General features: G+C 54.0%; 7 protein-coding genes across 9 annotated transcripts; 5 read left to right on the top strand and 2 right to left on the bottom strand.

Annotated features, from left to right (window-relative positions):
- The first annotated feature begins 33,946 nt into the window (after positions 1 to 33,946).
- On the top strand, positions 33,947 to 43,470 carry DDRGK1 (DDRGK domain containing 1). Of its 2 annotated transcripts, none has more exons than XM_029063265.1 (9): positions 33,947 to 34,082; positions 37,186 to 37,362; positions 38,341 to 38,450; positions 39,353 to 39,454; positions 41,164 to 41,286; positions 41,676 to 41,714; positions 42,118 to 42,174; positions 42,277 to 42,325; positions 43,215 to 43,470. In XM_029063265.1, the coding sequence occupies exons 1-9, from the start codon at positions 33,995 to 33,997 to the stop codon at positions 43,391 to 43,393; spliced, it is 924 nt and encodes a 307-aa protein (XP_028919098.1). In that variant the 5' UTR covers positions 33,947 to 33,994; the 3' UTR covers positions 43,394 to 43,470. The 2 variants fall into 2 exon arrangements, with proteins under 2 accessions (XP_028919098.1, XP_028919097.1); XM_029063264.1 differs by having other exon boundaries at positions 38,338 to 38,450.
- A 4,090-nt stretch (positions 43,471 to 47,560) lies between these two features.
- LZTS3 (leucine zipper tumor suppressor family member 3) lies at positions 47,561 to 63,229 on the top strand. Its single transcript, XM_029063260.1, has 5 exons — positions 47,561 to 47,601; positions 54,862 to 55,362; positions 56,559 to 57,158; positions 58,505 to 58,774; positions 60,344 to 63,229. The coding sequence occupies exons 2-5, from the start codon at positions 54,901 to 54,903 to the stop codon at positions 61,079 to 61,081; spliced, it is 2,070 nt and encodes a 689-aa protein (XP_028919093.1). The 5' UTR covers positions 47,561 to 47,601; positions 54,862 to 54,900; the 3' UTR covers positions 61,082 to 63,229.
- Positions 63,230 to 66,301: 3,072 nt separating this feature from the next.
- FASTKD5 (FAST kinase domains 5) lies at positions 66,302 to 75,587 on the top strand. 2 transcript variants are annotated; one of them, XM_029062574.2, is made up of 2 exons: positions 66,302 to 66,382; positions 73,178 to 75,587. In XM_029062574.2, exon 2 carries the CDS (start codon positions 73,215 to 73,217, stop codon positions 75,456 to 75,458), a length of 2,244 nt encoding a protein of 747 aa, XP_028918407.1. In that variant the 5' UTR covers positions 66,302 to 66,382; positions 73,178 to 73,214; the 3' UTR covers positions 75,459 to 75,587. The 2 variants fall into 2 exon arrangements, with proteins under 2 accessions (XP_028918407.1, XP_028918408.1); XM_029062575.2 differs by lacking the exon at positions 66,302 to 66,382 and adding an exon at positions 66,516 to 66,638.
- UBOX5 (U-box domain containing 5) lies at positions 66,322 to 95,125 on the top strand. Its single transcript, XM_039911727.1, has 5 exons — positions 66,322 to 66,382; positions 83,152 to 83,246; positions 86,500 to 87,637; positions 92,451 to 92,609; positions 93,915 to 95,125. Exons 2-5 carry the CDS (start codon positions 83,193 to 83,195, stop codon positions 94,121 to 94,123), a joined length of 1,560 nt encoding a protein of 519 aa, XP_039767661.1. The 5' UTR covers positions 66,322 to 66,382; positions 83,152 to 83,192; the 3' UTR covers positions 94,124 to 95,125.
- A 12,404-nt stretch (positions 95,126 to 107,529) lies between these two features.
- On the top strand, positions 107,530 to 112,382 carry LOC100089405 (arginine vasopressin). The gene is made up of 3 exons (XM_001518764.3): positions 107,530 to 108,064; positions 111,206 to 111,410; positions 112,125 to 112,382. Exons 1-3 carry the CDS (start codon positions 107,945 to 107,947, stop codon positions 112,292 to 112,294), a joined length of 495 nt encoding a protein of 164 aa, XP_001518814.1. The 5' UTR covers positions 107,530 to 107,944; the 3' UTR covers positions 112,295 to 112,382.
- A 6,432-nt stretch (positions 112,383 to 118,814) lies between these two features.
- On the bottom strand, positions 118,815 to 120,340 carry OXT (oxytocin/neurophysin I prepropeptide). Its single transcript, XM_001518772.4, has 3 exons — positions 120,007 to 120,340; positions 119,676 to 119,880; positions 118,815 to 118,934 (listed from the first exon to the last, which is right to left on the bottom strand). Exons 1-3 carry the CDS (start codon positions 120,145 to 120,147, stop codon positions 118,885 to 118,887), a joined length of 396 nt encoding a protein of 131 aa, XP_001518822.2. The 5' UTR covers positions 120,148 to 120,340; the 3' UTR covers positions 118,815 to 118,884.
- A 3,875-nt stretch (positions 120,341 to 124,215) lies between these two features.
- Positions 124,216 to 128,400, bottom strand: MRPS26 (mitochondrial ribosomal protein S26). The gene is made up of 4 exons (XM_029062088.2): positions 128,151 to 128,400; positions 125,967 to 126,113; positions 125,350 to 125,473; positions 124,216 to 124,566 (listed from the first exon to the last, which is right to left on the bottom strand). Exons 1-4 carry the CDS (start codon positions 128,360 to 128,362, stop codon positions 124,435 to 124,437), a joined length of 615 nt encoding a protein of 204 aa, XP_028917921.1. The 5' UTR covers positions 128,363 to 128,400; the 3' UTR covers positions 124,216 to 124,434.
- Between the last annotated feature and the right edge of the window lie 10,606 nt (positions 128,401 to 139,006).

Raw genomic sequence — 139,006 nt, 5'->3', positions numbered from 1 at the left:
CGAAGACACGGTCTCCGCCGCCGCTCTCTCCGGCGGAGGCCTCTCCTTCTCCCATTCCCCCAGACTCACCGGTAAGGGAGGAGGCGTCGGCTTCCTCCTCTCGCCCCGTTGCCGCTTCCGCACTATCCCTCCTCCCCCCTCCCTCTCCTTCCCCTCCTTCGAAGCCCATATCATTCGCCTCTACCACCCACTCCAGTTACTTGTCGCCGTCATCTACCGCCCTCCCGGTCCCACCTCCGACTTCTTCAACCACCTTGACCCCTTTCTCACCTTCCTTCTCTCCTTCTCTCTGCCCACTCTGATCCTTGGAGACTTCAACATCCATACGGATGTACCCGACGACTCCTCTGCCGCCCGCCCGCTATCCCTCCTCGACTCTGCCGACCTCCTCCTCCACCATACCGCGCCCATTCACCAACTCGATCACACCCTCGATCTCGTCATCTCCTACCGCTGCACTATCTCCTCCCTCACCAACTCTGAAATCCCTCTCTCTGACCATAACCTTCTCACCTGCCTCATCTCTCACACTCCCTCCCCCTGCAAATCTTCGCTACGGCCCCACAGAGACCTCCGCTCTCTCGATCCCATCCGTCTTTCCAATAGCATCTCTCCTCACCTTGCCGCCCTGTCCTCTCTTCCCACTCTCGACGATCAGGTCTCCGCTCTCAACTCCACCCTCTCTACTCATCTCGACTCTCTCGCCCCCCTTTCCCTCCGCCGCTCTCGCTCCACTAACCCACAGCCCTGGATCACCTCCTCCGTCCGCCTCCTACGCTCCTATGCTCAAGCTGCTGAGCGCTGCTGGCGAAAGTCCAAGCACCAAGCCGACCTCACACACTTCAAATTTATCCTTTCCTGCCTTAACTCTGCCCTCTCCTCCGCCAGGCAAAGCTTCTTCTCCTCCCTCATCGACACCCATGCCCGTCACCCCCGCCGATTGTTCCGGACCTTTAACTCTCTCCTTAGGCCCCCTGTTCCTCCCCCTCCCCCATCTCTCACCCCCAATGATCTGGCCACCTATTTCCTCACGAAAATCAACACGATCAGGTCTGAGCTCCCCAAAGTCACCCCTCCGCCTCTCCCCTCCCCGCCACCAACCCCCTCCCCTACTTTCCCATCCTTCCCTGCAGTATCCTCAGAGGAGATCTCCTCCCTCCTCGCAAGTGCCACCCCCTCCACCTGCGCCTCGGACCCCATTCCCTCTCACCTTCTTAAAACCATCGCCCCTGCCCTCCTCCCTTCCTTAACTTCTATTTTTAACCACTCAATCTCCAAGGGCTCCTTCCCCTCTGCCTTCAAACATGCCCACATCTCCCCCATCCTAAAAAAAACCCGCTCTTGACCCCACTTCCCCCTCCAGTTATCGTCCTATCTCCCTACTATCCTTCCTTTCCAAAATCCTAGAACGAGTCGTCTACAATCGATGCCTAGAATTCCTTAACTCCCATTCTCTCCTAGACCCCCTCCAATCTGGCTTCCGTCCCCTCCACTCTACCGAGACTGCTCTCTCTAAGGTCACCCATGACCTCCTTCTTGCCAAATCCAATGGCTCCTACTCCATTCTGATCCTCTTTGACCTCTCTGCTGCCTTTGACACTGTCGACCATCCCCTCCTCCTCCATACCTTATCTCACCTTGGCTTCACGGACTCTGTCCTCTCCTGGTTCTCCTCTTACCTCTCTGGCCGATCATTCTCAGTCTCCTTCGCTGGAGCCTCCTCCCCCTCCCATCCTTTAACTGTTGGAGTTCCTCAAGGGTCAGTTCTTGGCCCTCTTCTGTTCTCCATTTACACTCACTCCCTCGGTGAACTCATCCGCTCTCACGGCTTTGACTACCATCTCTACGCAGATGACACGCAGATCTACATCTCCGCCCCTGTCCTCTCCCCCCCCCCCCTTCGGGCTCGCATCTCCTCCTGCCTCCGGGACGTCTCCACCTGGATGTCGGCCCGCCACCTAAAACTCAACATGAGCAAGACTGAGCTCCTCATCTTCCCTCCCAAACCCGGTCCTCTCCCAGACTTCTCTATCACCGTGGATGGCACGACCATCTTTCCCGTCTCTCAGGCCCGCAATCTCAGTGTCATCCTTGACTCGTCCCTCTCGTTCACCCCACACATCCTATCCGTTACCGAGACCTGCCGGTTTCACCTCTACAATATCACCAAGATCCGCCCTTTCCTCTCCACCCAAACGGCTACCTTACTATTACGGGCTCTTGTTATATCCCGGCTAGACTACTGTGTCAGCCTTCTCTCTGACCTCCCTTCCTCCTCTCTCGCCCCGCTCCGGTCTATTCTTCACTCCGCTGCCTGGCTCATCTTCCTGCAGAAACGATCTGGGCATGTCACTCCCCTTCTTAAACAACTCCAGTGGTTGCCTATCGACCTCCGCTCCAAACAAAAACTCCTCACTCTAGGCTTCAAGGCTCTCCATCACCTTGCCCCTTCCTACCTCTCCTCCCTTCTCTCTTTCTACCGCCCACCCCGCACGCTCCGCTCCTCTGCCGCCCACCTCCTCGCCGTCCCTCGGTCTCGCCTATCCCGCCGTCGACCCCTGGGTCACGTCCTCCCGCGGTCCTGGAACGCCCTCCCTCCTCACCTCCGCCAAACTGATTCTCTTTCCCTCTTCAAAACCCTACTTAAAAATCACCTCCTCCAAGAGGCGTTCCCAGACTGAGCTCCTCTTCCCCCTCTACTCCCTCTGCCATCCCCCCTTTACCTCTCCGCAGCTAAAGCCTCATTTTCCCCTTTTCCCTCTGCTCCTCCACCTCTCCCTTCCCATCCCCACAGCACTGTACTCGTCCGCTCAACTGTATATATTTTCGTTACCCTATTTATTTTGTTAATGAATTGTACATCGCCTCGATTCTATTTAGTTGTCATTGTTTTTACGAGATGTTCTTCCCCTTGACGCTGTTTAGTGCCATTGTTCTCGTCTGTCCGTCTCCCCCGATTAGACTGTAAGCCCGTCAAACGGCAGGGACTGTCTCTATCTGTTGCCGACTTGTTCATCCCAAGCGCTTAGTACAGTGCTCTGCACATAGTAAGCGCTCAATAAATACTATTGAATGAATGAATTGGAGAAACTGAATGTAGGTAGTGTACACAAGTGTACAGGGTGGTCCATGGTGTCAAAAGCAGCTTGCGAGGTAGAGAAAGACAGGAGAGAATAGCATCCTGGCAGATTTAGGGAGGAGGAGAAGATGGTAATCTGTGGTCTCCAAGGAGTGGAGTTCAACTCTAGGGGGATTGAGCAGGTGGTTGAAAGGAAAGTAGAGGCAGTTGGTCTAAATGACATTCTAGGGTTTTGGACAGGAATGGTAGGAAGGGGATGGAGTGAGTTGTAGTCTGGATTTTGGGGTACAGAATAGGTTTTTTTTGTTTAAGATTAATAGAGTGGGCATGTTTGAAAGTAGTGGGGAAAGAATTGCTTGAGTAAAGAGGACTGGTTGAAGATGGTAATCAGGAAGGGAAGAAAAGGAGATGCAAGTGATCAGGCATTGTGAAGGAAGGAAAATTTGAGGGGACTGATTTTAAGATAACTGGGAAGGAGGAGGGTGGACGTGGAGTGGGTGAGGAAGATTCACCTTATAAAAACTATCGCCCCTTCCCTCCTCCCCTCTGTAACTTCTATCTTTAACCACTCACTCTCCAATGGCTTCTTCCCCTCTGCCTTCAAACATGCCCATGTCTCTCCCATCCTAAAAAACCCTCTCTCGACCCCACTTTCCCTTCCCGTTATCATCCTATCTCCCTCCTACCCTTCCTCTCCAAACTCCTAGAATGATTCATCTGCACTCACTGCCTTGAATTCCTCAACTCCAACTCTCTCCTGGACTCCCTCAAATCTGGCTTCCGTCCCCTCTACTCCACCGAAACTGCCCTCTCAAAGGTCACCCATGACCTTCTTCTTGCCAAATCCAATGGCTCCTATTCTATGCTAATCCTCCTCGATCTCTCAGCTGTCTTTGACACTGTCGACCATCCCCTTCTCCTCCACACTTTATCTCAACTTGGCTTCATGGACTCCGTCCTCTCCTGCTTCTCCTCTTATAGTTCTGGCCGTTCTTTCTCGGTCTCCTTTGTGGGCTCCTCCTCCCCCTCCCATCCACTAACTGTAGGGGTTCCTCAAGGGTCAGTTCTTGGCCCTCTTCTGTTCTCCATCTATACTCATTCCCTCGGTGAACTCATTTGCTCCCGCGGCTTCAACTATCATCTCTACACAGATGACACCCAAATCTACATCTTCTCCCCTGTTCTCTCCCCCTCCTTCCAGGCTCATATCTCCTCCTGCCTGCAGGATGTCTCCACCTGGATGTCTGCCGGCCACCTATAACTCAACATGTCTAAAACTGAGCTCATCTTTCCTCCCAAACCCTGTCCTCTCCCTGACTTCCCTGTCACTGTGGACGGCACGACCATCCTTCCCGTCTCACAAGCCTGCAACTTTGGTGTTGTTCTCAACTCAGCTCTCTCATTCACCCCACACATCCACTCCATCACCAACACCTGCTGGTCTCACTTTCACAATATTGCCAAGATCCGCCCTTTCCTCTCTATCCAAATTACTATTGTGCTGGTACAAGCTCTCATAATATCCCGACTGGATTATTGTGTCAGCCTCCTCTCCGATCTCCCTTCCTCCTGTCTCTCCCCACTCCAGTCTGTTCTTCATTCCGCTACCCGGATCATCTTCCTACAAAAACACCCTGGGCATATCACTCCCCTCCTCAAAACCCTCCAGTGGTTGCCTATCAACCTTCGCATGAAACAAAAACTCCTCACCCTTGGCTTCAAAGATCTCCATCACTTTGCCCACCTCACCACCTTTCTCTCTTTCTACTGCCCACCTCGTAGACTCCACTCCTCTGCCTCTCACCTCCTCACGGTCCCCCGTTCATGCCTATCCCCCCATCGACCCCAGGCCCACGTCCTACTACTGTCCTGGAATGCCCCCCCTCACATCCGCCAAACTCTCCTCCCCTCCTCCAGGAGGCCCTCCCAGACCGAGCCCCCCTTTCCCTCTGCTCCCCCTCCTCATCTCCTCTCCTCCCCCACCCTCTGCTCTTCCCCCTTTCCCCTTCCCTCCGCACTGTGCTCATTTGTAGATATTTATTGCCCTATTTATTTTGTTAATGAGGTATATATCTCCTTGATTCTATTTATCTTGATGGTGTTGTCTTGTTTTTGTTTTGTTGTCTTGCTTTGCTGTCTCTCTCCCCCATTTAGACTGTAAGCCCATCATTGGGCAGGGGTTGCCTCTATCTGATGCCGAATTGTTCATTCCAAGAGCTTAGTACAGTGCTCTGCACATAGTAAACACTCAAGTACTATTGAATGAATGTTCACACACACACACACACACACATATGCACCCACACCACGACACATTCCCTTTGAAGTAGCAGTACAGACCATAGCTTCATCTCAATAGCTCAACAAGTCTGAGAATCGATTTGACTGTCCAGACTGTGGAGGGATGGTCCTCGAGGCCGGGAAAATGTATTGGGCAGCCTCTGTAGAAAGAGTAATAGCTAGTCAGAGTCTCTCCTCAGTCACCCCACCCCCAACCTGTGCAATGTCAGGTGTTGAGGCTGCGGGACTTCCTGCCGGGTCTTGGAGCAATTTGGACACGCAAATGGGGAGACTCACTGCTGAAGGCTCCTCTGTCAACATGGTACAGGACCCTGGAGCATCGCTTTGATGGAGGTGGGGAATAACTGGAGCTGCTCCACTAGTCCTAGTTGATGTACAACTGATACCCTGGCAGGGACATCTGGATTAGTGATCCTGAAGGTTTGGGTTTCTCACCGTGCCCTTTGTCCACAGCTGAGGACCACATCTAAATCACCAGATGGCAATTCACCAGGAAAATCTGTAGTCTTGAAGTTGGAGAGAGAAAGGTAGGGGTTTCAGATGACTTTTTTTTTGGCAAGCATTCAATGCTCCCTACTCCCAAAGACCCCAACACCATGAGAGGTGGGGCTTCCAGAAAGAGATGATCAATCCACTTAAATTGAATGCAAAACTCGGCAGAAATAATACTTAACCGCCCCTCCAAATCTATTAATAATAATGATGGTACTTGTTAAGCACTTACTATGTGCCAAACACTCTTCTAAGCACTGGTGTAGAGACAAGGTAATCAGGTTGTCCCACGCGGGGCTCACAGTCTTAATCCTATTTTACAGATGAGGTAACTGAGGCACAGAGAAGTTAAGTGACTTGCCCAAAGTCACACAGCTGAAAAGTGGCCAAGCCGGGATTAGAACCCACAACCTCTGACTCCCAAGCCCGTGCTCTATTAGTCTAGGAGGGGCTTTTACTCCAGGGACTGGAGTTGTATCCCAAACTGGACTAATCTCAATTTTGAGTACAATGCCTGCCTCTGTGCTCCCTATATGCCTCTGTGACAACTCCATCTCAGAGCTCTGTTTTTCAGGGAGAAATACAGTAGACATGCTGATAGTCTTCCTGCCTGACCCCAGACACTAGAGGTTAAGCCACCAATGGCTGACCCAGACAGGTCCCTTCTCGAGGGCCCTAGGGTGTGTATATTGACTCAGTTGACAGGATTCTTGGCTGCAGGGAGGTTTGACCCACCTATAGAATTAAGGACCCCGGGTCTTCTCAGTCACACAGTCAAGTCAGACAGAACCAGTTTCCCAGCACAAGGCCGCTGGCCCAGTTTTCGGAACCAGTCTCCATACCTAGAATGGCAGCCTCCTTCTAACTATCCTTCTCCAAAAACTAACCCCATTATTTTCTCTCTCACTGGCTCACTCTCACTCTCTCTCTCCTTCTTGCTCTCTCTCCACATACTCACACCCTAAATTAAAAAATTTCTTCCCATTGTGGTGGCAATATGGTCCCCATTTCTATCCCTCTCTGGCAGGGAAAATCTGAAGATTGACTTGAATGTGGCCACACTGCATGCAGGGGAATGGTCCCCAAGGCTGGAGTGAGGCAATGAACAGCATCTGTTTAGGGAGAAATAGCTGATCAGATTCCATCTTGGTCATCCTATGCCGAGCAGTGCACTGCAGGGCTTCTATGTGTGCTGGCAAGACATATAGTTGGCAGGGGTGTGGGCAAAAACTTTGGACTCACCACCAAGACCTCCTTCAGGTGCCTGGCAGAGGAGCTTCTGATGGAAGTCAACTATTACTGGAGCTTCTCCACTGATCCTGGCTTAAACCCATTTGGGGTTGAGGAAACTGGTCTTGGAAGACACAAATGGATTGGTGAGTCTAAGGGGTCGGGTTCCCCCATCCTTCCTTCTGAGGTCCTCATCTGTTACCCAACACCTCAGTCTCCAGAAGCAACAGTTCTCAGAGCTGAAAACGGAGGGATAAGAGATTAGCGAGATCGAGACAGAGTGAGAAGGTCAGCATTAGAGGAGCCAAGTGTGTGGGCTGGGTTGTAGAAGTAGAGTTTTGAGGTGAGGTACAAGGGGGAAAGGTGGTGGAGTGCTTTAAATCCAATGGTGAGGTGTTTTAGTTTGATACAGAGGTGGATGGGCAACCACTGAAGTTTTTGAGGAGTGGGGTGACATGTCCTGAATGTTTTTGTAGAAAAACTCCCCTTTTCCTTAGCTTCCCTTCCTCTCCCCATTGCCCCGACTCACTGACTTTGCTCCACCACTCCTCCCTGTCCCACAGCACTTGTGTATATATGTACATATCTAAAATTCTACTTATTTACATTAATGCCTGCTAACTTGTTTTGATGTGTATATATCTATAATTCCATTTATTTATATTGCTGCTACTGATGCCTCTTTATTTGTTTAGATGTCTGTCTCCCCACTTCTAGACTGAAAGCCCATCCTGTCTCTCTCTGTTGCTGAAGTGTACTTTCCAAACGCTTAGTACAGAGTTCTGCACACAGTAAGTGCTCAATAAATACGATTGAATGAATGAATGAATGAATGAATAATAAAAAATGATCCAGGCAGCAGAGTAAAGTATGGCCTGGAGTGGGGAGAGACAGGAGGAGATGTCAGCAAGAAGGCTGATGCAGTAATCCAGATGGCATAGGATGAGTGAATATATTAACATGGCAGCTGTTTGGATGAAGAGAAAAGGGTGGATTTTAGGGATGTTGTGAAGGTAGGACCGACAGGATTTTGTGATGGACTGAATATTTGGGTTGAATGAGAGAGAGAAGTCAAGGACAACGCCAAGGTTACGGGCTTGTGAAACCGGAAGGATGGTGGTGCCACCTACAGTGATGGGAAAGTCAGGAGGAGGACAGGGTTTGGGAGGGTAGATAAGGAGCTCTGTTTTGGACATGTTAAGCTTGAGATGACAGGAGGACATCCAAGAAGAAATATCTTCAAGGCAAGAGAAAATGCGAGACTACAGAGAGGGAAAGAGATCAGCGCTGCCTCTGGCCTGGAACGCTCTCCCACCTCAAATCTGCCAATTACTCTCCTCCTCACCATTCAAAGCCTTTTTTCAGAAGCCTTTCCAGACTAAGCCCACCACCCTTTCCTCTTCTCCCACTCCCTGCCTCATCACCACTTGTTCCCTGTATTCTTCCCCAGTCCCAGCCCCACAGCACATATATCCACATCTGTAATTTATTTGTATTGATGTCTGTCTCCCCCTCTCTAGACTGTAAGCTTGTTGTGGGCAGGGCATATGTCAATTTATTGTTATATTGTACTCTCCCAAGCACTTAGTACAGTGCTCTGTACATAGTAAGCACTCAGTAAGTACAGCTGAATCAACAAGATTGCAAACACCCTGGTTTTTGTGTTTGTTGCTTTTTTTGCAGGGGGGGTGGTAAACACTGTTTCCCCCTTCCCTGCTAAAAACAGTCATCACCCCAGCTAAGCTGACTACAACACTGTGTTCTACTTAGTGGTCCCCTGAGAACTCCAGCTCTGTTACTCCAGGAGGAGCTCCTTCTCCAGTGACTGGAAGTCCAGCACAACTGTACAAGTCAACTTCTAGTACCAAACCTCACTGTTCTTCTACTCCCAGGCCACACCCCTGATGACTGGGACTCGGACAGGAGTCCTCAAGGCTCTGCTTCTCAGAGACAAATGGAGTGGACAGATTGATGCCACCCTGTCCTGCTCCTGAAACTAGACCCCCGGAAGCTATCACTGTCAAACACAGAAAGGTCTCTTGACCAGGGTCTGAGGATGTGCAGGGTGACCCTGCATTCAGGACTGTTGACACAGGGAGATTTGACTCGTCTACAGAATTAAGGGCTCCGGGTCTTCTCGGTCCCACAGTCGAGTCCAACAGAACCAGTTCCCTGCACAGAGCTTGAGCTTCCAGAACCACTCACTGTACCAAGAGGGGCAGCCTCCACTTCACTATCCTATCTAAAAAGCTAACCCCATCTCCCTCTCTCTTTCTCTCTCACACATACATACACACACACACATACAACCTTCCCTCTGTGGTGGCAATGTGACCCACAGCTCCATCTCTCCAGGGTGGGGTAAGTCTAAGAAATGATTTGACTGGACCCACACTGCAATAGGGTAATCCGCAAGGCCGGTCAAGACATTGAGCAACCCGTTGGGAGTGTCGGCGTCTCCCTTGAGTCATCGTACCCCAAGCGGTGCACTGCAGGGGGTTGGTGCTGCGGGACTCCTGTCTGCGTCCAAGCTGATGGGTCACAGACCTGATGGAGCAGGGTGAGCTGGAGACAAGGGAAACGTCATAGCCGAGGGAGATGATGAGGAAGGAGCTGGAGACGTCGGAGCCGACCAAGGCGAAGGTGGTGCTGATGACAAAGGTGTCAGACATCTGACACGTCTGCCCCAAGAGGTGTAATAACCCACATCACCTCTCGGTGAAATAACTCACTTTTTCCCCGAATAACCCCCAGTCCCACCAACCCCTAAGTAACACAAACCAGACTCAAGCCCACTATCGTTTCATTTCAGCACGTGCTGAAGTAAAACTTTTCACATAGAAAACACACTGATGGCTCTGGGTGGTGGGAGGAGAGTAGATAACATGACAAAAAGCAGGATGGCCTAGTAGATAGAGCACAGGCCTGGGAGCCAGAAGGACCTGGGTTTCAAGCATGGCCTTGCTACTTTTTGGCTGTGTTACCTTAGGCGTGTCACTTCACTTTTCCATGCCCCAGTTACCTCAACTGTAAAATGGGGATTAAGACTGTGAGCCCCAGGTTGGATAAGGACTAGATAGAACCTGACTTGCTTGTATCCCCTTCCCCACCACACCCCACCACACCCCGGCGATTACAGTGCCTGATACATAGTAAGCGCTTAACAAATGCCATTATTACTGTCATCATCATTATTATGCATTTCACAAAATCCTGAAATACAAAATCCTGAGCCCTAGGTTGAGTGGAGTATATAGAAGCTCCTTTCAGTCCTCAGTTTACAAACTCTTGACAGCAAAAGGACCCTGAATCCCACATGAGACTCCCTCAAGCCATCGCTAACTTCTCTGTGCCTCAGTTACCTCATCTGTAAAATGGGAATTAAGACTGCAAGCCCCATGTGGGAAAACCTAATTACCTTGTGTTTACCCCAGCACTTAGAACAGTGCTTGGCACATAGTAAGTGCTTAACAAATACCATAAAAATAGCACAGGATCATACTCCTCCAGCATGTCCTACAGTGCTCAGCACACAGTAAGTGCTCAATAATGACCACTGTGTTTTCACCTCATTGTCTCTGTAGTGCATGGGTCTAGGAGTCAGAAGGAAATGGATCCTAATTCTGGCTCTGCCACCTCTCTGCTACTTGGCCTGGGGCAAGTCACTTCACTTCTCTGTACCTCAGTTACTTCATCTATATAATGGGGATTGAGACTGTGAACTCCACATAGGAGAAGGACTGTATCCAACCCAATTTTCTTGTCTTTACCCCAGTGATTAGTACAGAACCTGCCAAATCTTAAGTGTTTAACAAACACCACAGTTATTATTATTATATAACTCCTCTGTGCTCATACCCACCTTCCACATTTCTGTACACAAAGTGCGTAGTTTAGAGATATGTACATAAATGCTGCAGGGAAAATAGCAGATGTCTAAATGTCACCAATCCAGAGGTATAGACAATGCAGAAGGGGGAAGAAGCGCTGAGGGAAAGAGGGCTTAATGGGACAAGACCTCTTGCCTGAGTTGCTTATAATGCTTTGAAGAGGGGGAGAGTGGTGGTCTGGCTTACGTGGAGAGGGAGGGAGTTCCAGGCCAGGGGGAGGCCGAAGAAAATGAGTCAGAGGCGACCTAGAGGAGCTGGGGGCCCAGGGAATAAAGCCGGCGCAGTAGGAGCAAAGTGCCACCAGGTGGCGATAGAGAGGCCAGGCCGCCCAGACTCACCGTCTGGGAGAGAAGCAGCGCCGCCTGGTGGCTACAGCCCGGGCCTGCGCGTCAGAAGGACCTGGCTTCTAACCCAGCCCCTGCACTTGTTTGCTGGGTGACCTTGGGCAAGTCACTTCTTCACTCGGGGCCTCAGTGATCTCTTCTCTAAAATGGGGATTAAGGCCTATTCCAGCCCTTAGAGAAGCGGCGCTTCTGGAGTTTACGGAACAAGTTGACTGCAGTACCACAGTATTCTGCCACCAGGCGGCGATAGAGAGGTTCAGCCGCCCAGTATAACGATTGGTGCCACCAGGGGGCTAGAGTGAGTTGCAGCTCCACTATTCATTCAGTTGTATTTATTGAGCGCTTACTGTGTGCAGAACCCTGTACTAAGCGCTGGGAAAGTACAATACAGCAATGAAGAGAGACAATCCTTGCCCAGAATAGGCTTACAGTCGGGGATATGGGGGGGACAGGACATATCTAAACAAGTAAACAGGCATCAATATAAATAAATAGAATTATAGATATATACATATATACCTAAGTGCTGTGGGGCGGGGAGATGGGAGGAACAGCAAGGGAAGCAAGTCAGGGTGGAGGGCATAGGAGAAGAGGAAAAGTGGGGCTCAGGCTGAGAAGGCCTCTTGGAGGAGCTGTGCCTTCAATAAGGCTTTGGAGTGGGAGAGTCATTGTCTGGAGGATTTGAGGAGCCGGGGGTGATCCAGGCCAGAGGCAGGACGGGGGCCAGAGATCGGTGGCGAGACAGGTGAGATGGAAGCACAGTGAGAAGGTGGGTAGATGAGAAGTGAAGTGTGTGAGCTGGGTTGTAGGAGATAATTGAGGTGAGGTAGGAGTGGGTAAGGTGATCGACTGTTTTAAAGTCAATGTCCCTTCACAACATCGCCAAAATCTGCCGTTTCCTCTCCATCCAAAGTGCTACCATGTTAAATACAATCACTCATCCTATCCCATCTGGATTACTTCATCAGCTTCCTTGCTGACCTCCCAGCTTCCTGTCTCTCCCTACTCCAGTCATACTTCACTCTGCTGCCTGGATCACTTTTCTACACAATTGTTCAGGACATGTCACCCCTCCCCTCCAAAATATTAGTTATGATTACTATTATATAATTCCTCTATGCTCATACCCACCCTCCGCATTTCTGTACACAGAGTGCACAGTTTAAAAATATGCACATAAATGCTGCAGGGAAAATAGCGGATATCCAAAGGTCCAGACCCAGAGGGTTAGCGAAGGAGGCCCAAGGAAAAGAGGGCTTACTAGGACAAGACCTCTTGGCTGAGCTGCCACCTTAATAATGCTCTGAAGAGGGGGAGAGTGGCGGTCTGGTCTATGTGGAGAGGGAGGGAGTAACAGGCCAGGGGGAGGCGGTGGGAAAGGAGTCAGAGGCGATCTAGAGGAGCTGGAGGCCCAGGGAGGAAGCCGGCGCAGTAGGAGCAAAGGGCCATCAGATGGCGATAGAGAAGCGCGGCCGCCCAGAATCACCATATGGGAGAGAAGCAGCGCCGCCTGGTGGCGACAGGCCGGGCCTGCGCGTCCGAAGGACCTGGCTTCTAAACCAGCCCCTGCCACGACTCTGCTGGGTGACCTTGGGCAAGTCACTTGAGTTCTCTGAGCCTCAGTTACCTCATCTCTGAAATGGGAATTAAGACTTGTAAGTCCCATGTGGGACGTGGACTGTGTTCAACTTGATGAGCTTCTCTCTATCCCAGCCCTTAGAGAGGCGCAGCTTCTGTTGTTTACAGAACAAGCTTACTGCAGTACTATACTTTTCTGCCACTAGGCGGCGATAGAGAGGCACAGCCGCCCAGTATAACGACTGGTGCCACTAGGGGGCGAGAGAGAGGTGCAGCTCCACTATTCATTCATTCATTCCACTGTATTTATTGAGCACTTCCTGTGTGCACAGCACTGTACTAAGCGCTTGGAAAGTACAAAACAATAATAAAGAGAGACAATCCCTGCATATGGCGGGTTTACAGTCTGTGGTGGTGGGGGAGACAGACATCAAAAATAGGAAACTGGCATCAATATAAATAAGTAGAATTATAGATACATAAATATATACATAAGTGCTCTGTGGTGGGGAGAGAGGGGAAGAGCAAAGTAGTGAGTCGAGGTGATGTGGAAGGGAGGAGGAGCTGAGGAAAAGGGGGGCTTAGCCAGGGAAGGCCTCTTGGAGGGGGTCAGCCTTCAATAGGGCATTGAAAGGGGGAAGAGTGTTTGGCAGATCTGAGGAGGGAGGGCATCGAGTGTTTGGCGGATCTGAGGAGGGAGGGCATCCCAGGCCAGAAGTAGGATGTGGGCCAGGGCTGGTGGTAAGACAGACAAGACTGAGGCACAGTGAGAAGTTTAGCAGCAGAGGAGTGAAGGGTGCCAGCTGGGATGTGGAAGGAGAGAAGGGAGGTAAGGTTAGAAGGGGCAAGGTGATGGCGACCTTTGAAGCCAATAGTGAGGAGTTTTTGTTTGATTCGGCGGTAGATAGGCAACCACTGGAGATTTTTGAAGGTGACGTGACCTGTACATTTCTTTAGAAAGATAAACTGGGCAGCAGAGTGAAGTATGGACTGAAGTGGAGAGAGGCAGAAGGTTGTGAGGTCAGAAAGGAGTCTGATGCAGTAATCCAGTCGGGATAGGAGGAGTGGCTGTACTAATGTGGTAGCAGTTTGGATGGAGAGAAAAGGGCCGATCTTGGCAATGTTGTGAACATGCGACTGGCAGGATTTGGTGAGGGACTGAATATGTGGGATGAATGAGAGAGAACGGAGTCAAGGATGACACCAAGGCTGCGGGCTTGTGAGACGGGAAGGATGGTTGTGTCGTCCACAGTGATGGGAAAGTTCGGGAGAGGACAAGGTTTGGGAGGGAAGATAAGGAGCTCTGTCTTGGACTTGTTGAGCTTTAGGTGGCAGGAGAACATCCAAGTAGAGATATCCTGAAGGCAAGAGGAGGTGTGAGCCTGGAGGGAGGAAGAGAGAACATAGGAGGAGATATAGATTGGGGTGTCATCCGCTTAGAGATGATAGTTGAAGCCGTGGGGGCAACTGAGCTCACCAATGGAGAATAGAAGGGGACCAAGAACTGACCTTGGAAGAACCCCTACAGTTAGGGGATGGGATGGAGAGGAGGAGCCTGTGAACGAGACTGAGGACGAATGGCCAGAGTGATAAAAGCAGAGCCAGGAGAGGATGGAGTCAGTTAAGCCAAGGTTGGAAAATGTATTGTTGAGAAATGGATGTTCCACAGTGTCAAAAGCAGCTGAGAGGTTGAGAAGGATTAGGACAGGGTAGGAGCCGCTGGATTTAGCAAGAAGGAGATCATCAGTGACCTATGAGAGGGCAGTGTCAGTGGAGTGAAGGAGGTGGAAGCCAGTTTGGTGGGGGTCCAGGAGAGAGTTGGAGGAGAGGAATTAGAGGTAGCGAGTGTAGACAACTCGCTCAAGGAGTTTGGAGAAGAAGGGTAGGAGGAGATGGGGCGATAACTGGAGAGGAATGTGGGGTCAGTGGAGGGGTTTTTTAGGATGGGGAGACATGGGCATGTTTGCAGGGAGTGGGGCGGAAGCCACTGGAGAGTGATAGGTTGAAGATGGCAGTAAAGGAGGGATGGGGCAAGAGTTTTTATAAGGTGCAAAGGAATGTTGTCTGATGCTTATGTGGAGGGGTTGGCACTTGAGAGGCGGCAGGGGATCTCCCCTAGAGATACAGCCAGGAAGGTTGGGAAAGTTGAAAAGGGGGCTGAGAGGAGAGGATATTGAGGAGAGGGAGGAGTGATTTGGGGGAGCTCACACCTGATGGTGTTAATTTTCTTCATGAAGTAGACAGCCAGATCTCTGAGGCGAGGGATGGGGGAGGAAAGGGGACAGAGGGCCTGAGGACGGAGTTAAATGTCTGGAACAACTGGAGAGGGTGATGGGAATGGGTGTCGATAAGGGATGAGAAATAGTTTTGCCAGGCAGAGAAAAGAGTTAATAATAATAATAATAATGTTGGTATTTGTTAAGTGCTTACTATGTACAGAGCACTGTTCTAAGCACTGGGGTAGATACAGAGTAATCAGGTTGTCCCACGTGAGGCTCACAGTTAATCCCCATTTTACAGATGAGGAAACTGAGGCACAGAGAAGTGAAGTGACTTGCCCACAGTCACACAGCTGACAAGTTGCAGAGCCGGAATTCAAACCCATGACCTCTGACTCCCAAGCCCGGGCTCTTTCCACTGAGCCACGCTGAAAGGACAAACTTGAAGTGGACTGATGTTTAGATTTCCGCCAACGGCATTCAGCAGTTCGAGTATAAGAGAGAAAGAGGCGGATGGTGCAGGTGATCCAGGGCTTTGGGCTTAGCGAATGAAGGAATAAGGGAGCAAGAAGGAATGAAGCAATGAAGGAATAAGGGAGCAAGTGAGTTGAGTTGAGTAGAGAGGGTGGTGTTGAAAGCATCTTTTTGGTCATCAAGAATGGGTAGAGTGGGTAGGGAGACTGGATGGGGTGTGATGTGCTGAGAGAGATGGATGGGGTCAAGAGAGCAGAGGTCTCTGTGGTGGAATAGTACAGATCTACAGGAAAGAGGAGTATGGGAGAGGAGGCAAGTGAGAAGGTTGTGGTCAGAGAGAGGGATTTCAGAGTTGGTGAGGGTGAATGAAGATTGTGCAGCAGTTAGAGATGATGAGATCGAGTGTGATCCCAAGTTAGTGGGTGGGGAGGTAGGGTGGAGCAGGAGGTCGGCAGAGCTGAGGACCGATAGAAGGCAAGCGGCAGAGGGGTCACTGGATGCATCTAGGTTTATGCTGAAGTCTCCAAGGATCAAAGTAAGCATGGAAAAAGAGAGAAGGAATGTGGGAAAGGGGTCAAAATGGTTAAAGAAGTTGGAGGTGGGACTGGGGGCGGGGGGGGGGGCGGGGGTAGATAACGGCTACAAGACCTCCAGTGGCCTGAGGCATCTCTCCAGAGGAGCTGCCCAGTGTTTCTCCTCTGCCTCAGGATCATCTCTTTCACTATGAGCAGACTCAATTCCCAGATTTGGCCCATTACTGAGTGGACTGCATTGTTACCCCAAAGAGAAGGCTCTGTATGTGTGTGAATAACAGGGGGGAAGAAGATTGATGAGGCGGCTGCCACTCTTGGAAGGACAGGGACCTGGGCTCTGTGCAGGAAGCCAGTTCTGTCTGACTTGCCTGGGACTGAGAAGACTCAGGCCCCTTATTTTTATAAATGGGTCAAGCCTCCCTGGGACTATAGTCCTGTCTGCAGGGTCACTGCTCAGCCTCAGTCCCCAGAAAAGGGACCCTTCTGAGCTCAACGCAGAAGCCTGTGTGATCTAAGCTAGACACCCGTCAGGAGGAGGACTGAGTGTCTATCAGTGTCTCTACCCTATTTCTCTCTGAGCAGCAAAGTCGTGCAGACTCCTACCTGACATCAAGTCAATAGGTGTTTGGGTTGGGAGGACAGAAAGCAGGTTTGTACTAGAAAGTGAATTCTATCCAGTGTGCATGCAGTTCTGCACCTTCAATCAAACAATCGGATTGATGGAGTGCCTCCTATGTGCAGAGCACTGTGCTAAGCACTTGGGAGAGTACCCATAGGACAGACACATGCCCACAATAAGCTTACAGTTTAGAGGGGGATACAGACATTAATAAATGTATTACAAATATATACATACATGCCGTGGGACTGGGAGGTAAGATGAATAAAAGGAGAAATACAGGGTGAGGCAGAAGGGAGCAGGAAGAGAGGAAAGGGGGACTTAGTCAAGGAAGGCTTCTCGGAGATGTGCCTTCACTAAGGCACATGCTGCTCCCCTGCCTCAGCCTCCCCGCTCATCCTGCGGGTGTCCCCCACCGTCAATCAGCCCCATGCTCCACAAACTGAGGTTCTCAAACTCTCAGCCACAGTTGAAAACCTGGTCTTTACTAACGATCCAGTTGGCTGAGTGAAACCTGTTGGCTTAAATTGTCAGTTTCTTAAATTGCTGGAGATTTTGACTGTCAGCTCCTTGTGGGCATGGAACATGCCCAGCAACTCAGTATCATACTCCCCCAGCATGTCCTACAGTGCTCTGCACACAGTATTGCTCAATAACTACCAGTAAGTTTTCACATCAATCTTTTCTTTAGTGGATAGAGAAGGGGCCTGAGAGTCAAAAGTAAACTCGTTTAGCTTACGTAGTTTACAGATGTGCTATAATCCTAGCTCTGCCACTTGTCTGCTGTATGGCCTAGGGCAATACACTTCACTTCTCGGTGCCTCAGTTACCTCATCTGTAAAATGGGGATTAAGACTTTGAGCCTCATGTGGGACAACCTGATTACGCTGTATCTACCCCAGCACTTAGAAGAGTGCTCTGCTCACAGTAAGCACTTAACAAATACCAACATTATTATTATTCTCTGTGCCTCAGTTACCTCATTTGTAAAATGGGGATTGAGACAGCGAGCGCCACATGAGACAGGGACAGTGTCCAACCCAATTTGCTTGTATCCATCCCAGCGCTTGGCACACAGTAAGCACTTAACAAATACCACAGTTGTTACTATTTCATATGAGGAAACTACTTGCAATGACATGCAAATTCCATGAGCTATTGTCACGCTTCCAGGCCCCCTACACGCTGATTTGATCTCAGCACGGATTCCCTACAATATTCCTCCTCGATAAGGGATGGGCCACACAGACACCCACAACTTGATATTGCAAATTTAACCATGCCTAATGCTGGGTTCCCATTCTCTCCAGGCCCTCCCCAGCATCAGCACCAAAGTGTTCCTTTCTCTAGAGGACAGAGTTCTGTCGGGACAATGCTAAAGACCAGACTGTGGATTCAGGGAGGTTTGACCCGTCTATAGATTAAAGGTCCCCAGGTCTTCTCTGGCCCACAGTCCAGTCGGCAGAATCTATTCCCGATATAGAGCTCTCTCGGTGCTGAGAGAGCAGAATCCTTCTTCTAACACCTTCGCCCCGCTAAGGTCAACCCCATGATGCACATACATACTCCACACAAGTCCATCGCTTTCTGGAGGATGCAGCAGATAGCCCCTGGCAATGAAATATTCAGCCTCATGAAAATGGCTTTGTGGGGTTGGGAGCGAGGAATGGTTCTTAGTCTCTGGAGATACCTGGGGAGCCATCCAGTCAGTATCCACGCTGTTCAGTGAAGATCTGAGCAGTCTGTGTCCAGTGGAATGCCCAGCAGGTGGTCGATTGAGACCTAGTCTGCTCTTTGGGCACCATCTTTGGTCATGAAAAGGTTGGGGAGTAGTTTGAGGGTCAAAGGAAAAAGGGTAAATGGGAGTGCGGGGGGAGAGTGATGATAGGAGAGATGCAGGATGAGTAGCTCACCTCAAGAGTGAAATGTGCAGGCTAAGTTGTAGGGGGAGAAGAGTGAGGCTAAGTAGTGGGTACCTATGGGACCATGTGAAATCTAAGGGATTGGGGGGTAGCATGAGAACAGAAGAGGACCCTACCGTGGGGAGAGGAGGGAAGCAGAGAAAGTGTCAGAGGAAGAGCAAGAGAGGCCAGAGGAGGAAAACCAGGAGGGGGTTGTACTGGGGACATTGAGATTAGGTAGCCTTTACAGGTTAACAAGGTTGTCCATATCAGAAGCAGTTTAGAGGTCGAAAAAGACACGACACATAGCTTCCTGACAGATTTTGGGAGGAGGTGGAGAAAGAGGTGGTAATCTGATCTCAAATAATAGGAGCTCAATTATAGAGGGATTGAGGATGTTGAAAAGGAAAAAAAAGCAACGGGTACGAGTGACCCATTCTAGGTTTTGGGGCAGGAATGGTAGGAAGGGGAAGGAGTGAGTAGTGGGTGGGGGATCGTGGAGTAAAGGGCAGTAGTTTTTTTAATCTAAAACTAGGGGAAGCAAGGGAACGTTTGAAAGCAGTGGGGAAGGAATTAATTCGGCACCTAGGGTCTGGTTGAAGATGGTAATCAGGAAAGGAAGAAAAGGGAATGCGAGTGTTCAGGCAGTGTGAAGGAAGGGAAATCAGGGGCAGAGTTTGACAGGACTGATTTGAAATCAGGCAGATATGAAGTAACTGGGAAGAATAAGGACGGATGGGGACTGGGTGAGGAAGATTTGGAGAAAGGACAAATCCAGTGGCTCCAGGGTCACTAGATTCTTTGGTAGGAGTGATAGCATTGATTGAACATATCTTGAGTGCAGAGCACTGTATTAGGCACTGGTAGGTACCTCAGGACAAGGAGGGAGTTGGGGGCACTGCGGGTTTAAGGAAGGAGTTAAAAGTCTAGAACAGATAGTGAAGGCAATAGGCATGGGAGTCACTGAGGGAGGGGAAACATTGCTGCTGAGCACAAGAGAGCACAAAGTTAAATTAATTCTCACCAACTATGAGATAGTTGAGGGGGATCATAGTGCTTGGATTCCCACCAACACCCCTCGGTGGCATGAGTGGTTGATGGTGCTCCTGCGAGTTGAGAAGCAAATGGGAGGAGTTGCAAACAATGCATTTACTCCAAAATAACGACATTCCTCCACCTCCCCACCTCACCACCCCACCAAAAAAAAAAATAATCAACCTATTCTTTAACAAGCATGAGAAGACAGCCACAGACACCCTGAATTCTCCACTCCTCCCTATCCCTGCCACTGGATCCCCACACAGGGACAGGGACTGTGTCCAACCTGATTAATTGGTATCAACCTCAGTGTACGTTTATTGTTATACTGTACTCTCCCCCAATTGCCTAGTACAGTGATCTGCACACAGTAAGCACTTAATAAATATGAATGAATGAATGAATGAATGAATGAACATGTTCCACAGTTATTACTTAACTTCTCCGAGTCTCAGGTACCTCATCTGTAAAATGGGGATTAAGTGCCCCAGGCGAGACATGAACTGTGTCCAACCTGATTATCTTGTATCTACCCCAGCATTCAGTACAGTGCCTGGCACAATCTGTCTCCCTCTCTTGACTGTAAGTTCACTGTGGACCGGGAAAGTGTCAGCCAAATGTGTTGTACTATACTCTCCTTAGCGCTTAGTACAGTCCTCTCTGCACACAGTAAACGCTCAATAAATACGATTGATTGATAGATTCTATCTCACTGCCGGCCCCTGGCCCAGGCCTCTGGCCTGGAACACCCTCCCTCCTTACATCCAACAAACAGTGACTCTCTGCCACTTTAAAGCCTTAAATTGAGGGCCCATCTCCTCCAAGAGGCTTCCCTGACTAAGCCCCAATTTCCTCTTCTCCCACTCCCTTCTGCTTTGCCCTGACTTGCTCCTTTTGTTCATCTCCCCCTCTCAGCCCCACACCACTTATGTACATACCTGGCATTTATTTTTTTATATTAATTTGTCTCCCCGCCCAGACTGTAAGCTTGTTTTGGGCAGGGAATATGTCTATTTATTGTTGTATGGTCCTCTTCCAAGCACTTAGTACAGTATTCTGCACACAGTAAGAGCTCAATAAATACAGTTGAATGAATGAATCAACAAATACCATAAAAATTCATGAAATCATAAAAAATACCATTAAAAAATCATTTAAAAATCACAAATCTCTGGAGAAGCAGCATGGTATAGTGGATAGATCACAGAGCTGAGAGTCAGGAGGTCATGGGTTCTAATCCCAGCTCCGCCACTTGTCTGATGTGTGACCTTGGACAAGTCACTTCACTTCTCTGGACCTCAGTTACCTCATCTGGAAAATGGGAATTGAGCCTGTGAGCCCCACGTGGTACAGGGACTGTGTCCAACCTGATTTGCTTGTATCCACCCCAGCGCTTAGCACAGTGCCTGGCACACGGTAACCGCTTAAAAATATCATTATTATTACAGTCTACAGTCTCTACTCGTTGTGGGCAGAGTATGTATTCGTTTATTGTTATAATAGTCCTCTCCCAAGCACTTAGTCCAGTGCTCTGCACACAGTTAGCGCTTAATAAAAAGGAATGAGTGAATGAATTATAATAATAATAATTATAGTATTAGTTAAGCGCTTCCTATGTGCCAAGCACTGGTCTAAGCACTGGGGTAGATAGAAGCTAATCAGGTTGTCCCACGTGGGGCTCACACTTTTAATCCCCATTTGACAAATGACGTAACTTTACAATAGGCGCCTAACAAGTACAATCATTACTACTATTACTGTATCCACTCCAGCATTTACTACAGCGCCTGGCACATGGGAAGCGCTTACCAAATGCCACAATTATTACTATTAAAATACCGTGTATTGCCTCAGTTCAACCACTGGACGGCAGCAAAAGGCAAAAAGAGCTGGAGAGAAAAGGCCCGGGAGACAGAGACAGCGTTAGAAAAAAAAACCTCCTCACTCGGCTTCCAAGCTCTCCATCCCCTTGCCCCTTCCTACCTCACCTCCCTTCTCTCCTTCTCCATCCCAGCCCGCACACTCCGCTCCTCTGCTGCCCCTCACCTTCTCATTGGGCCTCGTTTTTGCCTGTCCCGCCATCGACCCCTGGCCCATGATCTACCACTGACCTGGAATGCCCATCAGCATCACATCTGCCAAACTAGCACTCTGCCCCTCTTCAAAGCCCTACAGAGAGCTCACCTCCCCCAGGAGGCCTTCCCAGACTGAGCCCCCTTTTCCTCAGCTCCCCTTCCCCTCCACATCACCCTTCCTCACTCTCTTTCCTCTACCTCCCACCCACCCCTCAGCACTAATGTATTTATATATAGAGCTATAATTTCATTTATTTATATTGTGGCCTGTTTACTTGTTATGATGTATATATATATATATCTATAATTTTCTTTATATTGATGCCCATTTACTTGTTTTGATGTCTGTCTTCCCCTTCTAGACTGTAAACCCAGCGTGGGCAGGAGTTGTCTCTCTTTATGGTTGAATTGTACTTTCCAAGCAATTGAATTAATTCATTCAATCGTACTTATTGAGCACTTACTGTGTGCAGAGTACTGTACTAAGCTCTTGGAATGTACAATTCGGCAACAGATAGAGACAATCCCTGCCCAGTGACGGGCTCACAGTCTAAAAGGGCACAAAAACAAAATAAGTACTCAGGCATCAATACCATCAAAATAGATAAATGCAATCATGGATATATACACATCATTAATTAGAGCAATAAATAATATATACAAATATGCACAAATGCTGTGGGTAGGGGAAGGGAGTAGAGCTGAGGGAGGGAGTAGGGGTAATGGGGAGGGGAGGGCTCAGTCTGGGAAGGCCTCCTGGAGGAGGTGAGCTCTCAGTAGGGCCTTGAAGAGGGGAAGAGAGTTAGTTTGGCAGATGTGAGGAGGGAGAACATTCCAGATCAGTGACAGGACGTGGGCCAGGGGTCGACGGCAGGACAGGCAAGAACAAGGCACGGTGAGGAGCAGAGTGTGCGGGGTGGGCAGTAGAAAGAGAGAAGGGAGGTGAGGTAGGAGGGGGCAAGGTGATGGACAGCTTTAAAGCCAAGAGTGAGGAGTTTTTGCTTCAAGCAAAGGTCGATAGACAACCACTGGAGGTTTTTAATGAGGGGAGTGACATGCCCAGAGTGTTTCTGTAAAAAGATAATCCGGGCAGCGAAGTGAAGTATAGACTGAAGCGGGGAAAGACAGGAGGATGGGAGGTCAGAGAGGAGGCTGATGCAATAATCCAGTCGAGATATTTTGAAAGATTGTACCAGTAAGGTAGCAGTTTGGATGGAGAGGAAAGGACAGATCTTGGCAATGTTGTGAAGGTGAGACCGGCAGGTTTTGGTGACGGAATGGAAGTGTGGGGTGAATGAGAGAGCAGAGTCACGGATGACACCAAGGTTGCGGGTTTGTGAAATGAGAAGGATGGCAGTGCCTTCCGCAGTGATGAGAAAGTCAAGGAAGGGACAGGGTTTGGGAGGGAAGATAGAGGAGCTCAGTTTTAGACACGTTGAGTTTTAGGTGGTGGTTAGACATCCAGATGGAAATGTCCTGAAGGCAGGAGGAGATACGAGCCTGGAGGGAGGGGGAGAGAACAGGGGAGGAGATGTAGATTTGGGTGTCATCTGCATAGAGATGATAGTTGAAGCTGTGGGAGGGAATGGGTTCACCAAGGGAGTGAGTATAGATGGAGAACAAAAGAGGGCCAAGAACTGACCCTTGAGGAACCCCACAGTTAGAGGATGGGAGGGGGAGGAGGAGCCCGCAAAGGAGACCGAGAATAAACATCCAGAGAGATAAGAGGAGAAGCAGGAGAGGACGGAGTCTGTGAAGCCAAGGTTGGATAATGTGTTGAGGAGAAGGGGATGTTCGACAGTGTCAAAGGCAGCTGAGAGGTCGAGGAAGATTAGGATAGAATAGGAGCCATTGGATTTGACGAAAAGGAGGTCATTGGAGACCTTTGAGAGGGCAATTTCAATGGAGTGAAGGGGACGGAAGCCAGATTGGAGGGGGTCCAGGAGAGAGTTGGAGCTGAGGAATTAAAGGCCGCGAGTATAGATGACTTGTTCTAGGAGTTTGGAAAGGAAGGGTAGGAGGGAGATAGGACAATAACTGGAAGGGGAAGTGGGGTCAAGGGAGGGTAGGATGGGGGAGACATGGGCATACTTGAAGGCAGAAGGGAAGAAGCCATTGGAGAGTGAGTGGTTAAAGATGTAAGTTAAGGAGGGGAGGAGGGAAGGGGTGAGAGTTTTTTATAAGATGAGCGGGAATGGGGTCCGAAGCACAGGTGGAGGGAGTGGCACTTGCAAGGAGGGAGGAGATCTCCTCTGAGGATACTGCAGGGAAGGATGGGAAAGTAAAGGAGAGGGTTGAGAGCCAGGGGAGAATTAGAGAAGGGGGAGGGGTGACTTTGGGGAGCTCAGATTTGATGGTGTTAATTTTCATAGTGAAGTGGCCAGATCGTTGGAGGTGAGTGATGGGGAAGGGGGAGGAACGGGGGCCTGAGGAGGGAGTTAAATGTCCGGAACAGTTGGCGGGGGTGATGGGCATGGGCATCAATGAGGGAAGAAAAATAGTTTTGCCTGGCAGAGGAGAGGGCAGGGTTAAGGCAGGAAAGGATAAACCTAAAGTGGACAAGGTTGGCTTGATGCTCAGACTTTCACCAGCAGCGCTCAGAAGCTCGAGCATAAAAGTGAAAGAGATGGACAGTGGCAGTGATCCAGGTCTGTGGGTTGGTGGGGAGAGAGCAACGGAGGGAAAGGGGAGTGAGCGAGTTGAGCAGAGAGGGTGCAGTTGAGAGCAGTAATCTGATCATCGATAGTGGAAAGAAGGGAGGAAGGCAAGATGGGAGTGATACTTTGTGAGAGATGGATGGGGTCAAGAGAGCGGAGGTATCTGTGGGGGAGTAATACAGATTTACAGGGAAGGGAGTGTGAGAGAGGAGGCAGGTGAGAATGTTATGGTCAGAGAGAAAGATTTCAGAGTTGGTGAAGGTGGAGATAGTGTAGCGTTAAGAGATGATGACAACAAGGGTGTGACCAAGTTGGTGAGTGGGTGAGGTGTGGTGGAGCAGGAGGTTGGGAGAGTCAAAGAGTGATAGCAGGCGGGCGGGAGAGGAGTCAACGGGTACATCTAGGTGGATGTTGAAGTCTCCAAGGATCAGGGTGGGCAGGGAGAAGGAGAGAAGGAAGGTGACAAAGGGGTCAAGGTGGTTAAAGAAGCTGGAGGTGGGACCAGGGGGACAGTGGATGACAGTTACAAGAATCTGGAGGGGGTGGTAGAGGCGAATAATATAGGCTTCAAAGGAGGGAAGAAGAGGAAAGGGGGTGGGCGGATAGTGCGAGAACAGCATTGGCGTGCGAGAAGGAAGCTGACACCTCCTCCTTTCCCGGTGAGTCTGAGGGAGTGGGAGGAGAGGCCTCCGCTGGAGAGAGCAGTAGAAGAGACCGTGTAATCTGGGGTGAGCCAGGTTTCCGTTAGGGAGAGGAAGAGGAGAGAGCAGGAAAGGAACAGGTCAAGGATGAAAGGGAGCTTACCTATAATAATAACGATGGATTTGTTAAGCGCTTACTATGTGCAAAGCACTATTCTAAGCACTGGGGAGGATACAAGGTCATCAGGTTTTCCCACATGGGGCTCACAGTCTTCATCCCCACTTTACAGTTGAGGGAACTAAGGCACAGAGAAGTTAAGTGACTTGCCCAAAGTCACACAGCTGACTGTGGTGGGGCTGGGATTTGAACCCATGACCTCTGAGTCCCCAGCCCATGCTCTTTCCACTGAGCCATGCTGCTTCTCTAAATATAATACCTATACAAGAGCAGGGGTTCCATAGGCCACACTTGGCAGCAGTTGTGGAGGGAGGGGTGAGAGGGGGAAGGGAGAGGAGTGTGTGGAGGGTTTGGATGGGAATGAAGATGGCAGGGGCCTGGACTGGGAGAGGGGCATGAGGGGTGGCGTTGAGACAGGAGAACTGGGATGGGATGAGGGCAGGGAGGAGGGAAGGGCAGGGAATGTAAAATCCCCATTTTACATATAAGGTAAATGAGGCCCAGAGAAGTGAAGTGACCTGCCCAAGGTCACCCAGCAGATGTGTGGCAGTGCCAGGATTAAAGCCCCAGGTCCTTCTGACTTCCAAGCCTATGCCTTAACCCCTAGGACAACTACGCTATGCTGCTTCTCTAATGGTATTTGAGTGCTTAATCAATCAATGGTATTTATTGAGTACTTACTGTGTGCAGAACACTATTAGAAGTGCTTGAGAGAGTGCCATACAGCAGCGTCAGTAGACACATTCCCTGCACACAGTGAATTTAGGATCTATAATATTCTTTGAACTATTTTAGTCCTTCAGATGGTCTCTCCATCTGAAGGGGTTGCGGGTGGGGGGGTTGGATTTCATTTTCTTGAGATGAACTTCAAAAATAATCTGTAGTTGGCAAGACCTTCAGGTCGTGATTGTGAAACAACTGCGTACAATTCTTATACCGACAAAAATGGTGCACAATTTTTTACAACTACAATATAAATAATACAAAGATGACATCATATGGAATAACGGAAAATTATCAACATAAACTGGAATGATTTATGAACAGTGTGCCCCAAATTGTGCAGGCAAAAAGCAAAGGTGTTATAGGGGCCACAGTAAATATCTTGCTAGCCACTGTATCTGATACTTTTCCTAACAAGCTACAATTTACGCAATAATAACGTTGGCAGTTGTGTACTATTCTAACATATGTGCTAACATGATGCCTGGCTTGTCAACATAATATAAGAAATAAAAACAAACATGAGAACTGTTCGGAGGGCTGCCTCAACTTCAAAATCAGATGAATTAACTCATGTCAAAAACAGATATTTTTGAACAAAGAGCATCTACACTTCTCATCAACACAGTGCATAGTAACTCTTTTCAGGATCTGTAGCCTCCAGAAAATCAACTTCCTGGGGAAGGATGTTGCAGTAAACACCTGCCATAAACCAAGTTAATGAGCGGGAAAGCATTCTTGGTCACTAGACTTGGGCCTAGCTTGTGGCAACATTACGGGAGGGCCGACGACAACATCCACACAAAAGACATTTAAATTTCAATACATCTTTTCATTCCTTTCTCTCAACTAAAATGCCAAACATTTAAGTTCTAGGGTTGTTCACTTTTGAACAAATTCATTCATTCAATTGTATTTATTGAGTGCTTTTGTGTGCAGAACACTGTACTAAGCACTTGGGACAGTAAAATACAACACATTCATTCAACAGTAATTGTTGAGCACTTACTATGTGCAGAGCACTGTACTAAGCACTTGGAATGTACAATTTGGCAACAGATAGAAACAATCCTTGCCCAATAACGGGCTCACTTTCATTCATTCATTCAATAATATTTATTGAGCGCTTACTATGTGCAGAGCACTGTACTAAGCGCTTGGAATGAACAAGTCGGCAACAGATAGAGACAGTCCCTGCCATTTGACGGGCTTACAGTCTAATCGGGGGAGACAGACAAACAAGAACAATGGCAATAAATAGAGTCAAGGGGAAGAACATCTCATAAAAACAATGGCAACTAAATAGAATCAAGGCGATGTACATTTCATTAACAAAATAAATAGGGTAATGAAAATATATACAGTTGAGCGGACGAGTACAGTGCTGAGCGGATGGGAAGGGAGAGGGGGAGGAGCAGAGGGAAATGGAGGGAAAGAGGGGTTAAGCTGCAGAGAGGTGAAGGGGGGGTGGTAGAGGGAGTAGAGGGAGAAGGGGAGCTCAGTCTGGGAAGGCCTCTTGGAGGAGGTGAGTTTTAAGTAGGGTTTTGAAGAGGGAAAGAGAATCAGTTTGGCGGAGGTGAGGAGGGAGGGCGTTCCAGGACCGCGGGAGGACGTGTCCCAGGGGTCGACGGCGGGATAGGCGAGACCGAGGGACGGCGAGGAGGTGGGCGGCAGAGGAGCGGAGCGTGCGGGGTGGGCGGTAGAAAGAGAGAAGGGAGGAGAGGTAGGAAGGGGCAAGGTGATGGAGAGCCTTGAAGCCTAGAGTGAGGAGTTTTTGTTTGGAGTGGAGGTTGATAGGCAACCACTGGAGTTGTTTAAGAAGGGGAGTGACATGCCCAGATCGTTTCTGCAGGAAGATGAGCCAGGCAGCGGAGTGAAGAATAGACTGGACTGGGGTGAGAGAGGAGGAAGGGAGATCAGAGAGAAGGCTGACACGGTAGTCTAGCCGGGATATAACGAGAGCCCGTAGCAGTAAGGTAGCCGTTTGGGTGAGAGGAAAGGGCAGATCTTGGTGATATTGTAAAGGTGAAACCGGCAGGTCTCGGTAACGGATAGGATGTGTGGGGTGAACGAGAGAGACGAGTCAAGGATGACACCGAGAATGCGGGCCCGAGAGACGGGAAGGATGGTCGTGCCATCCACGGTGATAGAGAAGTCTGGGAGAGGACCAGGTTTGGGAGGGAAGATGAGGAGCTCAGTCTTGCTCATGTTGAGTTTTAGGTGGCGGGCCGACATCCAGGTGGAGACATCCTGGAGGCAGGAGGAGATGTGAGCCTGAAGGGAGGGGGAGAGGACAGGGGCGGAGATGTAGATCTGCGTGTCATCTGCGTAGAGCTGGTAGTCAAAGCCGTGAGAGCGAATGAGTTCACCGAGGGAGTGAGTGTAAATGGAGAACAGAAGAGGGCCAAGAACTGACCCTTGAGGAACTCCAACAGTTAAAGGATGGGAGGGGGAGGAGGCTCCAGCGAAGGAGACTGAGAATGATCGGCCAGAGAGGTAAGAGGAGAACCAGGAGAGGACAGAGTCCGTGAAGCCGAGGTGAGATAAGGTATGGAGGAGGAGGGGATGGTCGACAGTGTCAAATGCAGCAGAGAGGTCAAGGAGGATCAGAATGGAGTAGGAGCCATTGGCTTTGGCAAGAAGGAGGTCATGGGTGACCTTAGAGAGAGCAGTCTCAGTAGAGTGGAGGGGACGGAAGCCAGATTGGAGGGGGTCTAGGAGAGAATGGGAGTTAAGGAATTCTAAGCAGCGATTGTAGACGACTCGTTCTAGGATTTTGGAAAGGAAGGGTAGTAGGGAGATAGGGCGATAACTGGAGGGGGAAATGGGGTCAAGAGCAGGTATTTTTAGGATGGGGGAGACGTGGGCATGTTTGAAGGCAGAGGGGAAGGAGCCATTGGAGATTGAGTGGTTGAGTGGGCTCACAGTATAAACAGGGGAGAAAGACAGCAAAGGAAAACAGAACAAAACAAAATAAAACAATATCATCAAGATAAATGAATCATAGAGACATACACATCATTAACAAAATTAATAGGTTGATAAATAATATATACAAATATGTACAGGGGAGGGGAGAGGAAGGGGAAAGAGGAGAGGGTGGGAGAGGGGGTGATGGGGAAGGGAGGAGGAGCAGGGGTAAAGGGAGGACTCAGTCTGGGAAGGCCTCCTGGAGGAGGTGAGCTGTCAGTAGGGCTTTGAAGAGGGGAAGAAAGTTAATTTGGTGGAGGTGAGGAGGGAGGGCATTCCAGGACAGTGGTAGGACATGGGCCAGGGGTCGACGGCGGGATAGGCGCAAACGGGGTCCATGAGGAGGTGAGCGGCAGAGGAGTGGCGTGTACAGGGTGGGCAGCAGAAAGAGGGAAGGGAGGTGAGGTAGGAGGGGGCAAGGTGATGGAGAGCCTTGAAGCCAAGACTGAGGAGTTTTTGTTTCGTGCTGAGGTTGATAGGCAACCACTGAAAGTTTTTAAGGAGGGGGGTGACATGCCCAGAGCGTTTCTAAAGGAAGATGATCTAGACAGCAAGGTGAAGAATAGACTGGAGGGGGAAGAGACAGGAGGAAGGGAGAGCAGAGAGAAGGCTGACACAATAATCCAGTCGGGATATTATGAGAGCTTGTACCAGCACAATAGCCGTTTGGATGGAGAGGAAAGGGCGGATCTTGGCGATATTATAAAGGTGAGACCAGCATTGTGAAGATGAGACAGGCAGCAATAAACAGACACATTCCCTGCCCACAACGACCTTACTGACTACGAAAGCAATGTGGCTTAATGGCAAGAGCACAGGCTTGGGAGTCAGAAATCATGGGTTCTAATCCCTGCTTTGCCACTTACCAGTTGTGTGACTTTGGCAAGTCACGTAATTTCTCTGTGACTCAGTTGCCTCATCTGTACAATGGGGATTAAGACTGTGAGCCCGGCGTGAGACAACCTAATTACCTTGTATCTACCCCAGCGCTTAGAACAGTGCTTTGCACAAAGTGAGCGCTTAACAAATACCATCATCATTATTATCATCATGAGAGGCGAGAGGTCTGGAGGGCAAATACATTTTGTCTCCCAGACTTCTTACTTTGGTAAAAATGACATTTGATGGTTACATTTAATTTTTAACCAATTCAAACATTCTTCATAACAAGATTGGTGTATCATTTTCCATTCAGACTAATAACATCCACAATGATCTCAATAGCAAAACATATTAGGAAATTCATTTTTGCCACACTTCCCCCCAAAATGCCTGTCTACCTTCTTCGTTCATTCAATCCTATTTATTGAGCACTTGCTGTGTGAAGAACACTGTACTAAGCACTTGGGAGCACAGTGAGAAGCAGCGAGGCTTAGTGGAAAGAGCACGGGCTTGGGAGTCAGAGGTCGTGGGTTCTAAACCCAGCTGTGCCACTTGTCTGCTGTGTGACCTTGGGTGAATCACTTCACTTCTCTGTGCCTCTGTTGCCTCATCTGTAAAATGGGGATTAATAATGTTGATATTTGTTAAGCGCTTACTATGTTCAGAGCACTGTTCTAAGCGCTGGGGTAGATACAGGGTAATCAGGTCGTCCCACGTGAGGCTCACAGTTAATCCCCATTTTACAGGTGAGGTAACTGAGGCACAGAGAAGTCAAGTGACTTGCCCACAGTCACACAGCTGACAAGTGGCAGAGCCGGGAGTAGAACCCATGACCTCTGACTCCAAAGCCCAGGCTCTTTCCACTGAGCCACTCTTGGGACAACCTGATTACGTTATATCTACCCCAGAGCTTAGAACAGTGCTTGGCACATAGTAAGTGCTTAACAAATACCATTATCGTTATTACAATATAACAATAAACAGACACATTGCCTGCCCACAGTGAGCTTACCTTCTTAGAGAAGAAGCAGCGAGGCCTAGTGGATAAAGCACAGGCCTGAGAGCCAGAGGACCTGGACCAGCAACACCACTTGCCCGCTGTGTGACCTTGGGTAAGTCACTTAACCTCTCTGTGCCTCATTTTCCTCCCCTGCGAAATGGGGATAGCTGATCTCCCTCTTACTTGAACTAGGAACCCCGTTGGGGCAGGGATTTTATCCGGCCTAATTAATTTGTATTCACCCCAGTGATTGGAACAGTGCTTGACACATAGTAAGCACTTAACAAATCCTACAAAAACAAACCTTGTTATTTAAAACGCAGTCAAATTTTTTATCTTGGTTTATTTTATACCAGCATATTATAACTTGCTAAGTGCATAGCACCGTACTAACCTCTTGGGAAAATACACTACAAAGAAGTAGCAATCAGGGTCCCTCCCAAGAGGGAATGGAGAGTACAGCGAACAACTGACGTTATTAAGGAATTTGACAGGCAGGAGCTGATTGGGGGGGCGTGGCCTGTAATGAGCATGCGCGGTTTCTGATAAGGGCGGGGCCGAGGGTGAGCGAGCGAGTGGCACTTCGGGTGGGGGCGTGGCCTGTAACAAGCATGCGCAGTTTTGAATAGAGGCGGGGCCGAGGGTGAGCGAACGAGCGGCACTTCGGGTGGGGGCGTGGCCTATAACGAGCATGCGCGGTTTCGGGTGGAGGCGGGGCCGAGGTCGAGCGAGCGGCAAGCGGCCCGTAGGGAGCATGCGCAGCTTCGGTTGAGGCGAGGCCTAGAGTGAGTGGGCGGGGCTTCGGGTGGGGTGTGTGGCCTGGGGACAGGGTAACGATTTATTCATTCATTCATTCATTCAATCGTATTTATTGAGGGCCTACTGTGTGCAAAGCACTGTACTAAGCGCCTGGAAAGTACTATTCGGCAACAGATAGAGACAATCCCTACCCAACAACGGGCTCACAGTCTAGAAGGAGGAGACAGACAACAAAACAAAACAGACAGGCATCAATTGCTCCACAATAAATAGAATTATAGATAGATACACATCATTACTAAAATAGAATAATAAATATGTGCAAATATACACAAGTGCTATGGGGCGGGGAAGGGGTAGAGCACAGGGAGGGGATAGAGCAGAGGGAGGGATTTGGGGTGAGGGGGAGGGGAGGAGGAGCAGAGGAAAAAGGGGAGCTCAGTCTGGGAAGGCCTGCTGGACGAGGTGAGCTGTCAAGCGGGCTTTGCAGTGGGGGAATAGAGCTAGTTCAATCGTGTTTATTGAGCGCTTACAGTATGCAGGACACTGTACTAAGCAGTTGGAGAGTACAATTCAGCAACAGATGGAGACAATCCCTACCCAACAACGGGCTCACAGTCTAGAAGACAACCAAACAAGTGGACAGCTAGAGGGAGCGAGCAGGACCTTGGGTGGCAGCATAGACCGGCAGGAGCGGACGAGGCCTGGGGGAGCTCTCCGTCCTCTCCTGGTTCTCGGTCACCTTCGCAGGGGCCTCCTCCCCCTCCCATCCTTTAACTGTTGGAGTTCCTCAAGGGTCAGTTCTTGGCCCTCTTCTGTTCCCCATTTACTCACTCCCTTGGTGAACTCATCCGCTTCCACGGCTTTGACTACCATCTCTACGCAGATGACACGCAGATCTACATCTCCGCCCCTGTCCTCTCCCCCTCCCTTCAGGCTCGCATCTCCTCCTGCCTCCGGGTAGTCTCCACCTGGATGTCGGCCCGCCACCTAAAACTCAACATGAGCAAGACTGAGCTCCTCATCTTCCCTCCCAAACCCGGTCCTCTCCCGGACTTCCCTATCACCGTGGATGGCACGACCATCCTTCCCGTCTCTCAGGCCCGCAATCTCGGTGTCATCTTTGACTCGTCCCTCTCGTTCACCCCACACATCCTATCCGTTACCAAGACCTGCCGGTTTCACCTCTACAATATCGCCAAGATCCGCCCTTTCCTCTCCACCCAAACGGCTACCTTACTATTACGGGCTCTCGTTATATCCCGGCTAGACTACTGTGTCAGCCTTCTCTCTGACCTCCCTTCCTCCTCTCTCGCCCCACTCCGGTCTATTCTTCACTCCGCTGCCCGGCTCATCTTCCTGCAGAAACGATCTGGGCATGTCACTCCCCTTCTTAAACAACTCCAGTGGTTGCCTATCAACCTCCGCTCCAAACAAAAACTCCTCACTCTAGGCTTCAAGGCTCTCCATCACCTTGCCCCTTCCTACCTCTCCTCCCTTCTCTCTTTCTACCGCCCACCCCGCATGCTCCGCTCCTCTGCCGCCCACCTCCTCGCTGTCCCTCGGTCTCGCCTATCCCGCCGTCGACCCCTGGGACACGTCCTCCCGCGGTCCTGGAACGCCCTCCCTCCTCACCTCCGCCAAACTGATTCTCTTTCCCTCTTCAAAACCCTACTTAAAACTCACCTCCTCCAAGAGGCCTTCCCAGACTGAGCTCCCCTTCTCCCTCTACTCCCTCTACCACCCCCCCTTCACCTCTCTGCAGCTTAACCCCTCTTTCCCTCCATTTCCCTCTTCTCCTCCCCCTCTCCCTTCCCATCCGCTCAGCACTGTACTCGTCCGCTCAACTGTATATATTTTCATTACCCTATTTATTTTGTTAATGAAATGTACATCGCCTTGATTCTATTTAGTTGCCATTGTTTTTATGAGATGTTCTTCCCCTTGACTCTATTTATTGCCATTGTTCTTGTTTGTCTGTCTCCCCCGATTAGACTGTAAGCCCGTCAAATGGCAGGGACTGTCTCTATCTGTTGCCGACTTGTTCATTCCAAGCGCTTAGTACAGTGCTCTGCACATAGTAAGCGCTCAAGAAATACTATTGAATGAATGAATGAGCTCGCAGGAGTTCGCGTGGGACGGCATCAGCTTCGGGGAGGGAGGGCGTGGCCTCTACGGCGCCTGCGCGGCTGCGGCGGGGGGGCGTGGCCCGGAGCGGCTGCGTGGGGGGGGGTGCGGCCTGTATGGAGCATGCGCAGTTTCGCACGGGGGGCAGACTAGGGTGAGCCAGCCGGACTCCGGCGGGGGGCGTGGCCTGATGGGGGTGGGCGTGGCTACGGACCGGGGCGTGGCCTGGAGGGAGCAGGCTGGCCTACGTGGGGGGCGTGGCCTGTGCGTCGCAGGCGGCTGCGATGGAGCCGCTGCTGTACGTGCTGCTGGCCGCGGTGCTCGCCGCCCTCATCGCCTACGTGAGCTGGAGCCGGGGCCCGGAGAAGCCAGGTGGGCGAGGCGGCGAGCGGGCCGCTCCCGTCCGGCTTCCCGGCGGCCCGGGCCCGGGCTCCATCCGGCTCCGGCAGGGCGTCCGGGAAGCCGGGCGGGAGGACTACAACTCCCGGCATGCAACAGCGCGAGCGCCGGGGCCGGAGCAGTGCATGCCGGGAGGTGGTGGAGCAACAATGTTGGTATTTGTCAAGCGCTTACTATGTGCAGAGCACTGTTCTAAGCGCTGGGGGAGACAAGGGGGAATCAGGTTGTCCCACAACCCCATTTTACAGATGAGGTAACTGAGGCCCAGAGAAGTTAAGTGACTTAATAATAATGTTGGTATTTGTTAAGCGCTTACTATGTGCCAAGCACTGTTCTAAGCGCTGGGGTAGACATAGGGGAATCAAGTTGTCCCACGTGGGGCTCACAGTCTTAATCCCCATTTTACAGATGAGGGAACTGAGGCACAGAGAAGTGAAGTGACTTGCCCACAGTCACAGCTGACAAGTGGCAGAGTGGGATTCGAACTCATGACCTCTGACTCCAAAGCCCATGCTCTTTCCACTGAGCCAGAGCACTAGTGGTGGGAGGCCGGGCCGTTGAGTGAGAACTGTTCGGATGATGCCGACGGCCTGTGTGCAGCCCTTACTATCTGCCAAACGCTGTCGCCAGCGCTTGATTCTATTTATCGCTATTGTTTTTGTCTGTCCGTCTCCCCCGATTAGACTCTGAGCCCGGCAGTGGGCAGGGACCGGCTCTCTCTTACCGATTTGTCCATTCCAAGCGCTTAGTACAGTGCCCCGCCCATAGTAAGCGCTCAATTAATACTGTTGAATGGATGAATGAATGAATGGAATAGGTACAAGGTGATCAGGTGGTCCCACGTGGGGTTGGCCGTCTTCATCCCCATTTTACAGATGAGGTCACTGAGGCCCAGAGAAGCTACATGGCGTGCCCAGGGTCACACAGCGGACGAGTGGCGGAGGCGGGATTAGAACCCACCACCTCTGACACGTGGGACAACCTGATGACCCCGTATCTACGCCAGCGCTTAGAAGGGTGCCCTGCACATAGTCAGCGCTTAACAAATAACATTATTATTTACGTGGCAGGCGCTGTGCCAAGCGCTGAGGCTTGATAGAGGCTCAACAAGTCGGACACAGTCCTGGTCCATGTGGGGCTCATGGCCTTAATCCCCATTTCAATAGGAATAATTGGGGTATTTAACAATTCTGGTATTTGTTAAGCGCTTCCTGTGTACCAGGCACTGTACTAAGCACTGGGATGGAGATGAGCAAATCTGGTTGGACACAGTCCCTGTCCCTCGTGGGGCTCACGGTCTCAATCCCCCGGGTACGGATGAGAGAAATGAGGCCCAGACAAGTGAAGTGACTTGTCCAAGGTCACGAAGCAGCAGCGGAGATGGAATTAGAACCCAGGTCCTTCTGACTCCCAGACCTGGGCTCCATCCCCTATGCCATGCTGCTTCTTGAGCGTCACCCTAGCCTGGGGAGCAGGAGGCCACGGCACCAGTCCTGCCCTTCAAGGTGCTGCTGCTGTGCCTGAGTCTGCTGCCCATGTCCGAGATCCTTGGGGCCCTGGTCAGTGGGAGAGAGGGTGTTTTACCTCCCCAGAGGTCTCCTTTCCCCAGAACCCTTCAACAACATCGACCTTAGGGCGGGACAGTCAGTCAACCAGTGGTATTTACTGAGCACTTACTAAGTACGGAGAAGTGGACTGAGCGCTCGAGAGAGTCCAGTAAAACAATTGCCCGGCAAGTTCCCTGCCCACCGGGGTCTTACTCTCTAGGAGGAACATTGGCGGAGAGACAGAAGGGCGGAGGGATGGAAGGAGGAGTAGACCCAGTGAGGGACACACAAACACATACACACTTTCCCCGCCCCCCAAAACTGAAGGCGACTGCCACATCGGATGGTTGGAGTTAATCTGGGTGGACTTCCTGGAGGTGGCAGGTGTTTAGGAGAGAGTTTAAGGGGGGGAGGTGGAGGGGAGGAAGGGAGGGAAGCAGCATGGCCTAGTGGGTAGAGCACGACCTGGGAGTCAGAAGGACCTGGCTTCTCATCTCGACTCCGCTACTTGTCTGCCGTGTGACCTTGAACGAGTCACTTTACTTCTCTGTGCCTCAGTTACCTCATTTGTAAAATGAGGATTAAGATTATGAGCCCCATTAGGGACGGGACAGTGTCCAACCTGAATACCTTATATTCACCCCAGCGCTTAGTACAGTGCCTGGCACATAGTAAGTGCTTAACAAATACCACAATTAATTAATCTCCTCTTGTCCATCCTCCCCCTCTCTGGATGTCTGCATCCCACAGTCCTGGCTGAGTTGGTTCCTGTTGCCATGCCAACCTTTGCACCACCTCCGCCCTCGACTCCACCCGGATCCTGCTCTGTTACCCCTCCGGGGTCCAATCCAACCCCACTGACTTCGGCTCCTTCCCCTGAGCTAGCCCGCCCCATCGTCGGGGGCTTGGCGGGGAGGGACATCTCTAGCCATCTCCCTCCTTTCTCCTGAGCAGGAACTGGGAGGCTGGCAAAGGTGGGGTGGCGCATTCATTCATTCATTCATTTATATTTATTGAGCGCTTACTGTGTGCAGAGCACTGTACTAAGTGCTTGGGAAGTACAGTTCAGCAACAGAGACAATCCCTGCCCACAGTGGGCTCACAGTCTAGAAGGGGAGAGACTGACATCAAAACAAACAGGCATCAGTAGCATCATTATAAATAAATAGAATTTTAGATATATATACACACATCATTAATAAAAATAAACAGAATTATAAATATGTACACATGTGTACAACTGTTGTGCGGGAGGGGGGTTAGAGCAAATGGAGTGGGTCCAGGCAATGGGGAGGGGGTATCACTGGCTACCTCTCTCCCGAGCAGGAGCCAGGGGACTGACGTGGTATGGTGGGGTCTGGCATCACTAGCCGCCTTCCTCCTCTCTCCCAAGCAAGAGCCGGAAGGCTGGCAGGGTGGGGTAGGGGGTGACTGGCTGGGCCTGGTGGGGCATCCCTGGCCACCTTTTTTGTCTCTCCCAAGCAGGGTCTGGGGGTGATGGGCTGCCTCCCTCTTCTCTCCCGCTGCAGCCGAGCAAGAACAGGAGCACCATGAGGCCGTGGCGGCAGAGGTGGCGGCGAGACCCCGCATCCTGGCCGCGGCCCCGGCGGAGGAGCGGGGAGAGGGGATGCCCCGGCGGCGGAGAAACATGGGGAACCGCATCCTGGCCCAGCGGCGAGCCCAGCAGGCAGAGGAAGTGATGGAAGGTAAAATAATAATAATAATAATGGCATTTGTTAAGTGCTTACAATGTGCCTGGTCCTGCACTGAGCACTGGGGTGGATACAAGCCAATCGGGTTGGTCACAGTCCTTGTCCCACATGGGTCTCAGTCTCAAGCCCCATTTTCCAGATGAGGTAACTGAGGCCCAGTGAAGTGACTTGCCCAAGGTCACCCAACAGATAGGTGGTGGAGCCAGGATTAGAACCCAGGTTTTTCTGACTCTCGGGCCTGTGTTCTAGCTGTTAGGCTGCTTCCGGTTCCAGCTTCTCCGGGACCTACTCCGGTTGGTCGAATTCGCTTGGATTTTGGGGGAGCCCGTTGTTAGCCCCGAGTCATGAACGAGCCTGGAGCAGGAGACACTGTCGTTACCCCAGTTGGCAGCCCAGTGCTCCCTTACCCCTGCCGCCCTCGACCCTCTCCCTGGGGGACTCGAGAAATCTGTTTTCATGCACTCCCTCTCCTCGTGTACTGGGACTGATCAGGACAGGGTCAGGTGGGAGTAAGCTCAATGTGGGCAGGTATAGTGTCTTTTTATTGTTATATCATACTCTCCCAAGCACTTAGTAAAGTGGTCTGCATGCAGTAAGCGCTCAATAAATAAGATTGAATGAATGAGTAGGGGGAAAGACGCCTGACCATATTTCCACAAGTGCGGTATGGTCTAGTGGCTAGAGCCTGGGCCCGGGAATCAGAAGGACCTGATTTTAATCCCACTTTCTGCTGGGTAACCCTGGGCAAGTCACTTGACTTCTCTGGGCCTCAGATACCTCATCTGCATAAATGGGGATGAAGACTGTGAGCCCCATGGATTGGGTCCAACCTCATTAGCTTGTCTTTACCCCAGCCCTTAGCACAGTGCCTGGCACATAGTAAGCACTTAACAAATACCCCTCTTCCTCTCCCGCCTCCTGCCCCCCACCCCCAGCTCTACCAACTCTGTTCCTTTCGGTTGCCCACAGCAGCCAGGGAAGAGGAAGAGGAGGAGGTGGCCGAGGTGGCCGCCCCTGGGAAAATTGGGGCCAAGAAGCAGAGGAAGCTGGAGGAGAAGCAGGCGAGGAAATCTCAGCGGGAGGTGAGAGCTGGGAGAGGGCGGGGTCCCGTGGCTCAGGGGGTGGGGTGGGGGTCTGAGTTAGACTTAGGTCTAAGGATGTCTTGGGGGAGGGGGGCAGGGTGTATGGACGTGTGTGCACACGTGTGGCTGAGGAGAGGAGGGTGTTTGCATGTGGTGCGTCCACATGCGCACAGTAAGGGAGCTAAGTGGGACCCGGCTGCTGTGCAGCAAGGAGCAGGGAATGTGTCCGTTTATTGTTGGGTCGTCCTCTCCCGAGCACTCAGTAAAGTGCTCTGCACACAGTAAACAGTCGGTAAATATGATTGAATGAGCTAATGAAAGTGTCATATCCTGGGAGCCTGAGCGCAGGAGGCCGGGATGGCAAGGACTGGAAGCTTCTTGTGGGCAGGGAATGTCTTTGGTAACTGTTGTATTGAACTCCTCCAAGTGCTTGGTTCAGTGCTCTGCACTTAGGAAGCGCTCAGTGAATGCCATTGATTGACCGAGTTGTGGTTAGCGAATGTATCTGCCAACTCTGTTGTAGTGCACTCTCCCAAGTGCTTAGTTCAGTGCTCTGCACTTAGTAAGCGCTCAGTAAAGACCATTGATCGATTAACTCCTCGTGGGTAGGGAACGTATATGCCGTATCTGTTTTATTGTACTCTCCCAAGCACTTAGTGCAGTGCTCTGCACACAGTAAGAGCTTAATGTGTATTGATGACGATGAGGGGATCCTGCCACTGGCCCTGGCCTCTGGCAGCCTTCTGCCCCCCGAGGGGAAGCCGAGATGGGGAGGGGCTGCTAGGGTGCAGGAGGGTCTGTGGGGATCTTGGGGTCCCTTGACTGGGGAGCCCAGGGGGGTCGGAGGGGTGGGGGTGGGGAAGGGGCCGGGGAGCCGAGCTGAGAGCCACCCCTGCCCACAGGCCGAAGAGGCGGAGCGTGAGGAGCGGAAGCAGCTGGAGATGCGGAGGGCCGAGGAGAGACAGAAGGAGGAGGAGCAGCTCCGTCTAGAGGAGGAACGGAAGGTGAGGACCCAGGCGTCCCCTGCCAACGCGGCGGGGGCCGGGGGGAGGAGGCGAGAGGGTGACTGTCTGCGGGAGGCAGGCCCCAACTCCAGCCTCCTGATCCCAACAGGGTAACAGTCACCCACCCCCTCAGCAGGGCCTGGAAAGTGGTTGATCCTTGAGGGGAGAGACCGTGTCTTCTGAGCCTTCAACGATGTGTTTCTTGTGTGCCCAGCTCCCCTGCACCCGGGGGGGGTACTCAGCACAGGCCCCCGCCCCCAAGGGTCAACTCTGCAGAACCCAGACCCGACCCTGTGCCCGGCCAGTCCTGGCATCCATGACTTGGAGGGCCCAGCCTGGTGATGGTTGGCAAGCAGGGTGGGTGGCTGGAGTCTGAGGTGGTGGCGGGGGGAGGTTATGCAACAGGAGATGAGTCACAAGGGAGAAAACCGGGGGAAGCTTAGCGCTGCCTGGGGGAGACGTGGGCTGCTGAATGTCTGCCAGGGGCTTGGCGGAGCTGAGATTTCTCTTCCCCTCTCTTCTTCCCATGGTCATCCCCTTTGCCCAGAAGTTGCCCTGTGGCAACGCGCCAGCCCTCTCCAGCTAATAACAATAATTGTGGTATTTGTTAAGCGCTTACTGTGTGCCAGGCACTATACTAAGTGCTGGGGTGGGTACAAGCCCGTCGGGTTGGACACAGTCCCCATCCTACATGGGGCTCACAGTCTCAATCCCCGTTTTACAGAGGAGGGAACTGAGGCATAGAAAAGTGAAGTGACTGAAGTGACTGAGACTGTAAGACTGTAAGCTCATCCTCTAGACTCTAAGCTCGTTGTGGGCAGGGAATGAGTCCGTTTATTGTTGTCTTGGACTCTCCTAAGCGCTTAGTACAGTGCTCTGCATATGGTAAACACTCAGTAAACACAATTGAACGAGTGAATGACAGGAATTGTGTCCAGCCCGATTTGCTTGTATCCACCCCAGCACTTAGTACAGTGCCTGGCGCAAATTAAGCTCTTCGTAGTGGATAAAGCACGGGCCTGGGAGTCAGGAGGTCATGGGTTCTAATCCTAACCCCACCATTTGTATGCTGTGTGAGCTTGGGCAAGTTGCTTCACTTCTCTGTGCCTCAGTTACCTCATCGGTAAAATGGGGATGGAGACTGTGAGCCTCCGTGGGTCAGGGACTGCGTCCAACCCGTTCTGCTTCTACCCCACTCCAGCACTTAGTACAGTACCTGGCAAATAATAAGCACTTAACAAATACCACAGTGGTCATTATTATTATTATTATTATCGGGGCCTATGGGGGATGGGCCCGGGCCTCCCAGGAACTGTGGGAGTCCGAGCCGGCTGAGGGTAATAATAATAATAATAATGTTGGTATTTGTTAAGCGCTTACTATGTGCAGAGCACTGTTCTAAGCACTGGGGTAGACACAGGGGAATCAGGTTGTCCCACATGGGGCTCACAGTCTTCATCCCCATTTTACAGATGAGGGAACTGAGGCACCGAGAAGTTAAGTGACTTGCCCACAGTCACACAGCTGACAAGTGGCAGAGCTGGGATTCGAACTCATGACCTCTGACTCCAAAGCCCGTGCTCTTTCCACTGAGCCATGCTGCTTCCCTAGGGTACAAGGGCTGGAGATGGAAAAGGGCAGATGGGGGAGGAAGCAGCATGGTGGGGGGTGGTCCTGACCACTTCCGGCCCCCACTTTTTCTCACGCAGGAAGAGGAGGAGCGGAAGGCCAAGGAGGAGCGGGAGCGGCAGGAGCACGAGGAGTACCTGAAGCTCAAAGAGAGCTTTGTGGTGGAGGAGGAAGGAGAGGGAGACGCCATGACGGAGGATGAGGTGTGTCCGCCCAGGGTCTCAGAGGTCCTGCTGGTCAGCCGCTCCATGGCCTGCCCTCTCGGGCCCTAAAGATGGCAGGGGAGGCTGTGGGGGTCATCAGGCAGGGGACTGGAGGAGGGGAAGACGAGGGGGTCTCCCTGGCCGGGCGCCCCTCTCGTCTCCATGTCCTCCCCATCTCTCCCTTCCCCCCCTTTGCTCTTCCCTTCTTCCCCAGCTAGTGGGGGCCCCCAGCAGGTAGGAGGAATCTGGCTCCCTCTTTCCCATGCCCAGAAAGGTTGGGGGGTGGAGGGGGGCAGTGCCTGCAAGCCCAAGGGGAGTTATTGGGGGCTCAACTTGGGGTCCTGGCTGGGGAATACCACCAAGTTCACTGTCTTCCCGCTTCATACCAGACCCGCAATTTCCTCGCCGAATTCGTCAGCTACATCAAGGTACGGCGTGTGTGCCTGGGTTTGAGGGGGTTGTGAGTTGTGTGCCTGTCGTTCTCCCCATCATCCTGGCAGCCCCTCAAGAGCACCTTTTCATCCTGCAAAGAGAAGGGAGTGGGAAAGGGGGAAGGGGAGGAAGAGGGTGAGAGAGCCTCCCGTTCCAACCAACGGTATTTATTGAGTGCTTACTGCATACAGAGCACTATGCTAAGAACTTGGGAGAGTCCAGTAGAACAGAGCTGGTAGACATGTACCCTGCCCACGACGAGCGCACAGCCTTAGACGCTTCCCCCCTCCTGCTGACAAGCAACCCAGCTGAGGGTAGGGCTATGGCTGGGGCACCGGGGGTCTGGGTCCCCTCGCTCCCGGGGGCCCTTGGCCCCATGCTGCCTTTCTGCCTCTTTAGGAAGCCAAGATTGTCCTCCTGGAAGACCTGGCTTCCCACATGGGGCTCCGGACTCAGGTAAGGAGGGCAGGCGGAGGACCGGGCCCAGGGGGTCTGCGTGGGTTCCGGAGAGGGTTGCGACCCCGCCTTCTCCTCCTCTAATAAGCCTCTCTTTTCCAGGATGCCATCAACCGGGTCCAGGACTTGCTGGCCAACGGCACCTTGACAGGTTAGCGGCCAGGGGTGGGGAAGAGTTTTCTCCCTTTGTGCTTGAGTGGTTCTGGGGCACCTCGGTCTCCCCTTTTCTGTTTACCATCTGTGGCCCCTCTCCTCCCCGCGCCCCTCAACCCTTCTTCTATTACCAGGCTCACTTTCCACCTAGCTGGGGATTTGCTATTTCCATTCTTCATTCATTCAATCATATTTACTGAGCACTTACTGTCTACAGAGCACTGGACTAAGCTCTTGGGAGAGGACAGTAGAACAATAAGCAGACACATTCACTGCTCACCACGAGGTTACAATCTAGAGAGGGAGACGGGCAATAATAGAAATCAATAAATGACAGTGCTTGGGACTTAGTAAGCACTTGACAAATATTATTATTATTATCCACCATAAATGATAGCTATGGACATAAGTGCTGTGGGGCTGAGAGCTTGGGGTGAATCAAGGGAGCAAGTCACAGCGACACAGAAGGGAGCGGGAGAAGAGGAAAAGAGCGTTTAGTCTGTTCCTTGTCCATCTGCAACCTGGCTTCCCTGGGGGTTTGGGGCTGGGGGTCCCCAGAGCTGAGCTCTGAGCCACGTGCCTGTCCACACCTCTCTGCCCCTCCACAGGGGTGGCATGGCCTAGTGGACAGAACCCGGGCCCAGGATTCAGAAGGTCACGGGTTCTTATCCTGGCTCCGCCACCTCTGCTGTGTGACCTCAGTCAAACAGCTTCACTTCTCTGGGCCTCAGTGACCCCATCTGTAAAATGGGGATTGAGACTGTGAGCCCCATTTGGGACGGGGACTCGTCCAACCCGATTTGCTTGTATCCACCCCAGCGCTTAGTTCAGCATCTGGCACATAGTAAGCGCTTAACACATTCCACAATTATTATTCTTCTTCTTAGGGGTGATAGACGACCGTGGGAAATTCATCTATATCACTGCCGAGGAGCTGGCAGCCGTGGCCCAGTTCATCCGCCAACGGGGCCGTGTGTCCATCGCCGAGCTGGCCCAGGCCAGCACCACCCTCGTCAACCTGGCCCCCGAGCCCGCCCGGCCCCCCGCCCCCCTGACACCAGCCTGAGCCAGCTCGCCGCCCCCACCCCCCACCCCCACCCGCCTGGAGCGGATGGAAGGATTAAAGCAGACAGAGCCCCGGCGCCTCCTGTGTAGTAGGAACGGCTTTTGGGGACTGTGGGAGGGGATATCCGGAAGTTGGGATGTTGGGGGCAGGTTGCCAAACTGTAGTCGGCGGGTAAGGGACAGGGACCACAGGGTAGCAACGGAGACGAGTGGGGAAGGAGAATAAGCTCGTTGTGGGCATGGAGTACGTCTGTTTATCATGATATCATCCTACCCCATGCGCCTAGTCCAGTGCTCTGCACACAGTAAACTCTCAATAAATACTATTGAGCGAATGAAGGGAGGGAACTAGACTCCCAGCCCCTACTTATATCGGGTTTATTCCGAAGGTGGTGGTAATGGTATTTATTGAGCACACCTACTGTGTGCCAAACAGAGGTAGAGAAGCATTCATTTATTCCTTCAGTCGTATTTAATGAGTGCTCAGCTTGCAGAGAGCACTGTACTAAGTGCTTGGGAGAGTACAGTACAACAATAAACAGACACATTCCCTGACCACAGTGAGCTCACAGTCTAGACAACCAGCTCACAGCGGCCTGGCCTAGTGGATAGAGCCTGGGGCCTGGGAGTCAGAAGGACCTGTCTTCTAATCCCAGCTCTCCCACCTGTCTGCTTTGTGACCTTGGGCTAGTCACTTCTCTCCGATGAGTTTCCTCATCAGCAAAATGGAGATTAAGACTGGAAGCCCCTGTGGGACAGGGAGTGTGTTCAACCCAATTTGCTCATATCCACCCCTGTGGTTAGCATAGTGCTTGGGACTTAGTAAGCACTTGACAGATATTATCATCATCCACCGTACAAAACCCTTGGGAAAGTAACAGCAGTATCTCGACACGTTTAGGGCTTACACTCTGAAGGAGAGGAGCATGAGATTTATCATAATGACAGAGTACACAATATTCAATGACATACATGGGTGCTGAAGATAAACGTAGATGAATTCTTAAATGCTAGAGGTAGGAGTCACTCACCTTTTGACATATATCAAACAGTCCCCTTTTCAACCGATAATAAATATATTTAAAGAACTTATTAGGTGCCAAGCATCGGGGCAAGAAACAAGATCCACACGGTCCCTATTCCACATGGGGCTCTCTACACTGGTACGTCTCCTATCCAATGTGGCTACGTCACAAAGCAAAGGGGATGGGGATCGTGTCTATTGGCATATTGTACGTTCTCGGGCATTTAGTACAGTGCTCTGCCCACAGTAAGCACGCAATAAATACAATTCAAGTAGAAATGGGGGTGCGGTCAATCTGGGACTAGCAGTCTGACAACGGAGGTAGTGCACATGTATGCAGGCGTGAACACCCACCCACACACAAGAATACAGCAGGAGAGGGAAACGTGGTGTGTCTTCCCTCCAGAGTCTGTTCCTCTCTCTCTCTCTTCCTTCTGCATTACCTGCGCACCCTTCAACAGCCCCTCTCTCAACCCCACAGCCCTAACGTCCATATCTGTAATTCACTCATTTTTATCCACATCTTTCTTCCCGTCTAGACCATAAGGCCGTTGTGAGCAGGGAACACGTCTACCAACTCTGTTCTGTTGTCCTCTCCCCAGCGCTTAGTACAGGGCTGTGCCCCCTGTAAGTGCTCCGTAAATGCCATTGACTGATTGAGGAGAGCTGCTGATATCAGTTGTTTTGATCAAAAGCTTACTGTAGGCAGAGCACTGTACTAAGCACTTGGGAGAGTACAATACAATACAGAAACAGTGTGGCTTAGTGGATAGAGCACAGGCCTGGAATTCAGAAGGACGTGGGTTCTAATCCCGGCTCTGCCACTGTCTGCTGTGTGATCTTGGGCAAGTCGCTTCACTTCTCTGGGCCTCAGTTACCTCATCTGTAAAATGGGGATGAAGACCGTGAGCCCCATGTAGGACATGGACTATGTCCAACCTGAGTAAGTCCTATCCAACTCAGCACTCAGTACAGTGCCTGACACAGAGTAAGCACTTAACAAAACCATTAAAAATAAAAAACTGGTGGAAGACGTACTCTTGCCCTCCAGGAGCTCACATTCTCATGACCAAAGCATGGCTGAAGCCAATCTGGGAAGGTTTCCTGGAGGAGGTTTTATCTGACTGAAGGAGCAACAGAGGCCTGGAAAGAGCCCCGGCCGAGATAGTGGGACTACCTGGAGAAGAGAAAGGGGTGGGGCCTTTCCATCAAAGCAGGAGGGATCAAGGTTAGACAGTAGGGCAGGTAAGGAGTGTCAGTCCTGGAGACCCTCAACAGCGGAGGCCAGGGAGCAGACAGTGTAACCTCATGTTTGCCTCGTGCACCCCTGAACCACACTAGAGTCTGGAGTCTGGAGAAGCGGTGTGGCTTAGGGGATAGAGCACAGGCTTGGGCGTCTGTAGGACCTGCGTTCTAATTCCCAACCCGTCACATGATGGCTGTGTGACCTTGGGCAAGTCACTTCACTTCTCTGGGCCTCAGTTCCCTCACTTATAAAAAATGGGGGTTAAGACAGCGAGACCTATGCGGGACAGGGACAGTGCTCAAACTGATTAGCTTGCATCTACCCCAATGCTTAAAACAGTGTGTGGCACATAATAAGTGCTTAACAAGTACCGTAATCATTATTATTATGATGATTTTAGTCGTCCTCTAGACTGTAAGCTCATCGTGGGCAGGGAATGCGTCTGTTTATTGTTATTTCATACTCTCCCAAGCGTTTAGTACTAAGAGCTCCGCACCTAAGAGGTGTGGCTTAGTGGAAAGAGCCCGGCCTTGGGAGTCAGAGGACGTGGGTTCTAATGCTGACTCCCCCGCTTGTCTGCTGTGTGACCTTGGGCAAGTCCCATCCCATCTCTGTGCCCCAGTCACCTCATCTGTAAAATGGGGATTAAAACTGTGAGCCCCATGTGGGAGAACCTGATGACCCCGTATGTACCCCAGTGCTTAGAACAGCGCTTGGCACTTAATAAGCGCTTAACAAATACCTTTGTTACTATTCTCGGGGCTTTGGTTCCCTCCTTGGTAAAATGGGGATGGAGACAGTGAGCCCCACGTGGGACAGGGACAGTGTCTAGCCCGATTGGCTCGCATCCACCCCAGCGCTTAGTACTGGGCCTGGAACATAGTAAGCACTTAACTACCATGATGATTCTCGAGGTCTCGGTTCCCTCCTCTGTGTAACGGGAATGGAGATACTCAGCCCCATGTGGGGCAGTGGGCTTGTCCAACCCCGATTAGCTTGTATCTACCCCAGCGCTTAGGACAGGGCCTGGCACGTAGTAAGCGCTTAACACATAGCATTATTATTATTCTCTAGGCCACCGTTCCCTCCTCTGTAAAATGGGAACGGAGACAGCGAGCCCCACGTGAGGCAGTGGCCGCGTCCAACCCCCTTTAGCTTGTGTCTGCCCCGGTGCTTAACACAGGGTGGTGGGCAGGGATGGTCTCTCTTTGCTGCTGCAATGCACTTTCCAAGCGCTTAGTACAGTGGTCTGCGCCCGGCAGGCAGACGGAATGGCCGAAGAGATGGGCTAGCACATAGTAAGTGCTTAGCGCAGAGCAGGATGATGATGGTTCTCTGGGCCTCGGTCCCCTCCTCCGTCAGCCGGGGACGGAGGCTGTGAGCTCCCCTTGGGCCCGGGGCCGGCCCCATTTGGTGGCGCCCGCCCCAGCGCTCAGTACAGCGTCCGGCCCACGGGGAGCGTTCGGCGGATGCCTGCAGCCTCCCGGCCAGGGCGATGACGAGGATGGATGGATGGATGGATGGATGGATGGATGGATGGATGGATGGATGGATAGACGGACGGACGGACGGGATTGCACGTCCCCCCGAGGACGGGGGAGCAAGGCAGGACCCCCGGGGGCGTCCGGCCCGATTGGGGGAGGGGGCCGTACGGACGGGGGTGTGTGTGTGCGTTTGTGGGGGCCCCCGCCCCCCGGCAGGCCGGCTGGGCGGGGTGGGGGCGGGGCGGCGGTTTGCCGCAGGAGTGGGGGGAAGGGGCGGGCGGGGGGCGGGCCCGGGGGGCGGGGCGGACCGGGGGGCGGGCCGGGGGGACGGGCCGGGGTCCCCCGCACGCCCAGCCCGGGCTCGGCTGCCCACCGCCGCCGACCGCTGCCGACGCGACCCCCGGCCCGGCTCGGCCCGGCCCGGCCAGGCCCGGCCCGGTCCTGCCAAGAGTAAGGTGGGGAAGGGGCCCGTGGGGGGCCGGGGGCCGGGGGTCGGGGGGACGGAGGGAGGGAGGGACGGAGGGAGGGACGGAGGGAGGGACGGAGGGAGGGAGGGAGCGCTGCCCGGCCCGGCCCGGCCCGGCCCGGCCCGGCCCGGGGTTCTCCATGCCCTCCTCCTCCTCCTCCTCCTCCTCCTCGCCGCCCCCGGCCGGAGGGGCCCGGGGGTCTGAGGGAGTGCGGATGATGTCACCGCCGCGCCCCCACCCCCCAGCCCCAGCCCCAGCCCGGGGCTCACACTGCACCACCCTCCGGAGCGGGCGGGGGGCGATGGGGGGGAGGGGGCTGACCTCTCGGCCCGTGTGTGTGTGTGTGTGCGCGGGTACCTAAGGACCCCCCCGCCCCCGTGTCCGGGGGTCCGTCCTGGGGCCATTAGGGCACGACCCCCGCCCCAAGGACAAGGGGAGCGGGTGGAGAGGGAGAAATGGGGGGGGGTTCACCCCGAGTGAGAGGGAGCTGAGCTCTGCCCCTCTCCCCCCCACCTCCGATACACCTGTCCATGGACCTAAGACCCCCGCCGTGTCCAGGGTCCCCACGCCCGTGGGCCTCATTAGAGCAGAACCCCCGACCCGGGGACAAGGGGAGGGGGAGGTAGAGAGGGAGAAACTGGGGTTCACCCAGAGTGGGAGGGGGCTGATCTCTGTCCCCGTCCCCCCACCCTCCTGCCAGTGCACCTGTCCATGTACTGAAGAGCCTGGTCCTGCCCTAATCAGGCCCCAGACAGACCCCGTGTTCATGGGCCCATCCTGGGGCCCGATTAGAGCAGGACCCCCGCCCCGGGGACGAGGGGAGGGGGGAGGAGAGGGAGATATCGGGGTTCACCCAGCGTGGGCATCTAATCTCTGTCCCCCCCGGCGCGCCTGTCCGTGCACCTGAGACCCTGCGTCCACGGTCCCCGCGTCCATGGGCCCGATTAGAGCAAGACCTCCGTCCCGGGGACAAGGGGGGTGGTGAAAGGGAGAAGTTGGGGTTCATCCAGAGTGGCAGGGGCCTAATCTCTCCCCCACCCCGCCCCAGTGCGCTTCCACCCTAGCGCTTAGTACAGTGCCTGGCACGTAGCTCAGTTATTATCAGCAGGGCACGGCAGCTAGATCTTGTGAGGCTGGAAACCCCCAGACTCCTCTCTGGAAAGGGGCAGGGGCAAGGCCTGGGTGGTACTCTTAATAATCATCATAATAATGATGATGATGATGATGATGATGATGATGATAATGATGATGGTATTTGTTAAGCACTTACTCTGTGCCAGGCACTGTTCTAAGCGCTGGGGTAGATACAAGCAAATCAGGTCGGACACAGTCCCTGTCCCACGGGGGGGGCGGGGGGGGAGTCATTTTACATTTAACAGATGAGATAACTGAGGCACAGAGAATAATGTTGGCATTTGTTAAGCGCTTACTATGTGCAGAGCACTGTTCTAAGTGCTGGGGTAGATACAGGGTAATCAGGTTGTCCCACGTGAGGCTCACAGTTAATCCCCATTTTACAGATGAGGTAACTGAGGCACAGAGAAGTTAAGTGACTTGCCCACAGTCACACAGCTAACAAGTGGCAGAGCTGGGATTCGAACTCATGACCTCTGACTCCAAAGCCCAGTCTCTTTCCACTGAGCCACGCTGCTTTTCAGAAGTAAAGTGACTTGCCCGAGGCCACACAGCAGACAAGTGGCAGAGCCCTTCTGACTCCCAGGCCCGGGCTCTGTCCACTCCTCCACGCTGCTTTCCATCCTACAATTCCCAGTAGTGGCCCCTGTGAAAAGTGTGCTCTGACCTGTGCGTCTCCCACTCCCCCCAATCAGGGCAGGCTCATGTTGGGCTCCAGTTTTCCAGCCCTTGCTGGGCCCCATTGTGATCCTCATTCATTCATTCAATCACATTTATTGAATGCTTTCTGTGTGCAGAGCACTGTACTAAGTGTTTGGAAAGTACAATAGAGTCCTCTCCCAAGTGCTTAGTCCAATGCTCTGCACACAGTAAACATTCGGTAAATAGCACTGATTGATTCTGGGCAGAAGGGCATGAAGGAAGGGCTGGGAGAAGTGGGGCTGTAGGCTGTGCCAATGCTCCAGACCATGATACTGATTGAGCACTTACTATATGCAGAGCACTGTACTAAGTGCTTGGGAGAGCACAGTCCAAGAGAGTTGGTAGGCACGTTCCCTGCTCACGATGAGTTTACAGTCTAGAGGGGGAGATGGCCATTAATATGCCTCTGGCTGCCCCCAGATTCCCATCTAATCAATCAATGAGGTATTGGGTTAATAATTGAGGTATCTCTTAAGCGCTCACTATGGGTCAAGCACCGTACAGAGCACTGGGATAGACACAAGATGATCGGGCTGGGCCCAGTCCCTGTCCCACCAGGGGTTCACAGCCTTAATCCCTATTTTACACATGAGATAACTGAGGCCCGGGGAAGTGAAGTGACTTACCCAAGGTCACGTAGCAAGCAGCGGAACAGGAACTAGAACCCAGGTCCTTCTGACTCCCAGGCTTTCCATTTCACCACGCCGTGTCTCTCTTACTGAGTGTTTACTGCGTGCCGTGTGCTTTGCTAAGTGCTTGGGAGAATCCACTACGATAGAGTTGCCTGCTCACAAGGAGCTTCCAGGCTAGAGCTGTCTTCGGTCCATCCAGGGCTGTTTCTCCCTGCACCGTCCCCATCTTGGCCAGTCCAGGTTTTATGGGGGGGAAGGGGTGTGGACTTAAAAGTATGGAAGGAGAGCCTATTTAAATGACACAAAGGACTCCCAAGCTTTCAGTCAGGGGTCGGGGGGCCGGGGGCGTGGGGACCGCTGGACAAGGACCAAGAGAGGAGGTGGGGTCTCCATCCCTGAGATCTCGAAGGAAAAAGCAGATCAGATCTGATCTAGGGGGATCAGTCAGTCAATCGTATTTATTGAGCGCTTACTGTGTGCTGAGCACTGTACTCAGTGCTCGGGAGAGTCCAGTAGAACAACAGATGCATTCCCTGCTCCCAACGAGCTTACAGTTAGAGAGGCAGCACGGCCTAGTGGAAAGAGCACGGGCCTGGGAGTTAGAGTTAGAGGTTAGAGTCATGGCTTCTAATCCCAGGTCTGCCACGTGTCTGTTGTGGGACCCTGGGGCAAGTCACTTCACTTCTCGGTGCCTCAGTTCCCTCATCTGTAAAATGGGGATCAAGATTGTGAGCCCCATGAGAGAGATGGACTGTGTCCAACCTGATGACCTTGTGTCTACCCTAGAACAGTGCTTGGGCACATAGTAAGCGCTTAGCACCACAATTATTATTTTTATTTTTGGAGGGGGACAATACGATCGATTGATCGATTGACCCAGCATGCAGTACTCCAACGGCGGGGACGGGGAACATGTCTGTTACATTGTTGTACTGTCCTCTTCCAAGGGCTTAGTACAGTGCTCTGCACACAGTAAGCACTCAATAAATATGACTGACTATAAATGCTGCAAATCTGCCTGTTTCTCAGCCATTCCATCCACATGGACAATGGGGGCTGGATTGGATGACCTCTTGAGATCATTTGTTCAATCATATTTACTGAGCACTCACTGTGTGCAGAGCACTGTACTAAGCGCTTGGGAGAGGACAATGCTACAATACTGGCTCTGACAGCCCCATCCCTACGAATCTTCATCATCAGTCAGTCAATCACTGACTTCTATTGAGCACTTATTCTATGCAGAGCACTGTACTAAGCACTTGGGAGAGGACAATACGGCAGAGTTGGCAGACATTTTCCCTACCCACCATGAGCTGACAGTCTAGAGGGGGAGAAAGACATTGATATAAGTACATAATTTATAATGTATAACTGAATAATAATAAAATAATAATTGTGGTATTTGTTCAAGGGCTTACTGTTTGCCAGGCACCGTACTAATAGCTGGGGTGAAGAGGAGCAAATCGGATTGGACACAGTCTCTGTCCCATGTGGGGCTCACAGTCTCCATCCCCATTTTAGAGATGAGGGAACTGAGGCCCAGAGAATGATAGTAATATTAATTGGGGTATTTGTTAAGTGCATACTCTGTGCCAGACACTGTACTAAGCGCTGGGGTGGATCCAAGCAAATTGGATTGGACACAGTCCCTGTCCCACCTGGGGCTCACAGTCTCCCCATTTTGCAGATGAGGTCACTGAGGCCCAGAGAAGTGAAGTCATTTGCCCAAGGCCACATAGTGGGCAAGTGGCGGAGCTGGCATTAGAACCCACGAGCTTCTAGCTCAGGGGCTTGTGCTCTATCCACTACGCCATCATTTATAGATCGAGGGATGGGAGAGCAGTGCGGAGATGGAGCCGGAGCAGGGGAGTGGGAGGGGGACGTTTAGAAATGGGTGTGGGTCGGAGCGGGAAGGAGAGGAGGAGCCTTCCTCCCCCCACCCACCCACCCACCTGGCCCGTGGGGTCGTGTAAACAGCAGGAGAATCCCAACTATGCATGGCATGCGTGCCCGGCCAGGGCTGGACAGCTGTGGGCAGGTCTCCGGGCATGGTGGGCGATCCAGTGGCAGAGTACCTATAGAGCAGAGAGAGACATACCAAGATGGACACCCAGAACTGCCCCCCATCCCCAGACTTCAGCGGGGCCAGGAGGGAAAGAATGGGAGCAGTTATAATAATGGTATTCGTTAAACACTTGGTACGTGCCAGGCACCGTTCTAAGCGCTGGGGTGGATACAAGCTAATGGGGTTTGGGACACGGCCCCCGTCCCGCCTGGGTCTCACAGTCTTCACCCCCATTTTACAGATGAGGGAACTGAGGCCCAGTGAACAATAATAATAATGACTGTGGTATTTGTTAAGCGCTTACTAGGTGCCAGGCACCGTACTAGTCACTGGGGTGGATACAAGAAGATGGGGTTGGATACAGTCCCTGTCCCATGTGGGGCTCGCAGTCTCCCTCCCCATTTTACAGATGAGGGAACTGAGGCCCAGAGAAGCAATGGGACTCACCCAAGATCACACAGCAGACAAGGTCTGTGCTCGTAAGGGGTGACGTTTTCACTTAGTCGCACTTATCGAGCCCTTCCTGCCTGCAGGGTCCTGTACTGGGCACTTGTTGACAGTCTGATAAGAAGAGGCTGCCACCCCCACCTGCACACACTCACACCCCCAAGCCATGAGGGCCCGGTGTGAGGGAATGTGTGTGCAGGGATGTCTGGCTGGAAGGCGAGCGTACCAGGGCCTCGGTGTGAGCTCCAACTTGCAAAGGAGCTGTGCGTGCGGGCGTGTGTAGGAGTTGAGAGTGTGTAAAGAATCGGGTGTGCAAAGGCCTCTGGGTGTAGGAGGGTCAGCAGGTGGGGAATGGTGATGGGCATGAAAGAGAGAGGTGAGGGGTGGGAGTGGAGTGAGCGCTTCCCCGCCGAGACGATGGGGGAGGGTTAAGGGGGCGGGCCCGGAGAGGGGGGGAAGCGGAAGCCGTGATTGCCCAGGTGAGGGACAAAGGTCTCCTCCCCGCCCCCATCCCTCCCAGCAGGTGCCAACAGGTGGCAACAGGTGAGCCGTTGTTCCCAGGTAGTTCAGCCCAGCCAGAGAAGGGGCGGGGCAGGGTGGGGCCGGGCAGGAGGGCGAATGCCCGCTGCCCACAGACTAAGCCGGGCTGGTGCCCGGTGGCCCACGGGGGCCCGGAGCCCGATCCGGGTAAGTGGCCGCCTCCTCTGCCCTCGCTGCCAGCTACAGGGCAGAGGGTCTCCCCGGAGATCTCCCGGCCCTGGCCAGCGAGCCGGGCAGGCTGCAGCCAGGGAAGGGAGCGGGGCACCAGCAGTCTCTGGGCCAGATTGGAGAGGGGCCCCCACGGGACAACTGTCCCCAACCCAGGAATAGCTGCGTTGAGGAGGTGGGCCTGTGGGTCGTGCACGTGGCTATGTGTGTGGGCCCGTTGTGTGCAGCAAGTGGGAAGGGCAGAGATTTTTAGTCCTGCAGGACGACGACAACAGCCTCTCTGCGACTTCGAACTGTCGGTGGCGGTGGGGGGGAGGATTCCGCTTTCCTGTCAGAGCGCGTGCGCACACCCCCACAATGTCACACACACACGGCACACACCCACAGTGTCACACACACACACACACAGTGTACACCCACAATGTCACACACACACACATATACACATAGCTCTGTCCTTTAGTGCACAGTAGCACCGAGCCCGGAATTCGGTGGGGGAGAGGGAGGAGAGGAGGCCGATCCTGGCAGGCTAGAGGTCAACCCTGAAATCTCCCAGGGGAGCGGGGCAGGCCCGAGTGGGGCTCTAACAGGTCGGTCGGTCATAGGGAGGCGGAGGGGGCTGGGGGTCCCGGGGGATGGGGGTGGCCTGGGCTCAGAGCAAGGACAGCCGCTTCTGTTCTGGGTGGCGGGATGGGAAAGGCACCGGCCCAAGGTTTTTCCATCTGTACAGTGGATCATCGGCCCAGCCCGGAGGAGGGGTGGCCCAGGGACCTGGGTGGAGGGGTGGTCCGGGTTTGTGGGGAGGGGAAGACCTGGTACATTGGGCTGGAAGGGGGTGGGGGGTGGACACAGGCTGGGAGCCGGGCTGGGTCAGAGGGCCTCCAGGCCTTCCACATGCCCTCTCTACCCGTTAATGATTCCAGCCGGAATGTCGGGACAGCCCCTCCTCCCCCCAGGAATGCGGCTGCCCTTCTGTGGCTCTTCAAGGGGTCTGGCACAGGCGGGGTTGTTGGGGGGAGGGGACTGAGGTGTGGATTTATCCTGACCTCTGCCCTGCCCCACCCTACTCTGCCTGGATGGGGTGGCAGTTCTGGGTGGCAGGGGGATGGGGCGGGAGCATCTTAGCCTCCAGAAAACCTCAGCCTGGGAGCCGGCAATCTGGTCATTCAGTCAGTTGTATTTACTGAGCGCTTACTGTGTGCAGAGCACTACTGGGAGAGTACAACAGGACAATTAATAATTGCGGTATTTGTTAAGTGCTTACTATATGTCAGGCAGTATTCTAAATGCTGAGGTAGATACAGAGTAATCGGGGTGGACACAGTCCCTGTCCCATATTGGGCTCACGGTCCCCGTTTTACAGACGAGGTCACTGAGGCCCAGAGAAGTGAAGTGACTTGCCGAAGGTCACACAGCTGGCAAGTGGGGGAGCGGGGATTAGAACCAATGACCTTCTGACTCCCAGGCAGGGGCCCGGGATGGGGCAGGGCGGGGGAGGTGACCATCAGCTCCCCCAACTGTGTGCCCCCCAACCCACCCACCCCGGTGTCATTTCAGTGCTGCTGAGCGGAGCCGGCACCCACCCCCAGCCCAGCCATGGCCTCGCTGGACACGCTGACGCTGCTGAGTGACCCCCCGGAGCCCCTGCTCCTGCTCGGCCCCCGCCGGTCCCTCGGGCCCGGCCCCCGCCCCGCCCCCGCCATGGGCAGCGTGGGAAGCGGTGTGGCCGGAGAGCAGGAGTTCGCCATGAAGAGCGTGGGCACGCGGACGGGCAACGGGGCGTCGGGGGGCCGCGGCTCGGACCCCGCCCACAACGGCTACTCTCTGCGGGAGCTGGCCGGCCGCTACGGCTCCGAGGAGAAGGCTCTCAAGGCCGCGGAGAAGGGGGCCGCCGCCCTGTTCCTCAACGGGGACCCTCGGACGGCCGGGGACCGGGCCCAGACGGACGCGGGCAGCGGCGCCCCCTCTGCCGGGCAGCGGACCCTGCCTCCGCCACCCCAGTACCGTGAGCCCACCCACCCGCCCAAGATCCTGCCCGTCTCTGGAAAGCCGGACCAGGTCGGGCTGAGTGGCAGAGGAGGGGGGCGGCGGGCTTCCACCCAGAAATTCCTCAGGTCAACTTGTTCTGTCCCCCACCTTGGGGAGATGATGATGATAATAAATAATAATAATGGTATTGGTACTTGTTAAGCGCTTACTAGGTGCCCAGCACTGTTCTAAGTGCTGGGGTAGATACGAGGTGATCAGGTTGGACACAGGCCCAGTCCCATAGGAGGCTCACAGTCCCGTCCCTCCTGGGGCTGGGGGTTGGGGAGTCGGGGCAGGGGGAAGGGGGGGGGCACATCAAGCATAACAGTAATGATGGTATTCATCTAGCGCTTACTACGTGCCAAGCACTGAGCTCTGGGCTAGATGCAAGGTCATCAGGTCGGACGCAGTCCCCTTCCCATCTAATAGTAATGATGGTACTTGTTAAACGCTATGTGCCAAACCTTGTTCTAAGCGCTGGGTAGACTGTAAACTCATTGTGGGCAGAGAATACCATTGTTTATTGTTGTACTGTACTTTCCCAAGCGTGAAGTACAGTGCTCTGCACACAGTGAGTGTTCAATAAATACGATCGAATGAACGAATATAAGATAATAAGGGTGGACACTGTCCCTATCCCACATGGAGCTCACCATCTTAATCCCTGGTTTACAGATGGGGGAACTGAGGCAAAGGGAAGTGAAATGACTTACTCAAGGTCACCCAACAGACACATGGCAAAGCTGAGATCAGAATCTAGTCCTTCTGACGCCCAGGCTCTAGCCACCAGGCCATGCTGCTGCACAGGAAGGAGATGAATCGATCGATCGATGAATAGTATTTATTGAGCGCTTACTGTGCATACAGCACCATACTAAGGGTTCGGGAAAGTCATTCATTCATTCAATCGTATTTACCGAGCGTCTACTTTGTGCAGAGCACACACTGTACTAAGTGCTTGGGGGAGGACAAGATAAAAACCGACAGACACATTCCTGTCCAGAACTAACTCACAGTCTAGAGGGGGTGACCCCTCACCCGAGTCTCCCATCAGAAAACCCTTCCTCCCATCAGTCTGACTTCCACCCCTCCTGCTGCAGAGCCCCTGCACTGTCTATCCTGGCTGCCTGCTCGTGCCCGGGGCAAGAGGTGGTGGGCAGGGCTGGTGATGGGCGGGAGAGGGGGTGCCATCCGAGGGCCTGACTCCCCCTCCCCTTCCGTTGCAGAGCACTGAGCCCCTGGTGCGGCCCTCGGCCTTCAAGCCGGTGGTGCCCAAGAACTTCCACTCGATGCAGAACCTGTGCCCGCCCCAGGGCAACGGGCTGGCAGAAGGGCCCCGGGGCCTAGCGGGCAGTGGATCCAGCCCATCGGGCCTGAAGGGGGGCGGAGTCCTGGAGAAGGGCCGGGCGGCCAACCCGGGAGGGCTCTCCGACTCCGGCCGCAACTCGCTGACCAGCCTGCCCACCTACGGCTCCGGCTACAGCCAGCCCCTGGGGCCCCTCAGCGCCTCCACCAGCCACATCAACCGTGTCGGTACCTCCTTCTCAGTGGACAGGGCCGGGGCCGGGGCCGGGGCCGGAGGAGGAGGAGGAGGAGGAGGAACGGGGACCGGCCCCAACGAGACCTCTACCTCAGACAGCGGGCGGTCCAGCAGCAAGAGCTCGGCCTCCTTTGGGCGGCTGCAGCCTCTGGGCGACGGGCTGGCCTTCCACTCCCCATCCACGGACGACGTCATCCAGGACCTGGAAGACCGACTGTGGGAGAAAGAACAGGAAGTGCTGCAGATGCGTCGGAACTTGGACAAGAGCGAGGCCGCCATCTTCCAGGTCAGGGCGCCCGGGTGCCACCCTCTCTTTCTCTCCCCTTCGCAACCTCCCCAGACAAAGCCGGGTACTCTGAGGGGGGCGGGGGGTGAGGGGAGGTGCCCATCACCGCCCTCCTTCCACCACCCGGGATTCTTCGCCCCCATGTCCAGTCCTCCCGGGCTCACCCTGCATTCAGACCTGCCCGTCCTCGAGACAAGGTGGTTGGTTTGATGGTATTGATTAAGCACTTCCTACGTGCCAGACACTGTATTGAGCGCCGGGGTCGATAGAAGGTTGGACGGAGTCCCCGCCCCACGGGGGGCTCCAAGTCTTAAACCCTGTTTTTTTAGATGAGGGAACCGAGCCACATGAAATGAAGTGACTTGCCCAAGGTCATGTAGCAGACAAGTGGTGGAGCCGGGATTAGAACCCCGGTCCTTCGGACTCCGAGGCCCGGGCTCTGTCCACTAGGCCACAGTGCTTTGTTCACAATAACCCTTTGCCCAAATCCTCGAGCCTGGGGCATTCTGGGAGAGATGTGTCCGTGGATACGACCTGAAAGCATAAGACAAAGACACAGCTCCTCCTCGGGAATTCTCATTGTACCCTGGGGGTGGGGAGTCAATCGATGGTACTTACTGAGCAATTGCTAGTACTTGGGAGAGTCAGTTTCCTCAGCATCAGTAGGCACGTGCCTTGCCCAAAACGAGGTTAGGGTCAAGAGGTACGGTCCAGGGATGGGGAGACTGAGGCCTAGAGAAGCTAAGTGGCCAACCCAGTCCCGGTCAATCATATTTCATTCAATTGTATTCACTGAGTGCTTTCTGTACACAAGGCACTCTACTCAGCGCTTAGGAGAGTCTGACAGAATGATAGTCACATTCCCTGCCCACAGCGAGCTTAAAGTCTAGGGAGGTAATGATAATAATAACTATTATGGTACTTGTTAAGCGCTTACTATATGGTGCCAGGCACTGTTTTAAGTGCTGGGGTAGATCCAAGTTAGTTAGGTTGGACCCAATCCCTGTCCCACGTGGGGCTCCCGGTCTTCATCCCCATTTTACAAATGAGGGAACTGAGGCCCAGAGAGGCAGAGTGAGTTGCCCAAGGATTAGCACCTGGGTCCTGCTGACTCCCAGGCCCAGGCTCTATCCATTAGGCCACGCGGCTCCTCCCGGTACGGTCCAGGGATGGGGAGACGGAGAGGGCAAGTGGCCAACCCGGTCTCGCGGTAGACGGTGCCCCTCCGCGTAGCCCCCCGGCTGCTTCACCCCCACCCCTCCCCACCCTCTTCCTCTGGTGACACCTGCCCCGGCCGGGATGGGGATGGTTAGAGTGACTGAGTGTCCTCTCCGAGCCGGCGGCAGGTGTTTGAGGAGAAGCAGAAGGTGTGGGAGCGGGAGATGGAGGAGTTGCGGCAAAACTGCGCCCACAAGCTGCAGCAGGTGTCTCGGAAGGCCCAGCGGGCACAGCAGGCCCTGCAGCTGCAGGTCTTCCGACTGCAGCAGGAGAAGCAGCGGCTGCAGGAGGACGTGGGGCGGCTGCTGAGGCAACGGGAAGACCTGGAGGAGAAGCTGGCGGCCGCCCGGAAGGAGCAGGCGGACGTCCTGCCCAAGATCGAGGAGACCAAGTGGGAGGTGAGGGGGGGCTGCTTAGTACAGTGTTCTGCACACCATAAGCTTGCAATAATAACAGTAATAACGGTATTTGGTAAGCACCGACTGTGCCAGGCACAGATCTAAGCGCCAGGGTAGATATGAGTTAATCAGGTTGGTCACAGCCCCTGGCCCCCATGGGGCTCGTAGTCTTTGTCCCCGTTTTACAGATGAGGGAACTGAGGCCCAGAGAAGTCAAGTGACTGGCCTAAGGTCACATGGCAGACAAATGGCGGAGTAGGGATTAGAACCTATGACCTTCTGATTCCCAGGCCCAGGCTCTATCTGCTAGGCCATGCTGCTTCTCAGGTAATATCTTTGATTAATTGGAGGGCCTCTTGTAGAATTCCACAGCCCCCCAGGGCTTTTATCCTCCGTCTCACAGCTCCGTTGCCTCTTAGGCCTCTTATCTATTTTCTGTTTTGTGCATGGTATTTATTTATTCATTGATTCATTCAATTCATTCAGTCGTATTTATTGAGTGCTCACTGTGTGCAGAGCACTGTACTAAGCACTTGGGAGACCACAGTATAACAATAGAAGGAGACATTCCCTGCCCATGGCGAGCTTACAGTTTTAAGCGCTTACTCTGTGTCAAGCACTGTTCTAAGTCCAGGGGGAGATAAGAGTTTTATCAGGTTGGTCACAATCCCAATCAATCAAACAATCAATGGTATTCACTGAGCGCTTACTGTGTGCGGAGCACTGTACTAAGCCGCTTGGGAGTGTACAGTCCAGCAGAATTAGTAGGCATGCTCCCTCCCCATAATGAGCTTAAAGTCTAGAGGGGGAGACAGACATGAATATGAATAAATAAGTAGTTTATAACAAATAATTTAAGTGCTGCATGGGGTTGGGGCGAATATCAAATGTCTAAATGTCCCCAACTTATATGGGGCTGACACTAAGTAGCAGGCAGGAGGACTGAATCCCCATTTTGCAGTTGGGGAAACTGAGGTACAGAGAACTTAAGTGGTCACACACTGCAAGCCAGAGGCAGAGCTGGCATTAGAACCCAGGCCCTCTGATCTCCAGGCCCATGGTCTTTCCACTAGGCCACACTCCTGTGCTCTCCACCTACTCTAACTGTGGTATTTGTTAAGCACTCTGTATGTGCCAGGCACTGTACTGAGCACTGGGGTGGATACAAGCAAATTGGTTTGGATGCAGCCCCCGTCCCGCATGGGGCTCCCAGTCTTTATCCCCATTTTACAGAGGAGGTAACTGAGGCACAGAGGAGTGAAGTGTCCCGCTCAAGGCCACACCCAGAAGACAGGTGGCAGAATGGGGATCAGAAGCAGTGACCTTCTGACTCCCAGGCCCGGTCTCTGTCCACTGGACCATGCTGATCCCCTGACCCCTTCCCTTGATTCCCCACCTTCTGAGTACCGTCTGCCACCAGTCCCTTCACCCCGGACCGCAGGCCCCACAACCCAAATTCTGGGCTTCCTCCAGGGAGGGCTGGGGCGGGGGCGGGTGGCCCGGGCTGGGGGGCGAGGGGGCCTTTGGGGGTCTGAGCCTCCCCCTGACCCCCCACCCCAACCCCGACAGGTGTGCCAGAAGGCGGGCGAGATCTCCCTCCTGAAGCAGCAGCTTAAGGACTCGCAGGCGGATGTCTCCCAGAAGCTGAACGAGATCGTGGGCTTGCGGGCGCAGCTGAAGGAGGGCAGGGCGTCCCTGCGGGAGAAGGAGGAGCAGCTCCTCAGCCTGCGGGACTCGCTGGGCTCCCAGCAGGCCAGCCTGGAGCTCCACGAGGGCGAGGCGCAGCGCTCCCGGCCCGAGGCCCAGGCCCCGCGCGGCCAGCCCGGACACTGCCAGCGGGAGGCGGCCGCGCTGCAGAGGGCGGGAGCCGTCGACGAGGACGACGAGGACGAGGGCCCGGCCGCATGCGAGAGCGACGAGGCCAAGATGCGGCGCCAGGCGGGGGCCGGGGCCGGGGCCGGGGCCGGGGGCGACGGCGCGGCCGGGGCGGAGGCGGGCCCCGCGGCGCGGCTGCGGCGGGAGCTGGAGCGCCTGCAGGGAGAGCTGTTGGCCGAGCGGCGGGAGCGGCAGCGCCAGGGCGCGGGCTTCCAGGAGGAGCGGCGCACATGGCTGGAGGAGAAGCAGAAGGTCATCAAGTACCAGAAGCAGCTGCAGCTCAACTATGTGGAGATGTACCAGCGCAACCAGCAGCTGGAACAGCGGCTCGGGGGGCTGGCCGGCCCCGGGGCCCCCACCCCTCCCCCCGGCGACGAGAAGAAGGCGTGGACCCCTTCCCGCCTGGAGCGCATCGAATCCACCGAGATCTGAAGCAGCACGGCCTAGCGGGTGGGGCCCGGGCCTGGGAGTCGGAAGGATTCCTGGCGCTGCCACCTCGCTGCCGGGTGGCCTCAGGCGAGTCACTTCACTTCCCCGGGCCTCGGTCCCCTCATCTGGAAAATGGGGACAAAGGCCGCGAGCCCTACCTGGGACGGGGACTGCGCCCAACCCAGTCATCCTTCATCCACCCCGGCGATTAGAACGGTGCCTGGCACGTAGTGAGTGCTTCACCACTACCAGGATTGTTATTAATCATCATTATCTGAGACCTCCTGCCCCCGTCCCCCTGTCCCCCCGTTCCCGGTGCACAGCCGAGGCCTCGGGGGTATCCGGGCCTAGTCGTCGACGTTCACCTTGGCGAGACTCAGCCTCTCGTCCCACCTGCCCCTATCCGACTGGGGTTGGCTTCGACTCCATCTTCTCACGTCTCCGCACTGATTTTCGGCCACATTGGCTATCGGCGTAGCGCCCCGCCCCCTGTTCAATTCGAACCCAGACCCCCGGCCCCCCATCGCCGTGGCCCTGGAACGCCCTCCCCCCACCCCAAGGCGCCTCCCAACCGAAGAGGTTGAAAAAGCTGCCCGTGCTAGTTGTCCTTCTACATCAGCCCCTGTCGCCTGACCCCCTTTCCCCCGGGTGCCCTCGGCTGACCGTCTACACCGTCCGTCTGGGCCCTCGACCCCGCTCCGGCGATCCAGCTCGTCCACCCAGCTCGTCCACCCCTCCCACCTGACCCCGGCACCCGATTCCCCCCACGTTTTTCCAAACTGCCCCCCCCCCCCCCCCGCCCTACGGAAGGTCTGGGAGCCTGGGTGGGTCTAAGGAAGACAGGGGAGGGGATGCAGTTCTGCCAAGGGAGGGGATGGATGGCCCCCTCTAGACTCCCAACCCCCACACCGCGCGCTGTCTTGTCGTCTTCATGTCGTTGAGAGGGCGAGGGGGCTGGGCCCGTCGGAGCCCTTGCCGGCCCCCACCTCCCCTCTTCTCCCTGCCCCCGTTCCAGCCCCGCGCCAAATCAGCACTTTATCTCGGGCCCGCTGGACCTCCTGCCTGCCCGGCCCAGACCAAAGCCCGGGGCATCCTGGCCGCCCCCCCGCGCCCCATCAGGGCGTCAGTCGCAGCCCGAAGCCCACCCCCTCCCCACCCCCCACCTGGCCCCCTGCTAGAACCTCAGGCCGTCCCCGGGTGGGTGGGGGGAGGTAGAAAGGGTGAAGCCTCCACTCTACTCTCCTTTCCCATCCAAATCACTGCATAGGCGGGAACTATCTGCAATTGCCCCCTCCCCGCCCCAACCAACCAAGACTGGCACTGCCAGGGGGCGTGGCTAAAGGTAATACCTGCCTCTGCCCCCCCCACCCCCGGCCCCAAACCCTCTCGGCCCTGTATGTTGCTCCCTCTCCAGTGGCACAGTCGTGCCAGCTGGATGCGGGGGGGTGGGGGGCGGCCTGCTCCTCCGCCCCCTCCAGCTGGATGCGGTGTCTCCCGGGGTGGGAGCAGGGCCGCCTGGGCATTAAATTCACCAGCAATAAAAATCCCGGGGGGGGGGGGGAAGGGGGCCGCCCCTCACTCAGCAGCCCACTTCTGGCTGCCCTGTTGACCCCCGTGGCCACATTTAGGACCGGTGGTAGGGGAGGAGCGACTGTTCCTTCTGACTGTGACCCGTGGGCTACCCCCACCCCCTGCCCCCCGCCCCTGGTCTCTGGAATCGTCGATCTATAGTGTGTCGCGCTGACTGTTCTCCAAAACGTTTTTTCCCCAAACCTGCGGGAAGGACTTGGGCCTCTAATCCCTGCTCCCCCATCCCCCCGTCCTCAGCCCATGTATTTTAAGGAGAATTTCGGCATTTTGTATACTCCTCCACCTCCCTTCCCCTCACCTTGCAGCGGCCCTGCCGTCCACCTGACTTGTACAGTCCCCTCCTCTTGACCCCCTCCCCACGAATCCATGGGGCGACGGCGTAAGGAGCAAAACAAATCAGAACGGCTCCTGCCGTTTGGTTTTCAAAGAAAGTTATATATATATACATATATATATATATGTATAAAGATATCTATATCACCACAGTCTGTCCGTCTGACTGGGAAGAATCTTCTTTTTCCCAAAAGAAATAAAATGAAGAAAGGCTTCTTTTCAACTGTATCCAGGTTTCTGGTCTGATTTTCATTCCTTCATGCCTTCGATCATACTTACTGAGCGCTTATCGTGTACTTCATTAAATGCTCGGGAGAGTACGATATAACAGCATAACAATAAACAGACATTCCCCGCTTCAGTACCCAATTTCCCATGTAGGTTGGCAGGAGTTGGATAAAGGCCGCTGCCCTGGAGTGGTTGGGTGGGATTGAAGACCCAGTCTTGCTCTGTCAGGATAAACACACTGAGCGTGTCCTGGCACACGCTCACTTGCCCAAACACCGTGCCCCGGTGTCGCAGAAAAACAGGAAATGCTCATTGTCAGTCAGTCGTATTTACTGAGCGCTAACTGCGTGCAGAGCACTGGACTAAGCGCTTGGGAGAGTCCAGTGTGACATTCCCTGCCCACAATGATCTTACAGTTCAGAGAAGGAGACAGACAATTATAGAAATAAATAAATGACAGATATATACCCAAGTGCCATGGGGCTGGGAAGCAGGGTTGAATAAAGGGAGCAAGTCAGGGTAACACAGAAGGGAGTAGGAGAAGAGGAAAGGAGGGCTTAGTCAGGGAAGGCCTCTTGGAGGAGATGTGTTTTCGGTAAGGCTTTGAAGTGGGGGAGAGTCATTGTCCGTTGGCTTTAATGGAGATATCCAAGGGCATATGGGGAATCCGGTGGATGTGATCTGGGAGGGCTTCCTGGAGGAGTCGGACCCCTCACATCCAGGGGACTGACCAACACCCATGGAGAGAAGTCGTCACTGGACCTGCACGTGTTCTCTCCCTCCCAACATCCAGTCAGGAAGGCCCGCTCATTCGAGGTTCGGAAGATTGGGCTGTTCGGAGGAGGGATGAAGAAGAGCCTCCGGGTGGAGGAGGAGGTTGTCCCGTCCCATTAAGGGTGGGGTGGAAGGGAGGGCAAGAAGCTGGGGTAGGAGGAGGCAAAGCAACGTAGCCTAGAGGTTAGAGCTCCGGCCTGGGAGTCAAAAGGAGATGGACAGGGAACGTGTCCGCTGTCTGTTCATTGTACTCTTCCAAGCCCTTACTACAGTGCTCTGCACATAGTAAAGCGCTCAATAAATACCACCAACTGGTGGATTGATTGATTCCAATCCCGGCTCTGTCCGCTTGTGACCTTGGGCAAGTCACTTTGCTTCTCTGTGCCTCAGTCACCTCATCTGTAAAATGGGGATTGAGACTGTGGGCCCCATGTGGAACTGAAACTGTCAACTGATCATCTTGTACCTACCCCGGGCCTCAGTACAGTGTCTGGCACAGAGTAAGTACTTAATGAATATTACTGTTATTAGTTGGACAATCGTATTTATTGAGCGGTTGGGAGAGTAGGATATTGTGATATAACAGACACATTCTGTGCCCACAGTGAGCTTACAGACTGGGGGGGGACATTAACAGAAATAAATTAGAGGCATGTACACAAGTGCAGTGGGGCTGGGAGGGTGGAAATGAATAAATTGGAGCAAGTCAGGGTGATGCAAAAAGGAGTGGGATAATAACATTATCATTATTACTGGTGGTGGTGGTGGTGCTTTTCTCCACTCCAGTGCTTAGAACAGTGCCTGGTACATAGTAGATGCTTAACGTGGGGGAAGCAGCATGGCGTAGTGAGTAAAACTCGGGCCTGGGAGTCAAAAGGTTATGGCTTCTAGTCCCTACTCCGCCACTTGTCTGCTGAGCGGCCTTGGGCAAGTCATTTCACTCTTCTGTACCTCAGTTCCCTCATCTGTAAAATGGGACAGTGAGCCCCATGTGGGACAGGGCCTGTGTCCAACCCAGTTTGCTTGCATTCACCCCAGTGCCGAGTACAGTGCCAGGCCCATAGAGAAGCAGCGTGGCTCAGTGGAAAGAGCCCAGACTTGGGAGTCAGAGGTCATGAGTTCGAATCCCGGCTCTGACGCTTGTCAGCTGTGTGACTGTGGGAGAGTCACTTCACTTCTCTGTGCCTCAGTTCCCTCATCTGTAAAATGGGGATTAAGAATGTGAGCCTCATGGGGGACAACCTGATGACCCTGTATCTCCCCCAGCGCTTAGAACAGTGCTCTGCACATAGTAAGCGCTTAACAAATACCAACATTATTATTATTATTATTATAGTAAGTGCCTCCGCCACTTGTCTACTGCGTCACCTTGGGCAAATCAGTTCCCTTCCCTGGGCCTCAACTCCCTCCTCTGTCAAATGGGGATTAAGACCGAGAGCCCTGTGTGAGACCTGGGCTGTGATGACGATGGTATTTGTTAAGCACGTACTACTACGTGCCAAGCACTGATAATAATAATTTTGGTATTTATTAAACGCTTCCTGTGGGCCAGGCACTGTACTCGGTGCTGGGATGGGGACAAGGAAATCAGGTTGGCTACGGTCCTCATTTTACAGATGAGGTAACTGAAGCCCAGAGAAGCAAAGTGACTTGCCCAAGGTCCCGCAGCAGCCAAGTGGCAGAGCAGGGATTAGAACCCAGGACCGTCTGACTCCCAGGCCCGGGCTCTTTCCACTAGCCGTGCTGCCGTGTCCAACCAGATTAGCCTGTAATAATAATAATGATGTTGGTATTTGTTAAGCACTTCCTCTGTGCAGAGCACTGTGCTAAGCGCTGGGGTAGATACGGGGTCACCAGGTGGGCCCACGTGAGGCTCACAGTTCATCCCCATTTGACAGATGAGGTCACTGAGGCCCAGAGGAAGTGAAGTGACTTACCCACAGTCACACGGCTGACTAGAGGCAGAGCCGGGAGTCGAACTCAGTCTCTACCCCAGCGCTTAGAACGGCGCCTGGCACATATTAAACGCTGAAGAAATACCGCACTTACGATTACGTTGTTATTATTATTATCCTCACCACCAATAAATCCCACCACAAAGCAAGGGCACTTACTGGTCCCCAGCCGGCGAGTCCGCCCCCTAGCGGGCCGCCGGCAGCGGCTCGCAACCTGAAGGCGAACGCGACGGCGCTTGGGCTTCGGGGGCTTCCGTCCCGCCCCAGGAGGCGGAAGTAGCCGAGGGCGGCCGGCCGGAAGTCGGGCTCGGCCGGGCTGAGGAGCCGCCGCCCCGGGCGCTGCCGCCGTCCCCGCCGCCGTCCCGGGAGCCGGCGCGGCGGCGGCCGCCGTGTCCTCGGGGCCGCTGACCCCCGCCGGGCTCAGGTGAGCACCCTGCGCCGGACGAGCCGCAGGGGCGCGGCGGGGACCCCCGGGTCCTCCCTCCCCGCCCCCTCAGGCGCCGCGAAGCCGCTGGGGGGCGCGCGCGGGCCCGGCCCCGCCCCCCGTCCTCGTGCTCGCGCGCGCGCCCGGGAGGGCCAGGTGACGCGACGACGGGCCGGCGTCCTGAGCGAGCGACCACCAGGGGGCGCCCGGGCCTGGGAGGCAGGAGGAGGGAGGGCCTCATCTTCCAGTACTTACGGTAGGTGGGAAGCGCTTACCGTGGAACCGTGTCGGTGGCGTTTATGGGAGCGCTTGCTGCGGGCCGAGCACTCCGCTAAGCGCTGCGCCGTATTAAGCGCGGGCGGGGGTCGAGACAAGATCATCGTTAGAGAAGCAGCGTGGCTCCGTGGAAGGAGCCCGGGCTTGGGAGCCAGAGGTCGTGGGTTCGAGTCCCGGCTCTGCCCCTTGTCAGCGGGGTGACTGCGGGCCAGTCACTTCACTTCGCGGGGCCTCGGTGACCTCGTCTGGAAAATGGGGAGGAAGACGGTGAGCCTCACGTGGGAAGCAGCGGGGCTCAGTGGAAAGAGCATGGGCTTTGGCGTCAGAGGTCATGGGTTCGCATCCCAGCTCTGCCACTTGTCAGCTGTGTGACTGTGGGCAAGTCACTTCACTTCTCTGGGCCTCAGTTACCTCGTCTGTAAAATGGGGATGAAGCCGGTGAGCCCCGCGTGGGACATCCTGATTCCCCTGTGTCTGCCCCAGCGCTTAGAACAGTGCTCGGCACATAGTAAGCGCTTAACAAATACCAACATTGTTATTATTATTACAACCCGATGACCCTGTATCTCCCCCAGCGCTTAGAACAGTGCTCCGCACAGCGTAAGCGCTGAATAAAGACCAACAGTATTATCATCAAGATTCTGTTTATTGCTCTGGTTTCTGTCCGTCCGTCCGTCTGTCTCCCCCGGATTAGACCGTGAGCCCGTCAATGGGCAGTGACCGTCTCTGTCTCTTGCCGATTTGAACATGCCAAGTGCTTAGTACAGTGCTCTGCACATAGTAAGCGCTCCATAAATGCTATCGAATGAATGATCATCAGGTCGGACCCGGTCGGTCCCAGTCCCACTTGGGGCTCACGGCCGTCACCCCCATTTTACAGAAGAGGGCACTGAGGCCCAGAGAAGTGAAGAAGTGAAGGGATTTGCCCAAGGCGACCTGATTGTCTTGTGTCTAGGACAGCGCGTGGCACGTAGTGAGCGCTGACAAATACCACAGTTGTGGTTATAATAATAATAATAATAATGATGCTTGAAATTGGGTTATTTGGAGAAGCGGCAGGGCGTAGTGGGTAGAACCCGGGCCTGAAAGTCGGAAGGTCATGGGTTCTAATCCCCACCCCGCCACTACTCTGCTGGATGACCTTGGGCAAGTCACTGTGTGCTAAGCAGTGAGGGAGGCACAAGCAAATCGGGTTGGGCATAGTCCCTGCCCCGCGTGGGGCTCACGGTCTTAATTCCCATTTTTTTACAGATGAGGTAATTGAGGAACAAAGAAATGACTTGCTCAGGTTCACACAGCAGACGAGTTGGTGGAGCTGCGACTAGAACCCAGGTCCTTCTGACTCCCGGGCCTGGGCTCTGTCCACTAGGCCCTGCTGTGCCAGGCCCTGGGTTAAGTGCTGAGAGAGATCATCAGGTTAAACACAGTCCTTGTCCCACATGGAGCTCACAGTCTTGACCCCCATTTGACAGATGAGGTCACTGAGGCATAGAGAAGTGAAGTGGCTTTTAATGGTATTTGTTAAGCACCTACTGGGTGCCAGGCGCTATACTAAGTGCTGGGGTAGATACAAACCAGTCAGGTTGGACACAGTGCCTGTCCCACATGGGGCTCACAGTCACAATCTTCATTTTACAGATGAGGTAAGGGAGGCACAGAGAGGTGAAATGACTCACCCAAGGTCACACAGCAGACAAGTGCTTGGTTGGTTTCTCACCTTCAAGCTTCAATAGTATTCAATAAATACTATTGAATGAATTGGGATTAGAACCCTAGTCCCCTGACTCCCAAGCCTGCACTCTTTACTTCAGGCCAAGCTGCTTCTCCTTTGCTGTACTCTTCCAAGTGCTTAATATAGCAGTCTGCCCATGGCCAATGCTTAATAAATACCGTTGGTGATTGAATTGTTTCCGCGGGCAGAATCTGCCTCCCTGATCCCAATCCAAGGAGAAATCGAGGGTCCGGTGGGACAGAGAACTAACAGGTGTTTGTGGTTTTGAAGCCTGGGAGAGCCCTGGGCCACTTTATATAAGGGCAAAATCATCTTTTTAAAGGGTATCTGTTAAGTATTTACCGTATGCCAGACATTGTACTACGCACCGGGCAGATACCAGACAATCGGGTTATTCATTCATTCATTCAATAGTATTATTTGAGTGCTTACTATGTGCAGAGCACTGTACTAAGCGCTTGGAATGGACAATATGGCAGCAGATAGAGACAATCCCTGCCCAGTGACGGGCTCACAGTCTAATCGGGGGAGATAATACAGTCCATATCACAGTCTAAGTAGAAGGGAGAATAGGTATTGAATTCCCATTCTGCAGATAAGGAAATGGAGGCCCAGAGAAGTGGAGTGACTTGCCCAGGGTCACCCAAAAGACAAGCGGTGGAGGCAGGATTAGAACCCAGGCCCTCTGACTCCCAGAACCAAGACCCAGGCCTCGGACTGGCTTCAGCCCCCGATTGTACTAGCCAGAAGAAGGCCGGGTTCACTTCCAGGGTGTTTACTGGCTATACGTGGCTGTCTCAGAGCTTCTGGGAAATGCAGGGGATTCTCCTAGCCACCATTTTGTAGCCTCCTGCCTTGAAACTTCCAAAATGAAATGTGGGGTTACAGGGACTTAATAATGACAATAATATTAATGGCATTTGTTAAGCGCTTACTATGTGCCAGACACCATATTAAGCCCTGGAGTGGATACATGCATTTTTAGTTGACGTAGTCCTTATCCCAGGTGGGGCTCACAGTCTCATTTCCTATTTTACAGGTGAGGAAATGGAGGCACAGAGAAGTAAAGTGGCTTTAAGTGAATTTATTGAGGGCTTACTCTGTGCAAAACACTGTACTAAGCGCTTGGGAGAGTACAGTAGAACAATAAACAGACACATTCCTGCCCACAACAAGTTCACAGTCTAGAGGGGGAGGCATTAACATAAATAGAAAAATAAGTAAATTACAGATATATACAGCTATGTACATATGTCCTGTGGGGATGGGAGGGAGGATGAATGAAGAGCGGCAAAGGAGGGAGTGGGAGAAGAGAAGAGGGCTTAGTCAGGGAAGGCTTCTTGGAGGAAATGGGCCTTCAATAAGGCCTCAAAGTAGGGGAGAGCAATTATCCATCTGATATGGGGGGGGGGCATGCGTTCCAGGCCAGAGGTAGGATGGGGGCGAGAGGTCGGCGGCGAGACAGCCGAGATGGAGGTACAGTGAGAAGATTAGCGTTAGAGGAGCGAAGTGTGTGAGCTGAGTTGTAGTAGGAGAGTAGCAAGGTGAGTAGGAGGGGGCCGAGGGGATCAAGTGCTTTAAAGCGCTTAGTCCATTGCCCTGCACACAGTAAGCTCTCCGTGGATATGATTGAATGAATGAATGAATGAATGAATGAATGAATGAATGAATGATTTGGAAGTTGGGCCTGGTCCGGGCAGCAGTTTACCATGCTCCCCCCGGACCATGGGGCCCCATCTCATTTTGTCTAATCTCACTCCCCTGGGGAAGGGGATAAGTATCGCCTAGCCTGGTCATGGGGTGGCCATTTTGAGAGACATTCACCGACTTCCGGTTGAGGAATCCTTCCAAGGTAGTCTCTTGGATCGGGTGTCCGACCTACATAAATGGTTGTTAAAGACCCGCAGGTCTCCCCGTGCCAGTCAGAAGGACGTTCGCTTGAGGTGGCTACCTCCGGCCGAAGTCCGACGGGAATTGTAAATCGTCGCCTCACTCCTCCGCTGCCCTCTCGTCTTTTAGATGAGGATGGAGGACGCCACACGTTCTTGGTTTCTCACCTTCAAGCTGCCAGGCCTGTTCCGAACGGAGGCGGCTTTTCCTTTCACAGCCTCTGCGTCATTAACGACTGACACGCTTCCCTTTTCGTGCTCCGTGGGTAGAAGCTGACGGGAGCGGGAGCAAAAAAAACCTCCATTTTGGGTTACGGAAAATTTTTCCAGCCGGGCCCTCGGGTTCGGGATTTTTTGTAGAATTGATTCTGGTGAGGTTCCTGCTAATCGGGGCAGCCCCCGGAAAGAGGAACCATGTGCCAGGTAGCATCATAATAATAACGATTATGGTATTTAAGGGTTTATTATGTGCCGGACACTGTACTGAGCGCTGGATTGGGCTCAAAAAATCGGGTTGGACACAGTCCCTTTCCCACCTGGGGCTCACAGTCTCAATCCCCGTTTTACAGATGAGGGACCTGAGGCCCAGAGAAGTGAAATGAGGTGCCGAAGGTCACACAGCAGATAAGCGGCAGAACTGGGATTGGAACCCATGACCTTCTGACTCCCAGGCCCGGGATTTATCTGCTGTGCCACGGCACTCTCTCTTTGGGAGACCCGGTTCCTTCCCTCCAAGTTTCTACTGGAGAAATCAGGCCTGTCATTGGTAGTCCCGATAATAACTAATAATTGTGGTATTTGTTAAGTGCTTAGTGTGTGCCAGGCAGCGTACTAGTGCCGGGGTGGATACGAGAAAATCGGGTTGAACATAGCCCATATCCAACCTGAGGCTCACAGTCTCACTCCCCATTTTACAGATGAGGTCACTGAGACCCAGAGAAGTGAAGTGATTTGCCCAAGGTCCCTCGGCAGACAGGTGGTGGTGGGGATTAGAACTCACAACCTCCTGGCTCCCAGGCCCATGTTCCCTCCACTACACCGTGCCGCTTCTCCCAGGGAGCCTGCGGAAACCTCTGGGTTCAAAGCACTGGGCGGTGGAACGGCTCACCCCGCCCTTTGCAGGTGCTGTTTATTTCGCGTAACCGCTCTCTGTTCAGTTGATGATGATGGTATTTTGTTCAACCGCGTGGCCTGCTCAGAAACACATGCCTCGTGTAGGCGGGGAGAGTTGACCGTCTCTTCGGTGCAGAGGGACTGTGTGCGGGTGTCCTCTCAACGCGAGGTCCCTCATGGGGTCTTCTCTGGGACTCCCACCGTGGTTTGAGAAGAACGAGGGTGGGGTGGGGGACCGGGGGTCTGGTCTGGCCATTGCCGCTGATCAGCTGGGTCCCTCTAGGGGAGAAATAGCCACTCTCCCCCAAGAGAAGGAAACGGGGCCACATCGACGTGGGTTGGGCACAGGGAAGATCTTTCTGGCTCTTGGAGTGAATGCCCTGGTACGGGCACCAAGGAATAGTGTGGAGCCTCCATCCCTGGCATCTCCAAGGAGAGCATACAGGTGCCCATCTAGCCTCTCACTTGCCCAGAGGTAGGGCCTGAACCAGTGATCCTCCTCCGGCTCTTCATTTAGGCTCTGGCCGGGCAAGAGAGGTGTTTGTGAAGCGCTTACTAGGGGATGAGGACTGTACTAAATGCTGAGGTGGTTACCAGATGGTCGGATCAGCCCAGTCCTTGTCCTTCAGGGGGCTAAGAGTCTGAGTGGTGGCTGTGTGTGTGGGTGTTTGGGGGCGTGGGGGGGTGGGGGGGTGGAGAGAGAGAGAGAGAGTGGTGGAGGGATAGAGAGAGAGAGTGTGCGTGTCGGGGTAGAGTGTGTGTGTGTGTGTGTGTGTGTGTGTGTGAGGGAGTAGAGAGAGTGTGTGTCTAGGGAGATAGAGGGTGTGTGTGTGTGTGTGTTGGCCGGAAAGTGTGTGTGTGTGTGTGTGTATTGGGAGAAAGTGTATGTGTGTCGGGGAGGGGAAGGGGGGGGGGCGGGGGGGGCGGTGTCCGTCTGTCTATCCTGTGAGGCGGGGCCTGGTCCAGCTGGAGCCCGAGGCCACGCGCTCACCAGGCTGGCCCACTGTTCCGCACTGTCGTTCCCATCCTCTGCCTAGTGGGTCGTCCCCCTTCCCCTCGCTGGACCCCCTGTGCGGCGACGCTCCCCCAAGTGACCGGTCACTTGGGTCCCTCTGGGTTTCCGCCCGGCCTCAGCTCCTCCCCGCCTCTCTGGAATTCCCAAATCCCACCTTCCCCGGAACTCAGCTCATCCGTCCTCTTGTCGGACCGCCCCTGGGGCTTCTGTCCATGATGCTGTGGAATCGGCAGTCTGAGGACCTTAGGGGCCGCCCCCAGCCGGCCTCCGACTTGGGCCACAGCATTTTTCAGACCCTTCCTTAGTGCTGGAGCAGACTCTTGAAAACCCTGCCCCCCTTCCAAAGTCACCACTTAATAAGAGTAATAATCATAATAAGTGCTTACTACATGCCAAGCACTGTTCTGAGTGCTGGGGTAGATACAAATTAAGCAGGTGGGGCACGGTCCCTGTCCCACATGGGGCTCACACTCTCAATCCCCATTTTCTAGATGAGGGAACTGAGACCCAGAGAAGTGAAGTGACTTGCCCAAGGTCACCCAGCAGACAAGTGGTGGAGCCGGGATTAGAACCCAGATCCTTCTGCCTCCCAGGCCTGGGCTGTATCCACAAGGCCACGCTGTTTGCCCGCCAGCAGGCCCGGGGGGGACTGTCTGTGGCACATCTCCCATCCCCCGCAAGGGTCTGGGGACGGGGGGTTTGGGGGTTCGGTTCTGAGATACCCCCGGATGAGGGGGCAACCACTCATTCTTCATCTACCCTTTTTTCAGTACCTGCCACCTGTTCTGACCCTGTAGCTTGCGACCCATGGCGGCTGCGATCTTGCTCCGGAGATGGCCGGGGCACGTGAGCCGAGCACCTGGGTTTCCGGCGTCCGCCTCCCCCCGGGCCGGGAAGAGACCGGCTGTCCAGACCCGACGCGGTTGCTCCCGGACCCCCGAACGGCTCAAACAGGAGAGTGGAACCGGGACCACCGCCAAGAGGCCGGACCTCCTGGAGTGGCTCGGGCCGCACACCCCTCCAGCCCGCCCGACTCTTGAGCGAGGACCCGCCGGCAGCCCGGCCAGTGGGCCCAGGGCGGGCACGCGCCACGGTGGCCCCCGCGGGCTGACGCGGACCAGGAGCTCCCTGCCGGGCCTTGGCGAAGCCACGGTGGAAGCCTTCGACTCCTTCGAAGACCCCCGGGCCTTCTTGCGGCAGAGGCCCGAATATCGGCGTCACAGCCACGACGGGTCGGAGCCCCCGGAGACCCTCCCGCCTGAAGACGCGGAGCTGATCCTACACCGAGCTGCCGTCCGGCCCGGCCCTCTGGAGCCCGAGGCGGCCGCCCACCTCCTGGGCCGTCTTAGCTGCCTCCCAGAGGAACATCGCGCCACTCTGCTGCACCGGACCGGCTTCGCTCGGCTGTGCCACCTCGGCGCCGAAAGTGCCCGACTCTCGGAGGCGCCCCAGCTCCTCGCCGTCCTGGAGGCCTTCATCCGTCTGAGGGTCCCCCCGACGCACCCCGTCCTGAGAGCGTACGAGACAGCCTTCTGCCTTAGGGCCTGGGACATGACCCTGGATCAGCTCCTGCTCGGAGCCGACCTGTGGCGGTGCCTGGGGCGGAGCGTGCCCCACTACCTGGGGATCTGCTTCAGCTACCTGCACGTGCACTGGCACGAGCTCTCCCCGACCCAGCTGGTCCACCTTGTCTACCTCATCGGGGAAGGCCGGCACGGGCCTCCGGACCTGATGCGGAAGCTGGAGTCCCTGGTGGCGAAGCACCTGAGCCAGTTGAACCTGGAGGAGGTCGGGGCCATCTGCCTGGGTTTCTTTAAGTCCAGCAGCAGCCTGTCAGACCACATCATGCGCCGGATCGGGGACAAGGCTGCGGCGGGCATGGAGGAGCTGAGCAGCTACGCCCTGGTCAACACCATGAAGATGCTGCGTTTCACTCACGTGGACCACCTGGCCTTCCTGGAGCGGTTCAGCCAAGTGGCCCCCAGGCGCATCCCCTCCCTGGGCATCCAGGGAGTCATGCATCTGACCCTGTCCTGCTCGGCCCTGCGCTACCGGGATGAGGGTGTGCTGGATGCCGTGGCGGCCTCCCTGCCCTGTCGGGCGGCCCGCTGCCGGAGCAAAGACGTGGCCAAGTTCCTGTGGTCGTTCGGGGTCCTGAGCTACGAGCCCCCCGACGCCGAGGGGTTTTACTCGAGCCTGCTGGAGCAGCTGCACTGGAAGATGCCCGAGTACAGCAGGTACCCGGAGCACCTGCTCACCGGCCTGCTGGGCCTGGCGTTCGCCCGACGCTTTCCGGCCCCCCTCCTGGATTTTGCCCTCAGCCCGGAGTTCGTCAGGCTGGCCCGGGGAAGCAGCAGGTTCGAGCTCACCAAGGAGCTGGTCACCCTCGACGGGGCCGTGGGCGTCGAGTGCCCGGACTATGGGGGCAACCGCCTGGCGGTTGACCTGCGGCGGGAGTGGGCCGAGAAGCTGTGGGAGTTGGCGAGGCAGGATATGTGCTCCAAGCCCGAGTTCCTGGAAGCCCTGTTCTTGCTTGAGACTGTGCTGGGCGGACCCCAGCACCTCCGGCACCACATGATCGCCCCCCACACGCGCTCGTCGGACGTGGAGGTCCGGCTGGACGCCGACAACCGGCCGGTCCCTTTCAACCGGGAGTCCCGGCCGGCCGGGGAGCTGCCAAAGCCCAAGCTGAAACCGGAGGGGGTCAGTCTCACCGACGAGCTGGTGGAGCGGCTCCTCAAGGGGAAGTCGGGGGACCCTTCCCCAGCTAGCGAACGGCCGGAGGAGGAGGACGATGGGCTCGGCCTCCGGGCTGGCCCCGCCCCTGCCGGGGTGAAGCTTGCCATCCAGGTGACCCACCGGAACCAGTACTGTTATGGCACCAGGCAGCTCCTCGGGTTGCACGCTATGAAACGGAGGCAGCTGCGCCAGCTGGGCTATGCTGTGGTGGAGGTGCCCTTCTGGGAGTGGGTCCCCCTGCTCCGCCAGCCCCGGGCCGTGAAGCTGGCCTACCTCCACGAGAAGGTGTTCGGCTCCACTCTCCGGAGCTGATGGGCACCCGGGGCGGGGGAGCCGATGCGATGGACTTGGACACCGTCCCCGGCAGCGGGTCTGGCGACGGTAGATCGAGGGCGTGAGAGTGGCTCGTTCCGTCAGTAATAAATGGTTCAATCTTTTCCAGTTAATTCCCGTTTCTGGTGGGGCCAACTGCTGGGGTCGGGTGGGGAGGCATCCGTTCTCCCCAGACATACACACATATGCATGCACGTGCACCTGGTGTCGCCCGGTGTCGCCCGGGGACAAACCCAAGTGCTTCTTTAAGGCCTCCTGAGCTGCTGGCTCTTCTTAGATATGGGGTTTCCATGTGCCGACGTGTTGCGACTTGCGTCCGTTGATGATGTGACCCGTTTCCGATAGATCACGCGGGGCCATCTCCCTCTCCCTGTCTCCCTGGGACTGTCCCGGCTCATCCACCCAGGGCTGTTCTGGGAGGGATTCTTCCAGACCGGCCGAGCGGGCATCAAACCGGAGGGGCTGAGTTGGGAAGGTTGAAAGGCAACATGGTGCAGTGGATAGAGTCCGGGCCTGGCAGTCAGAAGGTCATGGGTTCTAATCCCGACTCTGCCAGTTGTCTGCTTGGTGGCCTTGGGCAAGTCACTTCACTTCTCTGGGCCTCAGTTCCCTCATCTGTAAAATGGGGATTAAGACTGTGAGCCCCACATGGTGCAGAGACTGCATCCAACCTGATAGGATTGTATCTACCTTAGCACTTAGCACTTGACACAGCAAGCACTTAAATACCATCAAAATAACAGAATCCAATGTGGGTGGGCTCGAGTGGATTCTGCAGTCCCCTGCGACCTCCCTGCAGATCCTTGTCATTGAGTGATTGGGTCCGGGTCTCCCTTCAGGGGAGGGGGGCTGGATCTACAGGTCAGCAGTTGTCCCTTGGACTCTCAAGACTAACTGCCAGAGAGTGTGGCAGTGACCTCGAGAAATGCCCTCTTCCCTTTCAGCCTCGCTCATTTGCCGTCTGGCTCAAGCCTGGAGCCAGATGGGATCGTGGGGGGGGGGGGGGGCAGTCAACTCTCCAGCCAGGCTTCCATGTCCGGTGAACCGCCCACTCCAGGTTGATGAGAAATGGGGGTCCGAAAGCCCAGACCCTTTCCTGAATGGTAATTGTTAGCACGCAGTCCCTTGAGATTGGTTTCTGAGTCCTAGACTGTGAGCTCGCTGTGGTCAGGAATGTGTCTGTTGTTGTACTCTCCCAACCGCTTAGTACAATGCTTTGCACACAGTAAGTGTTCAGTAAATAGGATTGAATGAATGAACGAATGAGCTCCGGGATTGCAGGTGCTGGTGAGCCAGCAGCATGGCTTAATGGATAGAGCACGGGCCTGGGAGTGAGAAGGACCTGGGTTCTGCCACATGTCTGCTGTGTGACCTTCACCAAGTCACTTCACTTCTCTGGAACTCAGTTCCCTCATCTGGAAAATGGGGGTTAAGGGTGTCAGCCTAGATGGGACAGGGACTGTGTCGAACCTGATTAATTCAGTCTACATCAGCACTTAGAACAATGGTTGGCACATAGCGCTTAATCAGTACTGTAATTATTATTAATTATTATTATTCATCACAACCTTGTTTTCAGCCTCCTCACCCACCGAGGGGTGGGGGAGACCTTTCCCACGGGATTGGGCTGAATGACGCAAGGAACCAGAGTGTCGATCCGTGACACCCCATTCATTCATTCAATCGTGTTTATTGAGCTCTTACTGTGGGCAGAGCAGCGTATTAACCGCTTGGGAAAGTACTTAATAATAATAATGAATAATTGTCGTATTTGTTAAGCGCTTGTTATGAATGTGGTTGTCTGAGGAAAAGACTTCTCCAAGCTGCTGAAGCCCCCCTATGGAAACATCTCATCAGGACCTCTGTCTTTCTCTCTTGCTCCCATCGCAGTGACTCCCCCTTTCTGAAGGCGAGAGATGAAATGCCCTGAGGCGGGTCTCTTCCTTTGCTGTTCTTGTGAGGATCTTCCCGATGTTCGATGTTCCCAGGGCATTCATCCATCACCACATCCAAAGAAACTCCTCACCCAGGGCTTAAAGGCACGCAGTCAATCAGTGGTATTTATTGAGTGCTTACTGTGTGCAGAGCACTGTACAAAGCCCTGGGGAGAATACAACAGAATTAGCAGACACGTTCCCTGTCCGTAAATGAGTTTACACTCAGTCAGCTCACCCCATTCTTCCTAAACTTGCTTATCTCCTAGTACAGTCCACCCCGCCCTCTTGACTCCATCACCAGTCTGCTCGCTGGACCTCGAGTTTTTCTCTCTGGCCGACGACCGCTGGCCCATGTCTTCCCTGTAACCTGGAACTTCCCTCCCTCGATCCCCAATCTCCCCATCACCAAAACCCTCCTAAAATCATACCTCCTAATTTCATACTCCTCATTTCATCACCTATTCACCCACTTCTTTGCATCCCCTGTGCACTCGTGCCTGTCTCCCTCGCCCCCCCCACTTTTTAAAATTCTGTCTAAGTGTTTACTATGTGCCAGGCACTGTACTAAGCACTGAGGTAGTAAAATGATCAGGTTGGCCCCCTTAGGCACTTTGTACACTGCTCTCAGCTCCACAGCCCTTTTGTTCTGTAGAGAAGCAGCATAGCCTAGTGGATAGAGCACTGGCCTGGGAATCAGAAGGTCTTGGGTTCTAATCCCGGCTCCGCCACTTGTCTGCTGTGTGATCTTGGGCAATTCACTTTACTTCTCTGGGCCTCAGTTAGCTTATCTGTAAAATGGGGATTAAGACTGAGCCCCACATGGGACAACTTGAGCACCTTGTATCTACCCTGGTGCTTAGAACAGTGCTTGGCACATAATAAGCGCTTAACAAATTCTAGACAGTGGAGCCTGTTATGGGCAGGGATTGTCTCTGTTGCTGAATTGTACTTCCCAAGTGCTTAGTACAGTGCTGTGCACACAGTAAGCGCTCAGTGAATACGATTGAATGAATGTCCATATGCTTATACCCTGCAGGTTTCTCCTGTCTGTAATTTATTTTAAGGTCTGTCTCACCCTCTAGATGGCAAGCTGCTTGAGGGCAGGGATCATGTCTTCCGACTTTTTTTTATGGTACTTAAGCACTTACTGTGTACCAGGCACTTTTCTAATCACTGGGGTGGGTAGTTGATCAGGTTGAACACTTTCATTGTTCCACATGGGGCTCGCAGTCTTAATCCCATTTGACAGATGAGGAAACTGAGACACCGAGAAGTGAAGTGACTTGCCCCAAGGTCATACAGCAGATGTGGCAGAACCGGGACTAGAACCCAGGTCCTTCTGACTCCTAGGCCCGGGCTTTATCCTCTAGGCCATACTGCTTTCATATTGCCCTCTCCTAAGCAATTAGTACAGTGCTCTGTCCACAGTTGGAGCTGAATCAATACCATTGATTGAAGAGCTCAGCAGGCAGGTGCCATCAGTCACTCGTATATTGAGCATGTTCTGTGTGCAGAGCACTGTACTACTCTCTTGGAAGAGTACAATATAGCAGACACATTCCCTGCCAACGATGAGCCGATAGTCAAGGCAGCGATAATCCCTGATCAGGGATTTTTCAGTGGGAGTGGGTTGTTAAGCCATCGCAAAAGCCCCCCATGGAGCTTCTTGGCCCCCTTAACCTGTCTCCTCCGCCATCTTTGCCAAGAAGCGGGGGGATGGGGCTCTTACTCCTCTGTGCCTGTCAGGATGAAAAGGCTCAGAAAAGTCCAATTTCCTCCGTGGATGGACAGAAATTACCAGGACTATTGTGCTGCTTAAAAGCTGCCAGGGCCCCATTTTCCCAAATTGCTCAAAGCACTAGTATTTCCACCCACTCTCCGAGGTTAAATGCCATTCTCCCATTTGACAGGTAATCTCTCTTCCTTTCCTTCCACTTAACCTGTCGGAGCGTACGCGCCTGCCTCCAGTTCCTTTTGATAAAATTTTTGTAAAGCGAGGCCAAACTTCTGAATTCAGCTCATGCCAACCTCTAGCGGGACACAAAAGATGGGAATAAAATGAATTTGAATGTCTCTTCCCCTCCACATACACACCCTGTAAATCCACCCTCTGTTCAGTCCCTTGCGCTGCTGTCTCGCTTGCATTCATCAAGTTGCCTAGACCTTATAGTGGACTTGTGTGGCCAGGGTGCTCAAGTCAGAAATGGCCTACCCCTGGATTTCTCTGGCCACACCCCCGATGTAGCATCAGGGGAAGAGATGTGGACGGGAAGGGGGAAAAGCAGGTTAACCTCCGTTTCTCTCCTAATTCTGGCTGACATTCTCCACCAGAGTTAGAACATGCTCATAGATTTCCTAGCTCTCTGAGGGCAGGGATCGTAGCGACTTACTGTGTCTTACTCTCTGAGATGCTCAGTGCAATGCTCTGTGCACAGTAAGTGCTCAAATGGCATTAAGTGCTAGTGCTGTCAGTCGGAAGGGGGTTTTAGTAGGGACCAGGATCGATAATTGTATTTATTGAGCACATACCGTGTGGAAAGCACTATGCTGAGAGATTGGGAGAGTATATGTAACAGAGTTGGTAGACATGTTCCCGGCCCACAGTGATCTTGCAGTTTAGAGGCGGAGAAAGGCAATAATGTAAATAAATTATCGGGGTGCAGGGGGTATACATTGTGTGTGTGTGTGTGTGTGTGTGTGTACACACCATGTACTAAGCGGGCTGGGAGTTGGGTCCTCAGTACCAGAAGGCAGTGGAATCCTCTAGACCATAAGCTCGCTCTGGGCAGAGGATGTGTCTGTTGTTGTATTGTTCTCTGAGTGTTTAGTACAATGGTATGCACACAGTAAGAAGAGTAAGAAGGGACCACTGTTAATAAAAATTAGAGTATTTGTTAAATGCTTACTATGTGCCAGGCACTGACCTGAGGCACAGACAAGTGGCACAGCTGGATTAGAACCCAGGTCCTTTTGACTCCCAGTCAATCATATGGATTGAGCACTTACTCTGTGCAGAGCACTGTACTAAGCATTTGGTAGAGTACACTATAACAATATAACAGACACATTCCCTGTCCATATGGAGCTTACCATCTGGAAGGGGAGACAGACATTACTATTTAAATCAGTAAATGACAGCTATGTGCATAGGTGCTCTGGGGCTGAGTGGGAGATGAAAAAAGGGAACAAGTCAGGGCGATGCAGAAGGGAGTGGGAGAAGAGGAAAGGAGGGCTCAGTCAGGAGAGGCCTCGTGGAGGAGATGGGCCTTCGATAAGGCTTTGAAGACCGGGAAGAGTCACTGTCTGTTGGAAATGAGGGAGGCTGAGTGTGAATTGTGGGGTGGTGAGGGGGAGTTGTTTCAGTGCACTGGACTGAATTGGGCTGCCTTAGGGAAGTGGCGTGGCCCGCTGGCTAGAGTTGGAGGCTGCCGGGTGACCTTGGGCTGGTCACTTCTCTGTGCCTCAATGACTTCATCAGTAAAAAGGAAATTAAGACTGGGGGACAGGGACCGTATCCAGCCCAATTAGATTGTATCTACCCCAGCACTTAGTAAAGTGACTGGCACATGGTAAAGCGCTTAACAGATGGTGATGGGCGGAGCACCTGTCTGCTCATTGTTATATTGTCTTCTCCCAAGCGCTTAGTACAGGGCTTTGTACAGAGCAAATGCTCAATAAATGCGATCGAATGAGAGAATGAAATACCACTATTATTGTTTTATTACTCTTATTACTATTAATGATGCAGGGGACCAGGCCATCCAAAGCCCATCGTTGTGCATTCCCCTTCCCGCCTGCTGCTGGGCGTTCCCAACACGTCTGCGTCTGTGGAAGTTATCTGTGCATGGCAATCACACGATTTCACACGCAGGCATCACCCCGCGGAGGCTCCCATCTGGGCTCCGGCCCCCCGAGCTGGGGCTCCCCCAGAATCTGAGGGCCGGAGCCAGGTGGGGGCATGCGCCTTGAGGCTCCAACTCAGAGACCAGGTTGGGTCTCGGCCAACCCTGGGTCCGATGGTGTGTCCGAGGCGGACGCTGGCCAGGTTCAGATTGAGCTGAGACGCACCCCTTGCCAGTGCCGCCCAGCAGAAAGACCTCGCACCCGGGGGACGGAGGACCTGGGTTCTCATCCCGGCTCCGCTACTTGTCTGCCGGGTGACCTTGGGCAAGTCCTTTCACTTCTCGGCCTCAGGCCCATCATTTGTAAAATGGGAATTCATTGCCAGCTCTCCCTTCTACTTTTTTTTTTAACAGTATTTGTTAAGTGCTCGCTCACTAAGTGCTCGTTAAGTGCTCACTAAGTGCACTGGTCTAAGCCCTGAGGTAAATACAAGGTAATTAAGTTGGACACAGTTCTTGTCCCACATGGGCCTCAAAGTCCTAATCCCCATTTTAGGAACTGAGGCCCAGAAAAGTGAAGTGACTTGCCCGAGGTCCCACAGCAGTCAAGTGGCGGGGCTAGGACTAGAACCCAGATCCTTCTGAATTCCAGGTCCATGCCCTAGCCACTTGGCCATGCTGCTTCTTGTTCTATTTAGACTATGAGCCCCATGTGGAACCTGATGATCTTGCGTCTACCCTAGTGCTTAGCACAGTGCTTGCACTGTAAGCACTTAAATAATACTGTTATTTCCAGTGTCAGGGCTAAGGACCACAGCCTAATGGATAGAGCACAGGACTGGGAATCAGAAGGACCTGGGTCCAGATACCGTCTCTGGGCCTCAGTTCCCTCATCTGGAAAATAGGGATGAAGACTGTGAGCCCCATGTGGGACATGGACTGTGTCCAACCTGATTAGCTTGTGTCTACCCCAGGGCTTAGTACAGTGCCTGGCACATAGAAAGCGCTTAACAAATACATTAAAAACATGGGGTTGCCGTGGGACCGATGGAATGGTCATGGGTGGTAGCAGTCAGTAACTCCTATTTATTGAGTGCTTACTGTGTGCAAAGCACTGTACTTGGCACTTGGGAGAGTACACCACAGCAATATAACAGACACATTCGCTGCCCACAACTTCTCCTGGAAGGGTCTGGGGCCGGGCTGGGCTCTGGATTTCAGCCCCGGGCAAGATTCTACTCTTCCTGGCAGGAAGCTTGAGGGAGACGGGAGTCGAAACTCAAAGCCAACACTGTTGGTAAGCCGACAGCTGTGGGTGGTTTGTCGGCGCCCGTCCCCAGAAGGGTGGTGGGAGTGAGGACGGGAGGAACGGGAGAATTCCCCAATCTTGGTTAAAGTGACCCTCCGCTGCGTCGGCCTGTGTGCCTACCTCCTCCAGGAGGCCTTCCCAGACTGAGCTTCCCCTTTTCCCTCTGCTCCCTCTCTGCCCCCCCCACTTCACCTCCTCTCAGCTAAGCCCCCTTCCCCCCCCCCCCTCCTCCCTCTCTCCCTTCCCCTCCCCTCAGCACTGTGCTCGGCCGCTCATTTGTATATATTTTTATTACCCTATTTATTTTGTTAATGAGATGTACATCCCCTCGATTCTATTTACTGCTATTATTTTTGTCTGTCTGTCTTCCCCGATTAGACTGTAAGCTCGTCACTGGGCAGGGATTGTCTCTATCTGTTGCCGAATTGTACCTTCCAAGCACTTAGTACAATGCTCTGCACATAATAAGCGCTCAATAAATACTATTGAATGAATGAATGCCTAGCCTTGGGTAGACGTGCTGGAGCGAGCTTCCGAGTTGAAGTGTAACGTCTTTGCTGACAGAGGAACATTTGTGTTTCAAGGGCACGTCTGATGGTCGGAAGCGGCCCTGGTCCCCGCGAAGATGGTTATAAACCTCTGCCTACCTCAGTTCAGGCCCAGGATCCACTGCAACAAGGTAAACGATAGCATTTTTTTCCTTCCGATGAGCTTATTCTCTTTTCCCGGACTGAGGTGTGAGCCGTTCTTCGGTGACATTCGTTCATTATTGTATTTATTGGGTGCCTGCTGTGTGCAGAGCACGGTACTAAGCATTTGGAGAGGACAGTAGAACAATAAACGGATACATTCCCTGCCCACAACGAGCTTACAGTCTACAGGGAGACGTCGAGGATCAGGCCAGCTGTGCCCGAGGGCCAGCAAAGCTGGGTGAAGCAGCAGCATGGTCTAGCGGATAGCCATCAGAAGGACCTGGGTTCTCATCCCGTCTCTGCCATGTGTCTTCTGTGTGACCTTGGGGAGTCACTTTGCGTCTCTGGCTCTCAGTTCCCTCATCAGTAAAATGGGGATTAAGAGTGTGAGCCCCATGTGGGACAGGGATTGTGTCCAACCCGATCAACTTGAATCGACTCCAGCGCATAGTACAGTGCCTGGTACATAGTGCTTAACAAATACCATAAAAAAAAAAAAAAAAAGAAGGGCATGATCTGGCCATGGGACGCTGTCCTAGGGAGCAACACTGTCAGATGGGGAACTCAGCCGGCCTCACCCCCCCACCACCTATGCCACTTATCCCACCAGGCCCACCAGAACAAGGGCCCGGTGGACCAGTTCCTCCATGAATTAAACCGTCGCACTTCTCACATAGGATTTCATCTCAATCACCCCCTTATCAGTCCCAGTGGTAAACAGGACAGAGGGATTACTGTCTGCCTTTTTTTAATGTTACTTAAGCGCTTACTGTGTGCCAGGCACTGTACTAAGCACTGGGTAGATGCAAGGTAATCAGGTTGGACACATTCCGTGTCCCACATGGGGCTCACATTCGTCATCCCCATTTTCTTCATTCCTTCATTCACTCAGTCGTATTTATGGAGTACTTTACTGAATGCAAAGCACTGTACTAAGCACAATATAACAATAGCTTTACAAATGATGTTGGTAAATATGATTTATGAGGTAACCGAGGCACAGAGAAGTGAAGTGATTTACCCAAGATCTCACACAGCAGACAAATAATAATGATGGTATTTGTTAAGTGTGTACTATGTGCCAAGTACTGTTCTAATCACTGAGGTAGATATAGAATAATCAGGTTGTCCCATGTGGAGCTCACAGTCTTAATCCCCGTTTTGCAGATGAGGTAACTGAGGCACAGAGAAGTGAAGCAACTTGTCCAAAGTCACACAGCTGACAAGTGGCAGAGGCCGGGATTAGAATCCACTACCTCTGAATCCCAAGCCTGGGCTCTTGCCACTAAGCCACGCGGTTTCTCTAACCACGCTGCAGATTAGAGCTCAGGTCCTTGTGAATCCCAGGCCCATGCTCTGTCCACTAGACCATGCTGCTACAGCACGAACCTGGAGTCAAAGGATCCGGGCCCTGATCCTGGCTCTGTCATTTGGCTGCTGTGTGCTTTTGCTTCTCAGTACCTCGATTTCTTATCTGGAGATGCAATCCCTATTCTCCCTCCTGTTTGGATTTGTGAGCCTCAGATGGGACAGGGACTGTGCCCAACCTAATTATCATGTATCTACTCCAGCTGTCAGTACAGGCTTGACACTAAACAGATATTATCATTGTTACTATAAGTTCAGAGGTGGCAAGCAGGCCCAGGCTTGGACTGGGGAGAGCCAGGGTCAAATCCTAACCCCTAGCAAGAACTGGAAAAATTCTGGGAAGAGCCCTGCCATAGTAATGGTGTATACGCGCCAGTTTGAGAAGCAGCATGGCCTAGTGGATAGAGCACAGGCCTGGAAGTCAGTAGGACCTGGTTTCTAATCCCGGATCCGCCACATGTCTCCCTTGTGACCTTGGGCAACTCATTTTAATTCTCTATGCCTCAAAATAGGGATTAAGATTGTGAACCCTATGTGGGACAGGGATTGTGTCCAACCTGATGAGCTTGTATCTACCCCAGCACTTAGAACAATGCACTTAACACATATCTTAAAAAAAACCCACCCAAAAAACAGGATGCAGTGAGCTGTACTAAATTCTTGGGCGCATACTACAAAAGGATATTCATCCCCATGATATTTATGCATGTAGCCATAATTTATATACATTAATATCTATCCTTCTAGACTGTAAGCTTCTTGTGGGCAAGGAATATGTCTGCCAACTCTGTTATACCGTACCCTCCCAAGCGCTTAGTAAAGTGCTCTGCACACAGTAAACACTCAATAAACATGATTGATGGTTTTCCTGTCCGCAAAGAATAGACACTATACTGGGAAAGATGGGCAGAAAAACATTGAAAAAACACGTATTCCCCAGGGCTGAGGCTAGGGATTCGAGATGTGCTAGAAGTGGCTGTTGGGTTGAAAAGACTCGAGGTGTGGGGAATAAAATGGGGAAACCTTGTTGGTGGAGGTGGGACTTCAGAAGAACTCTAAAGGTAGGGAGAGCTGAGGTCTGTCAGATTTGAGCTGGGAGAGGATTCTAGCCTTGGGGAGCAGCGTGAGCAAGAAGATGGAAGAAGAGTCGAGATCTGTCAGTCACTTGATGTATTTATTGAGCATTTATCGTGTGCAGAGCACTGTACCAAGCTTTTGGGAGAGGAACGGTAGTGCAGGGTTAAGACACATGTTCCCTGCCCTCAGGGAGCATGCAGTCTAGAAGGGGAGTTTACAGGTAAAAGGCAGAAAGAGCGAGGTGACCTTGGGGGAAGTGCTGATGGGGCTCCGAGTTACTTTGGGCCACCATCCCCCAGCCACCCAGGAGAGGACAACGAGGTTGGTAGACACGTTCCTTGCCCACAGGGAGCTTACAGATTATTATTTTTTAAAATAATAATAATAATAATGATATTTGTTAAGTGCTTACTGGGTGCCAAGCACTGTTCTAAGCCCTGGGGTTTTACAAGGTTATCAGGTTGTCCCACGTGGGGGTCACGCTTTTAATCCCCATTTTACAGATGAGGTTGCTGAGGCACGGAGAAGTTAAGTGACTTGCCCAAGGGCACGCAGCAGGCAAGTGGTAGAGCTGGGATTAGAACCCACATCCTCTGACTCCCAAGCCTGGACTTTTTCTATTAAGACATGGCGGTTAAGCAGTACCAGGCACTGTATTGAGCTGAGGTAGATAGGAGCTGATCCGGTTCATTCCAGCCATCCAGGAACGAGCCACCTGCCCATCGTAAAGCCCGGAGGTTTGCTCTGCAAAAACCTGCCTAATTGCTCTGTCGCATCATTCCCCACCCCCTCTAGATTTCGGCGGACGGCTACGAGGTGGAAAACCTCATCTCCGAAGACCTGACCAAGAGGAACCGGGGCTTCCGGACCGAGTATTTCATCAAGCCCCCCGTGCACATCACCATCTCCTTCCCCTTTGGTGTGGAAGTCTGCAGGGTCAACGTGGACCTGGCGGCCGGAGGTCTCCACGCCGCTACTGGGCTGGACGTCTACACATCCACCTCGTCCAGCCGGAGCTCCTGGGGCCGGGTTGAGTCCCAGCCCCTAGGGGGTCCTGAAAAAGAGGGGTTCACCCTGGTGGGGAAGGCGCTGCTGAAGAGCCAGAGCAGGGTGACATTCAGCCATCGGGGCTTTAAGGCCAGGCCCCCTTTCCAGCTCCCAGAAGCGGAGCCCTCCTACCCCGGGGCGGTGTCTCAAGAGCTCTGGAACCGGGGACCCTCTTCTCTGCACCAGGTGACCCACGTGAAGCTCTGCATCACCCACGTGGTGGGCGGGGGCTGCCCCTGCATCAAGAGAGTGGAAGTGTGGGGCCAACCTGCCCGGTCCTGCCCCCACGAGGTCCTGGCCAGCATCCTGCCAGTGGCTTCCCAGAGCCCCCCTCGGGGCCCGGCGCCCATGGAGAGCGACTGCGGGCCCCCCTCCGGCTCTGAGGAGGACCGGTCCCCGGGCCTCCGGGAGCTGGCGGACGGGGTCCCGGACGTGCCCGAGGAGTTCCTTGACCCGATCACCCTGGAGATCATGCCCTTCCCCATGCTGCTGCCATCGGGCAAGGTCATCGACCGGAGCACCTTGGAGAAGTGTAACCGGAGCGAGGCCACCTGGGGCCGCGTGCCCAGCGACCCTTTCACCGGCGTGGCCTTCGGCCACCAGTCCCAGCCTCTGCCCCACCCGGCCTTGAAGGCCCGGATAGACCACTTCCTGCTGCAGCACAGGGTCCCGGGCTGCCATCTCCTAGGGCGGGGACAAGCGGCTGGCCTGGTGGCCCCCTCCTCCTCCATCGCGCTGCCTTCTCTGAAGCGGAAGCTGGGCTGCCTGGAGGCCTCCCCGCTCGGGGACCCGCCTGCAATTCCCTCCAGTTCCGTCCCGCCCGCCAGGGCTAAAAAACTGAAGACCGACAGCGAGCCCAGCCTCACGCACATGGACTGCTCCACAGGTACCTTACCACCCCCACCGTCCTCCTCAGCCCACCGACTCCACCCCGCCAGGGTCTCCAGGCTGGTCTCTGGTGCCGAGGGAGTTCCCTCCAGGTCGGACAAGGCCTGGGGTCTGTGAATCTGGCTGCCTCTTGGACCCCGGTTTCACCCTTGGGAGCTAGAAGCATCTAGCCGGGAGTCTTCCGGGCCCTTGGGAGGCTGCTGGTGTGGGTTTTTTTTTTATCCGGAGATGCAGTGGATCCTCGTTTCCAAAGCCAAGACTCCTGAGTGGCTGCCCAGCCCTTCCAGCCCAGGGCTCTGCCTCCAACCGGGGTTCCAAGGATTTTCGGGGGAACTGTGTCCTTGTCATCCTCCTGGGCACCCACCCTCCCGGCTGGGGATGGGCCGTCCCACAGCCTCTTCATTCATTCATTTGTATTTATTGAGCGCTTACTGTGTGAGGAGCACTGAATTAAGTGCTTGGTAGAGGACAGTACAATTATAAACAGGCACATTCCCTGCCCACAGTGAGCTTAGAGTCTAGAGAATAAGTTTCAGTCTAGCTCTCTGCCCAGGGACCACCTTGGCCCACCTTTAATTCATTCATTCGATCATACCGAGCGCTTACTGTGTGCAAAGCACTGTACTAAGCGCTTGGGGGACTATAGTGCAACCACAGACAGATACATTCCCTGCTCACAACGAGCTCAGAGCCATAACGGGCTCCAGGCCTAAACCTTTTGCTATTCTCAGGCTGGTGATTGCTAGTAACTTAATCTCCTTCAGGCAATCTGGGGATTTGGTAGCCTTCCCCTTTTAATTTTCAAAGGCTGGGCCATCTTAGCAGAACTCTAGAAGGTCCCTTTGGCTGGGCTGTTTTTCCGGGAGAGGGCTAGTGCCTTGGTAGCCCCCCCCAGGGCTGGGGCCTTGGCCCTGCAGAAAGAGCTCCGCTAATCCCAGCTCACCAGTCGAAGTGGCCCTGGGGCCGTGGAGTGCGTGGGCCGGTGTCACGCATGGACACCATTGCCCCCGTGAGCTGCTGGGCACAGGTGAAGCTGTTGCCTATTCCCATTAGCCCCCCCGCAACCCGCTATTGCAGCAGGGAATGAGGGGTGCCAGTTGGTGTCCGACCACAGCCAGTTTCATCCTGGCACAGACGTAGGCCCGTTGGGCTGAGGTCTGCCCGTGCAGGGCGCTTTGATATCTGGCGGCCGGTCAGGTGATCAATTCGGGCCTTGGCCACCAGCAGATAATACACAGAGCCCATCCCGCGAGATGCCGTTGCCCATACTGGCCTAAGTGCCAGCCTGGGCCTGGCCTCTCGCTTCAGGGTCACCCTCAGGGGGTGGGGGAGGACCCCCCCCCCCACCATTCTCCCCAGCCATCCTGGTTTCCCTAAGGGGACATGGTCTCTGACACGTGGGAGTCTCTGCCCTCCTCACGGTGCTATGGGCCAGAGCAAGCCTCAGCTCTCACCCACACCCCGGGTACAATGGTCTTCTTCAGCGGCAGGACCCCTCAGCCCAGCAGCGGAGGAGAGGACAGCAAAGCTGCAGAGCTGGGAGGAACCCATCTGGGTTTGCCCAGAAAGGAGGGAATGGAGGGATTCGGCTGGGAAACTCTCCGCTAATGGTGTAGACTCTGCTGCCGAATCACTGAGAGAATTCTCTTGACAGGTGAAATGCCATTATTGGGCCATTTTCAGCATTCAGAGATTTCTTGTTCTCCAGCGGGCCAGGGAGTTCTCCCCAGGGGCACGGTGGTCTAGGTGAGGAGGATGCAAGCTGTCGTCTTGCTCTTTCTAGCCCCAGACCCCATTTCCCTCCCTGATAAGGGAACAGAACGACTCTCGTGGGTGAACACGAGCCCTCCCCTTCCCCCGGCCCTTGTCGTCACCACAAAACCTCTCCGCCTGGCACATACAGTAGGCGTTTAACAAATGCTACGGTTAGTATTGTTATTATACCTCCTGCATCGAGTCAAACCCCATTCCCTTGCCACACTGCCACTAGCCCGGACCTTAAGATTGTCCTCAAAGTTGCAACTGAGCACTCGGGCCAACTCCAAAACATAGAGAAGCAGCACGGCATAGTGGATAAGCATGGGGCTGTGAGTCAGTGGGTCATGGGTTCTAATCCCGGCTCCATCTTTGTCTGCTATGTGACCTTGGGCAAGTCACTTCACTTCTCTGCGAAATGGGGATTGAGACCAGGAGCCCCATATGGGCAAGGGACTGTGTCCAACCTGATTTGCTTGAATTTACGCCAGCGCTTAGTCCGGTTCCTGGCACATGGTAAGCGCTTAACAAATAACACAATTATTATTATTATTAGAACAGACCTGATGGCAGCCAAAGGCTGGGTGTTGGGAAGTGTTAGAAACCCAGGGAGGGCAGCCTAAACTCCATTCCCCGCGCCTGCTCCCAGGATATTCAACATAAAAGCCTTCCCCTTTAAATCACTCAGGTCAGTATATTTATTGATTGCTTACTGTGTGCAGAACACTGGACTAAGCGCTGAGCAGAGTCCAATTAAACAGAGTTGGTAGACACGTTCGTTGCCCACAAGGAGCCGACAGTCTGGTGGGTTCCGGGCTACTGCAAGTCACTTTTAAACGGTTACACCTAAATTGTTAAACCCCCAACCGTTGAAGGAGCATGGCCTAGTGAAAAGAGCATGGGCTTGGGAGTCAGGGTCGTGAGTTCTAATCCTGGCTCCGCCACTTGCCTACTGGGTGACCTTAGGCAAGTCACTTCACTTTTCTGTGCCTGTTACCTCATTTGGAAAACGAGGATTAAGACTGTGAGCCCCATGTGGGACAGGAACTGTTTCCAACCTGATTACCTTGTATCTACCCTAGTGCTTAGAGCAGTGCTTGGCACATAGTAAGCGCTTAAAAGATGCCATTATTACTATTATTATTATTTGGGGTCCCCTCATGGACGGGGCTGCGTGGGTCCTCACTGTGGAGAACGCCCCCTGTCTCAAGTCACCCCACTGGGGCCCCCGGGCCCTAGAATCATCTAGTGGTGGTGAGATGCTCACCGAGGGATTCTCGTGGGACAGAGCTGCACTGAAAACACAGGCAGCTCAGATTCAGATTCAGAATATTTACCGATCGGCGTCACCTCCAGCGAGGCACAAGGTCACCTGCGTATAATTCCCGGAATGGAAGTGGAGAGTCGGGCCCCAGGCCCCAGGGATAGCTCTGTTTTCTAGTGGAATAAAATCAAGCTGTTTAGCCTCCCCCCTGGGTGTCTAGAGCAGGGTAAAGAGCAGACCGCTGACATCTCACTTGCGTAAACTGCAAGGGTGGGCGGTGCCCCCATAGAGAAACAGCATTGTTATCTCGTCCTCTCCCAAGTGCTTAGCACAGTGCCCTGCATCCAAGTAGCATTGGCATAGTGGATAGAGCCAGGGCCTGGGAGCCAGAAAAACCTGGCTACAAGTCCCGGCTCTGCCACCTGCTGCTGGGTAGCCAAGTTCATGCATTCATTCATTTATTCATTCACTCAATCATGTTTATTGAGTGCTTACTGTGTGCAGAGCACTGTTCTATGTTCTTGGGAAAGTACAGTACAGTGATAAAACAGTGACATTCGCTGCCCACAGCGAGCTTACAGTCAGACTGTAAGCCTGTCAAAGGTCAGGGACTGTATCTGTTACCGATTTGTACATTCCAAGTGCTTAGTACAGTACTCTGCACAAAGTAAGCATTCAGTAAATACTATTGAATGAATAAAGGGGGAAGAGTAAAGGGAGCAAGGCAGGGCAACACAGAAGGGAGTGGGAGATGAGGAAAAGTGGGGTTTAGTCAGGGAAGGCCTCTTGGAGAAGGTGTGCCTTCAATAGGCTTTGAAGGCAGGAAGAGTCATAGTCTGTCGGATTTGAGGAGGGAGGGAGAGGGCGAAGGGCCGGTGGCGAGACTGGCGAGATGGAGGCACAGTGAGAAGGTTAGCACTAGAAGACCCAAGAGTGCGGGCTGGGTTGAAGAAGGAGAGAAGTGAGATGAGGTAGGAGGGTATAAGGTGATGGAGAGCTTTAAAACCAGTGTGAGTTTTGTTTAATATGGAGGAGAATGGGCAACCACTCATTTCACTTCTCTGGGCCTCAGTTCCCTCATCTGGAAAATGGGGATTGAGACTGGGAGCCCTGCGTGGGACAGGGACTGCGTCCAACCTGATTAGCTTGAATCTGCCCCAGAGCTTAGTATAGTTCCTGTAGTATTCACTTTCTTACTTAGTGGTAAGCCCGTGGTACAGAGCTTTGGTAGCAAGCACTTATACAAGCCCTTATTATTATGTGGTCACCCAACACAGAGAGGCGCAGGGCTTCGCCGGGAGGGCTGGGTCCCTTCAGACTCAGAAAAGCAAGGAACACCACGTCTTTCAGGGGACCGAGAGCCCCACTTGAGACGGAGATCAGACACGGTCTGATCTACCTCAGCGCTTGGCACTTAGTGAGCACTTAACATATACCATCATCGTTCCATCCCCTCTCCGAGCCTGCACCTCACTGGATGATGTTGCCTCTTCTTTCATTCACTCATTCAGTTGTATTTATTGAGCGCTTATGTGTGGAGAGCACTGTTCTAAGAGGTTGGGAGAGTATAGTATAATCATTTGCACTTACTGAGTGCTCACTGTGTGCAGAGCGCTATACTAAGCACTTGGGAGAGTACAGTATAATCAGTAGTGTTTATTGAGCACATACCTTGTGCAGAGCACTGTACTAGGTGCTTGAGGGAGTCCGATAGAACAATAAACAGACACGTTCCCTGCGCACAGCGAGCTTACAGTCTAGAGTTTACAGTCTAATATTTTTCTCCCCGCAGGTCCCGTGTCTCACGAGCAGAGGCTGTCGGAGAGCTTGGACACTGCATTGATGTCTGCCCTCAGCTCCATGCCCTCGTTCACCACGCGGCTGGCCAAGGGGCTGCCCCCCTGCTCCAGCGAGGGGAGCAGCAGTTCGTGGGGGGCGAACCCCGCACCCGGTAATTCAGTCGTATTTATTAAGCGCGGGCTGTGTGCAGAACAGTGTACTAATCACTTGGGAAAGTACAAGAAGCAGCATGTCATAGTAGATAGAGCCCAGGCCTGGGAGTCAGAAGGTCATGGATTCTAATCCCAGATCTTCTACTTCTCTGCTGTGTGGCCTTGGGCAAGTCACTTTTCTGTGCCTCAGTTACCTCATCTGTAAAATGGGGATTGAAACTGTGTTCCCCCTATGGGACAGGGAGTGTGTCCAACCCATGTAGCTTGTATCCACCCCAGCACTTAATACGGTGCCTGGCACATAGTAAGCGCTTAACAAATACCATCATTATTATTATTATTACTATTATTACAATCTTCTGATTTCCCCCAGCCCAGGCCAGGGAAGTTGGCTCCACTATCCCCACGGGGCCCCCTTACGTGCTCTCCTGAGTCCTCAAGAGTTGAGTCAGTGAATGACACACCCGGTCTTACCCCAGGGCTGGCCCGAGGATTCTCTGAAAGGTGATCAGGATTCGGGGGCCCAAGCAGTCTTCCCCGTTCATTCATTAATTCAATCAATCGTATTTATTGTGCCCTTACTGTGGGTAGAGCACTGTACTAAGCGCTTGGGGGAGTACAATAGAACAATAAACAGTCACATTCCCTGCCTACAAGGATCTTAGAATTTAGAGGGGGAGGTAGATGTGGACATGAGTGCTGTGGGGCTAGAAGAGGGGGATGAGGAAAGGGAGCAAGTCAGGGTGATGCAGAAGGGAGTGGGAGAAGAGGAAAGGGGAGTAGTCAAAGAAGACCTCTTGGAGGAGGTGGGCCTTCAATGAAGCAAGTTCGGGGGAGGATTTGGGAGTTCCGAGAGCAGGAGTTCCGTATGCAAAAGCTTCCCAACAACAGGAGAGGTTAAGCCCTCTCGAGGTGGATAGACCCTAGGCCTGGGAGTCAGAAGGTCCTAGGTTCTAATCCCAGCTCTGCTATTTGTCTGCTGGGTCACCTTGCACAAGTTAGTTCCATTCTCTGGGCCTTAGTGACTTCATCTGAAAAATGGGGATCGAGATTCTGAGCCACCCTGTGGGACAGAGGTCACCGTCCCCAGGCTGTGGGGCTAGCGAGGGGAATTGGGTTGTGATCAAAGACCTGAACATGCCCACGCTCAGCCTAGGTTGACCACAGCAGTGCGGCTGGGGGGAAGAGGGAAGGAGCGACTGGGCCGGGCAGCCCATCCTCGCTTCCCGGGACTCTCTCAGGATCCCCCTGCCCATCCTGGACTGTAACCGTCTGTGTCTTTTCTTTCCTTCCCGCTTCCCCAGAGCTGACCCAGAGCAGCGCAGGCCACGGATGTGCGGCCTGCGGAAGAACGTTCTCCCCGTATTTCAAGACGGAGCCGGTCTACCAGCTGCCCTGCGGGCACCTCGTGTGCCGCCCCTGCCTCGCCGTGCAGCAGGGGTCGCAGTCCGTGCTGTGCGCCAGTTGTAAAAGGTCAGTGGCCAGCCAGGACGTGCTGAGGGTCCACTTCTAACCAGTCCACCTCGCCCAACTGAGCGGCCAGTGACCAAAGGAGCCCAGGAGAGGAGGGGGAAGGAGCTAGTCACATCTCTCCGCCTGGGCCCGTCCGTCGGCAGCCGGGCAGATGGGGGGCTGGGGCGTGGGAGTTCGAGCAGTTAACGCTGGGCTTCCCAGGAGCGAGGGGGGTGGGGAGGGCGGGAGCTCGCCAGCCGAAGCAGGAAAGGAAAACAAGCCATACGCTTCCCCCCAAGGAGAAGTGAATCTGAGCCGACCCTCTTCCCTTCAGCCCAGCCTAGCTTCTGGCACCACCCCAGCCTTCCAGCCACCTGGTGGTCGGGGCCAGGCATCGTGGCTCCCCTGAGCCAGCCCCCGACCTGTCTGCCCCCCATCCCTCGGAACCATTCCCCCCCACACCGAACGATGAACGTCAGGGGCTTTTGGGGCAATAAAAGCCCTGGTCAGAGTCCCGCTCGGGCCCCAGTGGTGAAGTTTGATTTTACTTCCGCTCTGTTCCCGTCCCGAGGGTGGCAATGTGCCCCCCCTCCCCGGGCATGTGTATCTCGGGGATGGCCCACGGCTGCCTCCCCTGCAATCCGAGGGTCCCAGATGAGGAACGAGAGCCATGCTGTCCCGTCTTCCCAGCTACCAGGACCGGTCGTCTCCGAAACCTCACTGGGGCTCATTTCCAAGATGACACGGGGGCGTTAAGCCTTCCGCTCTTCGAGTTTGTGATGGGCTGGGTTCCCAAAAACCTAGTCCAGGCTGGTCCACTGCCACTGCCCGCTATGTAGTAAGCACTTAACAACTACCATTTTTTTTTAAAAAAGGGGGGGGCGGTGAGGCGTGCAGTCAGAGATCAGCCTGCCTTTGGTTCAGGCATTTTGCCATTTTCCCAATGTGGGCAGCAAGACTCCCAGATTCCCAGGAGTGACAGTCCCTCTCAAGGTCATCTCGGCCAGCCCTCTGCCTCAAGGCTGAACCGTACATAATAAATGTGCTATTTGTTAAACGCTTACTACGTGCCAGGTGCTATACTGAGCGCTGGGGTGGATACAGCCCAATGGGGTTGGACACAGTTCCTGTCCCACAGGGGGCTCACAGATTCAATCCCCATTTGACAGATGAGGTACCTGAGGTTAAGAGAAGTGAAGTGGTTTGCCCAAGGTCACCCAGCAGACAAGCGGCAGAGAGGGGTTTAGAACCCATGACCTTCTGATTCCCAGGCCTGTGCACTATCCACTAGGCCATGCTGCTTCGCCGTGAAGTGCATGACCACCCCCTGCCCAGGAGCCCCTTTTTAAAGCTGAGAGTCACTCCCACCATGTGATCTGGATGGCCGGCAAATGGAGAGCACTGTGTGTTGCTGGGGGCGGGAGCCTCTTCCCAGGGAAGGTTCTCACTAAGTCAGCCCCGCCGTCTCACATCTCGACTTCTTGGCCCCTTCCCACCCAGAGTCGGGGGTTTCTGTCCTTCCTCCTGCCCCATAGTTTATGGGGAATGTTTTTTTCCCGGAATGAGTTTGTGCTGATCCGTTTCTCAGAGAAACAGTGGTAGTTGGCCCTGAACCCATGAGTGTTGGCAGCTGGGTCGTCTCCCTGCTGCCCGCCCTTACCCGTGTGTGGGGTGGCCCATCTTGGGAGAATGCACGATGGCAAAAACCAGACGCTTTCCCTGCCCACAGAGAGCTTACAGTCTAGAAGGCCGGCTCTGCCACCATGTAGCGCTCACATCGAGGGCCCTCCGTAAGCTCCCCGCCCCCCGGGATGGGTTTGGGTTGAAAAGATGAGTGTTGCCACCCAGAGACTTTTTTTTAATGGTATTTGTTAAGCATTTTCTATGTGCAGGCACTGTACTATGTGCTGGGGTAGATAGAAGATAATAATTATGGTACTTGTAAGCACTAACTGTGTGCCAAGCACTGTTCTAAAGCACTGAGATAGATGCAGTTAGTCAGGTTGGACACAGTCCCTGTCCCACATGGGGCTCACACTCTTAATACCCATTTTCCAGATGAGGTAACTGAGGCATAGAGAAGTGAAGCGACTTGCCTACGGTCACAGAGCAGACAAATAGCGGGGTTAGGATTAGACCCCAGGTCCTGACCCCCAGGGGCGGGCTTTATCATCAAGTTGGACATACTGTCCAACAGGAGGCTCACGGTCGTTGTGGGCAGGGAATGTGTCTGTTTATTGTTGTATTGGACTCTCTCAAATGGTTAGTACAGTGCTGTGCACACAGTAAGTGCTCAATAAATACGATTGAATGAAATCCCCATTTCACAATGCTCTGCATATAGTAAGCGCTCAAGTAAATAGGACTGACTCACTGGAAAATCCCGGTTCGACCACAGGAAAGAACAAATCGTCATCTCGCCGTTCATTGAGACTTTTAATAGGACAGGCCTGCTGGGGCCTGAGACTCACACCCTCTGGCCCAGGCCCGCTTCACCCCGGGGAAGCCAGCCTGACATCGCTCAAGCCCCAGCCGTTCAGGGGGAGGGGGCCGGCCTGTCAGAAGTAGCACTGCAGGTAGAAATAGAAAAAACAAACGGCAAGGAAAATGATGAGGAGCAATTCCAAGCTTGTTGGGTATTCCATCCCTGGCCCTGCCTAGATAGATCAGTGCTCCATGCCGCTCCTCGCTATCTAGGGTTTCCAGATGAGAAAGCTGGCGAGGGTCTTTCTTGGCTCGACCCCTCCCCATCCACACGGGGTCCACTGGGGCATTGAATTTGAGCCGTCGAGCCGATGTGGCCCCGATTTTAACCCACCTCTTCCAATCTTCCTCGACTGTGATTCTCTGCTGCCGCCGGAGTGGCCGGAATTAGGTCTGGAGACAATGAAATCTTCTTCCCCGTGGTGGAAAACGGTTTAATAGGCCGGCCCATCTCCCCAGTCTGCTTCATTGTGACTCAGTGAGTTGCATGTCCCTTGTGACGAGCCCCGTGGGCTGTTGGACGTGGACCCGCTCCACTCGAGACCCACTGGGCCACGGCTCGCGTTGGGGCGTCTCACTCTACACATGTTGACCGCCCGAGGCCAGCGGTCGGTGGAGGCGGCGCCCTGGGAAGCGGCATGGCCTAATGGTTAGAGCACGGGCCTGGCAATCAGAAGGTCATGGGTTCTCATCCTGGCTCTGCCACCTGGCTGCTGTGTGGCCTTGGGCAAGTCGCTTCACTTGTCTGGGCCTTAGTGATCTCCTTTGGAAAATGGGGATTGAGATTGGGAGCCCCATGTGGAACAGGGACTGAGTCAACCCTATTTGCTTGTATCCACCCCAGCGCTTAGTACAGTGCCTGGCATGTAATAAGCCCTTAACAGATACCATAAGACAGTCATGGGCCCTTGTGTCACCACCAGTGGTCAGAATTCCCAGGTGTGAGTTAGTGCGGGGAACCGTCCTCCCTTCCCCCTCCTCCTCACCGCCACATAGAGGCAGGCCAGAGGACCCACCGATTGAGCATTTGGGGGACTCTCTCAAGTGCTTAGTACAGTGCTGTGCACACAGCAAGTGCTCAATGAATACGAGTGGATGAAATCCCCAAGAGATAAGCCCCGTTTCTTCCCCAAACGCTGTTCCTTCGGCCCGACTCTTCCCATCCCAGTTTTCCTGGGTCCTGGGGCTCTGCCTGTCCAGCCCTCTGTGAGCACCGGAACGTAAGATGTGGGTTGGTGAAGGGGGGGAGGGCAAAAGGCAAGGTAGCCACAAGGAGGAAGAGGCCTCAAAAGGTCACTCAATCCAATCCCCTGATCCAGGCAGTACAGCACTTTTGTACGTAACTAATTTATTTGTATCGACTGTACCCACTCTAGACTGTGAGTTGTTATGGGCAGGAAATATGTGAGCCCCTTGTGGGCAGGGATTGTCTCTATTTGTTGCTGAATTGTATTTCCTGAGCCCTTAGTACAGTGCTCTGCACACAAGAAGTGCTCAATAAATACAATTGAATGAATGAATATGGCTGTTTATTGTTGTACTCTTCCAAGTGCTTAGTACAGTGCTCTGCACACAGTAAGTGCTGAAAAAATATGACCGAATGAATTAATTGAATGAACAGGGGGACATCCATCTGAGGTTGTGTCTCCAGCAGCTGACTCCCTCCGCGCGCCCCTCCCCCCCCCCCCCCGCAACCTTAACCCGTGGCAGTCAGTCAATCAGTTAAATTTATTGAGTGCTTCCTGTATGCAGAGCACTGTGCTAAGCCCTTGGGAGAAGACAGCGCTACATTATAACAGTCACATTCTTTGCCCAGAAAGAGCTTGCAGCCTAGAGGGGCTACTTCCTTCATTTGTTTGATCGTATTTATTGAGCACTTACAGTGAGCAGACCACTGTACTAAGTGCCTGGGAGAGGACAATACAAGAACAAACAGACACATTCCCTGCCCACAAGAGCTTAGAGTCTCTCGTGACCCCTACTGGGCTTCTCCTCTCTCCATTCCCGCCTCTCCTCCCTGGCTCCGTTTCCCCCTCCCCATCAGCCTCGCCCTTCCCCCGTCCATACCTGCCCCGCTCTCCTCCTTAAGCTCGTTGTGGGCTTGGAATGTGTCTCTTTAGTGTTGTGTTGTACTCTCCCAAGCGCTCAGTCCAGTGCTCTGCACCTAGTAAGCGCCCAATAAATACGGCCGACTGACCTACTGACCAGCTCAGTCCCCAGAACTGGATGCTCCAGATCTATCTGCTCTGGCACCTTCCCGCAGCCCGACTCCGGACGCCACACGGTGCCTTCAGTCCGGGGAGCCGCTGTCCCAGCGCTCGACGCCCCTTATATACCGCGCTCCCCCTACCCGGTCCTTCCCACCCCCCACCGGATCCCGCGGAAGCAGCGTCACCTCCTCTGGGGCCGCCCGCTGGGTCAGACCCCCAGAGGGGAACGTGAGCCAGAATTTGGGGCCCCAATTCCAACTGCCCTGCTCTACAACCCTCTGCCCCCCCCCCCGCTCCCCCGTTCTCTCTGCCCTAACCCTCCCCCCGCCTCCTGCCCCCTCTGCTCTCTCTGCCCGCTGCCCCCCCAATTCTCTCTGCTCTCACTCCCCCCACCCCTTCACCCTCTACTCCTCCCCCTGCTACATCTGTTCTCTCTGCCCTCATTCCCCCCTCTCCCTGCTCCCTCCACTCCCCCATACCCCCTTTCCTCCCTCCCCCCTGCACTCTGCCCTCGTTCCCCCGCTCCCTCCGCTCCCCCTGCACCTCCTTCCCTCCCTTCCCCCAACCCCTGCTCCCCCTCCTCTCTCTGCCCCCGTTCTCCCCCTGCCCCCCATCCCCTCCCACCCTCCTCTCCTCCTCTGCCCTCTCTCGCCCGGCCCCTCTGCCCAACCCGCCTGCGCCCCGGCCAGGTCCTCTGAGCTCGTCCACCAGGCAGGGCCAGGTTCTCCTTGCTTTTGCGGAGAAGCTCAGAGACCAGCATTGCCTGGGCGCCTCCCTGGTTCCCTGGTCTCAACTTTTCAACTCCCTGAGTCCCCTTCCAGCCTTACGTTTTTCTGCTCCCCCACCTCATCCCCTCTTTCTCCCTCCCTCCCTCCCTCCCCAGCAGACCTTCAGTCCCTCAAGGGCAGGGACCCTCCCTATGCCCTCCTTCCTCTCCCAACATCCAGATCCAGGTGGGTGGTGGAAGAGAGAGAGAGTGCAATCAATCAGTGGTATTTATTGAGCACTTACTGTGTGCAGAACCCTGTACTAAGCTCTTGGGGGAGGACAATACAATAGAACTGATAGATACAGCCCCTGCCCACAAGATTTTATGGGAGGTGGGGGGGGCAGCGGGGAGAAAGAGAGAGTGGGGGGATGAGGGAGAGAGAGGGAGGGAGAGACCAAAATGACTTTGAAATGTTGGGAGTTAATTGGAGAAGGTTTTCTGGAAGGTAAGGGACTTTAGAAGCATTATGGCCTAGTGGGTAGAGCAGGGGCCTGGAAGTCAGAGGACCTGGGTGGTTCTCCCAGCTGGGGGTGAGCAAGGGGGTTCCGTCCTTTCAGGAAGCTGCTCTCCAGAAACAACAGCAGGGGTGGGGAGTCAGAAGGGAGTGAGGGCCACTTGCCTGCTGGGTGGCCTTGGGCAAATCACTTACCTTTTCTGTGCTGCAGTTCTGTCATCTATGTAAACTGAGGATAAAAACCTGTATTTCCTCCTACTTAAACTCTTAGTCCCATGTCGGGTAGGGACCGTATCTGGTCTGCTTATTTTCTACCTATCTCATTGCGTAGCACAAGGCTTGGCACATAGTGAACGCTTATCAGATACCAGAGCAGTTATTTTTCTCAAGCTTATGACTCGCTGTACCTCCTCTTTGTCTCTCCACAGTTTGATCCCCTGCTCCTGTTCTTTTCCTAGTCTGGACCCTCCTCTCCCTTCATATCTGACAGATCGCAGTTCTCCCCTTCTTTAAACTCGCTGTGAGCAGGGAATGTGGCTGTTATATTGTTCATTCATTCAATAGTATTTGTTCAGTGTTTATTGTGTACAGAGCACTGTAGTAAGCGCTTGGGAGAATACAATACAACAACAGACACATTCTTTGCCCACAACAAGCTCATAGTCTCTATTGTACCCAAGCGCTTAGTACAGTGCTCTGCACACACATAGTGCTTAGTACAGTGCTCTGAGCTCAAGAAATGCGATCGATTGATTGAGGATGGGGGTCGGTCTGTCCCTTTATTCTGAGGTGCGGGGGGCGCAGGAGGACAGTGTCTCCCAGATTTTTGGGGTGTCCCGAAGCCGCTGTGACATCTCCTGGGCCGGAAGGATGAGGGGGGCTCAGGGAGCTCTGGATCAGGGCAGGAGGGGCCTGGGATCGGGGGAGAGGGGTGAGGGGCATATCTGGGACCTGCAGCCTCTCTCCAAACCCCGCTCCCACCCCTTTTCTGTCTCTGTGGGGTTCGGTGGGGTGCCGGGGAACAGTTAATCGCGCCGGGGAAATGCGGTTGTGCATGCAGCTAATTAGGAAGCGGCGAGTGATTAATCAGGGAACCAGTCCCTCCCGGGAGCGGCAGCCACCACGGGCATGGCAGGCACGGTTTGGGCCGGGGGATGCAGAGGGACAGAGGGGACCCTGGAGCCCTCGGAGCCTGGGTGTGACCCCCCACCCTCAGTCCCTTCTGGAAAGCCCGGGATTACTGCTGACGGCACAGCAGGGAGGGAGGGAGGTGTGGGAGGATGAGCCGAAGGGTTTTGGGGTGTGGTGGGCATCGACCTTGTCTGGGTTTAAAGGCGACTAGTTTATAAGCGGGGGGAACGGGCTGACTGATCCTGCAGGGCCCCCTACCAGCCCGAAGGGCCGGTCCTGGATCTGGTCCATTTCTCCTCCCCACCCCACCACCCCCCACCCCCCGGGACACGTGCGCACACACACATACTGCAGAGCTCGGGATGAGGTGGCAGCGTGGAGGGGGGCGGCTGATTCTCGTTCTAGAACCCTCCCGCTCCTCATCTGCGTGGGGATGATTGCAGTAAGTGATTCTGAATGTGTGCCGTTCAGCCAAAGGGTCGAGGAGGGAGAGAGAAGTGAGAGGGAAGAGAGGAGATAGAGAAGAAAAGAGGAGAAAGAGAAGAGAAGAGAGGAGACAAGAGAGCAGAGAGAAAACAATAATAATAATTGTGGTATTTGTTATGTACTTACTATGTGCCAAGCACTGTACTGAGCACTGGGGTGGATACAAGCAAATGGGGTCAGACACAGTCCCTGTCCCACGTGGGGCTCCCAGTCTTCATCCCCATTTTATAGATGAGGTAACTGAGGCCCAAAGAGGTGAAGTGACTTGCCCAACGTCACACAGCAGACAAGTGGCAGAGCCGGGATTAGAATCCAGGTCTTTCTGACTCCCAAGCCCTGGCTCTATCCGCTAGGCCACACTGCTTCTCAAGTCAGTAGGCACATTCCCTGCCCACAATGAGCTTACGGTTTTCACAGAATAGTTACTACCCAAATTTCCATTATCAGGGATTTACTGAGATTTGTAAATGGATGTAGACCTAACCAGTTTAAAGAATTTATTACCACTCTGGAACACTCACACAGATACATGCAACCGTGCACTTAGGCCCCCTCCCCCCGTCACATGTAGTCACAGCCAAATACAGTGTCCTCCCCCGATCAGTAAGTGGCACGTCTTTTAACCTGAAAATACCACTGGCAACACTGTGCCTTGGGAATTGTCTTCTGTCTGCCTCAGTCCCCTCATCTGTAAAATGGGGATGAAGACTGTGAGCCCCATTTGAGACAGGGACTGTGTCCAGTCTCATTACCTTGCATCCACCTCAGTGCTTAGAACAGTGCCTGGCAGTGCTAGGCACCTGGCACCTACCATGATTATTATTATTATTCATTCATTCAATAGTATTTATTGAGCACTTACTATGTGCAGAGCACTGTACTAAGCACTTGGAATGTACAATTCGGCAACAGATAGAGACAATCCCTGCCCATTGACGGGCTTACAGTCTAATCGGGGAGACAGACAAAATCAATAGCAATAAATAGAATCAAGGGGATGTACATCTCATTAACAAAACAAATAGGGTAATAATATATACAAATGAGCGGATGAGCACAGTGCTGAGGGGAGGGGAAGGGAGAGGGGGAGGAGCAGAGGGAAAAGGTGAGGGGAAAGGGGGCTTAGCTGAGGGGAGGTGAAGGGGGGGCAGAGAGGCAGCAGAGGGAGCAGAGGGAAAAGGGGAAGCTCAGTCTGGGAAGGCCTCTTGGAGGAGGTGAGCTCTCAGAAGGGCCTTGAAGAGGGGAAGAGAATTAGTTCGGCGGAGGTGAGGAGGGAGGGCATTCCAGGACAATGGTAGAACGTGGGCAGAGGTTGACGGTGGGATAGGCGAAAACGGGACGGTGAGGAGGTGGGCGGCAGAGGAGCGGAGCCTACCAGGTGGGCAGGAGAAAGAGAGAAGGGAGGAAAGGTAGGAGGGGGCAAGGTGATGGAGAGCCTCAAAGCCTAGAGTGAGAAGTTTTTGTTTCGTGCGGAGGTTGATAGGCAACCACTGGAAGTTTTTAAGAAGGGGAGTGACATGCCCGGAGCATTTCTGCAGGAAGATGAGCCAGGCAGCGGAATGAAGAATAGACTGGAGTGGGGAGAGGCAGGAGGAAGGGAGATCAGAGAGAAGGCTGACACAATAATCCAGCCGGAATATTATGAGAGCCTGTACCAGTAAGATAGCCGTTTGGGTGGAGAGGAAAGGGCGGATCTTGGCACTATTATATAGGTGAGACCGGCAGGTCTTGGTGATGGATTGGATGTGTGGGGTGAACGAGAGAGCCGAGTCAAAGATGACACCGAGGTTGCGGGCCTGAGAGACGGGAAGGATGGTTGTGCCATCCACACTGAGAGGGGAGTCAGGAAGAGGACAGGGCTTAGGAGGGAAGATGAGGAGCTCAGTTTTGGCCATGTTGAGTTTTAGGTGGCGGGCAGACATCCAGGTAGAGACGTCCTGGAGGCAGGAGGAGATACGAGCCTGAAGGGAGGGGGAGAGGACAGGGACAGAGATGTAGATTTGTATGTCATCTGCACAGAGATGATAGTTGAAGCTGTGAGAGCGAATGAGTTCACCAAGGGAGTGAGTGTAGATGGAGAAGAGAAGGGGACCAAGAACTGAACCTTGAAGAACCCCTACAGTTAGGGTATGGGAGGGGGAGGAGGAGCCCAAGAAGGAGACCGAGAATGAACAGCCAGAGAGATCAGAGGAGAACCGGAAGAGGACGGAGTCCGTGAAGCCAAGGTGAGATAAGGTGTGGAGGAGAAGGGGGTAGTCTACAGTTGCAGAGACAGCTGAGAGGTCAAGGAGGATTAGGACAGAGTAGGAGCCATTGGATTTGGCAAGAAGGAGGTCATTCATGTGTGACCTTTGAGAGAGCAGTCTCAGTAGAGTGGAGGGGACGGAAGCCAGATTGGAGGGGGTCCAGGAGAGAATTGGAGTTAAGGAATTCTAGGCAGCAAATGTAGACGACTCGTTCTAGGAGCTTGGAAAGGAAGGGTAGTAGGGAGATAGAGCGATAACTGGAAGGGGAAGTGGGGTTGAGAGAGGGGTTTTTTTAGGATGGGGGAGACATGGGCATGTTTGAAGGCCAAGGAGAAGAAGCCATGGAGAGTGAGCGGTTAAAGATAAAAGTTAAGGAGGGGAGGAGGGCAGGGATGATGGTTTTTATAAGGTGAGCAGGAATGGGGTCCGAAAGCACAGGTGGAGGGGGTGGCACTTGTGAGGAGGGAGAAGATCTCCTCTGAGGATACTGCAGGGAAAGATGGGAAAGTAGGGGAGAGGGTTGCGGGGTTGGGGGGAGGCAGAAGGGGGAGGGGTGACTTTGGGGAGCTCAGACCTCATTGTGTTAATTTTCGTGATGAAGTAGGTGGCCGGATCATTGGGGCTGAGGATGAGGGAGGGGGAGGAACAGGGGCCTGAGGAGAGAATTAAAGGTCCGGAGCAATTGGCGGGGGTGACGGCCATGGGTGTCAATGAGGGAAGACAAGAAGTTTTGCCTGGCGGAGGAGAGGGCCAAATTAAGGCAGGAAAAGATAAATTTCAAATGAATGTTTGGCTTGGTGCTTGGACCTTCGCCAGCAGCGCTCAGTAGCTCGAGCATAAGAGAGTAGGAGGCGGACAGAGGCAGTGACCCAGGGCCATGGGTTAGTGGAGCGAGAGCGGCAGAGGGAAAGGGGGACAAGAAAGTTGAGATGAGCAGAGAGGGTGGAGTTGAGAGTGGTGACTTGATTGTCGAGAGTGGGAAGAGAGGACAGGGGGCCAAGATGGGGAGAGATGCTTTTGGAGAGATGGATGGGATCAAGAGAGCGGAGGTCTTTGTGTGGGGAGTAGTACAGATTTGCAGGGGGAGAGTGTGAGAGAGGAGTCAGGTGAGAAGGTTATGGTCCGAGAGAGGGATTTCAGAGTTGGTGAGAGAGGAGATAGTGCAGCGGTAGGAAATGAGATGGAGGGTGTGACCAAGTTGGTGAGTGGGCGAAGTGTGGTGGAGCAGAAGGTTGGCAGAGTCGAGGAGCGATAGCAGGCGGGCGGCCAAGGAGTCACCAGGTGCATCCATGTGGATGTTGAAGTCTCCGAGGATCAGAGTGGGCAGAGAGAAGGAGAGAAGGAAGCTGAGAAAGGGGTCAAGGTGGTTGAAGAAGTCGGTGGTGGGACCGGGAAGGCGGTAGATGACAGCTACAAGTGGCTGGAGGGGATGGTAGAGGCGAATGATATGGGCTTTAAAGGAGGGGAAGGAGAGGGAAGTGGGGGAGGGATAGTGCAGAAGCGGCATCGGGGTGAGCGGAGGAAGCCGACGCCTCCTCCCTTTCCGATGAGTCTGGGGGAGTGGGAGAAGGAGAGGCCTCCCCTGGAGAGAGCAGCAGTGGAGACCGTGTCTTTGGAAGTGAGCCAGGTTTCCGTAAGGTCAAGAAGGAGAAGAGAGCGAGAAAGGAAAAAGTCAAGGGTGAAAGGTAGTTTACCTGTAATGGAGCGGGGATTCCAGAGGCCACACCTGAAAGTTGCTGTGGGTGCAGGGGGGAAGAAGGGGGAGAGTGGGGGGAGGGGAGGGTTTGGATGGGAACGAGGTGGCGGGGCCCTGGACAGGGAGCGGGGGATGAGGGGTGGTGGTGGGACAGGAGGACTGGGATGGGGCGTGGGTGGGGAAGAGGGAAGGGGGGAGGGTGAGAGGAGGGGGTTTGGTGGGGAGGAGCGGAGGGGGAGAGGGAAGAGGAGTGGCGCTGGTAAAGTGGGGTTCTAGGGCTGGGGAGAGGAGGAGGGGAGGAGGCAGAGGAGAGCGCGGGAAAGAGCTGGGCGAGAGAGGGGAAGGGGAAGGAGAGGATTGGGAGGGGCAGATGGGTGGAGGAGGGGTGGAGGGACATGGTGAGGCCAGAGAGGTAGGTGGCAGCACTGAGAATGATTAACGATAACATGCGAAAGCGGTAATATAGTAACATGATACAATAAAATATTATTAATAAGCGGGTGATGACCAGGGTTGGGTGTTGACTAAGGGTCGAGCTGATCAAAATCAAAGTCAAAAGGCTAGTGGTAAGGAGAGTCCTGGGGCTCATGGTCCAAATGACTCTGAGGCAGCAGAGGGAGCCCTGAGGATGTCCGATGTGGGTTGCGGGCATAGGTGGCGGCTAAGGTAAAGTAACACAGTGAGAACAAAGACACTGTTGCCCGGCGATGGGGGAGGGGAAGAGGGGGTGGGGGAAATCAATCACCTCAGGGAAGAGTGAGTGAGGGCTTCCCAAAATGGCCACTTCCGGGCGGAGTTGGGGGGGGGCGGTTGGGGAGCACAATGACCCAAGGCCCGGGGTGGGAGGAGCAGGGGAGCACAATGTCCCAGGGCCCAAGCAGGGGAGCACAATGTCCCAAGGCCCGAGCATGGGAGCACAATGTCCCAAGGCCTGAGCAGGGGAGCACAATGTCCCATGACTCGGGTGGGGCAGTTGCTAGGGGAGAATAGAGTCCTGCAGCTTGGGTTTGCTACCAGGATGGGCTATGAGGGTCAGGGAAAGTTGTGGGGAGGTCTGGGAGCTATTCGTGGATCTGGTGGCTCTGGGGTCTGCGATGGCATGGGGGGCTGTGGGGAGGGGGATCCTCAGTGTCGGAGTCCTTGAGCGGTGGTGCAGAAGTCCAGGTTGGCGAGCTGAATATAAGCCGGGGGCAGGTCATTGAGGACTGATAGCGCGGCTCCAAGGGAGCAGAGGTCCCGAGTCGAAGTGGCGGTGATGAGAATCCTTTCTGGAGGAGAAAGGTTCAGCCGGGAATAGGGACCAGCAGTCCAAGGCGCGACTTCAAAGGAGAGGCGGTCCCGGCGCAGATGAGTCGGCGATCGGTAGCCAAAGAGCTCTCCGGGAATAAGAGATGGGTGGTCCAAGGCGCAGCTCCAAGGGAGAGGAGATCCCGAGTCCATGTGGCGGCGGATTATTACTGTCATTGTTATTATTAAAAAAGGTCCCCATCACCCCCACCCCGGGATGCCAGGAAAACCAGGGCCGGTTGTCATTGGGTAACTCGAATTTTGTTGGCTTTAGGTCGAAACATATTGAAATGGGGATCGAATGCCCTGTGCTCCCCCCTACTTAGTCTGTGATCCCCACTTGAGACCTGGATATCTTGTGCCTACCCCAGCGCTTAGCACATAGTAAGCACCTAACATGCCACAATTATTACAATCCCCCCAGCCAAGATCTCCCCAGTCACTCTGACTCCCACCGTTTCACACACATCCTTATTGTGGTCACATCTCTGAGAGACCTTCACCGACTAAGCCCCTGGCCCTTCCTCGTTTCCCAATCCCTTCTTTGTCTCCCTGACTTGCTCCCTCAATTCACCACCCCTCTCCCAGCCCCACACTACTTATGTCCATATCTGTCGTTTATTTCTTTCTATTAGTGCCTGTCTCCTACCCCGCAGACTGTAAGCTCGTTGCAGGAAGGGAATGTGTCTGTTTATTGTTGGATTGGCTTCTCCCAAGCGCTTAGTACAGTACTCTGCACACAGTAAGCGCTCCACAGATACGATCGAAGGAATGAACATCCACGGATACACAATCACACGCAGTCTTTCTCCCTCTCACCGGCTCTCAGTGATACACGTTAAGACTGACGCAGAACCACGTGCACACTCCAGACTTCGAACCCCCATGGGGTAGGGTTGACCTGCCTCTGGTTACACACCGGCGAACGCTGGCGGGTGGGAAGAGGGGGGCTGAGTGAGTGGGAGGGGGCTGAAGGGAAGGCGCAGTGGCCACCACAGGTATAAATAAGAGGCTGAGAAGCAGCCAACCTCAGAAGCAGCAGCAGCAGGAGGAGGAGAAGTTGGAGTGGAGTCTCGTTCACGTCCCACGCCAGCGGCAGGCCCAGCCACTGCCATCGCCATGCCGGACGCCACCCTGCCCACCTGCTTCCTCTGCCTTCTGGCCCTCGCTTCAGCCTGCTACTTCCAGAACTGCCCCCGCGGGGGCAAGCGGACTCTGCCCGACTCCGAGCCCAGACAGGTGCCGGTCGTGGGAGGTGGGCGGCGAGGGAAAGGCGAAGGGGGTCTCCGAGCAAGATGTTGGGCTGGAGGGGGGAGGGGAGAAGGAAGGGGGGACGGGGGGAGTGGGAGCAGAGCTGGGGAGAGACGAGGCTATGGTGGCCAGGAATAGGGAGGTCAGGTGGGCCAAGGAGAGAGGCAGAGGGAGGCCAGGTAGAGTCTCGGAGACCCTCCCTCAACTGAGTCCAGGCTTTGTGCAGTTAGCTCCCTCATTAAGGGGGGGATGAGTGGATAGTCACAATCAGAAAGGGTGGGTGAGAGCCTCTAGACCATAAGCTCGTTGTGGACAAGGAATGTGTCTATTGTTGGATCATACTTTCCCATAACAGTTGAGTGAATGAATGGATATGGGGGTATATCTCCCTGCCCCCAGCAAATGGAGCATGGTGAGATTGGGGGTCCTAGGACTTGGCCCTCCATGGGTCACCCCAGATATGCCTAAGCCCTCCAGGAAGCCAGCAGGTCCCCTAGCCTCCCTACCTCCTTGCTGGTGTGCTAGATCCAGGGCACTGTCATGGCATTAGGCACCTCGGGAGACTGTGAAAGTATGGTCAACTGGAACAATCCTCAGAGGCAGGAGGAGGTAGGGGATGAACCTGGGCATCCTGCCGAGGTCACCCCTGGCCCATCTCCTGCTCCTCTCCTGGCCCTGAGGTTCGGATTTGGGGAGTGAGAGGGAGCACGGCAGGGGCCAGAGTTGCTTTCCTTCTGGTCCAGCGTTCTCCCCCACAAGAGTTCCTCTTAAGCTACTGCCAGTCAGCCCAAGAAGTAATAATGATACTACTGCTAATTAATAATTGTGGTATTTGTTAAGCGCTCATTATGTGTCAGGCAGTGTTCTAAGTGCTGGGGTAGAGGTGCAAGCTAATCAGGTTGGGCCCAGTCCCTGTGCCATGTGGGGCTCACAGTCTTAATCCCCGTTTTACAGATGAGGAAACTGAGACCCAGAGAAGGGAGAGGACCTGCCCAAGTTCACACAGCAGACAAGTGGCAGAGCTGGGATTAGAACCCAGGTCCTTCTGACTGCCAGGCCCGGGCTGTGGAAGCAGATTGAGGGCAGAGCACTGAGAGCACTGAGAGCAGAGCAGTCAGCCCCTAAGGTGGGGTCTTTTAGCTCCCTGCCAGCACACTTGGCGCCTCCCGCTGACTTGCCGGCCTCCCCGCCTTCTTGGGGCAGAGGTGGTGGGAAGAGCGGAAGGGGCGTGTGGCAGTCCAGGTTTGGATAGAGGAGAGGTACTAGGGAGGGATGCCCATTCCGGGGCAGAGGACGGGCACCAGATTGCCAGCTGTAGGGTGGACGGGAGCCAGTTTCTCAGCCCGGGAGGTGAAGTCTTTGTTCCCCAAGGCCGACTGGGCTCTCAACCTCCCACCGGTCTGACTAGTTTTGGGGTTTTTAGGGTATTCGTTAGTGCTTATTACAGGTCAGACACTGTTCTGAGCACTGGAATAGATCCTGGCTCTCCCACTTGTCAGCCGTGCAACCTTGGGCAAGTCACTTCACCTCTTTGTGACTCAGTTCCCTCATCTGGAAAATGGGAATTGAGACTGTGAGCCCCACATGGGTCGGGGACTGTGTCCAACCCGATTTGTTCATATCTACCCCAGTGCTTAGTGCGCTGCCTGGAGCGTAGTATGGGCTTAACAAATACCATCAGTATTACTATCATTATTATACAAATGAGTTGGGTCAGATCACAGCCCCTGCCCCGCATGAGGCTCACAGTCTAAGTGGGAGAACAGGAGAACTGACAGAGGCCCAAGGCCCAGTAACTTGAAGTGAAGGGACTTGCCCGGGGTCATTCAGCAAGCCTTTGGCCGAGCCGGGGTTAGAACCCAGGCCCGGGTTCTTTCCACTTGGCCACGCTGGTTCTTCGACCGGTTCCAAGAGCAGCCAACCTGGGCTGGAGAGCTCCACCCATGAGGTTTGTCTGACCAGTTGGGCCCTGTCCATCTGCCCTGACCCCGGTTTTCCCACTCCCACCCTAAAGTCATTGGAAACGTGTCCCCTATGGTCACGTGGAGCCACAGTTTCGGGGCCTGAGGTGTCCTCTCTGGGGGCTGTCATGGGTTGGGGGTCCTGGATTGGGGAGGATCTCTGGGCTGGGGAGGGATCTGTGGGAGGGAGAGCACTGGTTTAGGCCAGAGAGGCAGGCAGACTCCGAGGGTCCCAGAGACAAGGTGACACCGAGAGACTAGAGGGGAAGGAGGGAGGGGAAAAGTCAGGAAACGGGGAGAGAACAAGGTCAGGCTTGAGGGCAGCAGAAAGGCTGGGGGCAGACACCAGGAGGGACAGATGGGCGAGGGTCTTTGGTTAGTCCCGAGCCTCTGCCCACCCACAACTAGCTGATTTACGGCTCGGAGGGGAGTGGGCGATGCTGAAGATGACCTCGGCCCAGGCACAACGGTGCTGTGGTTCTAAGACCCTGGTGTCTTCCTAATAATGATCATAGTAATGATTGCGATATTTGTGAAGTGCTTACTATGCGCCAGGCACCATTCCAAACGCTGAGGGAGAGAAAGGCAAATCGGCTTGGACACAGTCCATGTCCCACATGGGGCTCACGCTCTTCACCCCCGATTTACAGATGAGGTAATGGGCAGAGGAGTGAAGCGACTTGCCCAAGGTCACACAGGAGACAAGTGTCCTGGTTTAGAACGCAGGTCCTTCTGGCTCCCTGGCCCATGCTCTATCTACTAGGCCATGCTGCTTCTCCTTCCTGTCCCTAAGCCTTCTGGGAAGGGAGAATTAAGGGGAAGTGAAGAGGGCCAGGGGAGGGGGAGGCTATAGCCATCTCCCTCCCCCATGCCAAAAATCCCACCGGCCACTCACAGCTGCAGTGGGGCGAGGGGTCTCATCTCCCCCTCACACCACCTCCGGCAGGGAGCCTTCCAGGTTTGCCCCTGCCCCACTTGCTTGCTCGTGGTGATTTGGGATGGTGTTTGCGTCTTTTCATTTCCCCCCATCAGGCAGTCCATTAAGGCAGGGAGCAAGCCCCTGCCTCCCCCAGTAGCTTGGTAGGGGGCACGCCTGAGCAGTCTGGTTGATGATGACCCCTGTCCCTCTCTTCCCCCCGACACCCGCCTTCCTGCCTCTCTGCCCCAGTGCCTGCCCTGTGGCCCTGGGGGCAAAGGGCGCTGCTTCGGGCCCAACATCTGCTGCGGCGAGGAGCTGGGCTGCTACGTGGGCACAGCCGAGGCCCTGCGCTGCCAGGAGGAGAACTACCTGCCCTCGCCGTGCCAGGCCGGACACAGGCCCTGTGGCCGTGACGGGGGCACCTGTGCCGCCCCAGGCATCTGCTGCAGTGATGGTAAAGCCACAGGAGTCCGCGCCGCCCCTCTGGCCTGGACCCAAATCCCACCCTCTGTCCTCCCATGCCCTCCCCTGCCCCTCTAGGAATGGGAATCCTCTGGCTTTAATAGTAATAACGGAACTTGGTAAGCACTTAATATGTGCCAAGGGCTGTTCTTAGCACTGGGGTGGATCCCAGTTAATCATTATGGACACAGGCCCCCTCCCACGTGGGGCTCGCACTGTTAACCCCCATTTTACAGATGAGGGAGCGGTGGCCCAGAGAAGTTAATCATAGCAATAATAATGGTATTTGTTAAGTGCTTACTGTGTGCCAGGCACTGTACTAAGTGCTGGGCTGGGTAAAGGTAAATCGGGTTGAATACAGTCCCTGGCCACGTGGGTCTCCCAGTCTCAATCCCCATTTTACAGATGAGGCCCAGAGAAGTGAAGTGACTTGCCCCAAGTCACAAAGCAGACGTGTGGCGGAGCTGGGATTAGACCCCAGGGCCTTCTGACCCCCAGGTCCAGGCTCTCTGCACTAAACCAGGCTGCTCCTTCCTGAAATCTGGCCCACCGTGGGGGGAAGGGATGACACTCTTCAGTCTCACCTCCCTGGGAAGTTCCTCCTGCCTTCTCCCCTCCATCCCTCCTGCTGCAGCAACAGCAGCAGCAGCACTGAACCCCCCCCCCTCCCCGGGGCTGACCCCTCCTCCGATTTCCCCCCTCCCAGAGAGCTGTGCGATGGACCAGTCTTGCTGGGAAGAGGCCGGGGCTCGGCGGAGGACCAGGGGCAGCGAGAGAGTCAACGGGACGCAGCTGGACGGGCCGGCCAGCGCCTTCTTGCTGCGGTTGGTGCAGATGGCTGGACAGCAGGCTGGGGGCGGGGAGCCCGGTTACTGAGCGGGGGGCGGCCCTGGGTGACACCCCCTCCACCTCTCCCCCTCCCTTTTCCCTTCTCTGGTCCCTACGAATGTTTAGCGGCCATTAAATAGACAAATAAAAGGTCTCTTCTTGCACTGGACTGAATGTCTTGGAACGGCCAGATAGCGAGGTCCGGGGGCGGGGCGGGGATGGGGAAAGAAGGGGTGGATCTTGGGGGGGACCCCGGGAAGCGGCTGGGGGAGGGGGCAGGGGTCGATCCTGGGAGGGTCCCCCCACCCATATAATAATAATAGGGGTATTTGTTAAGCGCTTACTGTGTGCCAGGCACTTTACTAAGCGCCGCGGGGAATACGAGCAGATCGGGTTATAATTATGGTATTTGTTAAGTGCTTATTCTGGCTCCATACTAAGCACTGGGTTGGATTCGAGCAGATTGGGTTATAATTGCGATATTAGTCAAGTGCTTACTGTGGCTCTGTACTAAGCGCTGGGGTGGATTCGAGCAAATTAGGTTGTAATTGCGATATTAGTCAAGTGCTTACTGTGGCTCTGTACTAAGCGCTGGGGTGGATTCGAGCAAATCGGGTTATAATTGCAATATTTGTTGAGTGCTTACTGGGTGCCAGGCTCTGTACTAAGCGCTGGGGTGGATGCAAGCATATCGGGTTAGATACGGTCCCCGTGCCACATGGGGATTCCAGTCTCAGTCCCCATTTTCCAGATGAGGGAACTGAGTCCCAGAGAAGTCCTAGCCCCATATCCTGGCTCCATCCCCGGGCATCCCTGGAACAGGCAGCAGCATGGGAAATAGGGCTGGGGGAGGTACCTACTTGGTTTCCAGTTCAGCTCTGTCTGGCCTCTCACATGGGGTGGTCCTCTCTGGCCCTCGATTTTCTCATCTGGAAAATGGGGAAATGCCCCTTCCTCACACACAGATACACACACACACACAGAATCTACACGATAATATATATGAGTGGACAGGGACACAGCCAGGAATGATCTGCACACAGTAAGGGCTCAATAAATATGATAAATCGATCGATTGATTACTTACCCAAGCATGGAGGTGCACTGGTAAGAGCCCATTCAGAAGCACACCCAGTCGCACGAACCTATTCATACAAGAGACACATACGAGTACACCCCTAAAGAGACGCTGACACACACTACATGCACAGTTGGACCCCCCTGACAAGAAGACGAATGGGAAAACGGTGACAAAGGCCGCAAACGATAACACAATGTAGCTGAGGACAGCCTGTGCATGATGCATTTGGGACTGTGACTACACACATATGTACGCGCATGCAATTATTATTATTATTACAATACACATATCCCCTCTCAGTGATGCACCTGGAGAGTTTCCAGTTCTCTACCAGTCTCGGCTACGGGAGGGAGAGTCAAGCAGAGACCTGTCCATTCCATTCCTAGCTTGGGCAGTGGATAGTGAGTGGCAGGCAATCTGCTACAAATCAAAACTCACCCATGCTGGGCAGCGGCAGCACGGGAGAGAGTTGAGGGTGGACACTCAATTTACCGCGGAAGGAGGTGATGGTAAACCACTTCTCTATTTTTACCAAGAAAACTCTGTGGATCCACTACCAGAACGGTGGCAGATGGAGGCGGGGCCTTCTGGGAGAGAGGTGTCCATGGCGTTGCTATGGGTCGGAGACAACTCGACGGCGTAAGACACGACACACACGTAGAGGAATTTGCCTTCCATGGACAGTGACATACATATACACATAGTCACACATGCGCATTTTAAAAAATCTGCAGTCATATATTTGCCCTCACATAGAAACCCAAACAGATTTTTATGGACAAACACATTTGTGGACAAACACAACTGTGCGTCACACAGATGTGCAAACACCAGTCACACACAAATAAAGGCAAGCACACCTAGACACATAGGTGGACACACACACAGACACGGATACGCTTACACAGACCCGCATTCACATACGGACCCACACTTATAGATCCAAAATGTGTCTGTTTATTGTATCGTCCTCTCCCAAGCGCTAGGTACAATGTTCAAGCACTCAACAAATATGATTGAATGAATCGAATGAATGAAAAAGCAAGACACACAGATATACACTCACATTTAGAGAAAAAGAGACCCAAACTCATACATCCACACGCCCACCTACTGATCCATTCATTCATTCAGTAATATTTATTGAGCGCTTACTGTGTGCACAGCACTGTACTAAGCACTTGGGAGAGGACAATACAACAATAAACAGTGACATTCCCTGTCCAAAGTGAGAGGACACATCCACACCCAGAGTCACACTCACACCCAAAACACAATCACACCTTCCCAGATGGGTGCATTCATTCATTCAGTCATATGTATTGAGCACTTACTGTGTGCAGAGCACTCCACTAAGCACTTGGGAGAGTCCAATAAAGAGTGACAATCCCTGCCCAAAACGAACTTACAGTCCAGAAGCAGCCGTGCAATGACAGAGAGGCCCACATACCCAGAGTCACAGCGACACCCAAACACAATCACACCCTCCCAGACTGGTGCATTCATTCAGTCATTCATACAATCACATTTATTGAGCGCTTACTGTGTGCAGAGCGCTACTGTGTACTGTTACTGTGTACTAAGTGCTTGGAAAGTACAGTTCGGCAGCAGAGAGAGATAATCCCTACCCAACAGCGGGCTCACAGTTTAGAAGTGGGGAGACAGACAACACATCAAGCAGACGGGCACCAATAGCATTCAATCATATTGATTGAGCGCTTGCTGTGTGCAGTGCACTGTTCCAAGCGCATGGGAGAGGACACTACAACAATAAAGAGTGACAATCCCTTCCCACAGCCAACTCACGGTCTAGCGGCAGATGCGCAATAACGGAGAGGTCCGCACATCCAGACCCACAGAGACAACAACCACACAATCACACCACTTCTAACCTGCGGCTCCCTGCGACAATCCTGACTCTCCCATCCCGGGAGGAGAGGAAAACTGAAGCCCGAGCTGAAGGCATCGCCGGACCCTCCCCCGCCGGACTGAGCCGGGGCAGGGGGGCGACGGGCTGAAGGTCGTCGTTCCAGGGGTCAGGGGGTCCTGGGCCTGCATTGCCAGCTAGCGAGGCTGAGCACGTCCTGGGTCTCACCCCCGCCTGCTGGGACCGACCCCTCCCACCTCCCTCCCCCCTGCTTCTTTCCACCTCTCTCCCCCACCTCCCCATCATCCCTCCCCCTGGCTCCGCTGAGCCCCCCCATTCGACAGAGCCGTTGGCATGGCCTTGGATAGGAGCTGGATTTGTCAGCCCACGGTGGCATCCAGTGTATAGCCGGAACCGGAGTTTGCTCCCCTCAACAAAGGTAGGTGGCATCGTGTATATATTGCCGGAACTGAGGTTTGCTCCCTTCAACAAGAGGTAGGTGGCATCCAGTATATAGCTCGAACCAGGGTTTGCCTTCTTCTAAAAGGGATATCTCTCAGGCGGAGCCCCTGGCAGGGAGTGGAAAGGCCAGATATGGTGGGGGAGAGGTGGCTGGAGGAAGCAGGCAGAAGCGGGAAAACTCCCCGCACAAAACCCCACAGAAAAAAAAAACACAGAATGATGTAGTGGATAGACTAATAATAATAATAATGTTGGTATTTGTTAGGCGCTTACTATGTGCCGAGCACTGTTCTAAGCGCTGGGGTAGACATAGGGGAATCAGGTTGTCCCACGTGGGGCTCACAGTCTTAATCCCCATTTTACAGATGAGGGAACTGAGGCACAGAGAAGTTAAGTGACTTGCCCACAGTCACAAAGCCGACAAGTGGCAGAGCTGGGATTTGAACTCATGAGCCCTGACTCCAAAGCCCATGCTCTTTCCACTGAGCCACGCAGACTACTGGCCTGGGAGTCAGAAGGACCTGGGTTCTCATCCTGGCTCCGCCACTTGCCTGCAGCGTGACTCTGGGCAAGTCACTTCACTTCTCTGGGCCTCAGTTGCCTCATCTGTGAAGGGGGATTGAAACTGTGAGCCCGACTCATATGTCCAACCTGATTTGCTGGTTTCCACCCCAGTGCTTAGTGCGGTGCCTGGCGCAGAGTAAGCCCTTAACAAATACCACAACAATTATGTCAGGACGGTGGCTGGGACCCTGGCAAGGGGCCAGGTTGCTTAATGGCTAGAGCCGGGGCCTGGGAGTCAGAAGGACCTGGGCTCTAATCCCTGCTCTGCTGCTTGTTTGCTGTGTGACCTTGGGCTAGTCCCTTCACTTCTCTGGACTTCAGTTACCTCATCTGTGAAAGGGGGATGAAGATTGCGAGCTCCATGTGGCACAGGGACTGTGTCCAACTTGATTCGCTTGCATCTCTACCCCAATGCTTATTATCACAGGCCGAAGGCAGAAGCCAGCACTAGTGCCGACATTAGATCTTGGGCCTGGAAGATCCTTCCAAAAGTTTCAAGAGCAGTATTAAGGTTTATCCTACTCGCCATTTCTAAAAACTCCCCTCAAGCATCCGCACCAAATTCCCCTGACCCCCAAGACTTTTTTTTTCCTTATGGCATTTGTTAGCATTTACTGTGTATCAGGCACTGTGCTAAGCGCTAAGGAAGATACAAACTAATCAGGTTGCAAACAGCCTATGGCCCACTTGGGAGCTCACAGCCTTAATCCCCATTTCACAGATGAGGGAACTGAGGCACAAGATGTGAAGTGACTTGGTCAAGATCACACAGCAGATAAGCGGAGCCAGAATTAGAACCCAGGCCCTGTTGACTCCCAGACCTGTGGTCTAGCTACTAAGGCCATGCTGCTTCTGACAGCCTTATCTGCCTTCCCTCTGCTCTCACAGACCTCTTGGTACTGTCAAATCATTGGATTTATGTTAGGGTTAAGGAAAGCCATTATTTCCTTCGAAGCGTTCATAAAATGAAATGGGGCACTCACCTCGAAGGTGAGATGTCCGTTTTAAGATGACCCGTGGGTCAAAAACCATATTTTCATAGAGTATTTTTGTATATATCCATTTATACACCCCACTAGTCTGTCGATCATACTGAGCGCTTTCTGTGTGAAGAGCACTGTAATAAGCAATTCGGAGAGTACAATATAATATAGCAGACACATTCCCTGCCCATAATTCAGCACTTCTTCCTCCTCTCTTTACATGACTTTGCATTGATTTCCCCCATTAAAATTCTAAACTGCTTGTGGTCAGGAATCATTTTTTTTTCCTTTAGCATCCTCTTCCAAGCACCTAGTACAGTGCTCTCTGTGTCCAGGAGGCTCTCAATAAATATAGTATTATGAGTGGATGGATGGATCGATTGAATGATTGACTGATTGATTGATTTCCAGATTCAGGAGGCACTCAATAAATATAATACTTGGGATGGATGGACTGATGAATTCCAGACTGGGGATGAGGAGACCAGAAGGTGGAGGGGGCGGATGGCCTTCTGGCCCCAGGGCCCCTGTCTGAAGCCTGGGGTGTCTTGGGTGTGGGTACATCTTGGGGAGAGGGGAAGGGGGAGTGGGGGGTAGGGGGGAGATTCCAAGAGAGGCCCAAATCACTCTTCAATCCCTCTCAAGGAGCAGATTCGTTCATTCAATTCATTCCATCGTATTTATTCAGCGCTTACTGTGTGCAGAGCACTGTATCCAGTGCTTGGGAGAATACCCGCAGACCCCCTCAGGGGGCAGGGGTTTGGGGATTAGGGGGTGGGAAAGGAAACCATGATTGGTCATATTAATAACCAATTATTATGGCATATGTGGCATTTGTTAAGTGCTTACTTGGTGCCAAGCACTGCTGTTAAGTACTGGGATAGACCCAAGGTTATCAGGTTGCACACAGTCCCTGACGCACATGGATTTATTGTCACGGTCTTCATTCCCATTTTACAGGTGAGGGAACGGAGGCCCAGAAAAGTGAAGTGACTCCCCCAAGGTCACACAGCAGACACATTGCAGGGCCAGTATGAGAACCTAGGTCCTTCTGACTCCCAGGCCTGTGCTTCATTTGCTTATCTCTCATCATCTCTCACACTCTTGTAACTATTGTGTATCCATCAATATTGTTATATTGTGCCCTTTGGCTACTAGTGTGTAATAATAATCATGGTACTTGTTAAGCACCTACTATGTGTCAGGCACTGTTCTAAGTGCTGAGGTAGATACAAGTTAATCCGATTGGAGTCAGATCCTTTCCCCCTTGAGGCTCACACTCATCCCCATTTTCCAGATGAGGGAACTGAGGGCCGGAGAAGTGAAGTGACTCACCCAAGGTCACCTAGCAGACATGTGGCAGAGCCAGGATCGGAACCCAGGTCCTTCTGACTGCCAGGCCAGGGCTGTCTCCACTGAGCCATGCTACTTCCCAATGTCCCCAGCCGACTGCTAGCCGATCGCGACAGGGTAGGGTCCATATCCCATCTTCCTCCGTCCCTGCCCAAGGGCCCTGGGGTTGGGGGTGTGTGTGTGTGTGTGCATGTGTGCGTGTGTGTGTGTGCCAGTCTGCTTCCCCTGACTCGGACGCACATAGGACAGACAAGTGACTGCATCACATAAAATCTCCTTTATTTCTCTTCCAATTTAGTCCCCCGCCCCCCGGCCGCCGATGTCCAGCCTAGGGAAACTCCGGCTCATGCTCGCAGACAGGGTCCACGCTGCATCCGTCTGAGGGGGTGGTCAGGAAGGGGCATCAGGCCAGACGTTCTCCAGGACCCCTGGCCCATCATCCCCTCGCCCCCTGGGCCGTGGGGCCCCAGGGACTCCTTTCCTTGTCCCACTGTCACGTTCCCCCATCCATCCGCCTCCTCCGTCCCCCTACCCCGTCCATCTGTTCAGTTTGGCCCCACATCCATCCTCCCTTCCCTATCTAACCTCTGTCCATTCCCCAGTCCATCCGGCTGGTCCTAATACTAATAATGATAACGACGGTATTAGTTAAGCGCTTGCTATGTGCCAAGCACTCTTCTAAGCACTGGGGTAGATGCAAGGCATTCAGGTTGTCCCACGTGGGGCTCACAGTCTTAATCCCCATTTTACAGATGAGGGAACTGAGCCACAGAGAAGTGATGTGACTTGCCCAAAGTCACACAGTGGACAAGTGGCAGAATAGGGGTTAGAACCCAGGACCTCTAACTCCTGGTCCCATGCGGGTTGCCACTAAACCACTCTGCTCCCTTCCCTTTAGGCCCCCTGTCCATCTCCTCCTCATCCAGCACTGAGAACAGTGCTTGGTACCAGTAAGTGCTTAGTAAATACCATTATTATCATTATTATTATCCCACTCTACCCCTGCATCTCGGACTCAGGACCGGTCGGCGCCCATTCCCACCCTCTAACAGCCCCCCACTCCCTCACCCCCATCCCCTCACCCCCTTTGCCCCCATCCCCAACCCCGTCTGCCCTCACCACTGCTGCAGCAGATGGCCGGTGCGGCGCAGGTGCCCCCGTCGCGGCCGCAGGGCCTGTGTCCGGCCTGGCACGGAGAGGGCAGGTAGTTCTCCTCCTGGCAGCGCAGGGCCTCGGCCGTGCCCACATAGCAGCCCAGCTCCTCGCCGCAGCAAATGTTGGGCCCGAAGCAGCGCCCTTTACCCCCAGGGCCACAGGGCAGGCACTGGTGCAGCAGGGCAGCAGGGGCACAGAGAGGGAGGGCCGTCAGTCCCCGAGCGCCTCGCCTCCCCGGACCCAGGCGTCCCGACCCCGTCCCTTTCCCTCCCACCCCCCGTCCCCCACCTCTCACCTTCCTGCTGTCCCGATCTGGAAGGGCCCGTTTGCCCCCTAAGGGGCAATTCTGGATGTAGCAGGCCGACGCCAGGGCGAGCAGGCCGAGCAGGGAGAAGAGCACACGGGGGCAAGCCATGGCTCCGGCTGGGCTGGTCATGCCCAGGGCCAGGACTACCCATCCTTTATAGTCCCTGGCCCCAGACCCGCCCCATCTCCTAAGGAGCCAGATGGTCGGAAGCTCACGGCCACACTGACCTCGGGGGTCACGGCCGTGAGGATGGGGCAAGGGGTCTCGTTTGCTCCAGACCCCGGGGCCGAGGAGGAGGAGGGAGGCGCCCCCCCACCTCGGCCCCCCTTCACTCTGTGGCCCGAGGTCACAACTCTCCAGCGGGCGGGGGGCGGGGGACCCTTTCCGGGAAACAAGGGGGTCAGCGGGATCAGCACGGCTCCACGCTCCAGCCTCCCCACTGCCCTAGCCAAGGGCCCCGACCCCATCAGGGTGAGAACCACGCAGGCCTCGGGGCTGACCCCTCCTCTGCCCACCTCGGGACGCCACGCTGTCCCCGCAGACCTCCCCTCCCCTCGGATCTGGGACTCCAGGACTCCTTGGTCCAGACCCTCGTCGCCCACTCCTAAATGCAGGCCCAACTGGCGAGGGAAGCGGCATGATGATAATGAAGATGGTATTTGTTAAACGCTTCTGTGTCCCAAGCACTGTTCTAAGCACTAGGGTAGATACGAGATAATCAGGTTGTCTCATGTGGGGCTCAGTCTTAATCCCCATTTTACAGAGGAGCAACTGAGGCACAGAGAAGTGAAGTGGCTCACCCAAGGTCACACAGCAGACAAGTAGCAGAGCCAGGATTAGAACCCAAATCCTCTGTCTCCCAAGCCCGGGCTTTTTTTTCACTCAGCCACGCTGCCTCTCCACAGTGTGTGGGTAGAGCGTGGACCTCGGGCAAGTTGCTTCACTTAATAATAATAATAGTGTCGGTATTAGTTAAGCGCTTACTATGTGCAGAGCACTGTTCTAAGCGCTGGGGTGATATAGGGTGATCGGGTTGTCCCACATGAGGCTCACAGTCTTAATCCCCATTTTACAGATGAGGTCACTGAGGCACAGAGAAGTTAAGTGACTTGCCCACAGTCACAGTCAGGGGGGCTCTTTCCCCTGAGCCAGGCTGCTCACTTCTCTGGCCCTCCTTACTTGGTGTGGAAAATGGGGATTAAGACCGTGAGCCCCATGTGGGACAGGGAGGGGGTCCAAACGCATTAACTTGTGTCTACCCCAGTGCTTATAACATTGCTTGGCACATAGTGAGAGCTTAACAAGATCCATAGTAGTAATAATTATTATTATTAGGCAGGGCAGGGCAGCCTGACCAGACCTACCCTGCAGGGAGCTGGACACTGAAGAGGCCTGGACTTCTGGGGCTTTGGACGGAATTACCCCTTGCCTTCGTGCTGGTTAAGTCAAACCCCTGGGGCCCCTAATAACTGTGGCATTTGTCCCTGTCCCACCCAAGATCTCCCACCACCACCCCACAGCCCTGAGCCACCCCCATAGTGCTCTGCACACAGTAAGCGCTCAGCAAATATAAAGACTGACACCCATCACTGCAGGGTGCTGTCGTCGAGCAAAGTTACCCTCGCTTGCCAGCACTCTGCCCTCTCCCCTTCCACTCAGCATCGCTACCTCGGCCCCCTCAACGGCCCCCACACGTGGTATTCCCCCCACTAGGCCACGAGAAGCAGTGTGTCCTGGTGGACTGAGCAGTCTTAGGAGTCAGAAGGACTTTAGAGAAGCAGCGTGGCTCAGTGGAAAGAGCACGGGCTTTGGAGTCAGAGATCATGGGTTCGAATCCCCGCTTGGCCACTTGTCAGCTGTGTGACTTTGGGCAAGTCACTTAACTTCTCGGTGCCTCAGTTACCTCATCTGTAAAATGAGGATGAAGACTGTGAGCCCCACGTGGGACAACCTGATTCCCCTGTGTCTACCCCAGCGCTTAGAACAGTGCTCGGCACATAGTAAGCGCTTAACAAATACCAACATTATTATTATTATTATTAATCGCAGCTTCACCACGGGTCTGCTTTGTGAATTCGGGCAAGTCGCTTCACTTCTCATTATCAGGCAGGTCCCTGGACCACGGTAGTGGCTGTTGGGAAAGGAAAGGTCAGAAATGAGATGCCAGGGGAAAACCAACAGAATCTCATGAGAAAGTAAATAGGAGGGGCAGCATGGCCTAGTGGAAAGAGCTCAGGTTTGGGAGCCAGAGAATCTCGGTTCTAATCCTGGTCCTGCCTTCTCTGCTTGTGACCTTGGCCACATCACTTCACCGCGTCTCAATTCTCTCACCTGTAGAATGGGGATTAAGACTGTGAGCCCTATGTAGGATAAGGACCGTGTCTACTAATGACCTTCTATCAACTCCAATGCTTGGTATATTAATGTCTGTCTTCCCCACTAGACTGTTATCTCCTTGTAGGCGCTGAGTTTGTCAGTATATTGTTATGCTGTCCTCTCCCAAGCACTTAGTACAGTGCTCTGCAAACAATAAATATAACTAATTATGGTGCCTGGCACATAACTGGCAGCGTGGCTCAGTGGAAAGAGCCTAGGCTTCGGAGTCAGAGGTCATGGGTTCGACTCCCAGCTCTGCCACTTGTCAGCTGTGTGACTGTGGGCAAGTCACTTAACTTCTCTGTGCCTCACTTACCTCATCTGTAAAATGGGGATTAACTGTGAGCCTCATGTGGGACAACCTGATTACCCTGTGTCTCCCCCAGCGCTTAGAACAGTGCTCTGCACATAGTAAGCATTTAATAAATACCAACATTATTATAACTGCTTAACAAATACCATTTCTCCTTGAGCGAGGAGTCAAGGCGAATACCAACTGCAGGCTTTGGGCATAGAGGACAGCAGTCAACTCTTTTAGGTATAGGAGTGGAATTTGCAGGGCCTTCAGCGTTTGAAGGGCCAGAGGGATGTTCATGCGGAGATATCCGGGAGGCAGGAGGAAATCTGAGATGGCAGAGGTGGGAGGTCAGGATTGGTGAGACCGATTTGGGAGTCAACTATGCAGGAATGGTAGCTGAGGCCGTGCTGATGGCTGAAATTCCCCAGAGAGGAGGGAGTGTAAAAGGAAGAGAAGAAGAACTAGAAGTGAGAACCCTGGAGAGATAACCACAGATAGGGGTTGGTACATGTAAGAGGAGAGAGATGAGAAGCAGCATCGCCTACTGGATAGCGCCCATGCCGGGGAGTCAGAAGAACGTGGGTTCTAATCCCAGTTCCGCCCCCTCATCTGCTGGGTGACCATGGGCAAGTCGCTTCACTTCTCTGGCCCTCAGTCCCATCATCTGTAAAACAGGGATGAAGACGGTGAGCCCCCCCATGGGACAGAAAGTGTATCCAACCCGATTCGCTTGTATCTACCCCGGTACTTAGAAGAGTGCCTGGCACATTCTTCTCAGATGCCGTTGAGTTGCTTCCGATTCATCGCGACTCTACGGATCTTTTTCCATAGCATTTTCTTGGTAAAGAATACAGAAGTGGTTTACCCTTGCCGCCTTCTGCTCAGTAAAAACATTAAGTCTCTTGCCGTTTAATAATGATGGTGTTTGTTAAGCGTTCACTAGGTGCCAAGCACTGTTCTAAGCGCTGGGGTAGATACGAGGTCATCAGGTTGTCCCATGTGGGGCTCACAGTCCATTTTACAGATGAGGTAACCGAGGCCCAGAGAAGTGAAGCGACTTGCCCGAAGTCACACAGCTGACAAAGTGGTAGAGTCAGCATTAGAATCCGTGACCTCTGACTCCCAAGCCCGGGCTCTTTCCATCAAGCCACGCTGCTTCTCGTTGTCACTGATCATCATTTTGATGGCTCGATCACCCGCCTTTGACCCTCTCCCATGCTGCTGCTGCCCGGCACGGGTGAATCGTATTTGTCTGACGCTTCAGCCTAGACCTTTCCATTATGGGTGACCCTGACGAGTGAGAATCTCATAATGACACAGCTCTAAGATTCATTAGCGTATGCAAACTCTCCTGCCACTTTAAGGCGTTGCTTTGCAGTTGGCACATAGTAGGTAATTAATACCATAAATAATAAGAATAAAAAAGACGGGAAAGGGACTGCCTCTATCCCGAGTAGGTTGTATCTACCCCAGTGCTTAGCAGAGTCTTCCCCACTACCCCTTCAAAAAGGAGACACTTTCCGTGGGGTAGAAAACATATCTTTCCCTTTTATTTCAGAGGTTCGCCCTCTGGGTGCCGGAGGGGTGGGGAGCGGGGTCGGGTAATGAGCTCCCGCACCCTGAGCTACCCCGTCAAGTTCCCTGACCCCGTGCCCGTCTCAGCGCCTGGACGGAAATCCCGGCCTGCTCTCTGCTCCCAGTGGTCCCGCGGGGACACGCGCGTGCGGGCCCGCCCGCGGCCTCTACGGGAGCGGGGTGCGCTTCACCACCCGGCCATCCTTGGCCACGGCAAAGTGGTAGCTGCGTGGGTTGTCTAGGGCCTCTTCGATCCTCTGCTCCAAGTTTTCGGGGCTGATGAAGTGTTTTGCTTCTTCCTGTGTGCGGGGAGGAGGGTCGAGATCAGCGGTCACTCAATCGTTCACGCGATCGCGTTTACTGAGCGCTTACTGCGTGCGAAGCACTGTAAGTGAGCATCTGGGAGAAGACGATACAACAACGGACGGACGCGTTCCCTGCCCATGATGAGCAGTAAGTCAAACCCCTTGGAAAGGTGACCTTCCCCTTCAGCTGTTTGCCTGGGGGCCCCCGACCCCCAGGTCTTTAAGGATGAAGCAGCATGGCCTAGAGGGCAGAGCGCGAGTCTGGGAGCCAGTAGGATCTGGGGTCTAATCCTGCCCCTGCCCCTTCAGTCACCCAGTCGGTCACGAAGCAGCATGGCCTAACGGATAGAGCGTGGTCCTGGGAGTCAGAGTCAGATGAGGTAACTGAGGCACAGAGAAGTTAAGTGACTTGCCCAAAGTCACACAGCTGACAAGTGGCAGAATCAAGATTAGAGAACCCACGACCTCTCACTCCCAAGCCCTTGCTTTAAAAAAAAAAAAGGCAAGTAGATGACCTCGAGCCACTCTGGATCCCCTGGGACCACCCTCCAGCTGGCCGGGTCCTTCTGGATCTGCCCCTCCCCTGGCTCCTTGGGTGTGGGGGGGAGAGGGCGATGGAGGAAGCTGAGCTAATCCCCGCCCCCTGTGTGGATCAGGGACTTCCCAGACCCACCCCCCAACCCAGCTAGCCTCTCTGCTGCCCCCCCGGGAAGGGGCAGAGATGCCTTCACACCTCTGCCTCCTCTGCCCCCCGTGCTCCCCTCCACCCTATCATACCTGTAGCTGGAGGACCTCTTTCATCCTCTCCTGGAGAAACTCCTCTGTAGCCCGGGCCTTCTGGGTGGCTTCCTGGTCCTGCCGGACCCTCAGCTCCTCCTGCTCCTTTCTCAGCCGCTGCTCCCTGCCGGCACAGTTTGGGGGGGGTGAGACTGAGGGGTGAGCCGTAGGCGAGGGGCACTACAGGGGGGCCGGTGGGGTGGCCGTCGATTCAGACCGACTCCGCCAGCCACTTGCGCGTTTATCTGTTTTATGGTTTATGCGTCCAACCCTATCACCTTGTCTCTACCCTAGCCCTCAGTACAGCGCCTGGCACGTAGTAAGCGCTTAACAAAAACTACTATTACTACTAAGTGCTGGGCAGATACAGGCTAATCAGATTGGACACAGTCCCTGTCCCATGTGGGGATCACCGCCTTCATCCCCATATTACAGAGGAGGGAACTGAGGCCCCGAGAAGCGAAGTGACTTATCCAAGGTCGCAGAGGAGACAAGTCGGGGAGCCCAGCGTATGTGCCGCTTGGACGACCCAATCTGTGTTGGCAGACCCTAGAGAGCAGGGGGCCTCGCCCCGTGTCCTCCCTGCTGAAGACCGCGGCCCCCCTCCCCAGGCTCACCGTAGTTCCTGCAGCCGCTGGTTCTCCGCCTGATTCCAGGCCATGAGCTGCTGATGCTCCTCGGCTTCCTGCTTCGCTCTCAGGGAGGCCATTGCTCCCTGCTTCTCCTCGTACACCTTCCGCCGCACTTCCTCTATGAATTCAAACCTGTGCGAGGTGGGGGGGGGGGGGGGGGGCGGGCACGTGGGAGTCAGGATTGTGCATTCTCCTAGCCCCCAGTCCAGAAGTAAGGGCACATGGACCCCCTTTCCCATCATCTGCCCTTCAGTGGCAGGGACCACACTTCCTCCTTGCCCACCCAGGAGAGAGAAAGTACGTGTGCGCAAGCGTGTGTCTGGCTTGTCTTCCCCCGATCAGTCGGCCACCCCCACCGCCTCCACCAACTTTCCCAAACCTTTCACTCCCTCCCCGAGCCCCCAGCCACCCCGGCTCCACCACTTGTCTGTTGTATGACCTTGGGCAAGTCACTTCCCTTCTCTGTGCCTCAGCCGCCTCATTTGTAAAATGGGGATTGAGACCGTGAGCCCCAAGCTGGACGGGGACTGTGTCCCACTCAATTTGCTTGTACCCACCCCAGCGTTTAGTACAGTGCTTGGCACATAGGAAGCGCTTAACAAATACCACAATTATTATTATTAGCAAGTACCACCATTCTTATTATTGTTGCAGAGAAGCAGCATGGCTCAGTGGCAGGAGCCCGGTCTTGGGTGTCAGAGGGTGAGGGCTCTAATCTCGGCTCTTCCACTTGTCTGCTGTGTGTCCTGGGGCAAGTTGCTTCACTTTGCCGAGCCTCAGTTCCCTCATCTCTAAAACGGGGATGAGGCCTGCGAGCCCCACCTTGTACCTACCCCAGTGGTTCGAGCAGTGCCCGACATGTCGTAAACGCTTAAGAAACGTCAGGATAACGATAATAATGATGATAATGTTGGTATTTGTTAAGCGCTTATGTGCAGAGCACTGTTCTAAGTGCTGGGGTAGATACAGGGTAATGAGGTTGTCCCACGTGAGGCTCGCAGTTCATCCCCATTTTACAGATGAGGTCACTGAAGCACAGAGAAGTGAAGTGACTTGCCCACAGTCACACAGCCAACAAGTGGAAGAGCCCAGATTCGAGCCCATGACAATGGCATTTGGTAAGCAGTTAACCAGGGGCCAGGCACTCTACTAGGCGCTGGGGTGGATAGGGAAGCAGCGTGGCTTGGTGGCTTGGGAGCCTGAGGTCGTGGGTTCTAATTCCGCCACTGGTGTAGCGTGTGACTTTGGGCAAGTCACTTCCCTTCTCCGTGCCCTCCGTCAGCTCATCTGTCAAACGGGGATGAAGACTGTAGACGATTAGACTGTGAGCCTGTCACTGGGCGGGGACGGTCTCTATCTGTTTCCGATTTGTCCATTCCAAGCGCTTAGTTCAGTGCTCTGCACATAGTAAGCGCTCAATAATAAGAATGTTGGCATGTTTTAAGCGCTTATGTGCAAAGCACTGATCTGAGCGCTGGGGGAGATAGAGGGTCATGAGGTGGTCCCACGTGAGGCTCACAGTTCACCTCCATTTTACAGATGAGGTCACTGAGGCCCAGAGAAATGAAGTGACTCGCCCACAGTCACACGGCTGACAAGTGGGACGCAGCGTGGCTCAGTGGAAAGAGCCTGGGATTCGGAGTCAGAGGTCATGAGTTCGACTCCCAGCTCTGCCGAGTGGGCTCAGCTGTGTGACTGTGGGCAAGTCACTTCACTTCTCTGTGCCTCAGTTCCCTCATCTGTCAAATGGGGATTAACTGTGAGCCTCACGTGGGACAACCTGATGACCCTGTCTCTCCCCCAGCGCTTAGAACAGTGCTCTGCACACAGTAAGCTTGTAACAAATACCAACATTAAGTGGCAGAGCCGGGATCCGAACCCATGACCTCCGACTCCCAAGCCCGGGCTCTTTCCCCCGAGCCACGCTGCTTCTCTTCCTATCAGTAAAGACTATCGAAGACCGGGAGCCCACGCGGGAGGGCCTCGGACCCCTCCGCCTCCCCCCCCGCCCCCCCCCCCGCCCCTCGGAACAGCGCTTGGCACAAGGTAAGGGCTGGGCCCAGTCCCCGTTTTCCCGAGGAGGGCACTGCCGGTCCGAGAAGGGAAGGAGGGGCCCCAGGTCCCCCACGGGACGCGGGCGGAGCGGGGGCGTGCGGGCCCCGGCCGGACCTGAGCGCCCGGAGCGCCAGTCGGTGCAGGCGGTAGCGCTCGGCGACCACCGGCAGCTCGGTCGCGTCGACGCCGGGCGGCGGCCGCAGCAGGCCGGCCTTGGACTTGGCGGGCGGGTCGTGGCGGCTCTTGCGGCCCCGGGCGGGCACCCGCGGCGGCCCGGACGGCGGGGGGCGGCCCGGACGGCCGGCGCGGCCCAGCGCCCGCAGCATGGCGGCCCAGGACCGGCCCGCACGCCCGGCCCCCACTCCGCCTGCCACGCCGCCTGCCACGCCTCTCGCCGCCGGGGCCGCCCGCGGGGCAGGCCGGGAAATGGAGTCCGCCGTCCTCCCCCCCCCCCCCCATCTCCCCGCTTCTCCCCCTTAGGCCCCGGCCCTTCTTCCCGGGGCGGTTCACTCGAATTTGCCAATTGCTTGCGCGGTGCAGACCGCTGGACGAAGAGCTTGGGAAGTAATCAGAATAATGGCGTCGGTTAAGCCCTTACTATGTGCAAAGCACTGTTCTAATAATAGTAATGATAATGTGGGTGTTTGTTAAGCGCTTCCGACGTGAAAGCCCTGTTCTAATAATAATGTTGCCATTGGTTCAGCGCTTACTCTGTGCAAAGCACTGGTCTCATAATAATGATAATGTGGGTGTTGGTTAAGCGCTTACTCTGTGCAAAGCACTGGTCTCATAATAATGATAATGTGGGTGTTGGTTAAGCGCTTACTCTGTGCAAAGCACTGGTCTCATAATAATGATAATGTGGGTATTGGTTAAGCGCTTACTCTGTGCAAAGCACTGTTCTAATAATAATCATTCCTTCATTCAATAGTATTTATTGAGCGCTTACTATGTGCAGAGCACTGTACTAAGCATTTGGAATGTACAAATGGCTAACAGGTAGAGACAGTCTCTGCCCTTTGACAGGCGTACAGTCTAATCGGGGGAGACGGACAGACAAAAACAATAGCAATAAATAGAATCAAGGATAAATACAATTTTTTATTATATATTTATATATAATAAATAGAATAGAATAATAATGATAATAGTGGTATTTGTTAAGCGCTTACTCTGTGCAAAGCACTGTTCTAATAGTAATAATAATAATGTTGGTATTTGTTAAGCGCTTACTCTGTGCAAAGCACTGTTCTAATAATAATGATAATGGTATTTGTTAAGCACTTTCTATGTGCAAAGCACTGTTCTAATAATAATAATGTTGGTATTTGTTAAGTGCTTCCTATGTGCAGAGCACTCTTCTAAGCGCTGGAGGAGATTCAGGGTCATCAGGTTGTCCCACCTGAGGCTCACAGTTAATCCCCATTTTACAGATGAGGTAGCTGAGGCACAGAGATGTGAAGTGACTTGCCCACAGTCACACAGCTGACAAGTGGCAGAGCCGGCATTCGAACCCATGACCTCTGACTCCCAAGCCCAGCCTCTGCGCTGGAGAGGATACAGGGTGATCAGGTTGTCCCACATGGGGCACCCAGTCTTAATCCCCATTTTACAGATGAGGTAACTGAGGCACAGAGAAGTTAAGTGACTTGCCCAAAGTCACACAGCTGGCAAGCGGCCGAGTGGGGAATTGAATCCAGGACCTCTGACTCCCAAGCCCATGCTCTTTCCACTGAGACATGCTGCTTCTCTACAGTAAAGCAACTAAAAGGTAAAAAAATAATAAAATTATGAAAAGCAGCACGGTGTAGTGGAGAGAGCAGAGTCCTGGGAGTCAGAAGGTGATGGGTTCTGATCCTAACTCACCCACTTGTCTGCTGTGTGGCCTCGGGCAAGTCAATTCACTTCTCCGTGCCTCAGTTCCCTCACCTGAAAAATGAGGATGGAGACTGTGAGCCCCACATGGGACAGGGAATGGTGTTCAGCCCCATTTGCTCAAATCCTCCCCAGCGCTTCCTACACTGCCTGGCACATAGCCCCTAAGAAACACCATCACTATGATCACTTCACTTCTCTGGACCTCAATTCCCTCTTCTGTGAACTGTGGATTAATAATAATAGTAATAATGTTGGTATTTGTTAAGCGCTTACTATGTGCCATGCACTGTTCTAAGCGCTGGGGTAGATACAAGGTAATCAGGTTGTCCCAAATGGGGCTCACAGTCTCCATCCCCAATTTACAGGTGAGGTAACTGAAGCACAGAGAAGTGAAGTGACTTGCCCAAGATCACACAGCAGACAAGTGACAAGGGTGTGAGCCCCAAGGGGGCAGGGACTGTGTCCAACCTGCTTAAATTGTATCGATCCCAGCACTTAGAAGAGTGTGTGGCACAGAGTCAGAGCTTTGAAAATACCCTAATTAGGATTGGGGCCCTGAAATGCCCTCCCTCCTCACATCTGCCAAACTAACTCTCTTCAAAGCCCTGCTGAGAGCACACTTCCTCCAGGAAGCCTTCCCAGGCTGAGCCCTCCCTTTCCCTCTGCCCCTCATCTCCTCCCCATTCCTCCTACTCCCTCCCTTTCCTCTTCCCCCTTCCCCTCCCCACAGCACTTGTGCATATTTGTATAAATCATTTATTATTCTGTTTTATTACTGTCGTGTATATATCTATGATTCTATTTATCTTGAGGATATTAATGCCTGACTTATTCTTTTGTTCTGCTGTCTGTCTCCCCCGTTTAGACCGGGAGCCCGTCGTTGGGCAGGGATCGGCTCTATCTGCTGCCGAATTGTCCATTCCAAGCGCTCAGTACACTGCTCTGCACACGTGGCTCAGTGGAAAGAGCCCGGGCTTGGGAGTCAGAGGTCATGGCTTCGAATCCAGCCTCATGTGGGACCATCTGACTACCCTGTATCTCCCCCAGCGCTTAGAACAGTGCTCTGCACAGAGTAAGTGCTTAACAAATAGCAACATTACACACAGTAAGTGCTCAGTAAATATGAATGAGTGATTATCTGGGCTCTGCCACTTGTCAGCAGTGTGACTGTGGGCAAGTCACTTCTTTGCGCCTCAGTGCCCGCATCTGTAAAATGGGGATGAACTGTGAGCCTCACGTGGGACCACCTGATGCCGCTGTATCTCCCCTAGCGCTTAGAACAGTGCTCTGCACATAGTAAGCGCTTTACAAATACCAACATGATTATTATGATTCCCTGCTTGGCCTCTGTGGTCTCCCCTCAGGACGAGCTCGGGGCGCGGCCCCGCGCGTCAGCACGAGCTCGGGGCGCGGCCCCGCGCGTCAGCACGAGCTCGGCGCGCGGCCCCGCGCGTCAGCACGAGCTCGGGGCGCGGCCCCGCCCCGCTCTCCACCAATCAGCGCTCGCCGCGTCCTCTGGCCCCGCCCCCTTCCCCGCGGCGCCTCGTGCCCAACGCTCGCGCTCCCTCCGAGGAGAAGCGACGAGGCGCGGCCTCCTCCGTCGGGCGCCATCTTGTTCGTGCCCCCCACGCACCCCCCCACCCCCCGAGGTCAATGACGCCATGCCCCTGGGCCACTATCTGGAGCGGCTTCTCCGGGCCCTCAGGGGTTGGGCTGCAGGTGATGATGAGAATTGTGATAGTTGAGGTATTTGTTAGGCGCCCACTGTGTGTCGAGCACTGTCCCAAACGCTGGGGTGGAGAGAAGCTGATGGTGGGGGGAGGGGGACGGACACACAGCCCCTGGCCTAATGGGGCTCACAGACTTCATCCCCATGAGGTAACCGAGGCCCAGAGAAGTGAAATGACGTGACCGGAGTCACCCGGCAGATGATAATGTGGGTATTTGTAAGCGCTTAGTATGTTCTAAGCGCTGCGGTAGATACAGGGGAATGAGGTGCTCCCACGTGAGGCTCACTGTCTTCATCCCCATTTTACAGGTGAGGTCACTGAGGCACAGAGAAGTGAAGTGACTCATAATAACGTTGGTATTTGTTACGCGCTTACTATGTGCAGAGCACTGTTCTAAGCGCTGGGGGAGATACAGGGTCATCAGGTTTTCCCACGTGAGGCTCACGGTCTTCATCCCCACATTACAGGCGAGGTCACTGAGTCACAGAGAAGTGAAGTGACTAATAATAACAATTATTTGTTAAGCACTTACTATGGGCAGAGCACTGTTCTAAGCACTGGGGTAGATGCAGGGTAATCAGATTGTCCCAGGTGAGGCTCACAGTCTTCATCCCCATTTTACAGATGATTCATTCATTCATTCATTCATTCAATAGTATTTATTGAGCGCTTACTATGTGCAGAGCACTGTACTAAGCGCTTGGGATGAACAAGTCGGCAACAGATAGAGACAGTCCCTGCCGTTTGACGGGCTTACAGTCTAATCGGGGGAGACGGACAGACAAGAACAATGGCACTAAACAGCGTCAAGGGGAAGAACATCTCGTAAAAACAATGGCAACTAAATAGAATCAAGGCGATGTACAATTCATTAGCAAAATAAATAGGGTAACGAAAATAGAACTGAGGCCCAGAGAAGTGAAGTGACTGGCCCACAGTCACACAGCTGACAAGTGGCAGAGCCGGAATTTGAACCCATGACCTCTGACTCCCAAGCCCGGGCTCTTTGCACTGAGCCGGCGGAGGGGGGATTAGAAACCCTGCCCCCGAGACCCCCTCACCCCCCGGACAATGCAGCCACAGCCAAAGGCGGGGGGTCAGGGACCGGGCTTGCCACGCGGTGACCCAGTGTCCGACGGGGTCGTCTTCTCCTGCCACAGCGTTGTCCCACGACGAGAGAACTGAGCCGGAGCCAGAAAACCCGTCCCCGGAGCACCGAGGAGAAGAATGGAGGAGGACTCCAGTCTTGCAGGTTTTTATGCGTTGATTTAAGTCGCGGTCGTCGTCAGAGGAGCTGGGGATGCGGTGGGAACTGGGCAAGAGTGAGATGGGGGCTCAGCCCTGAGGCTCGCCCATCTGGTGCCGCCGCCTCAGCCTAGTTTCACAACTCGCGCCTCATGTTTTCTTCCTCCTCCTCCCAGCCCAAGGCATTTCAGCGACGTAACTACCGTGAGAGCGGCCCGTGTTGGCACCCAGGGGGACGGGGGGCAGGTCTGCGGCCCAGCCGGCCTCCTGGCGAGGCCGGACAGACCCCTGGGAGAAAATGTCGATGCCGGCGCTCTTCCAGCCGCGCTCGATTCCAACCCCGGATTCTGGTTGTCGCGTCTGGGTGGACAGGAACATGCCTCGTCGGCTCCCTCGGCAGACCTAGGCGTGAGGATGTGAAGGTTCAGTGTCCTGAAGATGGATCCCATTTTGGCGCCTTGGGCTTTAAGTGAAAAGAAATCGCAGACTTTTGGATCGGGACTCATTCGTTCAATCATTCGTTTGGTCGTTTTTATTGAGTGCTTACTGTGTGCAGAGCACCATGCCAAGCGCTTGGGAGAATACAGTAGAAGACTGAATGGACACATGCCCTGCCCAGAGCGGGCTTACAGTCTCGAGGGAGGACTGCAGCGGGGTAGCGGACCGGGATCGCGTAGGGGTTAGAGAAAGAGGCTGAAGGACGGCCAGAGGCAGCAGTGGGTTCCCAGGGCTGGCCAGGAGGGCCCGGGGTGGTTGGGGCTGGGAAGAGTCGGGGGGCCGGCGGGGCGGCGGTTTTCACCAACGTATATCGAGCAGCTTCCGGATCATTTCTCCCTCTGTTGGGTCTGGGCCAGGATGGTGGCCGGGGGCGGAAAAAGGAAACAGATGCCCTCCAGCTTGCCACCTTCCCTTTCCCCTAGCCAACCTTCCCCTGACCGGATGGGGGTTTCCTCAATCGCTGTTTGAGATGTATTTATTGAATGCTTCCTGGGGTGCAGACCACTGTACTAATCGCTTGGGAGAGGTCGACGCAACAGTAAACGGACGCCATTCCCTGGCAACAGTGAGCTTGCCATCGAAAGGGGGAGATAGATGTTAATATAAATCAATTCGTGACAGATATTGACATAAGTGCTGTAGGGCTGGGAGGAGAAGTTGAATAAAGGGAGCTGGTCAGGGTGACGCAGAAGGAAGTGGGAGAAGAGGAAAGGGGGGCCTTCGTCGGGGAAGGCCTCTTGGAGGAGATGGGCCTTCAGTAAGGCTTTGAAACCGGGGAGCATCATCGTCTGTCGCGTTTGAGGAGGGAGGGTGTTCCAGGCCAGAGGGATGACGGGGGCGAGGCGTTGGCACCGAGCCAGACGAGATCGAGGCACAGTGAGAAGGTTGGCATTCGAGGAGCGAAGTGTGTGAACTCTGAGAACCCTCCCTGCAGCCCTGTTTGAGAACCAGAATGCAGAGCCCAAGCTGTAAGGGCAGGGCAGGGCAAGGCAAGGCAAGGTAGACCAGGCCCTCAGAGAAGCGGCTGGCTCCGTTAATCTGCCCCTATAAGGACTGTCTCCTCACCTGTGCTCTGGGTTGTTGAAGAAGAGTCGTGCCGTAGCCCTGAAGGAGAGGAGCGTTTAGGGGCGCTTAGTACCGTGCTCTGCACACGGTAAGCACTCAGTAAATACGACTGACTGACTGACTGACTGACGAAGGGGGACAGATTTATTGATTCTCCTCCCGGCCAGGCCCCTGGCCCAAGCTGGGACTGCCCTGCTCCCCTGAGAGCCCCGGCGGCTCCTCGGAGGCTGGGTTTGAGGGTGGGAAGCACCGTGGCCTAGTGGACGGAGTCCAGGCCTGGGAGTAAGAAGACTTGGGATCTAATCCCGGCTCTGCTGCTTGTCCGCTGTATGTCCTTGGGCGAGTCACTTCTCTGGACCTCAGTTTCCTCATCTGCAAAATGGGGAGTAAATCCTACTCATTCCTGTGCTTAGTCTATTGCTCTGCACAGAGTAAGAGTTCAATAAACAAACAGAGAAGCAGGATAGTGTAGTGGATAGAGCACGGGCCCAGGAATCAGAAGGACCTGGGTTCTAATCCCGGCTCCGCCACTTGTCTGCTCTGTGACCTTGGGTAAGTCACTTCACTTCTCTCTGCCCCAATTCCCTCATCTGTAAAATGGGGATTTGATTGGGTCCAACCTGATTAAATGTATCTTCCCCAGCGTTTAGGACGATGCATGGCACACAGTAGCAAATGCCATTAAAAAAAAACACACGATTGATATAGCTTTCCAGTGCTTAGTACAGTGCCTGGCACGTAATAAGTACCACCGTTATCACTGTTCTTCTATCCCGCATGCCTCCCTGCCGGCCCCCGGGCCCACCCCAGCCTCTCATGCCATGGACAGCAATAAGCAGGCCCGAACCCGGGACCATCCCCTCTCGAGACCGGCAGGAGCCGAGCCAGTAGTAGCCAACCGGGGCGGGGATGTGGGGTCCCCGAGGACTTACCAAGAGGGTCTTCCCTAGGGCCATTCTCTGGCTTCCTGAGTACCAGCCGTGAGACCAGTGCTGGGGCCAGGAGAGCTTGGTGCCCAGGGCCAGCAGCCCCAGGAGCGTGAGCAGAAGGGGCCGGAGGCCACTCATATCAGCTGTAGTTGTTGGGGGCAGCCCGGAGGAGGTTCGCCTATGGACCTGCTTTGAGCAGGGCAGGAGATCGGACATCCGGGGCATGGAGGGTGGCGCGACTAAGGAGAGAGAGAGAACGGCCCCGCCAACCTGGCGGCCCACCCTGCCCATCTTCAGAATAGCCCGGGGTCGGGGGGAAGCATCGCTCACCACCCATAGGTTTCGTGGTCTTGTCTTCCCAGAGCAGACCTGGGGTGGGAGGGCGGTGAGGGGCACCTGGTGGGCTTGGAAGCCCTGCCCCCCCACCCCAAGGCAAACAGGTGTTTGAGTCTCTTGGGGAGAAGCACTTCCTGATGGGAAACTCCGCTGAGCTGGTGGCTTCCTATGATTGGGGAGCAGATGTCCCGCCCTTTGGAGCTGGCCTGCTGCATCTGCCAGGACAGGTCCCCCAGAGGGAGGCCCAAGTGCAAGGGGCCCCAGCTGCCTCCCACAGCCTGACCCTGGGGTCAGCGGAACCCCCCTCCCCGCCCCAAGCAGGGGCCTCTTTCCCACTCCCCCCAGGGCCCCGATAGCCTAGGTCCCCATCTCTGATCTTCTTCTTTAGGGGGCCGGTGGGCCGGACAGGCTGATCTGGCCCCGTTCGAGCCCCCTGACCGGCAGATCTTCCTGCCCCACAGGAAGTGTTCCCAGGAGTCTTTCCAAGCATTGGCGGCAGACAGCGGGCAGATTTTGAGGGACGGTCGGGGAGGTGGGACTCACCTAGGCTCGGCTCGACTCCGCTGCTCCCAGAACAGCGGCCGGCCGTGGCGTCTGGGGCCCTGCGATATTTATCCCTGTGGCTGCCCCTTGGGACGGGGCCCAGATGGCCTCCATCAGCCTCAGCAAACATTGCTATACCACCACCTGCTGCCGGGGAGAGGGCTGACGAGGCAGCGACGCAGAGGGGACCCCCTCCGCCCCTCACACCAGCCACCAGCTGGCCGCCGACAGACCGCAGGCCTCTACGCAGACCCCATCAGAACTGGGGGGTGGGGGTGGTTCTGGGGAGACGGTCCTTGGCAGGGAGGGGCTGACGGCCTCCCGGCCCAACTCGGCCGACCCAGTCAGTCAGTCAGTCGGTCATATTTATCGAGCACTTAACTGTGTACCGAACACTGTAACAATTATAATAATTGGGGCATTTGTTAAGCACTTACTTGGTGCCAAGCACTGTGCTAAGTGCTGGAGTAGATAGAAGCAAAAAGGATTGGACACAGTCCCTATCCCTCAGGGGGTTCACAGGATTAATCCCCATTTTACAGATGAGGAAACTGAGGTCCAGAGAAGCAAAGTGACTCACCCAAGGTCACCCAGCAGAGAAGGGGCGGAGCCGGGGCTAGAACCCAAGTCCTTCCGGCTCCCAGGCCTGGGCTTTCTCTACTAGGCCATGCCACTTCTTCCCAGTGCCCGGTACTGAAGTGACAGCACGCTGATTATTCAAGGGGTGCCAAGGCCTGAACCCCCTCCCACCAAGCACTTGGGAGAGTACAGTGTAACAGTACAACAGGCACATCCCCTGCCCACAACGAGCTTACAGGCCAGAGCGGAAACAGACATTAATATAAATGTTAAAGATATGGATATAAGTGCTGGGGGGGCGCTGAGATGGGGGATGAAGAAAGGGAGCAAGTCAGGGCGACACAGAAGGGAGTGGGAGAAGAGGAAAGGGGGCTTAGGGAACATCTCTTGGAGAAGATGTGCCTTCATTAAGTCAGTCAGTGGTATTTACTGAGCACTTACTGTGGGCAGAGCACTGTTCTAAGCGCTTGGGAGAGTTCAATATAGCAGGCACAATCCATGCTTTGAAGGTGTGGAGAGTTATCGCATGTAATTGTCCAGAACTGGGGAACTGAGGAAAGGCGCTGGGACTGTGAGGAGCAGGGTCTCTCTCTGGCCGTGGGCCTGGGGCGGGGGCTGCCTCGGAGCGTCATCTTGACTGTGCTCGAGAGTCGTCTTTGTCGTCATCGTCATGGTCAGCCCCGGCCTCTCCCTCTCCCTCAGCAGCCCGGCAGCCTCCATTCACTTCCCCCCACTTAAAAATAAATAAAATAAATGTTGGTATTTGTTAAGCGCTTACTATGTGCCGAGCACTGTTCTAAGCGCTGGGGTAGACACAGGGAAATCAGGTTGTCCCACGTGGGGCTCACAGTCTTAATCCCCATTTTACAGATGAGGTAACTAAGGCACCGAGAAGTTAAGTGACTTGCCCAAAGTCCCACAGCTGACAAGTGGCCGAGCCAGGATTCGAACCCATGACCTCTGACCCCGAAGCCCATGCTCTTTCCACTGAGCCACGCTGCTTCTCTATTCCTCCCTCCCTCCTTCCCTCCCTCCCGTACCAGGGCTGAGGCCATGAACCCAATCAGAACAGGGCCAGCTGGGTCAAGAGGCCAAGTTGACGGCTGGCGTCGGTGGCGTCGGGCCGCAAACGTGTGCCTGACAGCTAATTTCCTTCCCGAGGACATGGCAACAGGAGGGCCGGGATCCAACCGTCTCGGGATCCAGCTGTCTCCCGTACTGTTTCCCCGGAGCTGAGGAGAAACGCGGGTGGGGCTGGGAAACTAACTAAACCCTTGCTTCCTGCATGCTCACTTGCCGTGCCTTGGCCCCCTACATCTGGGGTTTATGGTGGGTGTCGGGCAGTGCACATATGTGGCCCTTGAAGGAGTTCTGGGGTGGGGGTGGGGGGCAACAGGAATTTCCTTAAAGGAATTGGGGTAAGGTCACACTAGTTCCTGCAGTTTTTGTTGTGGGAGGGAGTGGTCCAGGCCACAGGGTGATGATCATCGATTTAAAAAACTGTAAAAACCCTACCTCCTCCTCCAGACTGTAACCTCCTTGTGGGCATTCATTCATTCAGTCGTATTTATTGAGTGCTTACTATGTGCAGAGTGCTTGGGAGACTATGTGCTGTAATGGCTAGATCATGGGTCTGGTAGTAAGGAGGTTATGGATTCCAGTCCTGGCTCTGCCACTTTTCTGCTCTGTGACCATGGGCAAGTCACTTCACTTCTCTGTGCCTCAGTTACCTAATCTGTAAAATGGGGATTGAGACTGTGAGCCCATGTGGGACAGGGACTGTGTCCAACTCTATTTGCTTGTATCCATCCCAGTGCCTAGTACAGTGCCTGGCACATAGTAAGCACATAACAAATGTCATCATTGTCATTATTTTTATTATAGTAGAACAATAAGCAGACACATTCCCTGCCCACCATGAGCTTACAGTATAGAGGGGGAGACAGATATTAATATAAATAAATAAATGACCGATATATACATAAATGCCTTGGGGCTGGGGGAGGACAAATATAGGGAGCAAATCAGGGTGTCACGGAAGGGAGTGGGAGAGAGGAAAGGAGGAGAAAGGAGGGTATAGTCAGGGAAGGCTTCTGGGAAGAGATGTGCCTTCAATAAGGTTTTGATAGAGGGAGAGTTTTCTGTCAGATTTGAGGAGGGAGGGCAT

This window comes from Ornithorhynchus anatinus, chromosome 4 (genome assembly GCF_004115215.2).
Source record: "Ornithorhynchus anatinus isolate Pmale09 chromosome 4, mOrnAna1.pri.v4, whole genome shotgun sequence".
Lineage (NCBI taxonomy): Eukaryota > Metazoa > Chordata > Mammalia > Monotremata > Ornithorhynchidae > Ornithorhynchus > Ornithorhynchus anatinus.
This window is presented reverse-complemented; position numbering and strand designations above follow the sequence as displayed.

Bases quoted from the DNA above. Each gene is read 5' to 3' on its own strand.
- MRPS26 (XM_029062088.2), bottom strand. From the start codon at position 128,362: ATGCTGCGGGCGCTGGGCCGCGCCGGCCGTCCGGGCCGCCCCCCGCCG. The intron at 125,474-125,966 runs GTGAGCCTGGGG...CTGTGCCGGCAG, and splicing joins CAGCGGCTGCAGGAACTACG to GGAGCAGCGGCTGAGAAAGG. The intron at 124,567-125,349 runs GTATGATAGGGT...CCCCGCACACAG, and splicing joins AAGAGGTCCTCCAGCTACAG to GAAGAAGCAAAACACTTCAT.
- LZTS3 (XM_029063260.1), top strand. From the start codon at position 54,901: ATGGCCTCGCTGGACACGCTGACGCTGCTGAGTGACCCCCCGGAGCCC. The intron at 57,159-58,504 runs GTCAGGGCGCCC...AGCCGGCGGCAG, and splicing joins GCGAGGCCGCCATCTTCCAG to GTGTTTGAGGAGAAGCAGAA. The intron at 58,775-60,343 runs GTGAGGGGGGGC...CAACCCCGACAG, and splicing joins TCGAGGAGACCAAGTGGGAG to GTGTGCCAGAAGGCGGGCGA.
- UBOX5 (XM_039911727.1), top strand. From the start codon at position 83,193: ATGGTTATAAACCTCTGCCTACCTCAGTTCAGGCCCAGGATCCACTGC. The intron at 87,638-92,450 runs GTACCTTACCAC...TTCTCCCCGCAG, and splicing joins GCACATGGACTGCTCCACAG to GTCCCGTGTCTCACGAGCAG. The intron at 92,610-93,914 runs GTAATTCAGTCG...CCGCTTCCCCAG, and splicing joins GGGGGCGAACCCCGCACCCG to AGCTGACCCAGAGCAGCGCA.
- LOC100089405 (XM_001518764.3), top strand. From the start codon at position 107,945: ATGCCGGACGCCACCCTGCCCACCTGCTTCCTCTGCCTTCTGGCCCTC. The intron at 108,065-111,205 runs GTGCCGGTCGTG...TCTCTGCCCCAG, and splicing joins CCGACTCCGAGCCCAGACAG to TGCCTGCCCTGTGGCCCTGG. The intron at 111,411-112,124 runs GTAAAGCCACAG...CCCCCCTCCCAG, and splicing joins AGGCATCTGCTGCAGTGATG to AGAGCTGTGCGATGGACCAG.
- DDRGK1 (XM_029063264.1), top strand. From the start codon at position 33,995: ATGGAGCCGCTGCTGTACGTGCTGCTGGCCGCGGTGCTCGCCGCCCTC. The intron at 34,083-37,185 runs GTGGGCGAGGCG...CTCCCGCTGCAG, and splicing joins CCGGGGCCCGGAGAAGCCAG to CCGAGCAAGAACAGGAGCAC. The intron at 41,287-41,675 runs GTGTGTCCGCCC...GCTTCATACCAG, and splicing joins ACGCCATGACGGAGGATGAG to ACCCGCAATTTCCTCGCCGA.
- FASTKD5 (XM_029062574.2), top strand. From the start codon at position 73,215: ATGGCGGCTGCGATCTTGCTCCGGAGATGGCCGGGGCACGTGAGCCGA.
- OXT (XM_001518772.4), bottom strand. From the start codon at position 120,147: ATGACCAGCCCAGCCGGAGCCATGGCTTGCCCCCGTGTGCTCTTCTCC. The intron at 119,881-120,006 runs GTGAGAGGTGGG...CTGCTGCACCAG, and splicing joins CAGATCGGGACAGCAGGAAG to TGCCTGCCCTGTGGCCCTGG. The intron at 118,935-119,675 runs GTGAGGGCAGAC...CCACCCCCTCAG, and splicing joins GGCCATCTGCTGCAGCAGTG to ACGGATGCAGCGTGGACCCT.